Source organism: Accipiter gentilis, chromosome 1 (assembly GCF_929443795.1).
Source record: "Accipiter gentilis chromosome 1, bAccGen1.1, whole genome shotgun sequence".
In the NCBI taxonomy this organism is placed as follows: domain Eukaryota; kingdom Metazoa; phylum Chordata; class Aves; order Accipitriformes; family Accipitridae; genus Astur; species Astur gentilis.
The window spans coordinates 2428293-2572471 of NC_064880.1; the positions used below are offsets into that span (position 1 = coordinate 2428293).

Genomic DNA, 144179 nt, shown 5'->3' on the forward strand with positions numbered 1-144179 from the left:
AACAACAAAAAAAAAGAAAACAAACAGAAAACCAAAAACAAAACAACAACCAAACCAACAAAAAACTTCTCTCAAAAACACATGGACTGATGAGAGGGCAGAATGGAAAGAAAATCAATCTTTTGGTAATAAAATACTTTACAGTGAAAATAAGGACAAATAAAATGCAAATGATGGAGAAAGGTTAACCCACATTTAAAACTTGCAAAAAGATTTTGTTTTGTTTTTCCTAACAGACAGCAAAGGTTCTTCTTAGTTAAAAACACAACTCATAAAACAAGACAACTACCAGGTAAGAAAGAGTTTTGAAAAAGTAAACACCATATACACTTATAATACAACAGTGTAAAATGAAAAAAAGTATTTACATGTTGAATTTACTTTTAACTTTTTTTTTTTTTACATTGGCTAGTTCTGTTTGAAAAGCAGAATATTATGTATACTAGTTAGCTGCTCCATAGATATGAATGTTATTGCTGTTGGTTTTTTTTCCCTTCGTTAAGTCTTCTTTCAGTAATAGAAACAATGAGTAATTAAACTGAATATACAAGTATTAAGTAATATATTTTTAAGTACAGGGAGAGTCAACAGCCTGTATGAAACACCTCTTCTCCCTTTTAACTTCTTAAAGGAAACTAAAGAGCAGATGAAATGAGAAGATGTGACTTTACAATTCCTACACTCACAGGCTGGAGTGCAAATGGAATGCAGCAGGGACTCCACAGTAAGTCAAAAGGAAAGCAGTTCCATCTGAACGGGCTAACAGTTGTTTTCCTGAAGTGTTGCAGACAGAGAAATTACACACAGAACTCCCTCACCTTAAGCACCTTCACAAATTTTTTTATTTATTTTTTTTCCTCTGAAGACTCCTACTGTTTTGACAGCCCTTTTCTAGGATTAGTGTCTCTGTGGCCATCTTCTGACATTTTAAAAATAAATTACATGCACAGGAATTCTGAATTAAATTATATATATTCTGCAGAAATAAAGACTTTGTTGTTTAAAATGTATTTAGGAAAGACAAAATTATTTAAGATAGACTCCTATGCTGTAAACCTGTCCTATTGATTAACTGCTGGTGTAGAACGTTTGTTCTCAGCCGTCTTGCACCTTATTTCATCTTACTGATTTTAAATCGTAAGTTACAGAAGTGTTTTTACTAGGAAGTTTTCACTCCCAAGGATCAAATACTGTTGAGTCTTAACCTCAAACAATGTGAAGTTCATTTGTCATATATTACGTTTCATTGAATTACCATCATGCATGGGTTTGTAACAAGAGTTGTGAATTTATTTTAGGAACTTCTTTCTTGCAAATCTTTATCCCTGTTGGATGTGAAGCACAGGTGATGCTGCTTGTTTGATGAGACTATTTACTGTTGATAAGCCTATTTACTGTGCTGTTTTTTTCCTTTGAAAAAATGCAGATTTCATTAATTTTGGAGGATAAAAGCATTATATGCACAGCAGAAATTGTGCCAGTGAATCAGCATGCTCCCCTAGATGCACAAGAAAGAAAAAAAACTATGTTGGGTGCTGCAGGTAAGTGGGCTGCTTTTCCTATGAAAAACACGAAGAAGAACATGTTGCCATTTTGTGTTGAGTCATAAGGGGTGAGACGCAATCAAAGCTCAGGGGTAAAAACCCAAACAAACAAAACTTAAGACGTAAGGCTTCAAAGAAGCTGGCAGTGGGGGTAGGAATACATTTGTTCTATGTGTAATTTCTTAACATGGCAGTAAAGCATAGCATATGAGGCTTTTGAAATGCACAATGATCAACTAAAGCTAAAATTATTTAGTTTCCCTTGAAGAAATAAGTGAATAATACAGATCTGGAAATCATAAGGCTGAGAACATTTTTATGCATACTGCATAACAAAATAAACCCTTTACATAAGACAGTAATAATGCCCATTAATGAATATACGTATGGCAGAGATTTTAATTCCATGCATATGATTTAATAATCGCAGAAAAAAAACATACAAAGAAGAAAAAAAAAAAAACCCACATTAAAAAAACCTGCTTAAGCATAATCAAAATTCCTTTTGCATTGCACTTTAGAAGAGGAGATCTGCATCTAGACTCAGTCTCCAGCATCCCAAACACACAAGGGCAAACCCCTGTATAAACGGACAGTTTCATGTAATTTACTTGGTATAACTCTTTCTTGCTCCCAACAGTTTTACATTGTCCCAGTAATTGTACTCCTTTCATATTTCTTCTTTTTGTACCTAAAACATATATATGAACTTCTTTGTTAATGCTCACAGTTATTATAATGGTTATCATAATGGTTTCAAGCAAACAGCTCTTGTTTAAAAAAAAAAAATAAAAAAAATCTCTCTAATGTAAGTAAATACTATAATTTTAGGATTGGAAGCCGCTTTCCGTCTACTGGGAAATAATTTTTAAGATTAAATAGTTTGCATTAATGTCCAAAAGCTAATAAAGATTACTGGAAATAGGTTTCTTCGTTTAGAATAACTTCTGTGTATGATGATGCATAGGGTTTGTTTTTGTTTGTTTTTTTTCCCTTCCCGTTTTTATTCTTTAAGGTAAAAAAAGTGTCAGCATTGCCTGTATAAGATGCTGAGAGGAAAAATGAGCTGGAAGGCACATCTGCAGCCCCAGGTCAAATTTTCACTTTATGCCGATACGCTTGAGCGTGTAGGAGGTGAGTGTTTACGGGTGAAAATAACTTTTCTCTTGTTCAGTAAAGCACCAGCTCTCTTTAAGCACTTCCGGGAGCATCTCGACTGCTTCCCAGCTGCTGTTAGATACAAAGTCACGCAAAACAGGTTTAAAACTCAACCAGCAGCGCACTGGTCTGGCGAATTCTTATTTGGCAGCATTTGATACCTGCTGAATCCTCAGTGCGTACATGTAAATGATGAGGCAAGGTGTCACATGGTAGAAAATGGGGTTGATGATTTTCACATCTGTTAGGCCGGGTAGAATCTAGAATGCTCGACTTGTAAACTTTAGAAACGCGGAATAAAATGCAGAGTAAGATTGTGACAAAGTGCAGTTTAAAAAAAAATAATTATAAAATCATCACCACCACCACCACCAACAACAATAAGACAAAGTGATGGCGTGCTGCATTTTTATTCCGGGGCTGCGGCATGGATCCCAAAATTAAAGTAATTGCTCTTTTTAAAAACAAAAAAGTTTTGTTTTGTTTTTTTAAAAAAAAGATGTAGGCTTATTCACAGCAGCAAAAATGTTTTTCTTTTCTGTAGTATCTGATAATGCGATGTTGCACTCTCCTTGGGCACAGAAATCCTGACTGACGGTTCATAATAAAAGCAGGTAAATACTGAATTCATGGTAAGATGGTGCAACAAAGATGAGTTTTCCAGAAAACTGAAAGCTGAAATAAAGATTTCAGAATGACTTCAAAACGCATGTGTCTTCTGCTTTATTTCTCAACCGATCATCCATTTCCTTCCTTTATTTTCTTCTTTCTTTTCCTAAAGCTGAAGTGCTCTTGGATGAAGTGAGTCTTTTTTTGAACACATCAGTTAATGAAAATGTCTTTAGAAAAGATGGCGTGATTTGCAAACACTGAAGTCTGTAAGGCTGGGTTTGGAATTCTAAAGCGTACATCTTCTCATCATCCCCCCCACCCCCCTCCCTCGACAATCCTGCATCTTCCTTTCTTCTTGTGTTCAGGACAGGAAATGAAGATAATTCTTTCTACAGAAAAAATCAACTTTGAAAAGCACTCTGAAATTCTCGTACAACCACGTGACGGGATTAAAACTGTGACGGCTTCCTAGATGGCTGGAAAACTGCTAATGAAATGGCATCATCACCAGAGGGCTTCTACGTTAAGAATCCCAAAGCCTGTAACAAGTCATTAAAAATTGTGCATTGACGGTTTTTTTTTAGTTTTGCTTTTACAGGTTCATTATAAAAATCTTGTTAATTTTTTAATACCAAGTCTGTGTAATGAATTATTTTAAATAGCTTATAAGAAAAGTTTGTTTTTAAATTCCAAAATGTTCCAACAGGCAGAAGGGCAACATAAAAACACTGCCATGCTTGCCTTTTACTCTGATTTTAGTTGGACGATGCTGCTTGCTTGGAGTTTGCCAGTAGAAAATTTGCTGTGGACTTAAAAGTATTTTGTTTATAAACACTTTGTGTTTTATAGGCACAGTAAGATGTTGTGCTATATGGGTTGGAAAAAAAAAGAGGCGTAATTCAGTGCTTCTGTTATAAAGAGTAACATTGGCCTTCCACCTGGTAAGAATCCATATTCACGGATCTGTGTGCCAAGACACAACTACTCACACATGCACTTACACACGTACCCCACGCATCCTCCCTTACTGTGCATATATGTCATTCTGTAGGTGTATTAGATGATGTGGTGGTTGTTTAGTTCTCCATGTTGCTCGTTGTGTTTTCACTGCTGGGTTGACTGCTTGATTTAGGCCACAGTTGTTCCTGAAGTTCCTTGACTACTTTTTCCAAGTGTTCCCGAGCCTCCCTTTCATGCATCAGGTCAGCTCGGAGCTGCTCCCTGTCAGCCTCTGCATGCTGAAGCTTAACCTGTAGGTCCTCAATCTAGAGAAAAGCAAATTAAGAGACATAATAAACTATTTTAATATTTCAGTTCCATTGTGATTTTGTAGACTTTAACACACACTAATATCTTAGCACAAAGTGAGTAATACAACCACATACTTCCAGAGATAAGATGATCGAAGTTGAGGTGAAGAAGCAATTCCCCTTTTCCTACTTTTTCCATACACTACTGTACAGTTATGCAAGTGCAGTGCATGAACTATTTAGCTTGGACATTCTTAAATATTTCTGGTGACTTCATAAGAAAGGTGGGTGAAGAACAGAATAGTTAAAGAGTGCCTTCGTGTAACAGAACGCCGGGCGCTGTACTTCTTAACCCATTCCTGTTACTGCTTTAGGCAGACAGCAATTCAGCAAAGTTTGTGCAGGCAATTTCCTTGCTGATCTTTTACAGCAGTTATTCACATGAGGGCCAAGAAACAAACTCAGCTGCCTGCGTAAAAGGCCCACGTCTCAGCTATAGATTAATGTCCAACGAGCAACTGCAGCATCCTCTTGTACAAGAGCCATGGCAGCCTTCGTACTGAACGTAAGGAACTGTAAGGAGGCAAGACGGGCAAGGAGAACGTGGAGGTAGGGTGTAGAGGGCAAGGGGATTGTCGATATGGATGAGAGAAAGTGAAAGTTGGGACACAGCGAGTCCTCTGAACGAGCAGAAACTCTCCAAGCAACAGTGAGAATTAGCACCATTTCAACTCCTAAGAAAGAAGCTGCCAGGAATAGGTCCTAATATGTAGCAACTTTGCACAGAAATGGACTTAAAGAAATACACGCTCCAAATAGCCATAGAAGAGCTCACTTGCTGAGATCTAACAGTCTTTCTCGGACTTACAGCAAGACACACAAATGGCCTCAGCCTCCCCAACAGGCCTCAGTAGTCCATCTTCCTATTTTGTACTTGCTGATAACAAAGGCAGAGAAAAGCCCCACTGTTCAAGGGTGGAAACATGCGAAAAACTGCACCCGTTTGAAATATGCAATTTTAGGCCACAAACAGGTAAGATTAGCAGTTATCAAAGAGTGCCATTTAACAAAGGAAAGGAAAACTTGTACGTTTTGGCCTAAAATGAAGGCTAACCCGCCACCCCATCCATATTTGGATCTCAGTATCAAGGCAGGAAAAAAGAAAGGCCTAAACCACCCTGATATTCAGTAGGTATTAAGCAGCTAATACTTTAAGCTCACACAAAGACATTTACACCCCTGAATGTGTTGTATTTCCTCTCACGCTTGTCTAACGCTCTTTCTCTCCGACTAAGCCTGTCTAGAGAATTGTGGTTTCCTCAAAAATAATAAGGGATGAACACAACCTAAGTGACAAACTTCCTGTGTGCGCTCCAAATTAAACATAAAAGGGATGTATAAAGCTTTACTTTAAAATTTCTTACACGACTTAAGAACTGAAGTCATACTGACATCTTGTAAAACTCAGACTTTGAAGTTACTTAAGGTATTTCTCTATTAAGTGCGTGCCACGCAGAAATTGTTGGGGTAGTTGCCAGGTGATGTTTTGCCCAGGCACAGCATTAAAACAGCTTTCGTGCACGTGGGGCTTAGTGAGCGTCCTCACACCATGGCACTGCGCTCTGGTGCTGGAACGGCAGCCTAAATACATACAACAGGACGTTGCAGTTGATACTGTGACTGTGCCATTGGTGGCTTCTATCAGAAGAGACACAGTGGCAGAATATTCAGCAACTTGAGTTCTTTTTGAGGGGATTTTTGCCTGCCATATTAGAAAACCTCATTTATTCCCTCCCAGGGAGGGAATGTATTAGAAGACTGAAAATCCACAGTCAAAAACCATCACGCATATCACAAAGCAAGGGAGGACACACCTGCAGATTTGCAAAGCTCTATTTGGTACGTATGGCATCTACTTTTTATCTGTGCTTGCTCTTGCCTTGGGTTTTTTTGGGGTTTTTTTTTGGTTGTTTTTTTGTTGTTTTTTTCTTTTTCTTTTCTCTCTAGTGGAAGTCAACTGCCGGTAACGCCCAGCGCAGCAGCTCTCAATCTGGTTATGTTTAGTCTGGACACCTCTTATCAGTGAGACATCCTGTGATGCTAGAGAGGAAGCCAGCATCATTTCCTGCTTCTGGTCTCCTGGTTAGACGTGTCTCATAGTGGTACAAGTGGACCACTCCCCTTCCCGTTATTGAGAGCCTGGAGTTGTTAGAAGAGTTTCTGATTGCTAGTGCTTTTTCTTCCCCCCACCCCAGACCCCTCCTTAAAGTGACCACACCAAATATTGGCAGCTCACACTTTAGGCATAACAACCCGTTCATGAAGCACGTGTGCTTACCAACGTGCCTGGCGGGAAGGTTGCTACGGCGAACACGAAGAGGCCCCTTTAGCTGTTTAATCTCACAACTGTACGACACCGACATTGCATTTGCATGTAAGCGCTATATCCCTGCTGTAGGAGTTTTTTGACCTGGGCAAGTGTGCCCCGTTTTTCAGAGCCCCCCTGCTGCTAACACTTGCTCACCCTTGCCTTCTCATACGTTTCTGAGCCAGGCTTTTATCCTGGGAAGCAGTGGTGGGGACAGCGGGTTGGCAGCGGGATGGTTAGGTGGGAGCAGGTCGGAACAAAACTGCAGGGGAGGCACCTGGGGCAAGGAGAGGAGTCAGCCTTAATGAGAGGGGCTGTTTGGGAGCCCGTCTCCGTGGCAGGGCGGAGGGGGTTAACAGTGGGTATGGGACCATGCCCTTTTATAGGAAATGCATTACTGGGCAACTGGGATTGTTTTATTGGAGGAAGGGGAAGGCAGGGCATGCAATGGATTCCTCTTCGGGGCTGTTTCTCACGGAAATCCAGGAGGCTGCCATTCTGCTCTCGGCTCAGCCTGTTATGCTCGGTCATTTCAGGGGGCTTGGAACAGTGGATGGCCTCGCATTCCACATGCCCTGCAACACCAAGGCGACTTAAGGATGTGCAGCCCGAGCTCTTGGTTCGCTTGGCTTTGGATGGTTTAAATAAACTTCAGAATCTTTTATTGCAAGAGAATCTGATGCAGAATGGGTGGGGAGGGATTTTTAGGTGGAAAGCTTAAAGCATACGTGTTGCTTGTAACAACATGTTCCTGCATTCCTAGAACTTTCACTGAGATCTAACTGGAAGTCTTTTCTTAGACCTGCCCCTTTGCTGCTCTTGTGCTTCACAACTCCTCTAAACATCACTCCTTCCCAGCACTGCCGTTTGCTTATTGATGGGCCTTGGTTTCTTCTCTTGTCTTAAATAGTTCCCATAAATCTCGGCTGATCTCTTCAAGGAAAAATACTATTGGAGAGAGTGGCTCTGCCTAATATTGACAGTACTGAAATGGAGCCCTGTGCATTGGCAGTGTGAACAGAGTATTAGCGGAACTGAAATAATGTCTAGCCTTTGTCTTGCTTCTCTGTAAATGGTGATTTTCAGCTGCCAAATGTGCAAAGTTCTAGGCAAAACAGAGGTGGTTGGAGTGCAGGCAAGTCGGTAACACCTTGCATTAGGACTAGGGTTGTCAATTGACATGACAGGGGCAGAGGCAGTCTACAGATAGGAGCTGGACTTGTATGAAAATAGACAAAACAAGGCCACCGGCATTAGAGGACAGACAGACACTTGAATCAACCCTGAAAACTGCAGAAAGAGTAAGCTTACTTGCTATTATAGCTTTCAGTGTTCGGCTCTTACCTGGGCTGAGTACTTGGCCCGGAGCCTGCCTGCTTCACAGCCCTTGTCGCACACCCGGATCTGCCTGGCTTGTTCCAGTTCCCTCTTCAGTCGTATCCGAGACTCGTTGGCTTCCTTCATTTTCTTCTCATTCTCAGCTCTCAGACGTTCTATCTCTTTCCTTAAGTTGCGCTTCGCCTCTGTTGCTTCTCTCAGTTTCTCTTTCTTAGCCACTCGTAGGAACTCCAGCTCCTAGAATACGAAAGCAGTTAACTTGTGAGAACTGAGAGGCAGAGACAAAATTAGTGCAACGAAACAGGACTGTAAAAAGGAAGCGATCCAAGTTAAATTCCCACCTTCTGATGGCAATGACCAAGGCGGCTCATGTCTAAACCTCATTCTGAACTTTGTACAAGCACTTCTCCTTTAAAATGACACTCAAGTTACCCTGAATTCTTGGCTAATAAAAAGCTATACGCTACAGCCACATTTTGCTTTGTCAAGCAAAATAGCTGTGACCATCTGTGACTGAATAAAGATGAACTGCAGTTGGAGAGAGCTACTAGCAATGTGCTCTACACTAGCTCGAAGTTTCAAACAAACCAACTGTAATGCCTGCGCTTTAATTGAAGGCACTGAAGATGCACAACGTTGTGATAAAAGCAATTTGTGAATGCCCTTTGTGTACAGCAAAGCTGAAAAAGAAAGTTTACTACTTGCTGAAGAAATCAGCATAAGCAGTTCCCTTTTATCAAGCCCCCAGAAAATCCACTTAAGGCAACTGTGAGAAAAACCAAGTTGTGTATCTTCTTTCCAACCCTAGGCGCTTTTGTTTTGCTACAGGTAACTGGTGTGCAGCCCCCAGTCTCTTGGCAACCAGCCAACGGCCTGCTCTGTCACAACATCTGGAAAACTCCAGGCTAAAAACCTTAAGCTAAATTGAAACCATGCTTTGCTCTGGAAACTGCTGCTCTCACTGTCCAGGTTGTTAATAGAAGCCGCTACCTTGAAATCTCAAATCCAAGAGAGCGCCATTAATTGAAGCGGTAACGATAAGGAACCTGAACGGTACAAAGAAAGAAACTCCTAAGCTGTTAAAAAGCTGTTGTTAAAAGACACGCTCATCATAAGCACAAAACCCGTGGCTTACTAAAGGTCTGTCTCCTAAATGGTTAAATTAGAAACTAAAGTTCAAATTTTTTTTTTCTCCAGAAGCAGCATTTCCTCTCTGTCACAGTCAGACCCTCACAGCAACGCGTTTCTGTTAAGTAACACTGCAGTCGGGTCATGGGAAATTCACTCTTTTGACAATCTCACTTCCCAGCCAGGCCATTGTTAGCCCAGCCTTGCCTTTGGAAGCGTGCACACATGTACTTTCTCTGTATGTGGAACTGGAAACCCACAGCTGCCCAAACGGAAAATGATGGCCAGATACCCCAGTCCCTCTCGCTCTGACATGTTGCTTGATTTAATGCCTCAACACTCAATTCTGCTTCATCGACTACTTCGTGTAATTCCTGCTTTACGTACACACCGCGTATTTAGTTTAGACATGTATTACTTACTTATAAATATTTACTTCTAAATACATAAAATAAAACATGCATTTACTGAAACACAAGGGAATGAAGTGATTTGCTCAAGGTGACAACGAGCCGTTCAGTTGAAAAGACAGCTCTCGGCCTCCCTTCTCTGGGACCTGGAGCTACAGCTAGAATGTAACGAGCCATCTTCACGTGAGAGGGGCGCAGCACAGAAACTGGCTTGCTATACTGCAGCTCTTGCAGAAACTTCTGTTAAAATTCTAATCGCGATCATATCCACACACTTAATACCGTCTCTCTTTCACCTCCTCGTGCCTGCTAGTAGAATATTTGAATCCACTACTGCAGATTTGGGGATTGGATTTTATTTTTTTTTTTTAAAATGCAGCAGCCATATTAGACGCAAATCACATCTGTGAGCTACTGTCCTTTGTTTCGTTCCCCAAAGAAACAAAATGCCCTGTGCCAGCTAACGAGACTGTATACCTGCTTTTGACCAATAGTACAGGTCCTGGTTTTCTGTCTCCCCCGCTAGAAACAAGGCTTACAGTTGGCACCCCAGATGCATCTAATTAATGGATTACTTTTCTAGCTTGATTACAGATCCACATACAATATTCAAAGAGGACATGCTCATCATCTACATTGGCTCTATCTTCCGTTTCTATGTACTACTTTTGCCCCAGCTGAAATGGAAAAAAAAAAAAAAAAAGTTCACCCGCCATTCTGTTCAGCCACTGTGTTCTGCTCATGGCCAGTACGTATCTGCAGGTTTTTTTGTCTGACCGCTCTTTCTTTGATATGACCGATGTATCAAGGATTTCCAGAAATAAGGAGCTTCTTCACTGAATGAAGCAGAAAACATTCAGTGAAGCACGGCTAATGGAATGCTTAACAAAGCCCTGTAGTTCAGCTCTTCATCAGAGCTTCAGCCAAGTGTCTCTGTGTCCCAGGAACACCCTCCTTCAGCTGGGCAATGGCAGGATATTCACAAATTTTTAAAACTACAGATAAAGCCTCCAAAAGGACAGAAACGTTTCTCGTTCAGTGAAATGAAAACAAAATAAACTGTGCTGGACTAGAAGATTTTTTCAGTAATGAAAAGATGTTGATTTTGGTAACCATGGATTTATACCCCAAGGCAAAACCAGGCGGCAAGCTTAAAAATGTAAGAATGGTTCCTGTGCGCTTCGGTGTCCCGGCTGAACTTACAAACAGTACCCCAGTAAAGGGCTGTTGCTATTTGGGAAAAATGAGGCAATTCTTTTTAACACGAGACTACCTAAAAAGCTATCTTTCAGCATTACCTGGTGTAGACTGCGTTTGGCTTGCAAGGCAGCATTTAGCTTCTCTTCCTGCTTCACTCTCATTTTAACAACTTCATGGAGGAATTTTTCTTTGGCTTCTTTTGTATCTAGGCCACTGTCCAGGGCCTGCCGTAGGTGCTCCAGCTCAGCTTCCAACCCACTGCTGTGAGAGTCAGAATGTGGCGCAACCTCGTATGAACTGTTGACTGTGACCGGGGCCTGCATCCCAGGTGAGCTCATGTCCTTTGCAGAGCTGGATGAAGTAAAGGATGGGGAGGAGAGCGAGGATAAGGAGGACGTGACTGAAAAATAGAAACGTCGAAAATTAATAAAAAAATGTCTAAACCTACTGTACCTCAAAATATGCGGAGGCCCTTTTGCAGAGGAGATACTCAATATTCAATGGAAAAACAATGGGAGAAGGATAATACTTGTTTTATACTTCGATACTTGAAATGTGATGAAAACGCAAACCTGACCGACTGAAGGCACCAACTTACAATTTGCCCGAATTGGGACTTTGGAATTTATGTCACAAACAGTATTCGCTCCATGGGGTGTGAAGAAACAGATTTCTTCAGGGAAACCTACATGATCCTCCTGTTTTCAGTGGGCAAAATTTCTTCTTTCTGCACGAACTGCACACACTGAGTAAGGACCGAACATACTGAGGGCAGCGGCAGAATTATTTAAGTGACATTAATGAGGTGATACCAGTGTCTTCCTCCGTCTTTTGCCGAGAGGCCCGATACCGGAATACTGTTCAAGAACATACTAGCTCTTGATCTCTGCTTTCTGTATTCAACTCCATGGATGCAGTACTGAAAATGTGTGACCACGTTCTTTGTCTGACACAAAATTCCACACTTGCACGTGTGCGCGCTCTGGAATTTTTACGGGCTATTTGTGTGTATCCCACAAAGGCTTTTATAGAAGGCTCTTGATCAGATAGCAAACCATCGGTGTTTATGTGAACACCACATACATTTTGTCCTCTGCACAACATTTACCTGCTTTAATAACAGACTCTGGGTTAGTGGACGCCTGGGGTTTGTTCAGGTGCTTCTTTTCGTCCGTGCGCGTTCCTCTCCCAGGACCGCCCCCCCCACCTTTACATTTCATTCTTGATTTTCATTATTACTTAAGGTTGTATTTTTACATCCTGGTGAGGTGAGGTATTAGGCTTCCAGAATTATATTTAAAACACAACAGAAGTTGAATGGCTAACTCCTGTGGATTACTGAGGAAAATCCGGCACAAATAAAACAAAATAAAGGCAGATATAACTGTCACTTACATTCTTCCCTGGTTTCCACTTCAATTTCTGCTTCTGATTCCTTATCCTCTTCAGCGGCAGTAACAGTGGCCGCAACAGTGGCTGCTGCTTCTGGGATAGCTGTGTTCTCTGCGGCAAGTTTTCTTTTCCGCGGCTGGACAGTGCTGCTCAGCGGCTCACTGCTCCGTGATACTACTGTGGCACAGGGGGGGTTGCTCACAATTTTCTGTTGGGCCGGAGGTGCAAGTGCCACATTGGGGGCCACAGCATTCTCAAAGCTTTTGTAGGAGTAAAAACTGTTTTAGAGGGGGAGGCAAAAGGAAGGAGAAAATAGTCATATTCTTGGCTTTAAAATGCTTCCCAATCCATGTGTTACACTGAAACTGCAAGGCACTTACTGGAATGACAGTGAAGTTCCACTGATTTACACCAGTTAAGAATCTGCCCATATATTTGCTTAGCGTTTTGCACTCATTTAAACACGGAGATGATTCATACAGCTAATCTCCACCCAGTTCAGAAGGGACGAGATTCAAAATGCCACATATTCTAAGAGCACCAAAGAGATGAGATCTCCCAGAGTCTACATACTATAATGATGTTTCCTCATGCTCTTCATGCATTATTGGTTTACCTAACTGCAGAGTTCTACTTCTGTCTGTCCACAAATGTTTTATAAACTTGGAGACAGCACTTCCTTAAGAAAGGCTACGGGAGCATATTCTTGTGTTTCTTTAGTTTTTGGACACAGCATGCATCTGAGTGCATGTATGGAAAATCACAGTTAAAAAACCCCCAACAAACCTATGTTAAAGGACAGTAATATTGTAACGTCAAATACATAGAATTTTATAAAAAAACGTAGCGAAGACTGCCTCTGCAGCATCGTTCAGCATCTACGACATGATGAATCTTCAGTTACATGTTAAAATTTCTCCTGAACCTGTTGAAGGTGGGTTTTTTCCCCCCAAGACTTAAATTGGCTGAATTTCTCACAGGAATACCAAGGGCATACTCTTACACCAGTTTAGCCCTTCTCTCCATATCTAATTTAAAAGCCTCTTTAAAAGCAAGGATATGTGCCAGTAGGCTTTTTTTTCCTTTTTTTTTTTTTTTTTTAAATCAATCCCCACAGCTTCTAAGAAACTTGTTCATAAGGGCAGCAAAATATGTTCTCCGTAACGCTCCCTAGTAACACCTGGCCACTTTAGTCAAACTTTCCAAAGAAATCATTACCCTTAGGCAGAAATCTGGCACAAAGATTTTTCAGACGGAACAGCTCCAGTCTGGCAAAGGAATGTAAAATTGCCCTGACACTTTCGGTTCTAACTGTGACACCAGTAGTCCCACCTATTATGGGTGGTGACTCATTCTTGTACCAGTTTGATTATGTTTCTATCCAAGCGCAGAATCTGGCCTACAGCATCAGCTTTCTGATGGGTCTTACAAGCCTGAGGAGTCTTCCGCAGGCTCTCCTGCCCAGTGTGCTCTACCACGACCCCTCCAGGACCACTGGCCATCAGGAGGGAATGGGGTAGCCTGTGCTGTCCGTTCAGTCCTTCATCTTCCTTTGGTATTGTCAACAGAGGAGGCAGCGTGCAGCTGTGTTGGCAACATGCTGACCGGCCGGTGTTACAGAGCTGCTGCAGTCACCAATTGGCAGTTGCCTGGAAATAGCTGCCTGGTCCCTGACCACCTGCCCCTAAGAGAGACTCAGTGAACTTCACTTTAAACAGTGAAGCCCGAGAACTTCTGATGACTGCACCCCAAAATGATCATAAGTTCATAGAGGCAGCCTTCATATTTCAGACTTTTATGGCATGTTTCACCTAAGAAAACCCGTTTAATGAATGCACAAAATATCAACACTTTTTTTTGTTTCCCTTCTGCGAATTAAAACACTGCAGCTGCAAATGCTTTTTAATCTGATACTAGTGGCCTGACTGACTGACTGAATTACAAAGCCACCAGTTAACAGTGCGAGGGAACAAACATAAAGCAAGTTGCTGTCAAACAGATCTCCGCGGCTGCTAACCCCGTTCTCCCTTCAGTTCACGTCTCCTTACCTGTCTCGGATCAATGCGGGAAGATGGGTTGAGAGCTCTTTCTCATTTGCTGATACAGCAGGGGACCAGGGCCGGAAAGCGGAGAGACGCTGACGGGGATGGACACAGCCAATACTCTGGGAAGGAGGGGAAAGGAAAATAAGTGAATACGGGCAATGGAGTGCTAGTGATGCTTTTCAGTACACTTTCTGTTATCTCTAAAGCTACTCCCCCACTGGCCAGGACCTACTTACTTAGTAGATTCCACTGGAAGAGGTGAACTGTATTAATGTAAAACCTCACGTTTTTATTTTGCCGGTAAGTTACACGTAGTTTACAGAGGCCACAAAAGGCTCCTGAGTCTTGCAGGATTCTTGTACCGCAAAGGCACGAAGGAATTGCTTACTTCAGTGTCACAATCAAAGTCAGTGAACACTGGAAGATGGCAAGGAAACTGGGAGGACTGTATAGCTCAACGCTTACTAGGAAAAGGGTAGAAACGTCACTAATTTAGAAAACCTGGGCAAGTTCTTTATCTCATTTTCTCTTCTGGTTTCAGCAGAGTGATGCTACATGCTAATTTGATCTCTCTCTTGATTACAAAATATTCAGCAGTCACCTTGTTAGATGAACTGGATAAGGACCGTAACCAACTGGACTGTTTTTCCTTCTCAGTAGAAGCTGGAGATTGGGAAGCAGAGTCATCTATTTTGGGCTTTTTGGAAGCAGGAGGATCTGAAGAGACCTGAAACAAAGACAGGCAGGAAAAATCAAAGACAGAATTACTCATTTTGCAATCAGCAAAATTTCGTGTTTAAAAGAAAGACAGACTGGGGGTTTTTTCTGCCTTTTTAAACCTAAGGACAAACAAAGGAGTGGAAACAAGGGACAGACACAAACTATGACATAATGGGACTTCATTCCTTCATTTAAAATACTCCAACAAAGCGTAGATGGTGCAGGAGTATAGGCAGTAATATAAGTGAGACATTCACACCATGTTGCAGAGAACCATCAGCCTTTTATTATTTTTGTATGCAGAAAGGTAAGGTTTAATGTGGTTGCTGAACTGGAAAGATTATTTTAAACGAGAACAGAACAGACTTTGTTATTCTGTTTGCAGTGGTTGTTATGCCGATGACTTCACTACCCCACAGCTGCAGTGGATTCTGGGGGTGCTGCCAAGAGCTGCTTTGCCTTTTCCACAAGTGGCTCAGCTTGGCCCATAAATCATCCTCAAGCATAAGAAAGCCCTTTGGCAAGCAAAACCCCTTTCCTTCAACACTGTGAAGGAATAAAATTCCTATAGTCCCAGCGTGGCTTGCAAAAAAATTGGTAACTACTGGTTTAACTGGTGCACTGGGGATACCAGCTTGAAGGCTTGCCAGTACAAACACATCTATCAGCAGGGAGGGAGAAGGTTCTGGACCTTATGCTGCATCATGACTAGAAATAATAAGAGAAACATACCACCTCAGTTTCTATTCCTTTTTCTTTCCCTTTTTTTTTTTTTCCCAATTCCAAACTCTCTACCTTTCCATATTCCCATTCAACCTGGTTCTAGGTAACATGGCAGAACCATGCTGCAATAACTAGTAATCGCTCGTATTTGCATTAAATTTTTTCATCCTTACACCTTGCTGTGATTTTTGTGGGCAAACAAGTATTTATACAGGTGTGTCTGTAAAACACGGGCACGGCAACATTTTGAGAGCCCGAAATGCTTCAAAACCAGGTCTATTTGTCAACGAAAGAAAGGCTCTTACTCGCCACTGTCTTGTGTTCTGAAAATCCGTCCCCTTCAAGGCATCTTAAATTGGCAACTTAGAGACTGCTTCTCCAAATGATTATTCACTCCTGAAAATTGTGATCTAAATGACTTCACCTGAAGAGTCCACGAGGAACTGAAAGCAGTACTGTTAAAATGCACTCCTCCAGACTCCCGACTGACTTCCAGGCAAACCCAACAGCTACGTAACTAGAGCAATGCCATCCCGTTTGCACACCTTAATTAGGAGGAAATTATGACCTCATGTCCATGAACAGACTACTACTTTCATGGAAGCAGGGCAGTAGCGTGGAACTATGGCTCAAGCCGATAACTATCTAGCTAATGCCAGTTCATCTGGCAGCACGCACCACGCTTACCACTTCTACAGCCCAGCGCGCACAGTAACGTAATCAAACCAAGTCTGGAGGTTTTAGTAAAACATTCCTTGGCACTCTGGAGCTTGGGGCAGCCTTCCATATGTAGCAGATGAAGAAGAATGACATGGGTGTGTATATGCGTAACCCCAAGTACAAAATTAGCCCGTGCCAGTGCCAAATGCCAGCTTCAATGGATTTGCAGAGGATTCTTTCGGCACAGCTTCGGGCTTCCCTAGGGCTGACTCTTGTAGTGGCGATGGCGTGGTCCCTCCCACCTAACTCAACTAAGAAAAGGCATTTCTAAACACCTTTTGTAGAAAATGCAGGACAATGCATTGGAAAAGATTTGTTTTTGCTTTCAGAGATGCTGTCTGTGCAGAATTAGTGACAGCATTAGAAAGGTATTTGGCAAGTGACTACTGATCCCAACCCTATCCACTGGGGATGGTGAGCTGTGTGGGGAGGGGAACTTGGGGTGGAGGGTGGGGAGGAAGGGGGGCTTGGAATGAAAAAGGCAACAGGTGGCAAGACTCAGCATGGAAACCCGTTCCTCCCCCCGACCATCCGCGCTCTGCTGTCTGCACAACATTCTGTTCAGGCAGGCGTGGAGGTGGCCATCCTGGGCCCGGTTCCCCCTCTGCCGCGCTCTTCACACAGCCAGAGTGGGATCAGTACCACGGGTCACGCGTAAAAACAATCAGCTTCGGGAAAAGGAGAGCAAGTGTCAGGTTTTAGAAGGGTTGGAGGACAGATATTTCAATAGAACAAGCTCATTTGCATTTTTAAAGAAATCGTGTCTCATCTCCAGCTTTCTCCACTGTCCCCCTTTTTTCCCCTTTAAATCAAGGCTGACACCAACGATCAGGAGGGCTCTGAGCACACAACATTTCAGTGGACCTGGGAAATGATGCTTAACCTTTTGTTGCCAGGAGCGAGTATTGATCTGCTAGAAAAAAACAGCAGTAAACGAGGTGTGTGCATGGAGGAAAACCATCTTCCCCACAGAGAGATGGAAATGGAGTGAAAAAAAGGGGAGACAAAAGCAGGTGCTAAGTGGGGCGCGCAGATTTTTCTAACTTCAAGTCACCTCCCGTCACAGAACTTCAGTATTCCTAACAACCTAGTGCTGTCTAATGTGGTAAAGCACTTCAGCTGGACTCAAAAAAAAAAAAAAAAAAAAAAAAAAGACTGCTGCCAATGTAATTCTTGAACTGCTGTGATCACCTCCGCCAGTTTTCTTTCCATCCACTATCCCATTTTGTTTACACAGATCATCTGCTGGTTGAGGCAGGAATTGCCTCTTGGCACATGCTTTAAAAAACCCACCATGCCTTCAGGTTCCATTTTCACAATGGCAAAATGTAATAGTTCTAGTAGTTTCCCACCTGGTCTATGAAATACTGAGGCACTACACATTGCTATTAGTCAAGAAACAGAGGTTCATCTCTGAAACTCGTGAAACACAAGGTTTCTGGCTACAACCTGTAGTCATTTGATTAAAGTTTTGCTCTTGTGTATTTCTATCTGCTTGGACATCCCACTGAAAACACTTTCGTACCCCTCCCCAGAAATACTGTGGCTGTGTCATGAACTCATCAAAAATTCCATCTATAAATATCCAAAGCAGGTCAGTAATCTACTGTACTGCACTTCCCTTGTTTTGTGCAGCCTTCTGACGCTGAAAGAGGCAGAAGCAAATTTGCTCACAACTATAGGAAGATACTTAGATGTGGAACAAGACTAGATACTGAAGACAAAATCGTCGCTTCATATGACTCACCGATTACATCCCACTCTAGGACAGATTCCAGGCAACAACATACCCCACTCTGACACTTCCATCCCAGCCACAGCAGCCAGCAAACCTTGGTATTGGCTCAAATATGGATGATTTTATTTCGTTTTCTCTCTTTGCCAAATAACGAAACATACAAAGTTGCAAAAGAAATACTGAAAATCTGATGTAACTTTTTTGCCATCTTCATGAACGACTTACGAAAAACTTGAACCCAAACCCTCGAAGACTGAAATAAATATTTCCTTATTTCCTATTCAGTTTTTCTTCCATTGCAGGCAACTTAATAATTTGTTGTCAAATGGGCTTTGCGGTGGGCAAAGCGATTTGTTAATAAACATTTTCTCCAATCCACAGATGTAAGAAACTTCATGATACAAAGTGGGCCCAGAAATGCTACGTGAACCGTTTACTTAAGCTTTTGGACTGTTGTTTTCTGAAGCCATTAATTTTTGAGGGAAAACCGATACAGAAAGATTTATAAAACTACCAAAATAAATAAATAAATAAATAAAAATTTCAAAAGTACGTTCCAAAGGGAAATCTGGGCATGTGGACTTTAATGTCAGCCATTTTAAGGCAAACTGAAATTACGCGGCCCAATTTGGCCTCTAGCCAACCAGGGCCACATTTGACATGTCAGATCAAATTTTCTACTTCAATTAAGTATTACAGTAACAAACCATGAGACCAGTAGAAAGAATTTTTGACCCTCTCCTTCTCAAAAAGAGAAGCCTTCCCCAGTGCTCTGTACCACGAACAGAACCAGCAGACCAAGCAGTACCAGATCAGCACGATACATCAACGTTACTTTTCCTTGCAACATAGACTTGAAAACGCACCCAGAAAAAAATTCTTAAATTTTAAGATTTGGGAGTGCTCACGGATAGGATTCTCGGTGCCCGAGGATCTACCAAAAGACGTTTCCTGAAGCAATTCACCTTCTTTTCCCTACCTTATTTCCAACACCAGGACACTGGGCTGAGTAGATGACTTTTGCTCTCTCCTCATTCTTTGCTCCCCTGCACCAAACAATGACTCCCGTATCTTCACGACACTCTGTGATGTGAGCAGCTATCCACTAGGGGATAAGCTAAGACCACTACAAACAGGACAGCACTCCCTTTTGGAAGGACGGAACACTAGGAACAGGTAAAATGGTAAAGTCAATGGAACTGCAACTGGTCTTACACAATTGACAGTCTAGGCCTACGTAAAGGCAAGTATTGCGCGCGCGCGCTTCCGTCTTCTGTAAAAAACCCGCCATCGCTATCGAACAGGGTTAAAACTCAGTGCAACCCCATGTTCACAAGACACCAAGGACCCTGTTAAAAATCCTTCAAAATTCATCGTGCTCTTCGTCAACCCAGATCTTGCTATGTTGCTCAGCTAAATGTAACGTAACAGCAATATAAGCTGTGCAGCCATGAACGCGGTAGTGAAAAATAGACTTCTTTTGCCTTGTTAAGAGTGGAAAACATTAGGTGAAAGGAGCTGAAAATATTTAAGAGGCCTCCTTGCCTGTGGAACTTTTAGCTTAGAAATGGACCTTCAGAAAAGCAGCCCATGCTCCAAAATTCTGATCTACCCTCTGCCGATAAAAGCTCCCCATAACTGGGTCCAAGTTTGGCATCAAATTCCAAAACCTAATTGAAAACACAGCTCTCTCTTAAAAAGGGGTAATGGCATATGATTATGTGTGTTCGTAACCTTTCCCAGGCTAGGTGTGAATGCATTTCCACTATGTGTGGTGAAGGATACGAGTGAAAGAATAAAAACTCCAGGTTTCTCTGCTCTTCAAATTCAGCGATGCAGTGCCAGCCTGGTGGTGTAGTGGCTATTACTGCAGCTTTGAGAACATCTGACAGGCTGGGAGCAGGTGCAGTGACCCACACTGCATGGGGCGACCGATTCATCTCTGCGTAGAAGCCAGACAGTTAAAGGCACAGAGCATGCTCTGTGCAGACACTCTGATGAGGCTGGGGAATCTGTCCCTTCGCCCAGTCCACCGCTTTTAAAGATGGATTGGAAATGCGGGTACCATACCAGCAGACATCGCTGCATCCTATACGGCATCTTCAGAAATGAAAGACTTAATGCCCCCAAAAGCTATCGAGCTACCCAATACACAGAAGTCTGTATTTCAGTTTCTTGAAAAAATTAATTGGGAAAACACCGGGAGGCTGAAGAATTCAATTTCATACTCCTAACTCGGGTGTAAATCAGAAACGTCTCCACTGAAAACTCGGCAGCTAGAAAACCACGTATAACCAGAACAGGCAGAAGAAAAAAAACAAAGGGCCGTAAATCTACAGATAGCAAACTATCGTCTTGTTCAAGCTATTGCTTCTGTTGCTAGTTCATGCAAAGAGCTGAGTTCAGTTATACCATGAGAAAGGGTGGGGCTTCCTGTCTCATCTGATACTCTGTCTGGGTGTGAAAATTAAGCAGCTTTCTCATTAGGGGCACAAACCACAAGACCAGACGCCGGTCTGATGTAAGCATGGAGAAACCCCAGAGAGAGAGAGACTACTTGGGTTCAAAATGTGTCAGACATCAGAAGATAAAAATACACTGAAAGAGCAAAAAGCCGATAATGAGCACATTTTACCACTAGCATCAAATGCTCGCGTTGGCGTTCGGTGCTGAAGCCGCTGCAGGAGTACAGCACCACAGGCACCACTGGTCTCTACTTGGGGTTCACCAAGGGTCCACTGGGTGAGCAGGGGCTTCCCACTAACTTAGTGAGCCTTTGATTAAAAATTAGATGGCTGTTACCTAAGGTGTTTTTCCCGTTAAAAACTATCATCTGACCACCTCAGCTCCCATTTACTCATTTACTCCAAGGGAAGCTGGAATTCAGGCAAACACCAAAAACAGCAGCTGTCCTACAGAGGGTGGTAAAGGTGTGAGACCCTGCTGGCAATGAACACATCTGCACCACGGGCCATGGAAATTCTGAAAGACTAGCCTACCATCTTTTCTCAATAAAACTTTCCTCCTTAGGTAAACTGGATAGGAAAGATGATTTTGTAGAGGACACAGGGGTGGAACACACAAACAGAAAAGGGCTTGTTACTCCAAGTTTTGCTACTGATTGATTTATAAGATCCTAAGCATGATTTCCACTACCCTCCCCTCGGAAACTAACACTAATTCCGTTCTACTTCAAAAGATGTGTCAAGAATAAAACCCTCTGACAGTACAGATACACCAGTAAAAATGTTACAAAAGTGCCTGAAAATTTTCACCTCTTTCAATTTACGGATACCAAAAGTTTTCCAGAGCGGTGAAGAGCCATCTCTAGCAAATTCATGCCAGCAAGCAAACAGGCTCGTTTTTCTTAGCTACTTTATACAGACCCATCTGTTAGGTCCTTGCTGGGTTACAAGGAATGAACTGGACAGGTACACATCTTATTGGGAAAGCTCAGCATCATTTTAACATACTCGGGGAAGTCAAGGACCACGTGGGAGTTCAGTCAATGCTCTTTCTCACCTTTCTGAGTGTTCCTCTGTGTCAGAATTTAGGCTGGACGAATGGTATTTTCAAAAGCTCCTAAGCTCTACCAGCGCAAAAGCACAACACGCTACTGATATGCTCTATTTATTCTCCAGGTTTTGCCAAGCTTATTTCACCAACACTAGCTCGCTCTTGAGAATAAACTTCTCCAATAGCAAAACCCCCCCCCGATACACAGTGAAAAAGATGGATTGAAACTACCTTTCCAGGCAACTGCACTGCACTGCATTCATTTATGGCATCTGCAAGTGAAGCATATGAGAATGCTGCTAGTGCTTCTTATTTGACTTGGCAACTTAACTGTTAACCATTACTGGGACAAAGCTTTAAATACTTTATTAACATCTCCTTGCAGGAAAGGCACTACAAAAAGTGAAATGTTGGGAGTCGAAGCGCAGCAAGGGAACAAAAAATTGTACAGATTATTACTCTCATTACTCGCACAACTATTCAATAAAATAAACTAAGTATGAGAAGCTCTGAAAGCATCTTTGTACCAGAATTGATGGCTATTCTTGCTCAGGGATGAAAAGCAGACCTAAGCAACTACCCCAATCTCTGCATTTCATGCTACTAGTAATGTCTGAAGAGCCCCAGGAAAGTCTCCAGAAAAATATTTGCATAGACTGTTGCTGAGAAATCAGAGTATATGAGTTCTGTTCCTACTCCATCAAGAGCGCATTGAGTAATACAAGTGGGAACTGAAAAGTCAGAACTTTTAGGTCCAATTCTAAATGGCTTTACTTGTTCACGTGGGTGACCACGGACCAGTTACTTAAAACTCGGGTGACCTGTAGATATAAACCGGGTAATATTACTTACCCATTTTTAAAGGGTGCTATGAGGTTTATCTTCTACTTTTACTTGGAAGAAAAGGATGCAAAGTCTTATTTTAAGAACAATGAAGTCACGGCACTATGGGATAACTCTTCCTCTAGTAGTACCCATGTAATTCTTTTCTTCAGAGCCCTAAGACTGGTTCAGGCTCCTGCTGGCATCATGATGGTGTTACGTTGCACAGTCTTGTAAGATGGCATTGCAGAAGAAAGGTACCTTTACCAGTGACAAGTAGTCAAAGCTACTTCTGGAGGTTACCAAGATGACAATTCCTGAACTTGGGAACTGAACTTAGAATTCTCCACACAGCGCTTTTATGAACCGCAGGCCTGAGTCTACCTAAGAACCGGCTGAACCACATGAGATCGGAGTGCTCTCTGTGCTTCTCTGGTTGTCTTAAGACTTCTTTCAGGTTTCCAGGTAAGATCTGTTGCGATCAAAACTAAAAAATGCAAAATGAGAGGTATCTTCAATGTGGGGAAAAGGGCCCTTTATCTGCATCCTTTAAGCCTTCACAAGCATGTCAACTGATGGATAGAACACTTGCTTCCTAAAGCCTCTTTGTGACGTGGTCCAGAAATGATTAATAAGGTATTAGAGGTCTTTATAAGGACGGCACTATCACGTGGATTAAAAAAATAAATATATTCAGCTACAGATTGAAAGCTATGAAGGATTGTCTTGATAATAAAAAAAGCTAAAAATAATGCTGTTCTATGGAGCTGTAAGAAGATTTACTGCTTGTCTACTGTATATATTTAAAAGAGAAAAAACCTACCACATTGCAGTGTCAGTTCTAGGGAGCGTATGTAGCATTTGTTTTATTTTTCTTTTTTACAATTTTGGTTTCATTGGGCAGGAGTCCAGACTTTCCATCTTCCCATTTTTCACTGCTCTGGTGGAAGCATAAGTACTCATTTTACCCTGTCATTTTGGGACGTGTGATTACGGGAAGTATTTGCTTTCTATTCTTGCCTTCGCAGCACACATGCTGGCTGCCAGTGTGTCCCCCAAGTCTGACCTGTGGGGAATCTTCACAAACCACAGTTGAGAGTGCTTTGGAGAGCGCCTGTTATACACAGGCACGAAAAGGAGCTGTGAAAAAAAACCTCACGGGAACTAACCTGCTCTCCCTTCCTATCGATGAGCCTACAAGGACTCACTTTGTCTCTTCCTGAGACGGGATCTTCTGGTTGGGCACAGGCTTCATTTTACTTCACTGATAGCAACGGAAACGCAACCCCCCAACTAGTCTAAAAGAATGCTATGTAAAGCAGTAATGTCTTAGTCATATGGTAGTATAGGAAGTTCATCTTAAAAAATTGGGAACTGACTTTTTCTCACACCTGTGCAACAATCTTTAATTTCTATGGCATCACATCCAAAATTTACAACAGAAGTAGTGAAAAGTGACTGGACTATTTTATTTCTGACACTATCTCAGTTTAAAGCAAATGCCTACAGAGTACCCTTTGATGAATTCATTTTGTAAAGGCAAATTTAAATTATTTTTCTAGAACACTCTACATAGCCCCTGGTGTAAGTCATCATACATTTTCAAAGCTTCTTGGCTAGCATAAAAGAAAGAAAAAAAGTTTTCTCTCCTGTCTCAACATTACTTTCCTTTTATTCTTTTAGTACAAAAATGAGGCCAAATCACATCTGATGACTGCACTTATCCTAAGGAGCAAACAGTAAGGCATTTCTAGTAAGCTGTGGTATAGCAAAACCAGCAACAACCTCCTGGGTAAAGCCCAGGTCCAGAAACTTGCTTTTGAAATGGAGGGAGGAAATGCAAATAATCTCACCACTTTTCTATTTCCCAAAGATTGGCAAGCCTTCTAGGATTCTTCTGGGCCACTGGAGACTTAATTGCAACTTGCTAACTTTTTCCTCAGCTCAGTATTAGTGAAGTTTGGTTAGCGTGAAGATGCAGCTAGTGCTACCTGCAAACTTGCATTGAGAAAAAATCCTCAGCCAGTTCAGCTAGCTGTTTCAACCCCGATCTCAACAATTACTCTTTTATTTCACTGTTCTGCTCGTACAACTATCATATAAAATTAGTCTTTGATATAGATCTGATCCTATAAGTCCTTAAAACTCTCCAAATCTTCTGCAAACACTGACTTTTTAATAGACATTCTTCTGGTCTCAAAATTCTATGAATCTTCAGTAGTTGCTCAACAAAATCGGCATTTCCCATTCAAAGTGATTCTGCTTCTCTGATTCTTCTAGTTGAAATCCCCCTGCTATGGGCAAGCATAAGAAGCACAAAACCATTGTAGTATGATACCCACTGCACAGATGGGAAAACTGAAATAAGCCAGAAACATGTATGAATGTGGCTGTCAGCTATCTCAGTGTTAAATCCTTCAAATAAAGTACACCCCCCACCCCCCCCGATCTTTTTATTTTCCTTTTAAAGAAACATCTGAAAAGACAGCTGATTATTTGTTACACGACGTACTCGCGTTTTGGCTCTTGGCTGATGCAACTGGATGTCTCTTTTCCATTGGCTAAGAGTCTGTTTTGCCCTTCCAGTGGAAACTAAAAGTTACAGCTTGAAAAGAATTCCCTGTCCTGTGGTTTAAAACAAAACAAAACAAAAAAGTTCAACTCGCACTTCCCACTGGTTGAGTAGAGCCATGATCGAGACTAGTATAAACCAGGTCAGAGGGGCTAAGAAGAAAGAATGGCCCCTTTTCCTCTGGTCGTTTTTATTGGCAACAGTTGCCTGGGAACTCTCTGATGCCCTGTCAATATGAAGGGAAGGAGAGCAGGACTGACTGAAGAAAACAAATGAAGCCGGCATATGCGCCTGCACACACACATGCACGGGTGTGCCAGGAAAACAGAAAGCAGGTTTGGCAGTTGGAAGGAACTAAGGGCTCAGCTCCTCTTGTAACTGAAGCTGACGAAGTTATGCCATCAGATTCAGCAAGGAAAAAAATCAAAATTTCCTCTAGGAACAGATCTGCTTTGCCCAAACTTTGCTGAATTGTTTGTGGGGTTACGGTTCTGGTAATTAAAAAGCCATTTGCGGACAAAATTTTCTCCTCACATTTTCTTTGAAATGAAACCAGGCTCTCTTGCTGTAACTACACTAAAGTTCCAGCTTCAAACTCTCTCCAAGGCATCAGTTCCTGTACTGTGGAGACATGTCCACTCTGCCAGCCAAGAATCTCGCTTTAGTTTCAAATGTTACATAAAAGGACAAGTACTCCCCTTGTGATTTCCACTAATACCAGCTCTCTACCAGGCATGGTATTCTTCTCCAAGTACCAACTAATGCATAATGAACTTCAGCAACCAGACAGTTCACGAAGCCAGGGAAGGGGAGAGCGGGCTCTAAATTGATGGAATGCAGATGGGCTTTTGGTGCTGTTTTGTCAAACTCTCCTGCAGTACCTGGGCAGACAGCTGCCAAGCTCTAGACCGCCCCGATTTGGGTTCTTCCCCAACTCCTCTTGTGCCTGCAGAGCTCCCTAGGGCACAGAATCCACCCCTGATTCAACATGGTGATGCAGCTAAAAAGCTACCAGCACCCTACCTTTTTTTTTTTTTATTACAAGGACAGGCATTTGTTAAGAGACCTTTTTGCTCTTCAGAACGTCTTTCTCTTGGGTTCATCTGACTTTCTCTCTCTTACTTTAGCCTCTTTCCCAAGCACAAGCCATACTCAAAGGTTTCATGACTATTAGGGTGACACATTATTTTACCACTGCAGTTACTAAGTCCCATCCTGCTAGAATCTGGTGTCTTCACAGCACATTGGCTTCTCCCAGACAAGCCCAAGAACCGTGCACGTCTGAAGCCACAACACCTCCAGTGCAGTTAACAATCGCAATGGGGAGCTGTCAGGGCAACTGTCTCCCATCTATAGCCTTCTCTGCCAAAACTTCATTAGGCACCTTGATGCCAAAACCCTACCAGTCTTACAGCAGTGCACATCAGGCAAAAATACAATCGAGATCACATGGAACGACTTTATGGATAGTTACCAGATCTATGGTTTCTTGAATAATTTTGTATATTTAATTGGCTGTGCATTTTTTAAGACAAAGCTCAAAGGTCTGTGTTCAGTTTTAAATCGGAGTAACTATGGGAGGAAAAGAAAATAGCACATAAAATAGCAAAGTCAATAAGCAGTGTATATTTAACAATCTCTCACAATTCGGTTGAAGAAAAAAGGCCTTCAGTCCTTGCCCCACTCTTCCTCTCAACACCTAACTTGCGTAGCAAATACAACCCCCACTCGTCTGCACCGTGATCTATACTTACCTGAATTTATTTATAGGGCTCTTTCTGAAAACCTGCTCTGCATCCCCACCGTTCTACTTAATGAAAATGCACTTTATCAGCAGATCTAGTTTGGTTGTAGTGTCATTTTGGTAGTCAACAATACACTAGAATGAAAACTCTATTAAACAATTGGGATCCTCAAGGCTGCAGAAAGGTGGCACCGTCCTAGGGCTGCCGTACATTTCTTTTTCACTTGTATTTAATTTACTTGAAATGACTACAGGAAAGCTTGAGGCTATTCTAGAAGATACGGTCTACATATCTCATGACAGGAGTGGGAGCCAGGCTTTTTGCTCTGAAGCCCAAGTACAACGAGGTATAGGGAAACAATAGCAATTAGCTCAAATATATTCAAAAAGTCACTGACTGAGTGACATGAGATGCATCACCAGTGAGTCTGAATTTTCTGTTCTAACCAATGGACAGTGCAGTTTTTTAAACCCAAGACTGCTTTAAATACATATCGGTGAAAGTATACCGTCAATACATTGATCGCGGATTAATAGTTACAAATCCTGTTACGGTTAAAGGACAGTGCAATGGAAAACCCCTAGTCCTAGTGAAACGAAATGGTGTAAGGCCTCAGTTATCCATCCCGTTCTAATGGAAACTACCACCTTGAGTCTTTTTATCAAAAGATTACTACATTTTTGACTGAAGGAGAAGAGTAGCAACCATATAGTTATTTTAGGTGCCAATAGCTTTAAGTAAGGTACTGAGCAAATTTAATATCATTAAAAGGAACTTATTTTTCCTTCCTATCTTTTCAGTCAAGGCAGGCCATTGCTGTAAGAACACACTTTTTGAGGAGTAACTTCTCACCACCCATATATAGAAGACAGGAAAAACCTAAATTCTTTGCTTACAAAATGTTTTGAAAGCTACAGACAGGCAGATGCTTCCTTAAACACCCGACAACTAACGTGCTCTACAATTCTAAGAAAGCCACAAGAAGCTCATCTACTTTAAGTAACAGTTATTACTTCTGAAACCTCCCCAGAGCTCTAAGGATAAAGGCAGACAACCAATTACAGTCTTAGACTTTCAAAGCTTATTTTGCTGCCTTTAGAAATAAGCATCACATGCTCTTTCCACCAGATGCTGAGTTAAGGGTGGGGGTGGAGGTGGTTTAAGAGGGGAGGGAGAGAGGAGGAGGAATGGAGGGGAGGAGAGGGCATTTTAAGTACACTTTTCCGGCAAACCCATGCAGCAAATCAGTCCTCCTCTGTCAGAAAGGGTTTGCTTTGGAAGAACCCGTGAGTGACTTGTCTAAATAGAACTAATTTTAGCTAGGACATTTACCATGCAGGAATGATACACTTCGAAAAGGATTTTTGTCCTTCAAAAGGGCTAGTAACATTGAGAAAAGAGAAACATTTGCAACAGTTACAAAAAAATTAAAATAACTGAGCAAAATTACCCCCTACACTGGGACGATTGACATGAACACCAATACTAAAGCGGCAGCCTTTAGCAAACTGTCTCGTTCAATACACAACATTTTGACAAAAACCCCCACCCATTTTTTTCTTTTTTTCTCTGACATGAACTCACCTTTTGACTACAGACAAGAGATCTAAGAAGCTATGACCACAGAATGCATGTGAATATGTATAGAGACGCACAACATCATTTCAAAAAACCTACTTTGTATAACACAAAATGAGGCAGCAAAAGATAATTTGAAGGGAAAAATGGAAGGGGAATGTGATGGACAGGAGGGGGAAATCTGGGACACTACAAGAAGGCTTTCAGTTCTTGTATAACATGATAGATTTTAAGCCTTTAGGGGGAGAACTGGCTAAGCAATATTACAGTGCAGCGTGACTGCCCAGCCACATGGGTTGTGTCTGCTACAACTCTATTAATAGGAGAGAAGATTAGAGAGGTTTGACTACATACAGTCTATATCTACCAATATAATTCCTGCTTTGTCTCCCCGCTGCGTTTCTTCTCATTGCCACAGAGACTCCTAGGGATGTTGGGACGTGAACAGCACCCCAAAAGGGCCCACTGGAGCAAACGGCCACACAAGACTGGACCTTGCTCAGCTGAGGTATTTGCTGGCCCCAATTCATCCTTCATATCTGACAAGTCATTCAAACTTTTGTTTACATCTATTCAAAATTAATAAGCTTTGAATGCAGATTTAGCTTTTAGTACTTAAGTGAATTGCAGAATTTAGGCCTCCATCGGTATATGTATAACGAGTGATGTTTGTCGTGCCCAAATAATAAATACGAACACCCACCGGGCATGACATGTACTGTTTTTTTGCTCTTACTTCTCACTTTCTTGTTACAATGCGACTTCTATTCCACATCCCCATTCTGTGTGTGTAATGTGCCTGACCCCTATAAAGATGGTCAAATAAATATCTGGTGACCTCACAAGTATGAAAATAAGCTTATTTGAAAGAAAAAGTATATCTTCAGGGGGTTTGGCAGTAACTTTCAATTATTTTTAATTGCCTGGAAAATTAAAGTAAGAAAATAGTGTGGTATAAATGTTAGGGCACATTATTAAGCCGTTTTCATAATATCTTAGCCATAAGCTTAATAGACAAAAAGATTTTTTCTAAGCCTCGGTCATCTGTTCAATATGAATGGACTGTCTGTTCCCATACTTCCTCAAGGGGTAACTGAACTGAAATATTCTGTGATAGAAACCAGATCCACTTTGACCTGGTAGGCAACGAGAACTCCACAGAACCTTCAAAATTTGGGTTTAATTACAAACCACCATGGAGTCTGGACTGCAGCCTTAGATCAGAAATACAAAGAAAGGAGTTGAGAGAAAGTTTGGAGCTATTAACACCAACTTCCCTTCCCCCACTTTTCTTCTCTTAAACCATGGGATGGATTTTTTTCTTATTATTGTCAACACAACTGACTTACAAACTGCAAAGTAAGCAGGATTTCCAAGGTAATAGTCCAAGTCTGCCTTCCTTGCTTCTCGTGGAATCACACTATCACAACACCGACACTGCATCAAATGCATCACGGGAATCAACACAGAATGGAAATTCAGCCCCGGTATCGTGATGGCTTCAAAGTCTCACATTTTATTTTCTTCTTTTGTCTGAAACTTTGAAGCCTCAAAACCAGTTGTGAATTGAACTTTTCTAATGAAGCCTATAATGCAGTGACTGAAACACATAAGACTTCAAGAAGTAATGTAGGTTAAAAACCATCACGAGCAGCCTAGCCAAAACGAAGCAAGCAAAACCTTACATAAGCATAGGTTTGTGGCCTTCCATATTCCGTGCAGAGTAGAAAAGTGCTGTACTTTTGCCAAAGTTGTGGTAGAAATTAGCAATAAATGCCTGACCCAGAAGTCTTGGATCAAGGAACAGTCTGAATTCAGGCCCTCACTCCATGAAAGCAAACACCATAACATCAGTATGAGCAGAAGGAGGCAGATCAGACCTGTGCAAAGGGAACGTAACTGCTCAGTAACACAAATAGTTTCACAGGGTCTGCATTTCAATGCTGTTTTCATACATCCAGCATTCAACAAATTTAAAAAAATCAAACCCCAACATCAGGGAAAGAGGTGGTGTGTATCCATCTAGAACAGGGACAGGAAATCTCTGTCTAATGACAGAAGCTGAAGTGAGGGTGGATCCCGCACAGAAGGGAACTTAATAACCACAGGCTGAGTCCTGGAGAGGAAATTGTGATAACATAGATGAAGGGCTTAAATCTGTGGGGCGGCATGAGAAATGTCAAATATCTGCATTCAGACACATGCTCCCTTGCTTCTGTAAGGAAGGAAGGAAGGATAAAGAAAACTACCGGTTATTTTCAAGAGGACAAATTTGGGCACGAGGTCCTGTGCTGTTGGTCTTTGCAGTAATACTGTGTTATTTCTGGACAATTCAATAGGTACGTGCACCACATATACCAGACTAAGGCATTCACTTAGATGCCTGCACTTGCTGTATACACATTTATTGTTACTACAGAGAGACAAGGATGAGGACCAGGAAGATGACTGTGTCAAACAATGGCCTGACATCTTCCAAAAAGGACTAAAACCATTTCGGTTTTTGCAAAGAGAAATTCCTTCTCTTCTGTCGCTCTGGAAGACAATTTTCCTCCTTCTCTCTCTACAATTTTGCCACGACCCACCCCCCCCCCCCCCCCCCCCCCCCCAAGGGAACAAGTCCATAAAAGACTACTTGCTGTGTAACCTTCATAAATCTGACCTAAATGCAGCAGGTAACACACTAACAATGAAAATCCAAGCAAACAATCTATTCCAGTGTCACTCATCATGCCAGCACAATCGGTCACATCAGATACGAAGAATCAAACAACAATGCAGTCCTCCAGTACTGGAAAATGGGTAGTCCTATGGTTTGCTTTGAAGTTCCCCACAAGGCTAATTTAACCTATCTTACACTGACACAGCTTTACTTGGGTTAAAGGATGTATAAAAGAATCACAAAACTGTGAGAATAAACTGGCATAAGGACTTCACATATTTGCCAGCCACCATACACTGAAGTGTCTTGTTGCACTGAAACACCAAAAGAAAAAAACGCACAACTCAAATACGAAAGAAAAATCCAAAATTAAACTGACCACCCATTCACTTGTGCAACTCAACATAAAATGGAGAGCCTGGACAGACAAAGTCATGGTTCGGAGGCTACTGTTAAAAGGTGGCATTGGGGGTGAAGAGATGTTCCAACTAATACTTTTTATTTATTCCCTGCTTAACCATGAGACTATATGTCACCAGTTCCGATCCCTGAATCTTTATCCATCTCACATTAAGGATCTCTCTGTTCCATTTTTCTGAGATTAGACATAAAACCCCCCCCAGGTTAACTTGAAGGTTTAATGGAATATACCTATGTCAGTTGAAGCCTAAGACCTGCATTGGAAATAGAGCAACAAAATATTACACTGATCACTATCCCAGCTGGACAAGGTGTGTAGCTGGCTGGCTGGCTCAAAATCATTCATCTCTCTGTGGAAGGCACCAGCCTGGCAGAAGGAGGCCTGAGAAGGTAATATATCGTGCAGAAATCAAGCAAAAGTGGACAAGATGGGTTTGGTGGAGGGGTGACTCCAGACAGGGTAGATTTTTGTCTCCCAAAGGAAAAAAAAAAACCCAGCCTGCTGGTATAAGTGCACCCTCCTGTCTATGGTGTAAATTTAGCTTAGAAAGCATGAATCAGAGGGAAGTTGACATTTCACCTAAAGAAACACTACTGAGGCTAAGAAAAACAAAAGTTCATCTCAAGGAGAATCTTGTCAGCCAACAATGGGAACAAAAATTATCACCTTTAGGTAGATATAAAACTATACTTACCTGGTGCAACAGCAAAAAGCTTCAAGGGCCTTGAACACATTAAGGCAAAAATCTTTTGCAGTCACCTAAGCTCTCCCATTCATGTGGCTTGAGGATTATTTTCCAAGAAATTTGGGCAGGTTCTCCCAACGACGATAGCAAGACTTCTGCTTAAGAAGGAAAAGAACCGAACTATGCTGCAAATTCACCACCTCCACTAAACTCTCTCTGATAAACCTGCAATCCTTTTCTCAACAAGGCCAAGTTTAGTCAACTTCCACAAGAAACAGGCTGAGCTGTTATTGTATGGAAACAAAATCCTGCAAACGGAGCAGGGAATGGAGGTAAAGCAGCAGATTTCAGGAGGAGGGAAGGAAAAGTTATTTGAAATACCAAATAGAATCCCAAACCTTTATTAAAGAATACAGATTAATTTTGTGGGAGAGAATTTTATCATTTCAACTGCTGCTGCTGAAGTGGGAGGAAGGAACTGTGGGAAACCAGGCAAATAATGCCTGGCTCAGCTGTTCAGGGTAGCAGCTGTCCCAAAATCCTCATTGGAGGGAACAAGCCAGGAGGTCATGGAAGTCATGATTATTTGGAATGAAGAGGGGAAACAATAGGTTGGGGCCCTCTGTCTTCTTGCCTTTCTCATGTCTTTTGTTAGCTCTTGCCTTCCCAGAATAGCTGGCTGGCTGTATTCTAGGCAGATCTGGGTTTGGTTTTGTACAGGCCTTTTCTTCCCTGCAGCTTCATAATTTTTTTTTAAAAAAAAAAAGAGACACCTCCACCTCCCTCATATTTATGCATCTGAGTCGCATGCACCTCTTCCAATTGCCCTCAGTTGACCAAGGAGGCAGTTGGAGGCTTTAAGTTCTTCAGCAAGGGGTAGTATAATTCAGCTCAAAACAGAGACAGTCCCTTGAAATTTAGTTTTCTCCGATCCCTCTGTTGAGTTTCTCTCCTAGAGCAAAGCTAATGCCATGCTGCCGGGACATGACAACTAACAAACCTGTCAAAATCACTGCTTCGACTGCAGGCAGGAATACTGCTGTTGCTCTAGTCCTCACTGAGGACATCTACAAAGAGGGGAAAAGATTAGTGGAGACACTTGTTCTGTTTGTATACAGTATAACAGGGCTTGAAGCATCTTGAGGGCTAACACGGCCTGTTAACAGTTCACAAAGTTTAGTGAACAAAAATGGCCAAAAATTGGTTTGTTAAGATTTTGGACACCGTAGTCAAACATGATTCTTATCCTGCCTCTCACACTGCAGACTTGCATGACCTTGGGCAAGTCACTTAACCCTGATCAAACTAATGCTTATGTCACCCAGGAATGGTGTGAAGCTGATTAATTTGCAGAAGAGCTTGGAAATGGCACTCCTTACATAATGGTATAGTCTCACTGTTCTAGCTTAGTAGAGCTAAAGTGAGAGTGTAAACAAGGACTTCACTGCAAAACGCAGCTTCCTCAGAATTTCAGAGAAAGACGCAGAAAAGACTGACTTTTCTTGCAGAATTTTTATAACCAAGACTCAAACACATATCCTGACTCCTACTTCATGCGAGTCTGGAAAGAAACAAGTCTTAATTTTCACTCTAGGATGAAAGTGGTGTAGTTCTGCTGACTCCAAAGATCAGGTGAAACTGTAAAAAAATGCAGCAACTTTAATTCAGGATTACCAGTTAGCGGTAAGACCTTCCTTGCCTACAGTAGCAAGGATGAACACAGGGCCTGCTGAAAGCTACGCTGCAAGTAATATTAGGGTAAATCTAAGATCAGAGAAAAAACATTTTTCATTTTAAATAAGTGGGGTTTCCCGCTGTTTTTTTTTCTCTCCATACAGCTTTAATATTGATCCACAGAATAAGGATTTTTGTTGGGTGCCATCAGAATTGCTTAATGGGATACTTCTTGTGTTATAAACTTGGTAAAGAGACCCACATATGGATTTGAATAACATCTTCAAAGTGCAATAGGAAGGCAGACGAGATTGAAGGAAGTTTAAGACTTCATTTGATCCCCAACTCCCAGGCAAAGCACAGTAACTCCTCCTTTTTCACCATCCTACACATACCTGATTCCTGACACCATATTAAGAGGCAGAAGGCGCAAGAATAAAAACCCAACAAAATCCAGAAGGTTTCACTTTATGTTTGGGACAGGTTTAATGTGTTTGCATAGGAGATGAAACCACAATATAGCTAGGTGATTTTCATTTTGGATATCCACCACCAGTAGACTTGAAATATCCTGTTGTAAAGCAGTGCTATGTGATTTACAACACCACCATACTATTTGTGAGAGCTAAAGCTTTTATTTTTTTCTAAGGGTATTTGGCTTGGCTTGGTTTTCTGAACTGCTGTTGCTCTCAGGTTCAACACGAGACATGGTTCTCTAAGCCGATTTCTCGATGGCTGAGGATTTAATCAGATCAAAGTAGCGATTAAAACATAGGCTATAACCGCAATCCTTAAAGGGATAGCTGCAACATTGAGCCCTCCCCCATTCCCCTTTAAAATCAAAAGTGAAGTAATATCTATCTCTGGCAAATGTATGCTTTTGAAATATCTTGGAAATTTGCTACCTTCTGGGTCACCTTTCCTCTAGATAAGGTGAAAAGCTATTGGTAAGTACCCAGAAACTAAGATATGCAAATGAATTAAGGGCTGCACTTAATGTGAATGCATTAGCACCATCAAGACATCCTTGAAGGTGGGCTTTCTGACACTCACTTTACTCCAACACATACACTGTAAATTTCCAGCACAGCTACCTCAGACCCTGTCAGTGCTCTTGACATTCTTTCCTACAGTTTTCCACTTGCTACTTTGTAGGTCTGTGGTTCTTTTCATCCATCCAAAGACAGCACGATAGCATGTTTAGAGTGGTGAGAAACAGGAGTACAAAAAAAAAAATGTAAGTGGAGCAGCATTTCCACAGCTCTACACAGACTAAACCAAACATTAAGGCCAAAAATGCTTTTTTAGCGACAATTAATTTCAGAAATTAGGCCTAATTTTACTGCAACTTCAATCAGGACCTGTGTGAAGAGCCAACAAGCTGTGCCATCAAATGCATGAGTCCTGTTCCCATCTTCACACTGCACAACAAAAGCAGGCCAAGTGATTCACTCCAGTGAATGCCAGAGCTAAGGATGAAGACTGCTGGATTCTGGCTCCTGATCCTATTCTCTAAACATGAGAAATCACTGGCAGTTTTGATGGGTATTATTTTCAAAGATGTAGAACACGAACAGCTTCTCCTGAGCTTCGTGGAAGCTCTGTGTCAGGAGTACCAAGGGAGATTTTCAATTAATGGAGAAATGCGTGTTCCATTGGAAGTCAATATTTATTTGGTAAGCCTACTTGGCAGTTTAGTCCTCTCCTCGCTTCCATCGCTGTGACACCTTTGAGATACCAACTCCTTGGTATGTGGGATAACATCTTCTTCCAAGCTATTCTTGACACGTTACTCCTACTCCTCTTCTATGCGTTTAACCATTTCAAAGCTGATTTGGGTCATGACTAATAGGATTAGATACTAAAATCACGTGCTGTTAGTAAGAGTCATTGTAGAACTAACAGGACTCACGTGGAATGCAAGTTGGGGTAGCTTTCAGATGGGTGGGAAAGCATTCATGTTAATGTGTTCTTTCTTCCCCGTTTTCATTACAATTAATATTAAAGCTGGACAAAAATCCCACCAAAACCCCAAAACCTCAACCTCACTCTTTTTGTAGTCAATTTCTTTAGTTTGCATATCAGTCTAAACCCCAAATTCCTAACAAGGGGTGATGAAGTGGTCTTCAAGTACTGCTAGGAGTGAATATGGACACTGAATAAATAAATGCCAATAGCCTCATTTTAAGATCCACTGAATTAAACCAGCACACTTGTTTTTTAAATCTAGGGTCGCAGACCCAGGTTTTGTGCAAAATTCACTGGTTCTTGCTACTTTCATCTCATTCTAGCTACTGTGAAGAGCACATGCCCTTCCCATGGATATTTCCAATAACTGTTTCTTGTTTTCACAGAAAAAATATTAAAACAGAAGAAGAGAACACCCCCCCCTCCTCCCCCTTCTGACGTTTGGAGAATGATCTGTTTATTTGCTTTAGGGCAAGAGTAATAGTTACAAAGGCCTGAAGGCCAGGATTACTGTATTTTATTCCTGGCTCTGCTACTGATGTTATTTGAATGGCTTTAGGTAAATCAAATAACACGTATGTTTCATTAAACTACATTAGTGTAAACAGTATCAGAATTTCTAAAGGAGTTTGAGATTTTCAAATAAAAGGCACTACAGAAACGAGACTAATGTTTTCATAGAAAACAAAACCCAAAGAATCTAATTTTCCTAATTCTTTAATAGGGTTAAGCACCATTAATTCCAGCTGGGAAACAATTCAAGATGGAGCTCATGAGCTTTCTCTTCTACATGTTAAGTTTTCAAACCTTTTTCTGCAACTTCCAAATAGTTGCAGAAAACTATTGCAGGACATAGTCGTGGAAACTCCCAACAACTGCAAACATCTCAGTGTATCATTCTGAACAAGAGCATGCAGATTAATTAAAAAGAAGATTTAAGTTAGCCTACTATAATGTTCTCCAAAACTGGACACTCCACAGGAGTTGCTCTTTTTTTTTTTTGCTTCTTTTCCTGGCATATCTCACCATAAGATGCTGTAACAAACACATCTGTAGACTGATCCATTATGACAGATCTTTTCACTATGTTCCCAAACAGCAAGTTTATGTGCCAAGTTCTAACCTGAGTACCTATATGCGGCTATTTAAAATCGGGTTCACCATAGACATGAGATCATCTGCTTTCAGATGTTTACAAAGGACTTGTCTACATTTGAGATAGTTGTCTAGATTCCCTTGCAGTACAACAAAAAGGCACTTTTAGACTGCAGTTCATCCTAAAGTAGATGCTTTAAAATATACCAGATAATCTATCAGTTAGGACAGACCTAGATTAGAATTAGTGAGAATTAACTTTCCTAAATTTATTCAGGTTTATGGATGAGACTTCCACAGAGAGAAATAAGTGTCTAAATATCCTTGAAAGTCAGGTTGAAACCCCCTACAAGACTGGTCCCTGTTTAAAGGGGCAATGTTTAAGCATCTTCTCTCCCAGCTCACTTATGTCAACTGACCAAGATTTGTCAACATCTAGGAGAACACTCTTATGCCTCATGCATAAGTCAAATTTGTTTTCATGGTGTTTTCTCCTCCACATGAAACAATGAGGCTAAAGAATTATTTTAATGAATGGCTCTCTTTTAATGATTACATTTTTCAGTACGACAAAAATTATTTTCTGGTTCAGAACAGCAAAGAAACCAATGTACATTTCTCCCAATAAACAGAAAGCCCTTGGGGTAGTAATCAGATAATGAAAGGCAACTCCTTCCTGTCGGCAAAGATGTTTTACCTTTAAATGCCTGAAACTGCACCCAAAATGCAGACCACGAATAAACTAAGTTATCCTTGTGTAAAAGGGGTTTAGCCATCATACGCAAGTTACAAAGTTTTGAAGGTTTTTACCACTCCAACCACATGCCTGAATCATTTTACCTGCTATAGCTGTTACCCGTTCTGATGGGTTTATTTACAGCATTATTAAGAGGAGGTTACAATTCTACAGGAATCATCAACAGTCTGACTAATGTCACCTTTGTACTTACAGTCCTAGTAGGACACTGTGCCACGGAACTACACAAACTGACTCCTTGTTTTCTTTCTCCCTAGAAAGGATTCTACAAATTCATCTCCAGGAGAAAAACAGGACACCAATATATTCTGTAAAGTCACAGTGCTTCTAATGTAGTGCTGAGGTTGCAGTTTTTCTCCGTCCTCTACTTCCACTTTCTCTTGTGTCAGATCACATTAAAGTAACAATCAATTTTTCTGTCTGGCTCTTTCCCGCACAGTGCAAGCACCGCCCCTCTTCTATCCCCTCCACTCACCCCAGTTCTTTTAGAGGCTAGGGAAATTTGGCTTACAGCCCATGGTTCATCAGCTACACGGCTGGTGGAATAACCTAGCAGCAGTTTGTCTTCTTTCTGCTTTTTTATTGGCTTAGATTCAAGCCTCATGCCTAGTAAGTATGATTACTACAAAGATTAAAATTTGCAGAGGTGCAAAATAAAAGATAGCAGACACACAAGCTGGGCAAGGACATAGCTGTCTTACCGGTCAAGGTTTCACCTGAGCGACTGAACAAAATTAACCCCTTCTTATGATTCCAGCATCATACTTCATGTTAAGTAAAAATGTTTCAAACGGTCAGATAGGCACTGTACAGAACTGTCAACTAAGTACTCCAGCCGAAGTACAATATCAGCTGTATACTACTGAATTTCTAATGTTAAGTAGAAGTTTGAGCAAAATCCAGTTTTTTAAATCTCCGGGCACGTAGAGATGAATCTTTCTTTAAGGAATGCACAAGCATGATGGTTTCACTGCACTTTTTACTTTACCACAGGTATGCCAGGTTCTTAGGCAGAAACGTTTGATCAGCATTTAAATATCCACCTCTCTGAGCCTGTATCTTGACTTGAATCTCGTGTGAACTGTGAAGTTTCAATCCCACCCTAAATTCATGTGAGATTCCAACAAGAAAATTCCACAGTGCTAGCACCACTCGGTCACAGTAAAGTTCCAGGGAGTTTGAATCCTGAGCTCCCACCACCCCGCTTGCTCAGGTACGTAGGAAGAATCAGCGCAACCGAGAAAGGGGTTGCATCTAGGAGACAAGGTCTCCAAAAGTTGTGCTCGCAGTGTTTTCCACTATTGTAAACGCTGCATGTACAATAATAAGAACACCACAGAGGATCACCTGGCACTATGCACGCACTCCTGTGGGGTCCGTGTGAAACCTGAGAGGTACAGGCTCGGTGACCATAAAAGTCAGAACAAACACGCACAAAAGGTCCCGATTGCGCAAAATATACCGAAGCAGGACAGGTAAAATTGTTGCACACAGAATATAGCATAATCCCTGGATTCCAGCAACAACCAAAACTCTTTAACGCCAATTACTATGCCCAATGCAGCTCGGTTTCCCCTGAAAACGGCTAGTGTGCTACTTTGCACGGTTTGCATACTTTGTGTATATCAATACAAATTCATAGAAACACGCCACCTCTCCAAATATTTTGTAAATCTGTAATTTTCAACAAAAGCTATTCAACTTCCAGATCGGCTAGGAATTTTTGTGAAGAAAATAAAGAAGAAATATAATAAATTGAAGTTTTCACTGTTACCATCGCACTGACAAAAATACATTTATGACGTGCTTAAGGAAAAAAAGTAATCTCATTTTCAGCCTCGACTTTTCACTCAGAATAATAAACGCATTTACCATGGCCACACCTTCTCATTCATCGCTTACCTACAGACAGGTGTCCTGAATGGATCTGCTCTGCCTGAATTATTACATCAGTGCTGACAGCCTTGTGCCTTAACACAGTTAACAGTCAATTTTGAAAAAGACTGCTGAGCTCAACAGGATTATTTCCCACTACCAAAATGGATTTTAGATCAGAGGAAAGGTACTAGACTCCCTGCTCTATAAACTAAAAGCCACTGTAGCTATAAAACAAATGCTCCAGTAGCGCAAGTGCCATGCAAAATACCCTCAGCTACTCTTCTCAGACCAAAAGAGGAAATCGACTACCAAGGCTCATTTGGTCTTGGTCTCTCTCCTAAGCCTTGCTCCTAAGCAAGGCACTGTGTGTGTACCCAGAAAAGAGGGAAACCCAGTGTCTCCAAGCTTTGCCGATGGACCAAAGCTGATTATTTTAGCTTCTGCCAGAAGCTCACAGGATTTTAGGGGACGAGTGCAACAGTGCAGGTGTCTGTGAAAATAAAGAGAAACCACCAAAATCTCCTGGGAGGACGGACTGAGAGGAGGAGGGGAATTATTGTGGTTTAGAAAAGGGAAGGGGTTGTTCGAGAGAAATGCTATAAAAGCACCATGACTACAGAACAGGGTGATGGAAAGGTCAGTCCCTTTCAATAATGCTCTTTTTTTCTTGTCCAAATGAAACACTTGGCCACGTCCATCGCCAGAGTTCAGTTGGAGGTAAATGACTAGACAGGGGGGCCATAAACTGTCTAGAGATGTGATGCTGTTTGCCATGGGTGGGGCCTGCCCTTCCAGCCCTTTTCCCCATTCTTCTACCAAGGCAATTTCCACAGCAAAAGACTCCAAAATTGCACCAAACAAAAGGTGTTCTTGTACATCTCACAGGCACAGAGTTGGACTGTAACTCCTATTTACCTCAAGCAAACACCTTCTGATGCCTAGAGCCCATCATGAAGGATTGCAGGAGCGAAAAAGAAGGTATTTTCAATAATGAAATAGTGATTAATCCTGATAGGCATGCAGCCCTTAGAATTACTTTTCAGCTACTAGTGGTAGGTGGTCAAATTATACCTTTCCATCACATTTCCCACTGTACTGCACATCTCCTCAGTACATTTTCTCATGAAACACTGTAAGGATTCAGAACAATTAAACCTAACCACTGAGTAATTCCCACTCCTTTTTCCTCCGATATGAAATCATTCTTTCTAGTGCTTTAGGAAAATAAATGTAAGCTCTAGAGCTCCAACTCAGTATTAATGTACAAAAATGGTGCATTGTAACAAGAGATGCAATACAAAGACTTATTGTTCCACAGTAGTGGGTGCTATGGGCAGTTGAATGGTCATTTAAAGTTTTCATCTATGCATGACAGGTGGAACAGCTTTTGGTGAAGGAAAAAAAAAAAATTATTGTATAGTGAATGTTTTTGATGTTATACAAATGAAGACATTTCCTGCCTATCACAACCTTCCTTAAGACTGGGAGTTTTTTCTCTTTGTTATTTATTCACTGACAACTCTGATCCTTCTAGTTTATTTCTTAAGAGCTCAGGAGTAGTGGCACATAAGCAAGTATGTCAGGGAACAAATACACAGTACTTGAGCTCCTCTGCAGCAACCTATTTCCGTAAAGCCAGAGTAAACTTTAGGTAGCTTTCCATTCAGTGATACAGCTTTCCCTTCACCACTAAAGGGTAAGCTACCATGTATTTACAGAAGCTAAAAGTCTTTTATCAAAGTAGCTGGTGTATGGCAAGTTCAAACCTCAGCTTACCTACAGTAATGTGTTTGTGTGCCTGTTACTCCTTCAGTAGATCTGCTTACTGACTTTACATACCATTCTTCATTTCCAGATCCCTCTACCTCAAGACAGAGAGTTGTTTGCTTTAAAAAAGAGGGAGGGGCCAGAATGACGTGATCATTTCTTACTTTCATTGAGCAAGTTGTTTTCTATTTTATTTATCATTTGTTTTTTAATGTTTTCCCCTTCACACACTCCTCTGGAATAATAAAATGGAGTAGTCCCTTCCATTCCAAGTTAACTTTTAATATGCATGACCTGAGAATCTAAAAAGAATATGCAGAAAGTTCTTCGTTTTTCTAGATCCTAAAACTGCAGCTCCTCCCTGGCAAATTCCCTTTTATACTTTTCCCTAGTTATATCAGTTCTCTCTTCATGGTCACTAATGATATCCGGCATTTCAGCCAGATGACTAGGCTGAGCTGGTGTAGCGCGGGGCGGGGGGGGGTAACTAAAGGGATGCTTCGCTCAGGACTCTGTTGGCATTAAGGATCAATAATACAAAAAGATTTAACTTTTCCATCAAGAATTAGAGGAAACACTAAACATAAAAATGAAACATGGGATGTTGTGGTTATTCTGCTTGGAAAATTTATTTACTAGGAATCTGAGTAAATCAAAAAGGAATGTTTTATATGAATATTAATTTTGTATGGCTATGTTTACAGTTCCTTAGTTTACAACCTGTTCTTGGGCTCTTCTGAGTTTTGCCATTAAAAAGGCTTTACGAAATGGCTGACAGTTTTGCCTCCCTTCATTTTTCATACACTATCAGAGCATGCATTTTCATGCATACTTTTCATCAACACAATTTTATAATCCAGTCTACAACCTGTGCAGAAGGAGCAGCGAGGCTCTAAAAGTATTTAAAGAACAGCATTAAAATGGGATGTTTGGATATGCCGAGCAGAAAAAAAGGAAAAGAAAAAAAAAAGTAGGGAATGAGCAGAACACTGCAGGCAGTAATTATAACAATACCTTGCTGCCTTTCTAAGTGTTTCATAGCATGACTCATTAGATCCTAACAATGCCTGTAAGATAGGAAGTGTCATTATCACTATTTAATAAGTGGAGAAAACTGATGGAGAAAATGGGAATGTACTTGTCCAAGGTCACATGCTAAACTAGTACCAGAACAGACAGAATCGTATCTTCTAACCCCCAGCCTTGTACTTTCCTCTGAAGTGGTTACCCTTTAGCCGACAAATTGCTAACGTTGAATAGGTTGATGATATCCTTTCAGTAGCATCCACTCTGTTATGACTTCGTGAAGAGATCACCAGAATGGAAAAGAATTTGAGCTGTTAAATTACATAAGTGTGTAGTCACCACCTAGCAATGGAGAAAAAAGGGCTGGATATTTTCAGTTACAACTAGATTTTCTAACCAGATGGCCAGAAGAACTGACGTCACTCACATTCCAAATTATAGAGCTGCTTGAAAGCTGCTCCAGCATTAAGGATGCAACCAGGCCTGCATTCTAAGTCAGTTTTCCAAGCCCCATTCTGCAAAGATATCAGGAAGGTTTTTGCCGTCATTTTTGCTACGCTGTTGAGAATCTGCTTCTTCGGGGACACGCCTGCCCCAAACTCCCTCAGGGATGTTCACATCGCTTTTTCCTGGAATGAGGTCCCAATTCAGGCTTAGCATTTAAAACAAGCTTCAGAATACAGCTTAACAGGGTCCTCAGAAATCCTTATCTTAGTAAGTTTTCAAACTTTCACTGAAAAGTTCAGAGAAGGACTTGTCCACTAACATTGACTGCTCATATTTAAATCACCTGATCAGCTGCACTGCAGAAGAAAACCCCAAGCAATGCACAGGAATCCAGGCAGTGCAACAAGACAATGGGGAAAAAAAGAAGACAGAAAGTGGAAACCTATCTGTTCTGAAGTTTTAAATTTCAGCTTCAACACAAAACCTGAAATATTTCAGGTCTGCTGTACTTTTTGCTGCTCTTTTTCTCTTTTCTTTCTTTATAAATTTAAGAGCAAAAAGTCAGTAAGAAGCCAGCAGGTTTGCAGCACAGGGAACGCTGGATCAGATTCAAATGTAAGAACCCTCTCCATCCCAGCTAAGTAAAATGTCTGAACAAGTTCCAAAAAAGCATCAATCATTGGCTGGACATTTTCCCACCTTCAGTGAAATGAAATACATAAGGGGCCTGCATAACATTTTTAAACCAAACCATTTCAGAGTTGTGGGAGACCAACAGAGGAAAACAGAAAGACCTGAAACCACAACATGTTGTATTTTATAAGACAGCACCTTAAGAATCAGAAAAGTAACGTTATGTCTTTTAAAATACTATTCCTCCTGAGATTTTATATTACTATACTTCAGGACAGCTGGCCACATTTTCATGGAATGCTGATACTGACAGGCTGTAGAGTATATACAGATGTGCCACATCCAACTGTGACAGGACTAACATTTCTGTCTTAAGAAGCTATTCACTAGAGTAAGAGGACAACTTCTGGGTAGTTCATAATCGTAACTGAAGTCTGTACTATGAACAGGGCTTAAAAATGAGAGTAGAGTCATGCTCTGGGTGGCATTACCATTATTTTTCTGTTCACTGCAGTAACATTTTAAGACGAGCCATCAAGAGTCTGTAATTAACACATATTTGCAAAGTCTTCTGAGATCCACAGATAGAATTGCAAAGCACTATCACTATTTGCACACACAGAAAAAAGAGCAACAGGGAAGAGCTCCTTCCACTGGCTATTATCCTTAAAGACATACAAGAAGAATGTTAGTAAAAGTAATCTGTTGCAAAATACACAATCTTGAAGGTGGTAGAGGAAAAGGAGTAACACGAAGAAAATAAGTTCTAGTATTTCAAGCAAGAGGTATATTTCTTTAAATCACCCTCTGTGCAAAGTAAGCCCAGTATTAGTAGTGTCTGGAAGCTGGCATGTGAAAGCCTGCCAAGTTTCCATGCAAAATAAAACCTTTTATTTGTTCAAATTTCTCCCCCCCCCCCCCCAACCCCCCGCAAAAGACTCATGGTTTGGCATAGAATGATGAATTATACGTTATAGCTTTATTATGATGAAATATGTTAAGGAGGAATAAAAATTTGGGGAGGGGGGAAGGAAAGAAGGAAGGTAACACCAAGTAAAGTAAGAAGAAAAGAGAAGGGAACTCAAGGAACTTTTGGAAAGCTGAGAAATGGTAGGACGTGCTACTGCTCATGGTTTTAGAAGAAAAGCCAAATAAAACAGAATAGGGAATGAAAGAGTTCAAAGATGTACTAGAGTAGCCCTCAGTTAGACATCAAAACGCATCCAGAGCCTTGCTCACCCTGCAGGTTACTGAACACTTGACAGGGAGAAATCCCATCCAGTTCGTTTGGGAGCACGTGCATCCCCTAGGGAAGCAGCTGTGGTAACTTCATGACCAAACCACAATTTGCAAATGTAAGTTATCTGAACTGGGAGAAGAAAACCCCAATTATAGTATTCCGTTATTTCCTTTTCCATAGTAACTGTTTGCTGTAAAAGGCCATTGAAACAGAAGGCATGTGCCTCAACTATAAAAGTTTTGATCTATCCATGCAAGAAAAGGTTAAGAAACACTCAGTAATGACCCTATAGTCATTATGACATATAGTCAATGTTCTTCTCAACATGGATACTCTACAACATAATGGCCACTGCACCAATGACCGAGGACATGGTTGGAGGTTGACGTGAGGACGGTTGACTTCATCCTTCGCCAAACATCTGGTACTAAGATTCCCCTTCACAGATCTACTACTTAGCTGCCAGGTTTTAACTATTTCATTTTCCAAAATGTTACATATCAGAAGCCACAGAGAGCACACAATTCGAGAAACTTCTCAAGAAGGTAATATGACTCTCTGTGATATTCCAGTAAAGTGTTGTCTACTTCACCCCCAGAAAAGAACAAAAAATACAGTAGTAGAGAGGCAAACTCGTTTTTACAGGCTGCCTTCAAAATGGCTTAGTGCTTTTGTTCAAATGGAGTTTTACCTAAAAACCAGATCAATTCATATAATAGTTCATGTAATGAGAAAAGCTAATAGCAGCTGTCAGTTCACAAGATCTACAACTGACAATTACGGGAGGGGCTGTGTCATTGAAATACTAGAAAAGCATTGCTTACACTATTATTATTGGCTACTATTATTGCACAGAAACATGTACACACACTTTCATTATTCATTACCCACAGTCCCATGCTGCATGACTTGGAATATTCGGCTATAATAATGCTTCATGACTGCCCTAGTCTTGAAAAGGTCAAGCTTCATTACTGATTGCTCTTTATGTTCACTGCTTACATTGGCTCAGAGAGCCCCAAGTCCCAACAGTAAATATGTAGTATACAACTCTCCTTGTGCTCCAGTAATCAGACCTAACTGCAACCTGCAGAACCATCAATCACTACCACAATATTACCAAGAAAATTTCGTCTAAGTACTTGTCAGAAATAAAACACAAACCAAGGTAATGCATTTACACTGAAAATAACTAGGAAAACATGTAAGGAACTGGCCAGCTTTGTGGTGGAAAACACACACAACATACACACAGTTCTGCAATCTTCCCCAAAACTCCCAAAGTCCCACAGCTGACTGTGGAAAAATTCAGTAAGTGACAAACCAACCCACTAACTTTATTTATTTCAAATGTTACTTAATACACGGTCTATATGAGGTGGTCTGCAGTCTTTCAAATTATTATTCTTGGTAATAAGGAAAACTAACACTTTTACTGAATAAAGTCATAGTGTCTAGGGGAGAATTTCAAGACTGCGCTCCTAAAAAAAGAAAGTACATTTTGATCACCTCTGCCCCATCTCTACCAGTGCAACTGCGTGTACACTACAGACACCAGTAACTCCATGGCAAAAACCACTACCCTTATTTATAAACACAAGATGCCACACACACATCTAAATTCACTAGTTGTGTTAAAAAGCAATACTTGAGTCACTTTATAAATACTTTTAATCAGTGAAAACCAGCTATTAATTGCAAACCTAATGTATTGTAGACTGAGACACTTCTATAAACTCAAGAACTCTCCAAGGAACATACTGGGATTAAATAATAGTCTTATAGTCATTAAAGGCTCTTTGCTTCTCCATGCATTGGGTTTTCTTGCACTAACTGGTATTTTATTACACATCAGTTGTCCTAGGCAATTGATTATCTATCATGATCAAGGGAGGTGAAGAAGGGTTGTTTGACTACAGCTATTAAAGATCCATAGGATTTGTTAAAAAGGGAATAATTATTCCATTGCTTTTTTTATTTTCTCTTTGCTTTCACTTCCTCAATTATAAGAAAGTCCACTTTCATCTGGGATCATAGGCTCAAGCCAGGATCTTCTGCAGCTTACTTCACTGACTAAGGTGTGCCAAACTGAATCCTCCAAGAACAACCACCCCACCCCCACCAAAGGGGTTGTTTTGTCAGCCTTGGGAGCCATCATAAATGTTTACTTACAATCAATATGTTAATTATGAAACAAAACCCATACTACTAATAATTTAAAGTTTTATTTTTTAAAAAAACAAACCACAATAAAACCCACCTCTTTTATTATCAGGCAATAGAAACTCAACTGAGAAACTGCAGCTAACGCGCTTGAAACGATCTCCCTGAAACGTAACGGGCGCGAAGTCAAGGCTAACACAAAAACTGGGGTTACTTGTACTGGATGGTTTGATCCATAACCTTTGCAAGTCCTGTTCCAGCAAAGACATATGTAGATTCTAGATGCTAAAATAATTTCCCACATGTACTATGGGTAACGGATTCAAGAACAATACGAAAGTCAAATATTTACCTCTGTCCTCTGTAGCACAACAACTTGTCGGTATGTGCATTGTATACAGAATTTATGTATCAGCGTGAAAACAAACTAAATTAATGTGGAAAATAAATTCAGAGTAGGCAAAATGTTCTATAAATCCTGTTCATAGAGAGTTAACTCAGTATAAACTCATCAAGCAAAAGGAAAAATCATCCTGTGACAGCCTTCAAGAAAGGACTTCACCGTTTTCCTGTGCAGGATCTGCCCCCGTGAACTTTGAACGCTGAAACCCATGTTTTAAGTGCTCAGTAAAATGCCCGAGTTCCTCCATTATTTGCACACAGTTTATTTGTTCAATGGCAAAGATGATCATAGCTTGGCAAAGCATGCTCAGTTCATTATTCTGCCAAATTTGGGCTTTATTTAAGAAAATCAGACCCAGAAGACATAGTAATGTTGGAACTGACTACAGGCATCTTAGTCTCCAGAAAAGGGAAATTATTCTCTATGAGCAGAATAATAGCCCTTTCTTATCCATAGATCTCAAGCCACTATACTAACAGGTAATTATCATCATCACTACCATTTTACACATGCGGCGTGTAGATGAGTGAAGCAACCTGCCACGTGGCAGAGCCAGTAACAGAAGAATGGTGCTTGAAACCAAGCTTGGTAACATCGTCTTCAAGGTTTTAACAAACACACAACCCATTCCTTTCTAAATCATGTGCGGTCTGTGGAGTCGAGTCAAATCCTTGAAAGAGTGAATATTCCAGACATACAGACAAAATAAACAGCCTTACAACCCAAACATCCAGCACAATTAGACTAAATTGTTGATCATTCCAACAGCCCAAAAAGAATAGATGATGAAGAAACATCTGTGTAAATTAAAAAGGATACTTACAGCCAGAGGAGCCTTACTTGAGATTTCAGGATGCACTATAAACACTCAAACCAGTACTCCCATAGTTTGTGCTAACTTTGAGACAGCTGTTATGCATTCATATTTTGTCGATGTCGTTTACTGTTGCTATTCAGATTTACAGTAAGGTAGCAAATGCTTTTAGTATAAAAAATCTTTTTGAGAAGCAAATGTTTTTGCCCAAATTCAATGTGAACAGCTGGAATGATGGAATGCACAGATAACACGGGAAGTGAAAGAGGGCAAAGTAGGTATTATTATTTCTACTACGTAGCCAAGGTGCTTTGGAATTCGTCTTTAAAACAAACAACAGCAAAAATCCAAACTCCAAAAACTCTGATTCTCCTATCAATTCTGCTTCTTCCCAAATACGAACAACTTTTTTTCACAAAGTACCTATTATAGAAAACATTTGGGGCACAGTCTTCCAATCTGTGGAAGAATCTTTACAGAAGATGACAGGACTGGTACATGCACACTGACGTTGCACGGACACACCACCTTTGCATGCAAGATCATTCACTGGATGGAATTCTCCTGCTTGAGTTTATCCACGAAACCTCTATAGTCCTCTATTTAGAACACTTTTCTGCTCTCATACCTAATATGATTTCAGGTAAACTGGAAGACTGTACTGGGTGAAGGGATTTGATATGGTTTACATTTATATAGGTATATTTAGTATTGTGAGAAACCAATCAGGTTGCAAAACAGCTACCTCGACTACTGCTATACCTATGCATTACCTTTGTCCTCCTCTGAACAGTCTCAGTCATTTCCTTCGTTTTCTGCTAAATTAGGTTTCAAGAAGTAAGGAAGTAAATGCCTGTCTATGCCTTTATAGAGCACAAAGCACAGAAGGTCATGATTCTGATATCCAGCTTCTACTACAGTACAAATAATAATGAGTCTGGTCTTGGTATTACTGTGAAATGGAACCTAGAATCATAACGTAAGATCAGAAAGGAACATACGACTACTAACATAGAAAGAAACAAATGTCAGCAAATGAATGCTAAGGCAATGTCAATGGACCCATTCCAGATACAGAATTGTCACAGAAAATCAAACCTGAAACTGGGAGGGAAAAAATAAACCGTTCACTTGCACAGATTATCCTCCTTAACCACAAATACTCAGAAGTGTGAGAGGATTCAGCATAAATTCAATTCTTTCAATTGTCTATCCAACATCCTAGTTTGACATAAACCTGGAGTAATTCCAAATTGTTGTTGGGAAGAAAGAGAGAAAAAAATAATTAAAATGACTAGCTGAAACTCTTAAAAGTAACAAATTAACTGACGCAATAGGGAGACATTTCTTCTCTCGGGTCTTTACAGAATGAAGCTTAATCTGGATGATAAACTGCTTAAACTTAAGCTAAAATTCTGGGCATTTTTTTCCTTTCTGAGGTCAAAACTGTCTATTTAACAAGGTCTCTTTGTTAATTATATATGCATATGCAGTTTACAAACTGAGTCAAGAGAGACATTTTGTGCCATTTTTGATAACAGTTCAGCAAAGACTTAAACACCTATTTAGCACTCCATCTATGAGTCAACACTTCAGCAACTGACTCTCTAAACGGCTGTTTTTTTCCTATGGCAACCACCATAATCACTTAAATGAAAACATTCTTTAAAAAGGGGGGGAAGGGGGGGGGGGGGGAGGGGGATTAAATCTTTGCCAGCTCAGTCTCTTCTATGATCAAATTAAAAATAAAAAAATCATAGTTACTAGACAGTGCACAGTTGTCTGAAGATTCTCCTACAGGTCATACAGAAACGCATGGAGAGGAAGTAAGAGACAGAAGGCCAGGAAAGGATAAAAATCTATCTCAACTTATGTTCTCTATAATCTCTTCTTTTTTCATACCAGCGGTGGCTCAGAATGCTGATGCATGTGTCTTTTAAAAGTTAACATTTAACAGAGATTTCAGGTCTACCAAATTCCAAGAAATAAAAATAAACTCTTGCCCTGCTTTGGCTGCCAGCTGAGGCCAATGTTTACTGAGGGGAGTGCTAGGAACCAAGGAGATTTTAGGGTGGAAGAGTTCCAGCAGACTTGCTGGCCTGTGCCCACCTACCACATACAGGATTTCCAAGCAAGCAGCTTGGACCCACTGCTGCTTTTCTCTGCACATGCATGCCTCCTTATCAAACTTTTTCAGCTACGCGTTATTAGTGGAGTTATTACAGATAATCTTATTTCTTGTGGTCGTATACAAGGGTAAACTGAATAGCCTCCCTAGTGTGCTAGGCACTATTCAGATTCAACACCTCAGTCCCAAACACGCCACCACCAGAGCATATTCTTCCGTGTGCAATGGCACAAGATCATTATGCCTTCATCTGATAGTCCAGGGCTAGGCTGTTGAAACAAGAAGGATTACAACACAAGTGTCTCACCCTCCAGACTGTGTTGCAATTAAGATATTTGAAACTGCGTTTCCTGCAGTGAGTGTCTGAACTGTCAAAATAAAAGGGCAAATGTGGTTAAGTTTACTAAGTGCTCTAGGCTTTGTTCTAAACCCACCTACTACAGGAGAAAATCCTTATTTCCTAGGCTCTTTTCAATGCTGACCTTTGGTCTGCCGCTAAAATGCTCTTCAAAGTGACACTGTTTAAAAATATCAGGACATCCTACAGGACATCAGGACATCCAACAGGAATGGCCAGATTCTAAATTAGGCACATATGAACAATTCGAAACAACTTTAACAATAACAAAATCCCATACAAGCTAGTCCATCTTTTTCTTACCACAAAATTACTTTCCATTGTCAGCCAGACAGGTTATGATCCACTGTATATGTCTGTACCTTGTCCTGTACTTTCACCTGTCTTATCCCCAGGTAAAAATACCAGCATACAAGAGGCAGATGCAACATTCTTTGAAAAAAATATTATCTCTATTTAGTAAAAAAGAAAAGATACACTGGACTGCCTGAAGCAAGCATACATTTATCTTGAGATTGTCTTTAATGTGCAAGATTCTGATGGGTTTTCCTCTCTTTTTTAAACAACCTTTTCTCTGTAAAAACAATATATAAACCAGCATGCTTTTTGAATATTTCTGAGAATATTATCTACCTGTAAAAGCAATTACACTGAGCCCTAAGGTGCAAATAATTATGCCTACAGAGTACAGAATTTGTTCCTCGATTTGCCTCGATTTCTAATGTAATATGTGGAAGCAAGAAGAGCCCAAAATGTGACACGCTTATCGGCACAGGGAAGTTTACACAATCCAGAACTAATAATTTCGTTTAAAGGCAAAGATACCAAAGTTCTATGACTCGGCACTTCTGACGGAGTTACCTTTAGGTCTTAAAAAGAGGGAATATTCCTTATTATGAGGAACAACTGAATATTCTACCGTGAGAAACTTCAGCGATGGGTTTTTTTTCCTTCAGCCTGTATACGTCCTTTGACTATTTCTGAAGGCAATAAATCCAAAACTCAGCGGGGGCGTGGGGGGAACACAGAAATTCTGCCTGGTTTCCACACAAACCATAAATTGCTCCCAGCTTCCCTGCAACCCAGCTCCAGGTCTGGTCAGAAAACAAGTTTCCAAATCTCGGTGACCTCAGTCCAAGTTTGAACTATTATAATAACACCTGAAGACCCTAGAACTTCCTTCTAGTTTGAGGTCTGGGACACTGCAGAGAGACAACACCAGCTCTTGGTTAGGACTGCTTCGGTTTCTGTCACGAGTGAAATGCGGGGGCGGGGGTGGGGGGGGCTCACCTCTAGTTATACAGCAACCCAAAGCTACAAAATGGAGGCTTGAATCCTGGAAGACTGCAGGATTCCCACTGAATACAGAAAACATGTAAAGGGTTTACAAGGACAGGTTAGTATCAACAGCTGACTGGAGTTCTTCTGTCTTAATAAGACTATAGATGCAAACAGTTTTGGAAATCATCCCAAAAAAACAACTATGAAGTAATATATTTAAAAATCGACATCTCTCAAGAGGATGGAGGCCAGAGTATTAATCTGAGGACAGATGATTTCTTCTGGATTTGTTTTGGTTCCTTCTGCATCCCGATCAGAACGCATAATGCCTCGCCACTTTACAGGAAGCTACAACTCCCTAGAGGCAAGATCTTAAGAGACGTCTTCTCTACCACGCAGATGGAGAGCAAGACGATAAAACCCATTCACTTCCATTAACAGAAAAGTTGCAGGGGCTTTTATCTGATGCCAGAGGTTGCTACTGGAACATTTGAAATATACCTACTGAAACGTAACTTACAATGTAGACGGAATAAGAGGGGTAGCAGTTTGAAACTACTACTGAAAGAGTGGAACACAGAGCTTGCCGAGATTGACTTCAAAATCTAAGAAAGGCAAGGGACGGTTTGGAACCACCTGCATGAAACACTTGCTCCATTAATCTCTAATTCTGCAGATCATCCAGAGGCTTTGACAGAAATACAACCTAAAGCACCTTCTGTGATCTACCACCGGTGAACCTTAATCTGTTTCCCACATCACTGGACATACCAGCTGGGTTCGGCCACCAACTAAATTGGCTTCAGAGCCAGAAACCACCCCTGCTGAAAGCACACCTCTGTTAAAGATACATTTATTTCAGTTTGACTTTGCAAGCCTGGGAAGTCAAAAACCACCACGTACAATTCAAAAATGGGGGGAGAAGGGTGAAATCAAGATTTCGCCTTCAGAGCACACGAGGATCACATTTCTTCTCCACCCCACGCTCCCCTCACCCCACCCCCCTTCCTCCTTCTCCTTTTTTAATACTGTTCCAGGTCTGGCAACCACTATGTTTTTTTTTCCTCCATAGAAACCGACATAACAGCAAGTTTGAGCCAGCCTCCAGCTCCACAAACACAGCCTGGCCACAGGCAGACTCAAGAGAAACACGGAGACATGGAAAGAAATGTCCAGGATACCCACAGGCTGCCAAGCACATCTGATCCTTCAAGGTATTGTTCTAATCTACTCAGGATAAAGGCAACAGTTCCATCTATCTAGTACCAAGAGGCCTATCCAGGAAAGCAACAGAATGTTGTGCCCTCTACTCCACACCACAGATACAACAAAAGTTTTGCTAACTTCTTGCTTTTAATCTGCCTCTTTTTTTTTTTCTTTTTCTCCAGCAGTTAGCAGGAGAATGAACACTTAGAAAAGGAGAGGGATCAGACATCCGCAGGAAGACTTTACCAGGCTCCGAGGGTCTTCTAGAACACTAACCAGACTGCATAATTCTAAGACCCTTGAATGAAAAACTAAGAGCTCATTCACATTTCTTTTCAAATAGTATTGGCACAAATAAACGACCTAAATACATTCTGTTCCCTATTAAAAAGATATCTGTGACATGGGATAAACACAAAGACAACTCTCAAAAAGGTTATGCTGCTTTCCAAAGAGAAATAAAACTAGTGGCAATGGTAGAGCAGCAAAGACTTCCAAGCTGGTCTAAAAGAAGTAACATTCCTTCTCCCAAACTCTATTCCACACGACAATCCTTCTGAGAAACCACTAATTCACAGGTTTTATCTCTCCTGGACATGAGTGCTAACACGACCAAACCAAAATCACCACTCCCTTGGGGGAGCATCTACAGAGATCCATCCATCCATGAGCCATGTCTTCAGTCCTTTGGACTTCTGTTTCTTCCCACCTACAGCAAAAAAGCCCATGTTTCCGGAAAGGGATTATCAACGCCAGCAGCTCCAGAATACTATTTTGTACAGTGGTGAGCTAGTAAGGTTAATTTATTCTTCCTCTCTGAAAGGGCAGGACTGCCCGAATGAAATGGCCTTGAGAAGCCCTGGAAACTTCCCTAGAACAGACCGACTCCCTCTACTGTGTAAAAAACCTACTGTTCATCCAGTTAGGTTCACGTAACACTCTTGACATGCCTGCTCTTGCAAATGGGATGTTTCTTTGAAGTTTTTTGTACTAACAAGCAATGAAATGGGCCTGCTGCTGACTGGCACTGCCCTTGCTCCGGAAGATGCTTACACAGCTCTGAAGGTTCTATCTGGACTCCAACTGCACTGTGGGCCAACCCAAACATGGTAAATATTTATCTCTTATAGTAAATATTATCTTTTCCTTTCTCACTTTCCATTAGTGTATGGAGGTGAACTTAATGAGAGAGGTCAAAGGTTTTAATGTGTACTGTACTCTACTGACACAAGCACAGTATTTTATTTTGGAACTCTTACTGCCTCAAGTCATCTTGAGATTAAGAACAATTTTGCAATTAGAAGAAAAATAATTGTTTCATCTCCTTTCACATAATCATACACTTTTGCTATTCTTCTTCTAGCTTCATCAACCTCCATGTGCCAATAAAAATAACAGCTCACCCCAAAATTGAGACATCATGGAAGAAAACTGAAAGCAAAGTAAAACTCAGTCTTTTTGGCTATCTGCTGCTCCATTTTAGCTCTTCAGTGCTCACTGGCCCATGGTGAATTTCACAGCATATCCCACTACACATCAGCACTCCACTGCCTTTGAAGCATTTCTGAAGCACCACCGTCAGAGCCTGTACACAGCATGACACATGCTGCCCCAGCCTTTCACAAATCTCTTTAAGCCAAGTATCAAAAAGGACACTGTAAATCACCAACTGACCTTAAATTGTTGCTTTATTTGGGTCACATCCTTCTAATACAGCTTATAGTAAGTCAGCGGTTGCAGCTAACAAATAATAGAGGCGGGCGGGACACAGAAGACTTCACACCTTAAACACAAAATATTATGAGCAGAAGCCAAGGATGCCCAGGAGGACACCTGAAATAGTCCACTGTCTTCAGACTAATAAACAATACTGTGAATCGGGACTCTGGAGTTCTTTTTTCCACCCTGATGTATAAGGACAGATCCTTGAACCTATCTAGCATGTTCTCATGCTTATACAAAATAAGCATAACAGTATTATGAAACAGTACCTATCACAGATAATTAAGGACAAATTCAAACACAACAGAAAAAAGAACGCGCACAGCATTGCACTAAAAAAGCAGGAGTTTGTCTAGAGACAGTTTATAATATTGCAGCATATGTCATTCATGTATGACTTTGCAGACATCAAAACGCATAAAACAGAAGTTTTTAACTGACCTTCTGCAGTTGGAGAAACAGACATAAGAGGACACAATAATTTGCCACAAAAAGCCAGTACAACTGAGAACAAAACCCAATGCTTCTAAAATTCTGTTCTGCGCCCTAACCCACCGTACAGAATGAGAACAGCTCAGCTATGTGTCAAAAGCCACATGTAGCTATTAGACAGTTCTCCTTTATCTAAGCAACAAGGATTTATGCTTGCAAGAGCAGAATACTATTTCCAATGTTAAAATGAAGTTCTGAGTGGGGAGACTGTGAGAAAATACCTTGCTGGACACTGATTTGCTCCATTACTGTACAGCATTTCACTCAAAAATCTCATACAACAGACTGATGCAAGAGAGGAGAACAACAAAGAAGTAAGACATGGAAGAAATTATTTATCACAGTTTAGGCGTTTCTGTAGTATGTTTTGTCTGCCTTTCAACAAAAGAAGCCTCAAACCTTTGAAGAAAAAGATCTCCAAAAGGTCAGAGTAAGCGAACTCCCAGCCTTGCAGTATTACAAATACTCTTCTGCAATGTTAGGTAAGAAAAACAGCATAGCTACAGAGTATGGAAATGCCAAGTGAAAACAATTCCTGCTATCAAAAGAGGCAGGCTCAAAGCTCCCTTGCTGCTCTTTCCCTCCCAATCTGCAGGAAACACTAGTCTCCCTTGTGCACTCAGAGAGCAGCAAGGGACAACAGAACAGGCCACAGAAGGCTTGCGAGTCCAGAGCTAAAGGAATCCTACTTTTTGGAGAGAAGATGAAAAAGGGCAGAGACTGCTCACAGCCAACGACATTACCCCTGCAGGCTGTGAAAACAGCATGTGCAGGACAAGTTGGTGACTCCTGGCTTTTGTGGGGTCCCTCAGGGCAAATGGTGATTCAACCCTGGGAAGAAGGAAGTTCCAACACTCCCTCCCCTCTCCCGTCTAAGGATAGAGGGACAGAAGGCTGTAGAGCACCACCAGAGAAGCTGGCATTAGACTAGACCCCATCTGCTCTTCCATGCTGTCAGAGAAAGAATACGGTTATGCGGTAAATGCAGCAACTGCAGATTTGGGGAGAAAAAGCGCTGGGACTAACAGCTGGATTCTGTGAGATGCTACACACCATGCCTGTAACTTAGCGAGGCCTCCAGCACACAGTTAAAACACGACGCTTGTTTCCGATGGCAGTTAGAAGGCTCACATGCACGAAGATGATGCTTGTGCAGGTGACTGATTCAACTTCCCTGTTGGTGGGGTGACCTGAAACTTTGTGCCAGGGCATTAACCATGATCCACTGTGTAAAGCAAAGATGCAGACTTACTCAAATGGAGAGAATTAAAAGACTGGACTCTCCATTCCCCCCATGCATTTCCTCAGGACATTCTGCTACCTCTGTGCACTCCTTTTAACCTTAACAAATGCAAAGAGAAGAAGAATCAAACAACTCTTATGTTTCGGTTAAGTCATATTGGAGATTCCCGTCAATGTACTGCCATGTGACTTCCAGAAAGTCATCTTTGATTTACCCTAGCTCAAGAGATTGGGATCAATCCAGCTGAGCTAAACTCCAGCTCTCATTCTGTAACTTCACCAGTATATCATCTCAGCATCACAAGAGAGAGCTCCTCCTGCACCCTCATCATCCTGCTTCCATTTTTCCTCTTGCCTGCTGCAGTTCCTCTGTGACCCTCGCAGAGTCACGCATTTGGTTCGAGTCCAGAATGCAATTGCACTAGCAATAAACAACTTTTCTCAGAATTTTATTCCCACCCCCCCTTCCCCATCCTATGTATTTTGTCTGAGGCTGTGGTTCAAAACACCCAGACAGAATTATTGCAACCCATCTTTTTTACACACTGTGCAGACTGTCTCCTCAGCATGATGCATTTTTAATAGGTTTTCTAAATGCAGACAACCAGGCTGCTAATAACAATCTCTCCCCCCCCCCCCCTTTCTTTCCTCCTCCTTTTAATTTTTTTTTTTTCCACAAGCTGCAGAGCTTTGACATCTCACTGCACCTTACTCAAAGGAACACAGTTTATATGGGAAACAACTGCAAAATACACTCAAACTGTTAAGACTCTAACATTTACCATCGGAAAGATTCTAGTGCTTGCTTGCCCCTTCTGTAAGGTCCACCACAAATTTTACTCTCACAAGCCACAAAAAGATTACTATTTGAACATGAATTGAACAAAAGATTCCAGGATGCTGGGCACTGAACCAACGAGAGAGAGAAACTCCAAATTTAGCATGCCACAGGCAAAGCCCATCTCCTCCTGCAACACTTAAGACAATTTGGGGAGAACTCCTTCTTGTTGGACTGAGATGAAGAAAAGAAATAAAGCTATCTGGTTAGAACACTTCTCATCTCCTGTCCTATCTACATCTCTCCCATTTCCTTACTTTGCAACTAACCCCTCTGCTTCCTTGGTACCTCATAAATTGTAAGGCTGTCCTTGTACTGATCAACCCATATTTACCTGAAAAAGGGGTGATCCTGCACTGCAATGTATTGCTTTAACATATGCCCCAGGTGTGACAGGCAAGTTACTAAATAATAACACGGAATAGAAGGATGGAAGGCAGTAAGCAGGAGGTTCTGGCACTGCACATGGGTGGGTGGGTGGATAGATAAACAAAAGATGGATAGGCAGGTAGACACTCCTTGCTATGAAAGAAAAAAGCATCAGCCTTCTTAAGCTTTCCTAAACCGATTGCACTTTCAACCTTTAAAAGCAAAGCTACAGTTTAGCTTCACTTTTGCCGAAAAAAAATACGCATATAAATAAAAACCAGGAGCATTGATGTCACTAACTTCTTTTCCCCCTGCTTTTCCAAAAACGGAACTTTAAAAATGGGCCAAAATTCAGCAGAAAAGGCTCTACTGTCTCCAGAGCTAAAATGTACCAGTTTGACTTGGCAGCTGAACAACTTTCCACTGATTTGATGCTTTCCCCCTCCTCGAATTCTCCCATCCAAATGCAGCTGGAAATGTCGTTAGAGAAAAGAAGAGGCATTTCCTGTGCGGTTCCCCCTTCCCCCACCACATTCTTGGCACAAAAGGCAAGGGAAAAGCTAGAGAGACCGAGTGTGCATAAGAGGGAGAAAAGAGAGGCAGTGTGCAGGGATTTCTGGCTACTCACCAGAAAACGTACAACAGGAATTGCACGACTCAAAAGCGACAATTTACCCCCTTTCTCCAAGGCTCTGAAACCAAGCTGAAGAAGCACTTGGTTCAGTATGGAATAGTGGTCAGACACATGAGGATGGCACCACATCCTGGAAAGGATACTTTCCAGATACGTAGGGTCCCTAGAGGAGAGATCAAGGATACTTCCCATAACCAGCCACACAGAGCTTAGTTATTTACACCTTAAATCCAGCAGCATTAAAATCCTTCAGTGCTCCAAAAGTATAACAAATAATGCTGGGGGGGGGGGGGGGGGGGGCGCGACACACATGGGACACAGTGGAAAAAAGGCTTGTTTTAATGCTATGGTCTTTGACCATATTTGATCGACTTTTTTAATATCCTTGGTTTGACATTTGAAAAACTGACCAAAGAGCACACGTTTTGAAAAAGGCAATAACCCAGGCTTTTCATATGACAAGCGTCCAGCATCCTGTTTTTCAGAACGTGTGTATTCAGCACTTTGTGAAAATTAAATCCCTCTAAGGTATCCAAATCCAAGCACTCAAAGGGGCTGGCACTTCTAAAAACAGTCTGAAGAACCCCAAATGTTTCGTGACACTGGCTGCCGCCCAGTCATTTTGCACTGTTGTACACTGCAGAACGCAGCCATTGTCCCAGCTCCAGAATTCATGATGCCACTCCCAAACTGCTTGTAACATTCAGCGTTCTTTGTGAAAATGATCCTACAGCAAAAGTCGTAAGCTGGGGTATTGCAAGCTGACTTCCCCTGGTTTCACTTAGTCACTCTTCTCCAGAATGGATCAAAGCCTCCACAAAGGTTGAGTCAATTTAAACATTCAGTTTGCTTCTTGAGCTGTGAATTAAATGCATTCTTTGGTGGCTGGGTAGGGGTGGGTGACTCAGTCTGTATAAACATTAACTGACTCTAAAGCTAATGGAAAAAAGAAATATGGAAAGGAGAAAAACAGAATACTACGTAACTTCTTGTTTCAGCTGGCAGCAAAACCAGATTAGGTTGGTGCACAACAGCTTGCATGGACTCTGTACCATATCGTCTATTTTTTCTAGGTAACAAGTACACCTCTACCTTTAAGGTTGTTTAAGTCTCAGCCTGAAATTCACATCCATGCAGGGGAAGGGAACATATAAAGGGTGCGGCCTAATTACTTCCTTCTTTGTTCTGCAATCAAATAACAGTACTAGGCTATCTATACCCTTGCTTCCTCCTTGGCAGAGGGGAAGAGTTCTCAGTTCACTGACAAGACCTTGCTCTCTCTAAAAACTTTAAATTGATCCCATTCTTCCAGTACAAACATTGCAAAAGTTTTTACAGATCTCAAACGCGAGCACAGTGCTACAAACACATGCATATACAAGCAATTCTTATCCCAAAGAGTTTACAATCCAAAGAAGGGGAAAAGAAAGGCCCCTTTTTACAATCTGGATTAACACGATTTGGATCATGCTTACAGAGGATTTATGTGGCAAAGGAATTAAATTTACATACCCTTAGTCCCAGCTTCAACTGGAGCTGCTGCAAGACTCTTCACTATGCTCTAGTATCACATGCACCACACTGAAAATTGTTATCTAGATACCAGCAAGAGACACACAATACAAGCATGGTGTACAGGCCACTTGCAACACTCAAGACACGCTGCCTGCCTGCCTCTGTCTGTTCAGAAAAAGATATGTTCTACCTGGAGCTGGACCATCCCTTAAATATGAAAAAAAGGCAAAGAAACGAGATACTGTATTGACTTGCGAAACTGGTCCCGACACCTCTGTAAACACTATCCCACTCCTTCGAGGGCACTAACCTTTTCTTATCTGTAAATGGCTGCACTACTCAGAGATGCAATGATAATATGCACTTGGCAGGAGGCATCGGGAACTGTTTAATGCTGTTTGACTTCAAGATGATTTAGAGGGTCAGCTCCTGCCGTTCTATTCCGCTACTGCACTTCACTATCATCTCTGTGTTCCATTAGAGTGGGGGAGAGGTGGTCCTCAGGAAATCAGCTACACTTAAAAACAGCTGTTAATTTTCCCATTTGTGTGCTTGGAAACTGGTGACGGACTGTGCAGTGCATTCTAAATTGCATTAAAACCTCTTTACAGCAGCATAAAGGAGCCTCAAAGTAAACAAAAAGGCCCTGTAAGAATAGATTTTACACAAATGGTTTCTGTAATGGGTCAAGTTCTGCTTCAGCCCAACCACAGGTGTAACAGTGCACTGTGTGTTTGCACACTTCAAGGATATGTCTATACCCAGAAACAATAAGACAAAGCAGCCTCGGGGCGGCTCTAAAGTTCTGACTGACTGAGAAAGCTTGCCTTGGAACGAATACTAAGGATACTGCTTGGGGATGTCCACTTTTCCACATATGCAGACATCTGAGCCCTCATATCCACCATCTTCTGAATACTTACAATCTTTTAAAATAAATTCAGAACTGAGAGGTGAGAGGCAAAAGCTACGAGCCAGATTATTGAGGGAGCACTAACCAAGGGTCATCTTGGCCTCTTCCTTCCTCCACTAAATCAACCAGTATCCCAAACACTGGCAACTGGGCACTGTATGTAAAGAACAGTGCACATATTCCTTCATATAAGTAGTACAAACTATGGGAAAGCTCAGTAAGGCCTGCTTCCTGCATGTTTCTGACATCTCATGTAGGCACGCATTAAAGACAATTCAAAGCCTTGCAGAGTATAAGGTAAAAGACAATTTCGTGTATTAGTCTAAATAACAAAGTAACCATTAGAGCCCTATATATAGGGAAGGAATGTTCTGGAACCAAAGCAAAAGCAATTCATTCTCATTAAATTGAGGTGGTTTTCTTATCTCCCCCTTCCACAGATTCCCCCCAGTGCTGCAGCATAGCTCTGTTTCTCAAAGCATGCATATGGGGCATACAGGCAATAAGAACAGCATTTATCTATAGTTTACTATTTTTCTAGAAAAGGAAGTGAAAATGCAGTAACACAGAAAGAAGCTTAAATTAACGCTGCAAATCAGCAAGAGCTACACCACACTGTCTGGGCGTCTCTTGTGGCCCCAGCACACAGTATTATCAAGCAAACTCTTTGCAGACAGTCTTAGTCATGTCAAGACCATGTAAGCAAATTTTTTTCCTCCAGATGTCCTTCTCCCTTCTCCTGCATGTTCAGAGGGAGATGTCCATCCACTAACCACCAACCAGGTGCTGAAATGAAATCCAGAGCTCCATTGCACAGCAAAAGAAAAATATTATGATGGAAAAAACACTCCTCTGAACTAACTGAGAAGCATCTCCTAACATGTCAGTGAAATTCTGGTCTCTGAGAACTTGGAATAGTTTAGACCTGCATATTTTCAGTGGCAGAAATGGATGGAGAATACTTCAGAAAGCTGCTGTGGGACAGTAAGGAATCGTAGGCCTCGCTCAGAACTGGAAAGCTTGCTCACTTCACAGCACGATACTGACGCGAATCTTGACGTTACCAAGAATTAATATGAGCCATACCAGCTATGCCTGTAACTCAGGGCCCATCTGCACAAGTCCTAATTTCAAGTGTTCTGAGCCTTTAACTCCAGCTTACTGTCCAGTGTACATGTGTAAAAGAGAGAGAGAAATTATCTGTAAGGACGAAAGTGCTGGAACAGATTGTTCTACATCCACTGCACTAGGAGTGAGGGGGTTTCCCCTGTATGTCAATTCAGTGAATGCCCTTGAGCTGTTCCCCTGCCTCAGTTTTCCCAGAGGAGAAACAGGGATAATAGTGACCTGCCATTATAAAACACCGATCTGTGCAATTTATAAGGCTTTAAAATTATTACTAACAACTTAATTTTTGAACTCATTTCGGAGTCTGACATTGCACAGTTTATGAAGTCACTTTTGAGTAACGAAGCACACGGGCAACTGTTCGTAACTTACCCCAACGTGAGCGTGGTGCAAGTGTTTCAAACAAACGCTCAGCTCACAAAACAGATCCACACAGGTTCATTGTCTTACTACAACTACAGCTTTTTCCTTCCGAAGTTGCTAGTCTTTACCACGGCTACCAGTGTGGTTAGATTAAGTTAAGAAACCGTGGTTAAATATTTGTGGTCATACTAAGTAAGTGAAAAAAGGTGGTTGAACTCAGTAGAGGTGGGGGTGAACACAGACAAGGAGGAATGAAATCTGTTAAGTATCAGCTTCTCAAACCTTCTTTACACGAGCAGCCATGCTCGCTTTGTTCTGGGAAAAATGAGGCAAAACACCCTCCTTTTTATTGGCAAATCTCAGTGGTGATAACCAGATGTGCTGGAATTTACCAAGCAGTGACATCCACATGCAAATAAACACTTCAGTTTTGTCAGGATGTTTATCCCTGGTGTGTGGATATTACTGCCAACTACACTTGGATACTCCCAGCTGTTATCACCATTATTTTGCGTTACAAAACTAGAAGGATGGAAAAACTTCCGAAACCCTTGTCCAGTATCAAATGGCAATGGAGCTTTCTTCATGTGTGAATTGCCACACATTTTACACCCAGTTACTGAGATTACTGGGCCCAGGTGGACAAGAAGCTGTACTGTGTCTTCACAACAAGTGACAGGCTATGGTACTTTGGCCAGTCACCGCCCCTTGATGACTGACAAGTCTGACATGAACCAGCCTGGCTTCTATCTGAGCTGCTCTTTCGAAGTCCCTTTTGTTTCCCCACAACACTTTGCATACTCACTGTCTGTCTCCGCTTCCTCCTGCTTACCCTGCGGTCGGTGTGGGGAGCCAAGGGACTAGGGCCAATTAAATGTGGGAGCAGGTGGCAGCCAGGTGGAATTATGGGAAGGAGATATGAAATTTCCTCTATTCTCGAGGATCTGCTCTCTCTGCACTGAGATCATACTTACAAAACAGGTGCTGCTGCACCATATGTCTCAGAGAAAGTCACACTAAGCAAATTCTATCTTGCAACAGAAGAATCCCTTTTTCCTTTTTTTTTTTCTTCTTTTTTTTTCTTCTGATCCCTCAGGTATCAAAACCCTCTGGGGAGACTCTGGGTTGCTTATGTAAAAGGTGCCAGGAGCACAGTGTGTATTGATGAATCTTACGGTTGAATTTACATGTAGCAACATTTAGTCCATTATTCCCTTTCTGTATAAAAGATAAGAACTCAGACACTGTTGTAGCATCATATCAACACAGCATAGAGACACATACAGAAGTCTTCTGACTTTGCTGCTTTTTCATACCATTCAGTGAATGAGTAGAAAAGCAGTCCAAAAAACCTCTCGGACATAACGATGTTACACTTTATTAGGAAGCCATTAAAGAATTATTGGGGTTGTCAGAAAGGCCTAACAGAAACACTTAAATCATATGCCTACTGTCCTCTCTTTCACCCCTATTTTTGGCCCTTCCTTTGGAGATGAGTATCTTGCACAAACAAAATTACCTTTGATTGCAACAGCTGAACTTTTGAGAGCAGTGAAAAGAAGCTTGCTGACTATAGGGAGTGGGCTGCCACAGACATAAACATAGGAGAGCAGACAAGAAAAACAAGTTGTAATTAAAGCCACTTCTTGATAATTTTCCCTTTTGTATCATGAAGTTCTAATATATGTCTGAAGAGTGTGATACAACTGGCACGGTACACAAGCTGATTCAGTGATTGAGAGCAGGGTGGCAACGTGTGAAAAGCATGATCCTGCAAAGCGCTGAACACCTTCAAATCCAAAAGACTGCACAATGCAGCTATAGCAACAGTATCTCTTACGACACCGAAAGATGGAGCAGCAAGAATATTCCCGTATTACTTTCAAAGCTCTAGGTGAAAATGCAGGAGTGATAATACTGCTACAGCACTTCCAAAGGTCCCAGCAAGGTTTCAGGGGATGCCTGTGCTGACATCGCTCATACTCATCCCTCCCAGAAAAACTTACAATTTGACTTAATATTGCTGATAGAAGGTGGAAGAGTCAAGGCAGCTTGTTCAACATCACACAGCTGGTCGGAGGCAAAATTACATGTACCTCCTGAGCCTCCAGCCCAGTGATTTCTATAGTCTGCATCACAGTGTCCCAGAAGAACCAGTAATTCTCAAACAGAATTTAACAGCCCAACTTTTTACATCAAATGTTCTAAGCTTAATTGATGTAATCTGAGAGAAGAATTTAGGGTTATTTTTAGCTAGTAGCTGCTGCTACTGCTTTTTATGTATATATACTAAGTAGAGAGCCATTACCAGTATCATTTTACATTATGTTCACGCATAACTGGACGTATGAACGTTTTTATACATTCATATACACACACACATTCACACACTCACTCTCCCCATTTTTTACGTATGTATTTTTTACCAATATGCCTATGTGCAAGGAACCTAAGCATATAGTGTATCATCCTGCTACTATGTGAAACCATTTCCTTTAAATCCATTACATCAATCTTTAGAGACTTATAATTTGTCGTACCATCAGAAGAGATAAATTAATCTATAGCATTGTAAAAAAGAGTAAGCACAAACCCCCAAAATTTGCAATTCGTGGGCGCAGTGGTTTGGGGGGGGGGGGGGGGGAAGGTTGACAAGGGAAGCTTATGGGATTTGGGGTTTAAACCAAAGGGATCAGTGTGCCCCCTTCCCAGCTCCCTACTGACACCCCCAGCCCTTTTTCCAAGTGCACAGTGCCTGTAAAAATTCCTGCGCGCTATTTGCAGGCAAGGTCACTGTGAAAGGGCATGGCTAGGAGCCAGGGTGTTTTTCAGCGGAGCTGCAGGGAGGGGAGGGGAGGCTCAGGAACTCAATTATAAGTTTCTCCAGTCTAGCCAGGAGGCTGGGAGCCCAGACTGCGGCTGTTCCGTCCTGCGAACGCACGCCCCGTCTGCCCAGCTCGCCGTCGCCGCGCCAGGACTGACGCATTTCGCAGGCATTCTCGAAGCCGCAGCAGGGAGGCCCGGGAAAGAGAGGCTGTTTTCCCTTGATGGCCTGGTAAATCCATATGTGGTTTTCCGGCATGACATACCGGTATGCGAGATGCATGTCGCATGTCTTTTAACAGGCATTTGCGCTCCATTCAGTGGACGTGAATGTTGCTCTGTGGATGTGTACCTGTAGACATGTTTAAGCAAACACAATCTTTGGTGGCAAGCCCGCTTAGAAATCTGCAAACCTGACTGTGCATGTGACAGCACAGTCCTGTGCTGTCGGCATTCACTTACCCAGCCTGCAGACATAAGCCACTCCTTTGTCATTCAGAGACAAGCAGGGTCATCCCCAGCGAACAGATCATTAATTCTCTGAAGCCTTATTTGTCTCAAGGCAGAGGAGTAACGCACACAGGCTCAGTAACGTGCACAGTATATTTGAAATACTGTCGAATGTCACCCAAGGGGAACCTTTGCCCTAAAATTGTCACACAATTTCCCTGGCTGGGACTATGTCCAAGGCAAATCCATTCACCAGCACCGCATGACTTCCTCTTATGCCTCCAGGACAGGCAACCCCCTACTAGTGGTTTAAAGAAGCATTTGCATGGAAGCAGCTTGCTGCTTTCTGTATTTCTGTGCGTGCAAGCGCACGTGTCCACGTGCTCCACCCTAAACATTACCTTGAGCTTCTTTCAGGTTTCTGACCTGAATTCTCAGCCTATGGACTAGCAGTAAAGGCTGTTAGACAGATAGCAAGGTTCTAGCACTAAAAACTGCCGCCATAGAGCCTGGGAACAGAATACTAAAAAAGACTGTTTGGATCCCATAAACATAGTGCCTGCTATTTTTCAAAACACCATGGACGTACAATTCACATGCAAAGGTTACTCACACTCAATATATTATAAATCCCCCTTCCCCCATGTTGGTTTTCTAGCTACATGTTCTAATTTGAATCAATTTGGCTTATCACCTGGGAAATGAAATGGCATCTTTAATCATCTACGGACTATTTCATATATATAACTTTTGAATATGTATCCATATATAGACATTCGCATCCTCCTAAAGTATTTGCTTTGCTTGCTGAAATACGACTTTAAAACTTCAAAACAACAGGGTTAATGGACCGGCAGGACCTTCTCTCACCTGAATACTGGGCAGCGATTGCAATTGCACAATGAATCCTCAGCTAACAGACACACAAGATAGTCCAGAAAATCCAGAAGCCTGAATTTGCTCTACAATTCGAGGGGCTTTTTCTGTGGACAGATTCCAGTCTCACTGAGGCTTGCATTGCTTCCCTGAAGCCAGTGTATACCAGCATATCTGAAATTAGAATCCATTTTCTGAAGTTTTAAGGTCATGTCACCTTAGATTTTTTTTGATAAAGGCTGAGTAGTGCTTGCCCAAGAATAAATTCAGCCAGTCCTTAGGGGCGTTGTTGCACGTCAACTGAAGGAAGTGATTAAAAATTAATGCAAGCTAGGAGAGAGAGAAACCTGAAAGGGTGTGCCTGTAAAATACACTTTCAATCTGTCTCGTCAGCAAAAGAGAAATCAGATTCTTACAATACCAGACTCTTGGGAAGTGGTTGGGGCATGAACTCCGTGTTCTTTTACAGATTCACCTCGAACAGTTGAGAACAAGAAACTCCACATTACCACAAAGATGTTTCTTTCTTATTTTCCGGGTGGGGATGCTGGAAGGTGGGGGAAGGGAGAGTGGGGGTGTGGAGGTACAGCTGTGGGTGGCAATTACAATTACACTGCTGGCATGTGTAATCTCACTAATTCTATAACATATGGGAGTGAGCTGTCCTTGTGCTATTCACTTCTGGCTGTTTGTTTTTTTTTTAAATTATTATTATTATTATCATCGTTGTTTAAGATACATCACTAAACAACCTTGAAAGAATACAGAATCTGTTTCTCAAGGCTTCTCTATGTTTGAGCTGCTAGAGCACAGAAAGTAGAATACATGCACAGCATGAAAAGGAAAGACAAACTTCACAGCATTTCAGGAAGTTGAAGTCAGGGGTAATTTCATTGTTTTACGCTACCTTCATGCACGCACCTATGTTTAAGATACTTAGTTTGGCTGATAATGAAGATCTGATGTACCAGCAAAAGAGCAGAACCTTCCATCGTCCATTAAAGGAACGTTTGTCCTCAAATTGGAAATGTACTAATTTTCCCCAGAGTAAGCAATCCTGTTTGGAAATTTCATGGGTATTTGGATTTTTGGAATTTAATAAGCAGATATGGTTTTGTCTCTTTGGTGTCCAGGAAACAGCAGGATTCAATCTTGTTCTCCTAAACAGACTGAAACAGTTTATCTGGGAAAAAAGTTAATTTCTGGTTTGAAAGAAAAATGAGGTAGGATAAGGTACGTAGTTCATTGGATTAGCAGCAATATTCACAATTAAGCTTCATGAGACTTAACAGAAAGCTTGGGCTGCTATTCTTTCCCAGTATCCTCACTTTCTCTGCCCAACACTAAAAATCCCAGTCATTTCATTAACAAGTTCAGACTGCTTCTGATCTTTCCAGTAAAGGGTCTTAACCTGTGACCTTTGCCATTTTCAAGCCCTCTTGACTCCTCCATGCACCATCATCTACCCCTGGGACTTCCTTTTTTTACTGCTCCCTCTCCATTACTGGTAGTGTAATGAAAGATGGAAATGAAGCATAAAAAGGGATAATGCTAAATGCATGGCCTTTATATTATGACAGAGCTTGTATGTTGTGACAAGAATACCTTGCTACTGGTACCATCACTGACTGGAAGGCCTTGGAAGAAGGCTAGCATCAGGCCCTTGGGTCAAGACCTTATTACCTAGCAGACCTACATCCCAGCACTGCAGTTACTAAAATAAATAAGTAAATAAATAAATTAATCAATTCAGCAGTATCACCAGCAGGTCACCTTATAAAACCACTGGGGGACAAACTGTTAAGGTCTCTAACAAACCTGCCATTGACCACTGTGAGAGTACTACCAGCACACAAAAAACCCCAAACAACAATAAATGGCACTTGGGGGAAATCAATACAGAAATAGACCCCTCGTCGTTTCTTCTCTTGAGCATAGAGCACACACCACTTTTCTTAATTATTCCTGATGTTCATTGTAGGTTGCATCATTTTGGAACACCGATGGTATCATTTTTAAAACTCTGGTTGCCATGGCAGCACAGAATGTGGCTCTTAAATGTACTCTGCTTGCACATTCCTCTGACGAGAGGCTGCTTTTCTTTTTTCTTTTTTTTTTTTTTTTTAAGGGAGAAAAAAAAAGCATCTCCACTGAGAAACATGATATAATGACAAACACCCCCCCCCCCCCCCAAAAAAAAAAACACTAGAGAACAAACATAGGAAGAAAATGGTGGCTTACAAAAATATACGGGGGAGGGGGCTGAAGCTGGGCTGAAAACTACAGCCAAGAGGACACTTTTCTTTTAAAGGCAGAATCTAAGCAGTGCGTTTTGGATTGTCTCAGGAAGGTTGTAAATTCAGACAAACCAAGCCACTTCCTTAGTGACAGCATTTATAGCACTGTATTCAGCCATTGTTTCCCTTTGTAAGGTCTTATGCTGGACTGGTTACTCTAACCCAGAACTTTAAACCTTGAGCAACCTTTCAAAGAAGTGGTGGCAGGTGATAAGGGATGGGTTTCTATGCAACCAAGCAGACACTCCCTTACCTCAAGTGCTACCCCTTTCGAACTCTCAACTGTCTGCAGGAGCTCTCAAGGGCAAAGCAGGAAGTAGGCAGAGCAAAAGAGCCACTGGGGCAACACAGCCACTTGCAAAGCAGATTTTACCCACGTCCCCATAACATAGTAACTATGAACATCGATTCCAGTGTGACATAGGAGTCTTCTCAGAAATACGTGATTTGTAGAGATCGGGAATAGCGAACCCTTAACATCACCACCGAGGCTGGCGCTAAAAAGAAGCTGGTACTAAGAATAACGATCTCATAACAATAAATTTTCCAGTTGACAGTGAAAAAGTTGTACTGTATGGTTTAGAGTCCTAAGGGTATTTTTTCTGGTCTTGTCTCCACTTCAAAGTCCGATCCTTTCATTAGGGATCTGCTAAGCAAGAGCCTTAGCTCAAATTAGCAGGATGCTGAGCAGTCCCTATTTGAAAAGGAATGGCAGAATAGAGTATTTTTTGCACCTCATAGGACTGTGTCCTTCAACACTAGTAGCAGGGTTTGAAACCTAGTTTAAATAAGAATGCAGTCTTGTCAGTGATCCTCCAACCTTATTCATTAAAAACAGGGGTTGCACCTCTTTCATGGGAACTGCTGCACTTCCTGCTTTCCATGAGCCCTAAAAGAAAAAAGGCTTGCTTTTTCAAGTATTTCTTCCCTTCTGGCTTTCACAAGCAGCAAGAGTGAAAATTTAAATTAAAATCAATTTCTCCAAATGTTCAGTGCAGTCTAGTTTTGGCACAAGCACTCAAGCCATTTTATCCTTCCCTAACAAGCAGCCTATCAAAAAAGATAACCCTCTAAGTGCTTCATACAAGTCTATAAGCAGCATTATCTCCATTTTTGCAGATAGGTTAACAGAGGCAAGGATTTTGAGCCCATCACTCAGCAACAGACGGAAATAGAAACCAATTGTTCTGACCTTCACGCCCGTGCCCGATTCTTAAGATCACAATATACTCTGATCGTAAGAAAATAAATGATGTCCTAGGTCAGAAAATCAGCTGGAATGATGTACACAGGAAAGATATTGAGTAAATGAGAATTAGAATGACATAGCAACCTCCTGATTTTAATAAGGTCATGAGATGTTGCTCCAGGTAGAATGACCAAATAACAGTTTGTTCTGCCTGTAGTACTGGTTTAAAATTATGATTTTACGTGCCTATATTTCGGGGGGGGCAAGAGCGAAGTTCAACTAAAATCAGGTCCTAAAATCAAGATAAAGAGATCTAATTTTCAACAGCTGCCCAGTCATTACTGCCTTAAAAAGCAAGGCTCACCAGCTGTCTTAGGTAGTCCACCCAAATTCACAAACTACTTCTGGAAAAGAATGCAAATTCCTGGATTTAAAGTTTATGCAATTTCATTTTTTCTTGAAGATTTTCAAACAGCTAGTAATTCCACATTTCAAATAGCCCCGGGTTCACTCTGACCATTATGATCAAAATAAAACTGTGACCCAAGAATAAGTCTCATCCTCCTTCTGTGTTACAATCACGAACCATTTTTTGTATGTTCTAGAATCTCCTCAAAGAGGTTTTCCTCACATAAAATACTGAAGACTAGCAATCAGTCTTGTTCATATGTTTAAAGAATCAACGTTTTGTGTCTGAGAAAATAAGACTCAAACAAACCTCCTCATTCCCTTGTTTTGCTACATGGGCAACTTCTTCAGAACTTCACCGAGGGGTGAAGTTAGGAGGAGGTAACCATAACAATCATGAAAAGGAAAGCACATTAACAGGCAAACTAAATAATAGGCCTCTACTAATAAAATATTGCACTTGGAGTCATGTCCAAGTCAGATTTTTACCATTTTAAAATTGAAGTATTTCCGAATGAAAGCATAGCAGCAATCGATGTCTCTCTTGCCCTCTCTTCCTTGCTTGCACAGAAGCAGGTAACTCCTAATTTGTTGCTTTCATAGCTACACAATACAGTCACTGACAGAGTTCCCAATGACATCAGAAGTGCTTCTGTGGACACCTTCATTAATTAGCTATTTCACAAGTTTATTTTGCTGCCTTTGACAAACTGTTGCTGGCTAGAGTAAAATGCATTCCCCCGTCACTTTAAGCACAAACATCAAGTTGTTTTTTGGTTTGGGGTTTTTTTGTGTGTTTTTTTTTAAAAAGAACCTGATTTTCTTCATGCAATTCTTAATGCAACTGTTCATCCATCTGCAACACTGCAAGTGATGAGATATACAGAACAGAAATGAGCAGGGGGGGAATGGTGGTGGCATCAGAGCAATGGTCTAATTAAAAAACCTAACCAACCAACCAACCAACCGTTCCCTTGCAAGAGGACTAAGTTTCATGAGACTGAATAGACTATGCAACCTCAGAAGAATACTTCCTCCTTTCTTTTTTTTTTTTTTTTTTACACTACTGCTTTATGTGCTTCAAAGCTCAAGAATAACACAATACACCTTCTTTGCCCTCTTCTCAGGTGTAATAGCCTACTTTCTTTGTTTGAACAACTTAAACGGGAGGAGTAGTGTCCTGACTCAGTCAGACAGCTGATGCTGCTTTTATTGGTGATTAACTATAAACTGGATTGTGCCCTGAGTTCAGAGTTCAGCCTTATCTACGGAATCCTTCCCCTCTTTACACATTCCAAGGGTTCTTACAACTTCAAGTCACTCAAGCCTGTTTAACCCCTAAACAAGCTTTCACAGAACCACTGGAAGGAAAAGCAGGTTTGGAAATTTTTTTACAAGATATTTTTAAATGCACCAGTTTGCAGAAACAAAACAATTTTCACTTCCTTCAAAACAATACCTATGTCCATTTTTGTGTCTGTGCTATCTAATGCAAATAATTCTGCTTTCAAGTTGTATACAAATACAGACCAGGCATTTGTCACTGGATACACCAAAAAAAGCAAATAATCTTGTAAACAGTTATGCAGCCAACAGGGCCACCTCCCTGTGACCCTTCCTTTTGCAGATTTCCACTGAAAGTGCAGCTGGGAATCAGATCTATTCCATATTCAAACACTGACAGGCAGATTTGATGTGATCTGAATGTTGCAATATCATTATTTCCTGGGACACAATGCCAGTGTGTTCACAATGGCATTTCTGCTTTTTGCAGTTTGTAAATTGCTCTAGCCTGATAATCCAGCAAATGGAAACTGGTGACTATTTTTGGTTGTTTTTACAACACATATACCACTGCATATTGGGGGGTTAGGTTTTCTTCCTCCACCTATCTACTGCATCCAATTAGTTTTCTTTGGGCTTACGTACTAAACTTCTCAGGAGTGGGAACATCTATTCTGTCCTTAGTACCTCCAATTTCTACCATAATACAAATAAACTATGACTAAAAATATATGCAATGATTGAATAACATTTTGTGGAACACTGTATGACATATCTACAAACCTACGAAAGTACTCATTGCTTCCCAGAAACTGAACCCTTTTGAGGTGGTTTTGGTTTCAACAACCAAAAACAAATATTCACTTCCTCACTTTCAACATTTTGTGACAAAAAGGGGAAAGTTCAATAGCAGCCAAGATGCTGAACTTTGATTTTGAACTGCTAAGCAAAGACACCAACTCATTCCACTAAAACACTACCAAGTAGCAGCTTGGAAGTTCTGGGTTAGATCTAGCTCAGCTCTGGGCAGACGGGCTATCAGCCTACAAACGAAAGGAAGACTTAAGGAGGAAAGGCAAGATCTGACAAACTTTTAAGTGGGCCTTATTTTCACTGGGGGGGGGGGGTTGTGTGGGGGTGGGTGGGAACTTATTTTAAATACTTCTGAATTAGTGTCTTTAAAAATATGAAATTCAAGCATGCAGAAAACAAACCTTCATCTGGTAGCGGTAAACCCCAGAAAAGCCCATATTACAACCCCTGTGGCCCGAAGTCACCAACTTGAAGCCATGTTCCTCAAGAAAACGGCTTACAATGAAAAACCAAAATACCACAACACTAACGTTGTACGGACTAATACAGTGTGCGCCTGTCTCCTCTCTTGGACTTTGCTTTTTAAACAGCATGTCAGCAAAACCTTTTAGTTGAATGCCATCTGCAAAGCACAATGTTACTGAAAAAGAAAGCCAACATTTCTCATCAACACAACTGAGGTTTCCCTAGAAGTATGAGAAGAGAAAGCAAAAATTAAAACCAGAACTGCAGTATAATCCCTCTACTTTTCCTATGGAGATCCTTATCTTAATTAAACACATCTTCATTTTTCTGCCTGTTCATAGCCTTAATTTTTTCACAACTTGATGAGCAAATGTTTCTTTTTGGGTCTTGCTTTTTTTTCATTTTTAAGGAAAAAAATCTATTCCAAAACATTAGCCTGTTTTTAAACTATTATATGACATTTAAAGACCTATTCCAATATTTAGGCTGTTTTCCATTATGTATCTAGTTAGGCTACCTCAGCAAAAGACCAGGTCTCCTTCTACTAACTTTCCAGGCGTATTCTCAGAAGGTGACTGTGATGGATTCGAAAATATGCCAGTGAATTATGAAAGCTAATATGCAACTGGGGAATATGCACTTCTCAAACAGTCCATCTGGGTAAAGTAATCAGGGCTCTTAGATATTTCTCTAAAGATACATACAAATTCTGTAACAGAGAACAGCAGCTTTGCCATACTTCTGCAGGAAAATGCCCTGTTACTGTCTCTTCTCAACAAAGCCCTAGAGGAATCCATTTGGAAAATATTTTTGTATACTGTTTACAAGGAAATTAAAATGTAATTTGATTACAATGCATAGGAACAGTAAGATGGATGTCTTCTAACAAGAAGCAGTAATACATAGCTCTGGTGTTCAAGTGCTTTAATGATAATTGGTTTACATTCTGTTTGTTTGCTTGTTTTAAATAAATTGGGAGGGGCAGTACTAAACTACACCTATCACAAAAGAAAAGTCCCAAAACCACAAGGAATCCCCAGTGAAACAGCAGCAAATACACTCCACCTTTCAAAGGTCACGGTGAGGACAAAACAGATCTTCCAGTCAGAAAGCAAGACATTTATCTGGAAAGAATCTTCCAAAACTAACATCACAATTTAAATACAAGACACAAAATATGCATTACTTACCCACTCCACCATCCAGCACAGACAGAGCAACCAAATGGGGGTTGGGGGGTGATTCTTGCTCCTTCTCCCCAAGCCTGTTCATTTCTCATCAGAATTTAGGTGTATTTTCTTTGTGCCTCTCGTTATAGCAAGTCACGTTTCCCAGAATTAAGTTGTACATTTTCAAGGGGGAAAAAAAAATCCTGAGGGCTCGTGAAATGGTTTATGGGCATGGTTTATGAAATGTACTGGGCATCAGTTAGCAGTAGTATACAAGTCCTTCACTGGGTAGTGAAAGGATTCCTGTTGTTAGAAAAAAAGAGGCAAAAATGATGCATAGCTGTTTCTCCCCTATTTTCAACCCTGCTATTTCTCCTACACTTAGACTGTTATTCTAGGCTGCTGTGAAGTCTCGCAATTGCTTCAGGTTTTGAAGTTTTTTGTCTTGTTTTAAAATTAAGGTAAACACTCAGCTTCTCTTAAAGAATAAAAATATTTCAAACATTGATAGCCAATATTATTTCTAGAACTTTCAAATGGAGCTTGTAAGGAGAAAGAATGACTACTTCACCTAAAAAAACATCCAAGAGTCATAAAGAAAGAGATAACACCCCTGACCTGCCTGATGCCCTGGCCAGGACTGATGATAGTCATGAAATGGGACCCCTGAGAACTAAACGGAAGGTAATAAACGTACACACACGAGCTATGACCTTTTGAGCTTTGGATCTACACAAAGGTACTAGACATGACAGTTCCACAGGGGAAAGCTACCTAGTAGTTGCAGTGGCTGCAGCTCCTTACTCCTAGTGCTTGCAAGCCTTTTAAGGGATCCCTGGGTTTGAACCAAGGAGCGAGGTAGCCAGAAAAACAGCAGCCCCGGACAACTAGGCTACAAACTACTGCTATCTTAATAAATTATATGCAATTTAAATGTCAAGTTGGATGCCAAGACAATCAAAGAGGCAGGCATACACTAAAATGAACAGCCTGCAAACAAATGAATTAACAAGAGGGAAAAATGCAGACACAAGTCAATTATCCCTTGAATTATCTAAGTAGGATGCTAGTGGATTATTTTAGCTATAATATGTGAAATATCACCTGCATTCCTCTGCTGCCCTATACTATCATCCTATCAGTAACAACTATGCCAGCAGAGTTTGTAAGCAAGCAGATGGTCCTGATGGTCCCTACAGCAATCAAGGAGGAACGGTTTTTTTCCTGACCACTTTCACACTCACTCCCAAGTGACAAGCACCAAATCCTGACATAAATCACTCACGCCTGCTTCATCTACCCACCTGCATGGCAGTTCCTAAATGCAAAATGTAGATGTGTCAGCCTATTTCTTGCAGAACCACCCTTCTAGCCTCATATTTTACAAGAAATCATGTGTCCTGTGCTTTTTAACATGCTTTAATAAACATTCAGACCAGTCTTTCATGCTCAACAGTTGATTGATAGCAATTAGTTGGCACTGACAAGGATATTGCTTGATGTGACAGACCAACAAAACACACCAATTTGTGCCAAGAAAATGTGTTCAAAGAAGGTGGTACATCTAAAGCTCTAACAGGGCTCCTGCAATAACAAAAAAAATAAAAAAAATTGAATATAATGAGCAAGTTCAGCATAAATAAAGGGACAGTAGCACCTCACTGCATGGATGTATATGGATTTAATAAGCTGTACAAACTACTGTTACAGGGCAAGGTTTGTTGGGGTTTTTGGGTTTTTTTTTTTGTTTTGTTGTTTTTTTTAAATCATCACTGTAATAAGAGTATCAGGGCAAAATTCAGTTTTACACTAACAAGGCAACTTTGCATTACCGTACGTATTATCTTTGCACCTAACATCACTTTCAGCTAGGCCAAGTCATTCAATTTAAGTGATTTTTATATGCCAAGAGTGTTGTTAAATAGCCAGCAGAAAAAGACACAGTTCAATTGTCATGCATGTCAGGAGTCTGGCATCCACTCAGTTGTTAAACTTCCTCTTTAAAGGAAAACAATTAAACCGTGCATGAGGAAAGGAACACCAATACCATTTCTACACTGAAAAGCTGCACTAGTTTCAAACTAAACTGGTGTCAACAGCAATGGACTCCTATTCTGTGTTGATTATACTTAATTTTAAGATGTTCCTAACTGACAAATCCAAACAAAAAGACCATTCTTACCAGGTCTGTTTGCACACATACCAAGCACAGCTGCACTGACTTAGCTGTATGAGTTTAAATTCACCCATTAGGTTAAATATTACGCAGATTTTCCATGTGGACACAGCATGTTGTACATCCCAGATGTGTAAAATCTTAGGACCTGATTCTACAAACTGCTCACCACTTCGTGTATACCCAGAGCCCACTTAGAGCTCCAGTGTCAGCTGGGATGCTTAACAATACTATTTTCTCCTCTTGGGTAAAAAAAAAAAAAAAAAAAAGGAAAGAAAAAAAAATCTGAACCCTTCCTTTATTTAAGGTAGGCTTCACAGGAGTTCTTGTTATCACAAGCTGTTACGCTAAAAAGCACACAATATACTTTCTTTTCCTTGCTTGCACTTCTTACGCCTCATACAAGCATTAAAATTAATAAGTTGAAATATTTCAACCACCACTTTAAAAAAAACATTGCAGAGCAGCTTTTATGAGCACAATAAGCAAGGGTCTGTAAAAGCTACTTTTTGAAGAAAATACAGTGTAAAAGATAGCTTTTCTTTTATAAGGTGAAGGTGCCAGAAATTCCCTTGCCTCTAGGTTCTCTGACACATCTGGGAAAATGGAGAAGAAACAAAAAGAGATGTTTTTTGTATCTCAAGATATAACTGGGGAATTCATTGCCACAAGATATGGTGGATGCTGAAAGCTTGTAAAAGCTGTCAGAGGAATTTGTGGAAGAAAAGTCCACCGAGACATAATAAAAAGGGCCAGGAAGCTCTAGATCTGCATGCAGTATCTGGGAAAGGTATACTAGGAAGGTAGCACTAGATGTTTGCCTTTGTAATAACTATACCTGGTGCATCTGCCTAGGCACTCTTAGGAATGGACTGCACTAAATCAACCTTAGATCTAGTCTACTAAGCCAGTTCTTAGGTCGTCATTGCTGAAACAAGAAGAATATGGCAGTTTTGAAATGGCTTCTGTATCAAAGCATGCGTTTCCATATTTAGAGCGGGACTGTGACTTACTAAGTTGCCATAAACAGCGCTGCAGGCATTTTCCCCTAAGGCACAACTGAGTAACAGTAGGGTAAGCTCATTTTTCTTAAGATACGGGCACAGCACTCGAGTGCTGCCCTCCAGACATTTTACATTCTGTATTCCAGTGTTGTTCAACCACAGATGCTTTTGCCAGGCAACCAGCATACAAGTCATGTGCTTCTAGATGCGTAACAACATCTCGCATGCTCTGTGCCGCTTCACCACCTATGCATACCTGTGCAAGTAAGCAGACAGAGCACCTGAAGATCAAACTGATTTCCATGGTAGGGCAAACCTTTGTGTACTGAAACTGAAGGAAACAGTCACACAAGACACAATAGTGACAAAAGCCATCAAGGACTTTCACGTTTATTCGGGGGGGGTGTGTGTGTGTGTGTGTGTTTTTCATTTCTTCGAGGCAGTCTGGACAAGAACCATGGAAGTTTTCCTTCATCTGCATGCAAATATGCCCCTATTGTGAAATCAAGAAAACGACACTGGAAGAAGATGAACTACCTGTAGCCTCTCTATTCATCAGTCTTTGCTTCTTTATGTAACAGCATTTAAAACAAATTGAGATAATTTATGCCAGAGCAGCATATAAACTTGCACGCATTCCGTAAAAGCTCCTAGATCTCCCACTAGACACACGCTGGGTAAGAGAAGAAGTACTTTGTATGAGGACATGCAGAACTGCTGGACAGGAAAAAAACACTTGGCTAACAAAGTATGTTGTGACTGGACGTCTGCATAGATTAAGGTAGGTTTCTGTGGTTTTCCGGTAGACAGTTGTGACTGACACAACACTAAGAAATCAGCCCTCCTTCTTCCCCTTCCTGTCTTATGACCTTTAGTGCCACTTGTTAAGGTTTACTCTGTGTAAGAATTCATGAAGCATGCTTTTAGTTGGAAATGCAAAATAACACCCTTAACTCAAGAGAGTCTTAGTTCTTGAAAAATGCTGTGGAAGTTTTCCTAATCTACGAAGAGTACCAACTCTTCTAACTCTTGCAGGATGGTAGTAAAAGTAGTATAGAGCTTTGCTAGTGTTTATTTCTAACTTTCTACTGCTAGACACCTCCCCAGTATGTCTAGATGAATACGTGTCGTGTGTGAGAAGTTTCACAGATATTTATTAACCCAAATTCCACTGAGCCAAACTTCTGGATTTATAGTAACACTTTTAGATTCAAATTCTGGAAAACATTGCTAGTCAGGTTAGATCAGTATTCTAATGTGAAGCATCTTTAAAGCACATGGTAAATCTTAATCATTTTAAGTCCCTAAGAGAATTATCCTAAGCAACTTCTAAAATTATGTCCTGAGAATTGGGATTTCAAAGTAAGCATTTCTAATCTTCCATGCATCATTAGAAACCCTCCAGTCCTCAAAACTAACCCCTGCCATGCTCCCCTTGGCTACTATACATTTTGGTTTTATTCCCCACTTTTAAACTAGAGGCCCACTAGGAGTACTAGCTTCATCTAGGTACTGATATTTTAATTTCCATGCCATTCAGATCTGCTGCAGCATTCAGGCAAAATGGTGGTTATAATTCCAGCTTCCTTAGCAATCCACTATGACTATGATAGACAAGGCTGTAAAGATTGCAGCAACAACTGGATATTCCAAACAGAAAAGTGTTAGTGTAGACAAAAACGCCGATAGCATTCACCCATCACCTAGTACACTGGTTACTCTCAGCCCCTGGAACTTTAACAATGGGAGTGAAGCTGTGCATAGATTTTCATGGTATTCTGAGCTCCTCAGCAGGACACTGTATTGAGCATAAAGTGGCCGTTTTAATAAAAATTGCTTGGCAACAGGGGTTTTGTATAATACAAACATTTCTACATAAAAACCCAAGGTAGCTTTCTCTATGTGATTACAACCGGGTCCACAGTAATGCAAACCAGATGTGCATTCTGCATTCCAGCATATTTGTTAATCTGGAGGTTCTGTGTTGTGCGAGGGGGGAGGGAACAGTTTACAGAATGATTCACATTAACCAGGTATGGCTATTTTAAAATGGTCTTTATTATTCAGAACAAGAAAATTGAGTTCTCTTGTTTAGAAAAACCTCATCTATCACCTTAAAAACATTCCATATTCACAGTTTAACCTCCCTCGTATTTTATACTTGCTCCTGGTTCCAGACATTTCTCTCTGAATTTTGTTGTTGTTGCTATAATACCTTAAGCCTTATTCTGCCTGCCCACTGATTCTGCAGTGGGTGTAGCTGCATGCATTGATGCAGTTACTCATGCTCCTTATTTTCATTGTGAGAAGCAGAATCAGGCCGAACGGTTATGGCTTTCATTTAATGCACAAAGCATATCTGTCAGATGTTACTCCTGTCACATCTGGTAAACAGGAATTTTCACCTTTAAAGTGAGGGTGGCTACATCACTGGACAAGTAGCTGAGTGGGAGGAGCTATAATCGTATACAACATGCAAGTCAGCAGAAGAGAAAACCTTATATAGTTATTCCAACTTTTACTTTCCTAGGGTATAATTCAAAGAAGTATCACATCTGCTGAATCATCGACCTGTTTTCCCCTTTAATGTCATCTGCTTCTGCGATAGTACTGCCCAGAAGTGCTCTACTGACAATGCATCATCTCTTTCAAAAAGATTTTGCACGCTACTCTAAACAGCAGTCTCTGAAATCTTCATCTTCTTGTTTTCCTCCAAGGTCTGGTACAGCAGCATAACAACCTTTTATAAGCTACTAATTGTGTTCAGGGGAAAAAAAAAAAGTACCCGAAAAGCCTGAACTTGCCAGTTCATTGTTTGGGAGGCTGCCTGGCTGCTTCATATAACTACAGCATTTTACAAAGTTCAAGCTGTGTTTAATTTCTCTGTTCTCCCAAGCGCTCCAGCAATCTGATCCTGCGTTGCCCAGCCTCCACCCACAACACAGGCAGCAACATACGGGAGAAGGAAAGAAAAGGGTAGGAGGGGCTAGCGAGGACAAGCCATTTTACAGTCTCTCGGCATTCCAGTCCCCTGCCTAATTCCCATCTTTGGAAGAAAAAAGAAGGGGGAGAGGACAGTCTGAACTTTTGACCTGTAGCGCAGACACCCAACCAGATCAGAGAAGAGTCATAAAGGTGTCTGTGCAGGGCCGTGATCTCATGACAATCGTCTGCAGCTTGTTTCCTCACCATCCTCCTCAAAAAAATGTTGATTACTTGTTTTATGATTGCCAGATGGTGGACTCTACTGAGAACCTTCTTCCATCCACAGTGACTGCCTGACCCCACATAAAACTGGAAGGGGCCGAACCTTTTTCTACCCATCCCACCACAGGAGGATGCAGAGACCTTCAAACCTTGAAGAAGCTGATCCCATTTGTACCAATGTGTTTTCAATTCTGTGCAAGGAATTCACGCCCAGATTCAGAATCAGCAGCAGGTTAGCCATTCGTAAAACATTTACATTATACCGAGAGCATATAACATGTTTAAGAGGCAAACACAAGCCGAGCTTCTCCTTGTCCTGAAAAGCAGATTTAAACTTTGATGCTGCCGTGTAAACATGGGCTGCAGACATTCCGTCTTAGGAAGCACTTTGCAACTATTTCTCGTGATTGCTGTTCAATGAATGAACAGAGTCACCCAGGTAAAGCAAAACTGCAATTTTAAAGATATGGCTTGCGGACACGTGAAAAATTGCAACACGTATTCCAGAATGGCTCCCGTGTGGATACAGTACTCTAGAATAAAAGGCATTTTATGCTGTAGTGACTAGTAAGCTTCCACAGCAGAGCTCTGTAATACAGTCATTTTTATTCTAGAACAGAATGCCCAGGCAGGGAGCCGTTGTGGAAGATGCGCTGGACTCTTCTTTCCATTGCACTCAGTTTTCCCCCATGGACAGGCTCCGGACTTCCAGCCACGCTTGCCTGTGCTAAGACTAAACAATACTCCAGAGCCTAGGGCAGGAAGGGAAGACATTCCTATTTCTACTTCAGTTGCATACAATTCTTACATCTTGTTTTGCCATAACCCTCCAGATTCTTTTCCCCGAATCCTTTTTTTCCTCTTGCTCTAACCCATCGCCGTAACCATTCAGCTTGTGCGTACACTACAAAGACCATTTTCATCTCTCCCAAGCAGACACCAAAGAAATTGGAAAACCTTCCACCAACCCCCCCAAAAAATCACATGGACTCATTTTCCAAAGAAGTAGGAATTGCCGATAGGGAAGCCGTGGATCCATCCATGACTCCATTTTAACAAATCTGGTTATTGATAAATCCTAACCATGTTCCTCTGGACATTTCCTTGCCTGAACAGTGTCATCTACTGCTTCTGCTTCAAGGGCTGTTGTAAATCAGCACAGCTTCTTTCAATTAATGCAGCTGCATAGATCTTTACTGCTAAAAAAGCATGGACACCAAAGGTTCTTCCTACAGGGACAGATAGGATTATGAAACTACAGGAACTACTGTCACCAGTTAATATGCACTGAATTGGGTGGGTACACCACTATCCCATTGCAAATGCCATGAGGGTGATACAAGCAAATATGTTTTGTTTAAGATCCTCTTGTAACAGGCTAGGACTACCTATACCCACTTGCTTATCATAGCTCAGCTGATGATGAGGTATGGCAATTCAAATGCCAGTGATTGTTTGTAACTTGACTTTTCCAGTACTCAGTCAGAATTAGCTTTTCACTGGAGACAGCAACACTGATAAAATGGAGTACCGACAAACTCAAGGAAGGGAAGTCCCTTAAGGCTATTAAACACAAAGACTTAACTTCCAACTCAGGAAGCCCTTAAGCCACACAGGACTGGAGTATATATTGGGGAAAGTATCTGTGTATGCTTAGCCTAGTCTCTTCTCTTTCCTTCAACGCTTACTGTTGTCCACTTTCTGAGACAGGATACTGGGTTAGATGGATGCGCAGAATGACCATTCTTACATACCACGGTTAATAAGGTTATTTTTTTCCCCTCTAACTCCAGCCCACAAGCAATTCACACTCAGAGCTGAGTCACTTTGCCTTATTCTGTTATTTCATTCCCTCCTTCTTCAGTTACTCCCTCTGCCATTTTAACTAATAAAACCCCAAAGTTCACAACCTCACTGTCCTAGGATTCCCCTCAGATATGGTATCCTCCCCCACATCAGTGATAAATAAGATTTACAGGGATGCTGACTGCATCATCCTCTAATCTCCCCCCAGACATACCAACAAGCCATAAAGTTTAGTGTGACCCCCTTTCTGTTGTTGTTTACAATACAATCCTGCTTTGGCTTCTGTCTTGAATAGCCATCACGAAGGTCAGTTGAACCTAATTGCTCTGGGTGCCTCCTAATGACCACAAATAGCACCTTTTTAATGAGCAGAGAAGGGGGGAGAGAAAGAAAGAAAATGAAAAAGAAAAGAATTCAGCCTTTCAAAAACCAGAGAAAGCCTCAACTCCATGCTTCTCTCAATTACACACATCTTTAACTTCTCATGAACTTTACTAAGAAATGCACAGACAGGAGCTCAGAAGGTATCTTAATTTTTACCACCTAGATTTAATTAGGGGACTGAATCTCCTCTCGCATACTTCAGTTGGATTTTATTGCTCTCTCTTCTCCCTTAGGTGTTCTCTTTATTCAGTGTGCTACAGTACATGATTGGAACACAGCAGCACAGGTTCACCAATGTTAGCAGGAAGCCACACAGTCACACATGCAAAGCAAGTACCTATGGTTGGTTTAGGTAGAATTTCTTTTTTACGTGCAGATCTCTTCAGGTTCAATCATCACTTAAGTTTTATTTTTCTTGTATGAATTCATCCTGGTCTGATACAATTTTCTACACAAGACACAGTCCCGGAAGACTCTGCAATACTCGTTACTACTTTTCCTTGTGATCCTGATCTTACTCTTGCTAAATAACAAGCCCAAATGTTAGCAGGCATCCTCAAGATAACACATCAGAGTCCTTCCCACGACAAAACCAAAACAAACCAAAACAAACCCATACAGGTGCATAGTATGTTAGATTAGACAACCTCAAACAAATTTCTGTAGGTTTGATACAACATAATTAAAACCATAAATAACTTATGAGTCCCAAAAGAAATCAGTTTAGCGGTCAACATAGTCCAATATTCAGTAATGACCAGAACCAAAGAATATGAATATGGTTACCCAGTTGTTCCACTTGGGGATGAATACACTTTGCTAATCTCTTCTCTTAGAGGTATACACTGTTCTGGAAGGGAAATTTTCTTTGCCTTAAAAATGAGCCTTGAGTTCTCTGAGAAATTCAGCTTCATCTCTGTCAGGTCTTCCCCTTTCCCTACTTCCAGAAAAATGGAAGGGTTTCCAATTCTGTTCCCATGACAGAGTTCTCCTTATTCACTCCTATGACAAAGGATACATCAATTTGGCCATACTGAGTTCTCTTGCTATTCATTGTAAAACCTACATAGAGTTGAAAAGCAGATTCTTAGCACACCTTTTTTCTGCCATTTTTGGCTTAGGATTTTGTATTTTGCTTTTCTTTTCATCTAACATCTGGTCAGCAGAAGGGCTGATACATACATCCCTCTTATTTACTGCATGCATGTAACTTACATCCCAACACTAAACAAAGACCACATGAATCCTTCCAATACTGCCAAAGAGTCTGACACTGTCAAAATACTTATAAAAATGCAGGAAGTTACTTACTGTATTTAACATGTTCTTTGCCTATAAATAAGTTAACACTGGGGGGGGGGGAAAGAGGGTTTTTTTTATTAATTAACACTTCTGGGAAATATTTTGAGAAAGGGGTATGTGGAATGTAGATCCCTTTTATAGTGGCACCTGAACACAACTGGACTCGCTGTCTTAAAAAAAAATAAATTAGGAATTTACACATACACATCCCTAATTTTTCTTTAACACAGTGACAGATCGTCCAGGAACCAGTCCAACCTAGAATGAACACTAGCCACTCAAAGTACGTACAGCTGAACTAGAGGAAAGAAACATGAGTTTAAGGTTTACTATAAAGCAAGATATGTAAAGTTTCCGTTTACAGTCAATTCTTGCTGTAATTAAGAAGCTCAGGTAAATAGTTAAGTATCTCCTTCAGCATCTTCTCTATAATGTAACATACCATAAGCATCCTTCATTAAAATAAATACTAGTTTGCAAAGCATGTTTCTGCAGAAAGCTCTCATAACACGCAATGCCATATAGATACTTCTCCCACACAAACGTGGAATACAGTTTGGGGGAAAACTAGAGCTAAACACAACTTCCGTTTTACAAAGAGACACTGCATATGGGAAAGAGTATTGTGATGTGTCAATCTAGTGCTGTTTAATTCTCCCCTCCCCCCCCCCCCCCCCCTAATTTATTCTCATAAGAAACTCTACTTTGAATGCAGCTCAGGGCATTTTGATAGTCATCCAAACTTTTGTCTTCCTTCTCTTACACTGAGGTTGGTTTCTGGGTTTTCTACTTCTTCAAAGAGGCACCATGTTACCAAACAGGATCCTGCTTAATTTTTTTCTGTGTACAAAAGACAACAATAAACCTTTCCAGGATCTCACAAGGCCAAAGGCAGCATATGGATTTTCTTTAAGGTACATCCTTCTGCTACTGACTAAAAGCTACACTCAAGCAGACAGTAAGACCTTGTTCCAGCTATCCCTGAAGTGTTGGGAAAGGAAAATTCTGAACATTACATTTGCTATCTCACCTGTAAAGACAGTACAACACTGCCAAAGTCCATATGCATCCATTCAAATGGGTAGAAGAAAAACAAACAAGCAAACCAGCACCAACAAGAGCAGCACACAGATCAGGCACTTAACTGGGAAAACTGAGGTAAGCTCAGAGGCAAGACATCAAATGTGCCACAGAGGGAGAGAAACTATCACTTCACACAAAACCACAGCTCTACATTGCCTGAAACTGACCGGATACACATTATGCATTCATAATTTTTTGTTCATTATGTTAATGAAACTCTGGATTTCTTGAGAATTTTGCTATCTGGTTAATAGCCAACCGGTTACAGCTGCGTGTTAGTCAATGCAAAGGCACATGGAACAATTCAGGTCTGAAGCTCAAGCTTTCCTAACTGTGGCCTAGGTGTTCCTGGAGTTACATAAACGGTAGCACCTATTAAAAATACCCCAAAATTTGACTTAGAACTCTAACGGACGTAAGTTTGACTTTCATGTGCCAATTTATATGGGAAGGAACCATGAAAGAGCTTGCAGAGCAGACTTCCTATACTGTTCATGTATAACCTGAAATTATATATGCATAGTATTTCATCCTAACTTTTGACCAGCCGCAACACCCTTTTAAGGAAAGGCAGTAACTTAAAGTTTGTGGCCTATTAAGAGAAAAACCTACATGCCAACAGACGAGATCTCAGACACAAAGCTTCCTTTATACCCTTGTTAATTGGGATCTCCAAAGTGAAATGGCGTAATACCTATTTTTATCCCTGGGAAATGCCTGAGAGGAAGAAGGGAAGAAACAAAGACAAAAGAGATATTAGATTAACTGCATCTAATTGCGCACTACAAAAACCTCTTAAAAATACCTGGTTTTTCTCTTCTCCAGTCTTGTAAAAGTCAATAAAGCATATATTTATCTAACACAATGTAAACAGCATGCATTACCTCAGGTTGTCTTATCTTAGTGAATCTCTAAAATGTTTGTCTATTTAATTTTCTATCAAAATTGTAGAATCCACACAAAGTTAGCACACAGAAATTAAGGTATAATTTTAAATTATTTAGATAGTTACCAAAAATGCCAGTACAGACACATGAACATGAGCTGAAAGTAACATTGCCTCCAACACAGAATCCCATCAAAAGCATGGAAATTATTTTTTAAGAAAAGCTTTTTGACATAAGCCTGGTATTACTTTCTGACCTCCTTTTTAAGTGTCTCATCACCTTCCTAGCCACACTGATGACTGCTGTATAGCTGGCTGTCCTAATCTATACCCTTAATGATATTCCCTCCACTATGCAGTCTTTCTCAAGTTAGCTATCACACTCATCAAGGCTCATCTGGGACATTCAATACAGGTCGTAAGACCATGCCATACCCTCAACATGCTTATTTTCATTACATTTGATAATTTTCCAGGCATGCAAAGAGCATATAACAATTGCCTGATATGAAAACCTAAGTGGGGTGGATGTAAAATAACTTCAAAAAGAATCGAGATTTCCTAAAATGATGAGTGATTTTGGGAACCTCCATGTTTGGATATTCTCCTTGGGATATTTTAGTAGGCCTCTATTTTCACAGTGCAGGACACACATCTTGTGCAAATCAGACCCCAAGGATGTATCCCAAAGCTGAAAACCCTCAAACTGAAACAGGGGGCAGGAGGAAAGGGAGAATATCTGTACTTATCTAGAGCAGTACTAATCAAAGCAATCTGAAAAGTTCTAGCAGTTGTCTAGGGAGGGCATCAAGTTGCAGGGCAGCTACCAAGTCTACACTCAGTTAATCTAAGGCTGCACTAGTTCAATGGAAGCTGGCAGGTCAAACTCCTCATTGACTACACCGTTTCCTCTGGGCACTCATACTGCAGCTTGCTGCTTAAAACAAGAGACTGGTAGTCATGACACCCAGCTTTTATTCTCAGGTCTGGAGATACAATAGGGAGGTCAGAACACCACACTGGAGGTGAAGACTTGCTGGTCCTGGGCTGCACGCCAGGAGGAAGAGCGTATCAAGTCATCAGAACACAGCAGAGCCTGGACTCTAGGGTTCTAATTGCAGGTCTACCAGATAACTTCTTGTGTGGCCACAGACAAGTCATCAGGTTGTTCTCTATCTCAGTTCACTCCTCGAAGGAGCAAATAAAATAAAACTCTTTGTCACAGGGTCACACAATGGCTATTTAACATATGTAAATGATTCTAATAGTCTCAGGCAAACTAAGAAGGAAAGGCAAAGCGCTGCTGGTGGTATTGCTGTTACTGCAGTCCTGACAATGTGTGATGTCACCGGGGCAGCGAATCTGAATGCTGAACACACAGAAGTTTCTTTAAATGCAAAAGCAAAGCACTGTGAAAGGACTGTGTTCCTAATTATGCCTCCTGTCACAGCCCTGGCTTCCATTTGCCCTGAAATCCCAGTGCGGCAGCACCGTGTGCGTGTGCGAAAGCGCACGCATGCCTGGCCTCTCCTTTTGAAAAAAGAACCTAACAAATCCTTCCAGACAGCATTAGAGATGAGAGGAGACACTACCAGATCAAAACAGCCACCTAAAGTGACCCCTCTTCTGCTTCAGAGAGAGTTACGTAAGCTTCGTGCAGGAGTGGGAACCGACAGGAATGCGGCACAACAGAACGAGAAAGCTCTCTTGCCAACAGGTTCCTTTTAGCTGATTACAGGCAGGTACTTCTCCAATACACTCTGATGTAATGTAATGGGCCTGCCCTTTAAAAGCAACACTAACAATCAACTGGCCACCCTACTCCAAGGAAGTGGCACCACAAATGTAAGAAGGGACACGTTTCACAGAGAAGTACAGTCTCTTACGTATATTAGACCTGAGAAGTTACACCATAACAAAATCTAGCCACTAAACATTCAGACATATCAGAAGTATCCCTCATTCACAGTCATTGGGAAGTTCTCAGACAAAAAAACCAAACCTACCTACAGCATGTTTATTTTTGCTTGGCCCAGCTCCTTTACCTAAGTAAGGTATTTAAGAAATGTTCTCTGAGGGACTGAGACACACGCTTAAGTTCTGTGGCTGATTAAGCATATGCTTCTGACTCAGGGAGTAAAAGAGCTATCTGTCTGGAAAAACTGTATGCCAGGATCAAAATAAACTCTGGGGAAACAAAAAAAATAACACCTTTTGAACTCATCTATGTGAGCAAAAGTGAACAGGCTGGACTAAGATTTACCAAGAGTTTTGGTTTATTCATTTTGTTTTCAGAGTATCTCCACAGTCTTAATGGAAAGTGGCAAAGGGCATTCTGAAGATCTTAAACACTCTTTATCCTGTAGCAACCCAAAATAGCATCTTATGATGTACTTGTGAAATTCGAAAGAAGCCGCACAAAAGCCTAGAAGCCACAGGCAGTGGAAAATGGAGCACAGCAATGCAACTTATGATCACACAGACCACAGGAACATACATAAGAGGAGAAAAGAGAGACATTCATTCTCTAAATGAGTAGTGAATGGGAGCCTGGGAACTGCATGTTTGGGAGAACTTTAAAAGGGACTTTTAAAGAAGGGGCACAGGCTTTCCCAGCACTGACCTGCCACCAGTAAATCACTGAGTTTGCTGGCTTTTTACTGCTACTAGTATCGTCCTGTTTGAGAGCCTCAACAGTTTTCATCAGTATCGGACTTTAAATTGCAAGCTGCTCCCAGAAGATTCTAGGGCACAGATGAAAGAGTCCTAAACACTTTTAAAGGCTTTAGCCAGGGACCTGTGCTGTGGGTAATTTAATTAACAGTTCAGCATCGAACACATGACCACAGCCAACTCTGATACTGCAAGTCTTCGGTCCCTTGGAGAATGACCTATGAATATTCCAGAAGAGAAAATACATCTCCTCTTGCTTACTGATTCTCCCTAGACAAGGTCACTAAGTGGAATACCACTGTGCTTCCTCCCCTCATTCTTACTCTTACATTAAAAGTCTTTCCTTTATTACATGAAGGAGGTGTTCTCTCCCCAGAGATGTTCCTCAGTCAGTGGACTGAAAGCAACGCTCTGCCACTGCCCATCCAGCTGCAGCCATCCAGGCTCTATGATGTTAAATTAATACTTGACGTTACTCAGAGGGGCCCTGAAACATGGTTTAGAACACCGCAGCGCTTTCAGAGATGTTCTAAAAGTTATTGCTGAATCAAGACTGCTTATGGGAATGAACCATGAAGTATTTCTCAATCTTTTCAAGCAGATTTCACTAGAACCTGCTGATCTCCCCTCTTAAAGAGGAAAGAGCAAAATACACCAATAAAAGAGGGGGAGGAAAGATTCTTTCTTGCTAAATCCTTTTTCTGCGAAAGCAGAACTGGCTCTTTGAATCTACATTCAGGTAGTTCTGCTTTTGCTCAGTTCAAATGGGAAACCAATAGAGAGAGAGACAAACAATATGAACAGCCTCTGTGGCTCCACAGAAGAGCCACCTACCAAGCTCCTTCAAATATGCTTAGATGCACACCATGGATGTTGGCTCAGTTAAAGCAAGATATGAACGAAGGACAGTAGGTTGCTGAATATTTTGCTTTATGTCAGCAAAGCAGCAGAAGGCTATATGGCTGAGAAACATGGAACAGAAGAAAGTTACCTTGTCTTCTCCAACTGGCTTCCCTCACCTTTCCTTTTCTTTCAACACTCCTGGACAGAACCACCATGGCTCAAGTACAGAAAACATGAACTTAACACTCCCTGTTTCTCCATGGGCACACAGCTACAAATTTTCCAGGGGCTCGGTGGAGTTTACAATTGCCAGTCTCGTATGACAAGCAAGAGCTGAAAGAGAACGGATTTTTCTTCAAAGGTACTACTAATGTGAAATTATTTTCATCATATCAAGTTTTGGCATCAAGTGCAAAGAAATATCTAAAACTTCAGCTGCACCAACATGGACAAATAGGAGTCGGACGCTTCATTTCTACCATCCTATTCAAACAGATAATGCCTTGTGCCCGATCACAGCCATTTCGAAGAACAAAGCAATCCTGTAAAAAGAGGCCGAAAAACTTGATGGACCTTGCTCTGCACTCAGCTATCCATAAGCTCGTCCATTCACATCGACACAAATAAAAGCTGTCAGAAAGGACAAATTTGGGCTATCACTGCTTACCAGCTGCATGTTGCATCTGGAAACAACCCTAAAGTTTTGAAAAAGTTACTTGTATCTTTCAATATTGGTAATTTTAGAACATATGCATTTGGCACTTAAAGCAGGCCAATCCCAGGCATGTCCAGATGTACACACAAACTCACTAGGTTCTTTTGAAAACCATAGGCAATGAGCAAATTATGCTCTAGTTATGTCAGTGCACATCCAAAATCAGTGGAGTTACACAGACTTTTCACTGAGAGCAGTCTCTGCCCTATTTACTGTATCAACCACACACAAAGTACAACTGACATCTTACTGGCAACAAGCTGAATGAGAACATGCCTATCACAGCTAGCATTTAACACTATAGATACACGTGAATATGTATTTCGGAGTTACTATTGTTTTCTTTTCTCTCTAAAGAGAAGACATTCCCCATCCCCCACCCTTCTGCAACCCTCTCCACCTCATTTCCATCTGGCTGACACTGCATTAATGCTAAACCTCCAGCTGGATCCCACAGTATTGTCTTGAACATTTTGTTCCGGCAGAGCTGAACTCTAGGAGACTCTCGGCTCTAAACACAAATCACAAGGCTTTATGTACATACAAGAGCAGCCTCTCAATAACAGACTGTGCCCCTGGTACCGTGGCGGACAGGCTGGAAATAGGGCTAGTTCATGGAAGGAGGCCAGTTGTTGTGCTACGGGGTTTTTTGTTTTGGTTTAAGACAGTGCCTCTTTTCACATAAAGGAGACAAACAGGGGAGACTCTCTCTCTTTCCCTAATGAGAGAGGGTTACCGCGTAACTCTTAAAGCCTTCCCAGACTGTGATTTGAGGGTGGGAGCCACCCTCACACAGTGTTACAGAAACACAGTATTTTTAAAGCAGGATTCATCGGAATAGGCAAGTGAACTGAAAGAGCCCACAGGACTCAAGTCACAGTTCCACACATTTGCATTTTTCCTCTCCTCCAGTGAAATATATGACCACCTCTGGCCACAACAGAAGCCAAAGCACAGGGCTAACTTGGAAAAGCTTGAGCTCCAGCCCAGGTCAGATGAATACCAGCGAAGATCAGCTGGACCAGGCTCCCAGTTAAGTTACCAGTTAGGTTAAGTTCTTAAGCTCCCAGTTAAGTTACCTGTTACATTTCTAACAGGCAGTACCTTGCATTCATGAGAGCAGGTAGTTTCCTAATGACTACTTCAGGCAGAAAGCATGATGCCTTGCAGTAAGAGTCAACAGGACTGGGCTGTTTTAATATTTTACCCTCATCAAACATGCTGAGAGGCCTCCCATGATGGTAACTCCTATGACCCAGTTAAAAAAGACAGTGACCCAATTCTGTTATGACAGGAATGAAGCTCTTCTAACTTTCTCAAACAAGGACAGTTTCAACTAAACAATTCAATTCCATTAGAAGCAGCCCTTTCACGGAACAGAAATTTGCAAAATTCCTTTTTTTATTGCCATCAACTTACCCTTTTATAGCACCAGTCATGCCAGTGTATCTCCAAGTACTTTATAAATTAAGAAAGCACATTGAATACAGAATAATTGCCCATATTCAAATTTCCCTCTTGCTTTCAAAGGTAAGAATTCCAACCTCAAACCAGAATGAGACCTTTCCAGTAACCATCTGCGTGGTTATGAGCACTGCTTTCAAGGCAACATTACTCCTAGTAAGAAACGTACAAACTATTTCTCATTTACACTAAACTCCCTTTGTCAATTGAGTAAAAAGGTAATGCAAAAGTGCCATGAAATGCATATAAGCATATTGGAAAGTATCTTTTGTACTTCACAAAAAGATATATTTGATGAAAGCTGTCTGACAAGACCTTTGCATAGGAGAATCAGGTGCTAAGTGACATACATATCTCACTGCAAGTACGAATATGACAACGTGAAAAGTCAGCCACAAATACGGAGAGGAAGTGCTAATCAGTGCACTTGTGTTTAAAACAAGGAAACAAAGTATTTGCTTTATGTGAAACTTTTTTTACTGTTGTGTGAAGTTCTGATTTACACAAATCCTCAACCTGAAGGCGACTAATGATGTAATTTTAAAATCAATTAGATACATGAAGACTTTTCAAACCTACCCTTACAGTACAAAGCAGAGAACGAGTTGGGACAGGGGGAGGACAAAGGAACAGGTTAAACAAAATTTCTTCCTCTTTTAAACAGTCACCACCTATAACATCTGGCTGTTCAGTACAGGTCACCCCACTGTGATCACACGACCCTTACAGGATCAGAGTTGCATCAGGGGTAAAAGAGCACACACAGCCATGACAAACAACAAAAACCTCCCGAACCTTAAAACGAAGAGAATTCAACCAGCAACTTCTGCCACTAGTGAAAATCAACCAGACTTTTACGTGTGCAGCATGGTGGTTGCAATTTGGGAAAGGTATGTTCTGTACCCAAGAAAGAGAGATCTATTTCCTTCAAAAAAACAATTAACAAAATGTTTGAATTTCATTCCGTCTTCCACCACTGAAACTAACTTTCCTTTCTCTAAACAATAAGCTGAATATGGGGCCAAAACTGTAAATAATGAGTTACATAAAGAATTTTTTATAATTCACAAACCATTGATACTAGCATGTTCATTCTCTTAAAAGGTAAAGCATATTCACTTTAAACCACACAAATACAGAACTTTATAAGAACACACACACTTAAAAAAGCTCCACCCCTGAAAATGTTAACACACACAAAACTCCACATGAAATCTGTAAGTATGCTTCTGCGAATAAAGGTATGTATCTGCTTAGAAGTCACATGAATAGAGTAAAACCACCACTGTTTCTTTCAAAGATTTCAAAAAGACAAATATGGCTTAAGGAAATGAAGAAACCCAAGACACAAAGTGCACAAAGGATGGCCCTGCAAATGAGGCAATCACTGCACAGAGATGCTAGCTAGGAATGTTTCAGGGGATTCATTTTAAATCTGATGGTATGAAGCATTTCTAGTTTACAGCTTCCATCATTAAGTTAAAAACCAAAACCATTTCTGTAACCAAACTGAACACCACCCCCGGCAGCCTTTATCATATAAGTCTGGACTAAAAAACTTCTGAGTCCACAGAACTCCTCTAGAAATTCTCAGCTGAATTCGAGCTGATAAACAGTTGCAAGAATGAGTCCCAGAAAAGGAACAGGGAGATGGGTAGCCATGCATGCCTGAGTATTTTCAACTAGCGCAGAAATCCACTCACGTAGGGGTTTCACGAGTTTTTCTGGGGGAAGAGTGAGCACCAAATGTTTTACTAGTGTAATTAAACCCCATTATTTTATCACAGAACTCCCCCAAAATGTCTGAAAATCCACTGCATCTCTTGAACCATCCAACTTGATAGGACTTGTGGAAGAGACAGGGCTATAGCATTCTAGAAATTTCTAACAAACCAATGAGAACAACAGTGATGCTTAATCCATTCTAGACCAGTTTATGTTTCTTCATGTCACAAGGTCACTTTTTAATTCATTATACCCACAACACATGCAGTAAATATGATGAGATTTTAGAAATGAGTGTTAACACCCTGGCCAAAAAGCACAAACAAGACGTCAGAATAGGAGGAAGCACAGTTGTTTATTTAGATCTGAGCTTTTGACATGTTTCTATCTGACTTAAACTTGCCTATTGCAAACACAGTAGACTAAAATCTAAGATTGCTGGCTCTGCGCAGGACAGAAGATGTTGTCTGAGAGCTGTCATACAGTTGACTCATATCACCTGAGAAGACCTACAAACTACAAGGCTGGAACATATATTATAAAGCACTTGGTACTCACATACTTCTGTCTTTCAACAACGTCAACTCAAACATGAAGTCCTGTGACAACTCAATGCAAAAAGGCGCTTTTTTTTCTTCTTCTTTTTTTTTTTTTTTTTTTTTTTTTTTTAAATAGACAGGACAACTGAAACAGAATGAAATACTGCCAGATCTCAAGAGTAACACCCATAAAACCTTACCAAAAAAATTCACTAATTCTTCACATGGCATCTGGGAACACATATATATGATAAAATAACCAGTGTTTGGCTGTATGGGCACCAGCACCACTGCAAATCGGCACAGTAGTTCAAACTAAGGTCATGGCCACATCAAGCCTGAACCACATTTCCATCCTCAGTACACTGTAGTTTGCAAGAAGAGCATATAAGGCAAGCTTATGGCCATATTTTTCAGTTTCCGGCAAAGAAAATTCTCCCTCAACAACACAGGTCTGCTATGGTCTCCTTTACAACATTCCCGCCCTTTTTCCACTCTGTGCAAAGGATCAAATGAGATGAGGATCACATCCTTCTTTCCTTTACAAATTGGAAACCCTCCCAGCTACGACCACTCTTTCAAAGCAGCACAGCTGCACTGCGGTACTGATTAAAAGAGGAAGTTTTCCTTGACACCACAAGAGTGACACCCTGGAGACAGTGCTTGTGCAACCTTCTCGTGGGTCTCTGTGTTGTTGATTCCCCTGTCAAAGCTCAGTTGTCAGGATTCAAAAATAAAACTATAGCACAGTGTTTCATCATTATTTCTCCCCTTCTGCCTCAGCAGTAAGAGCTGTATTGTAAGGTCTCACAAAAAGGCCTACAGAAAAATAATACATACTTAGTTTGACAGTAGCCTTGCTAGCCCCAACCCCCAAAATGCTACCAAAAGGACTGCATACTCAGAATAAATACATTTTTCTTTTAACACAGTGCTAATTAGAGAAGAAGAAATCAGGTTTGCCACTTTCTCTTCTGAGGATGTCAGCAGCTTCTAAGGACAACACTACTTGTCTCTTCCACTACCTAAATTCAGAGCAACCACAAGCCTGGGATGAGTTGCATGTGAAGGCCGAGGTGAGGTAACATCTTAGCACCTTTCATACATATTCATAAAGAAACAACAATTCTCAGGATTAATACAATGCTGTATATATGTAAAATGCTTCACAAAAATCCTCTTAACACCCCTGTTGGGGAAGGAGGTAAAATTTGTTAGTCCTTTTTCACAGAGAAGTGAAGCAACTTGCCCAAAGTCACCCAGTTAAATGGTGTCAAGAGCTGGGACTATAAAAAAGTTAGTTCTCTTGACTCAAATCTTCTGCCCTACCCACTAAAGCAGCATTACCTCCCTGCACCTTGGGTAATAACAAAAGGAGGACAGTTCCTTCCCCACCACCCATGAACAAGTTATACCTAGCAAACACCAAGTAATTTCAGAGGAGGAGTAAATGAACTCCTATGTAGTTAATTCCAGGAGCTGATCCAGTCCAGGCCTGCCCACAAACAGAAGGAAATTCTTTCACATACACAGGAAGAAAGAAAGAAAAGGGAGAAAGACAAAAGTGAAGTGCTACATATAGAGTAAAGCTTCGTAATCTCTGAACAGGAGATAAAACAGATTGACCACCCCAAGAACTGAGCTGCCTGAATAGGGACGCAATTTTTAAAGTGCATAAATTTCTTGCTAACCTGACTTACCCTGCAAAGCCTCCAAGGTGTGCTTGTGGCTTTAAATATTTTCTTGTTGCTGCTTTGAAGGCAAGAAGAGACATGATCTCCAAAGCATCCACTGATATGCAGTTGGGGGAGGGGGGAGGAGGAGGAGGTGAATACTGTAACTAGCTGAGAACTGTCAGATTGTGTTTGCCATCAAGGAATGCCATTTCCCAATGCCTGAGTTTAACTCTGGAATGAGATGCACGCTGCTGCTGACCCCTCTGCTGACATTCTATAGACTCCCTTATCTCATCAGCCCCTGAGCATCCCATCCTCACTCCTCCGCGTTCATGTTCCCAAACTGTCAATCTCTCTGCAATGACTCACAAGGTTCTGAACCCACCATTCGCCTCTATGAGTCTTACTATTTTTTCATACATGTCCTTCTGGTTTAGATTGAGAGGCGTCTTATTCTTCTTAAACGTTAAAAACAAAATGAAAAAGAATCACTGAAAGCAATATGCCCTCAGCACAACAGCTTCCCTGAGAGCACTGCATACTTCAAAGAAGAAACACAAGAATCTAATTCTGCTCTCCAGTTAGAGTGCTGTAAATTAGGAATAATTCTACTGAAGTCAATCAAGCCATAATCATTATAACAACCACTGTGAGCAAAAGCAAAGTGGGGCCTGCCTGTGGGCAGATTTCAGGAGTGACAATGCATTAGAAAACACATTGCAAGGGTGTATTCAAGTTTGGGTCAGCTTTACAGATTTTCTATGTACTCCCCTTACAACCCACTTAAAACTAGGATTTTCTTTACCTACATTATAATCCTCATCATTATATATGACGAGTTGTTTATGCATTTACCAGATTAGCTATTCAGAAGCAGTGGTGCAACCACCACCTGTGCATTACTAACACAATTCTGAGGAAGGTGGAGTGGTTCGAGATGGATGCCAACCAAAATTCCAACACAGGCTTCATTTGTCATACCTATGTGGCATGCATGTATCATCCACTATGGATGGCTTTGGTTCTTTACCTTCTGTCACCTCACAATTCGGATTATCCCATATTAAACCAAAGGCTCACTTAATACGGCATTTTTAAAACTGGTAGAGTTCAGCAATCAGTAATGGAACTGTTTTAATGCCTTCTCATCTAATCCCACTGCACAGAGCAGGAGGAAAAGAACGGAATAAAGTAAGATGGATCTCCCCAAAACATTTATTTAGATGCTTTGATATTCCTTAAGCTACTGAGTAACTTGACCAAAATGGAAAGGGTTAAAGAAAACCTAATATGCTTATTTTTCAGAGAGCGTAGAACCAAACACAAACATGCACATCCATATATTATTGGATTTGCTGGTTTAATCAGCAAGTACCAGTGACTCAATTAGCCTCTTAGCAGTGCCTAAATGCCACTAATTCAGCCCGCTGGCTGCTGCAGCATACATACACAAGCTTGTCCCTTTAGATTTAGCGGTAACAGCACCGCTATTCTTCTCATGACAGCACTAGGGGCCCAGACAGTCTCCTCCTCTCTCTCTCTTTTTCTCTGTTCTGCCAACCACACAGAAAGAAAAGACCCCAGGGCTGACTGTGTGTGAGCGTTGAGTAGGAGGAAAAAGGAAGAGGGAGACACTATTTCTATTCATTTTACAGCTTCATCCATCAAAAGCCTTTCTAAAAAAAAAATAATGAAAAATGCATTCCCATAAGCTCATGGTTTAGAGCAACAGCCTAATAAGGTGTTAAAGAAAAGATACTGACCTAATCTTTAGCAGCCACATCTACTACACAAAAGTTTAACAAATTACAGAAGCTAGGGCTGAGAAACTACTATTTGATTCTATTTAATTCACACCCCATTACTGTTAGTCTGTTCCTTATATTGTTTGTTGTTAGGATAAAGGATAAAGCACCAACACGTAAACCATACTTTTAACTGAAACTTTCATACTTTTGGCAATCTCCAATAATAATACCAGTGAACAAACCAACCAACCAACCCCGACCTGCTTTTTCTGTACACTCAACAGCACATTTGTTCAGTTAATTTTCGTGACTCTCCCTTATATAATGACTAATTTTCAGGCAGATTGATTCCCTGGTGAGTTGTTGCACATTGTGCAGCCATAAAAGCACTAGTGACAGTCAAAGAAGGTGACAGGAACAGTAGGCTGGTGTTAGGGCAGAAGCCAAAAGGAGTTTTGGCAGCAACTAGGTATATGTCAAATTAAAGTGACCAAGCAACTACACTGCTTGACTCAATATGAACAAAATGTGCTGTCAAAACACAACATGTCAGAACTGAGCCCATCAGGTCTATTTTACTTGATGACTATACATAGAATTACAGGTCAGGAGAAACATAGGAGATCCCAGAGGAGGAAAAAACGTTTGCTAATTAACTTAAAACGTGAAAAGCAGAGTATTCTTACCCAGAAAACAGAGCAAAAGACACATGAGCTCTTCTCTCTCTTCCTCATAATCCTTCTCATCACTTAAAAATGAATGCTTATTAAAAAAATGGTCAAAGGTGCATTCACTCTAGGTTTGAGAGCCACAACATTTGCAAAAGAGGCAGTATTTCTTTAAATCCCTCCCAGCAGCTTCCCAGCTGACAGTCACTTGGCATCCAACTGGCTAGGTAGGAACTTGGCAACCACACAGGATTTCTACAACAATATTTGCAACATAAAATAAAACAAACAAATAAAAAAGAATACCCCTTTCAAGTACTAGACAGTAAATAGGCCTTGCACTCCCACTCCCCTTTCTTCATTAATATTCAACAGTTTAAAATAAAGATGTACCAAAAAAACCACCAGGGAATCCAGGGAATTCATTAAGTCTTCAGTATTTCAGTTCACCAGTCTCCGACTTCCAATCAGCTGAAACCGGAAAGTCATTACTTCAGCTGCAACCCAGGTCAGAGGAAAGACAAATCTCAAACTCACAAAGCTGCCAGATTTCAGGTTCGGGATCAATGCAAGGTGGGTTTGGAATTATAAGAAGCTAAGGAAAATGCAGTATCTTAATTAAGGAAAACCAAACAACCTGCTCCCAACAAACAAGGACATAGACTCAGCTAGCATAAATCAGTGTTTCTTAGAAGAAGCCACTAGATCCACACAGTATGAAAACTGTTAATAGCATGGCAAAAAATTGACCACGCTTCCTATTTTTGTATGTAAACTTGGATACCTCATTTTGAGAGATATTCAACATAGAAATTTTACATATCCTTCACACCTACCACCCAAAATCAATCATGAATACCTAGCTATCGCCTCAATACAAATAGATACTGTCAAGACTATTCCAGAAGCAACACCAGCACAGTCCATACTACAGAACTCCCTTCCCCATGCACAAAAGCCCACATCATCTTTCCTGCACAAAGTAGAGGAAATTGTTGCCACTTCAGGGAACTCCATGGGAAGACCGTGCAGAGACAATACCCTGCTTGGTGAATCTTAGAAGCCAGGCACAGCTTCTAAAAATGGTCAGATTTGCACAGCAACTCTGCCTGTGTTGCTGTATCCAGTGACCATATCCCCGCTCCTTTCACTGCCTGATAAATCCCTTTACACACTCCCAAAGCCAGCTGCTCCCAGAGCACCCCATCTAGCAGAAACTGCTGCTCCTTTTGCAACTTTGGCTTTACAAAAAACAGTAGAGCAAGATAAGCACATCTTTGTAGCATTTTGGGGGTGGTGGTGGTGTTTGGGGGTTGGGGTTTGTTTGGTTGGTTGGGTTTTCTTTTAATAATCAGAGCTCAACCACCCATGGTGTAGGTAAACTTCAATGTGAGGAACATGCCACAGAAATTGTAAATTGCAGCCTGATATTCAGTAAAAGCTGCATTTCCCTAAATACTGTAGTGAGCAGGCCAGAGAGTTCTAACCAAATGAAGAGAGATCACAATCAGATAAAATGAAACTGAAGACTGTTCAAAAACGTTATCTTGAGTAGGTGATGTTACTGCAGCTTATGGACATTTTGTCTTCCCTTGTCAGAAAAGCTGGCTTGCTAATTTATGGGCAGAGTGGGAAAAGCAGAGGGATACAGACAGACACAGAATACTTAAAACAGGACTCAGAATGGAGACAAAGCTCCCCTTTCACCTCCTGCTGCTATTTACCATCTGGGATCCTGAAAAGGGGGTGATGGGTAGTTTTGTGATAGGTTTGGCAAGGGGCAGGACATTTAGGATTTTCTATGAGTAACGAGGTCATGTGTCAGCGCCTTCGCAGCACATAGGAACACTATCCAAAAGAAGGTTCAACAAAAGGGTTGCCCTGGCTGAACTGGAAAGAAATTCTATTAAAAATATCCTGGCACCAATGCAGGATCTTAATAAGGTTAATAGTAATAATAAATTTGAAGAAATTGCCTCCAGAACCTAGCTTGGAAAAGCACAGAAAAATGAAGGAATGAACACATCCAATTAAAAAGGTGGATGTTATTTATTATTACATTTTTAGAAGTGGTATGATATTTAAAAGTAAAATGCAAACTCTGAATCACAGCATTTACACTTCTATTTGGAAACCAAACTGGTCAGTTGACTCCATGTGTTTTGTTAACTTTTGCTTTCTTGATCCCCTTACACTGTGATTAGGAAGTAAGACCTCAACAGGATTATATAAGATGTACTGCAACTCTGTGGAAAGGCAGAAGTACTACGTATTACAGTATTCTTCGACATTTCCACTAATATTTGGGGTTGAGGTGGTGAAGATACAGCAAGGACAAAAATCCAAAGCGTGAGAAGCACAGGTTGTGGGGTTTTTTTTCTTTCCTTCTAGCATAGCCTTGTTTCACAAAAGCAATTTACAAAAAAGCAGTTACATCAAATGAGGAGTTCTGGTTTAGAAATGTTTCTTCTGTTTTCATAAAAAGAATTATTAATAGGGTGAATTTCCCATCATATGGTGCCACAGTACATCTTCAAACAGGATCCTTTAATCAAAGGACCTGAAGGAAACACGAGCATCCTAGCCTTTTGCCCAGACTGGATGTCTGCTGACTGAAGTGATTCTAACAACACTGCTACTGCAGACTGTAATCTGTGCGTTTAAATTATTTAAAATCTATACTCTACAAGATGCACAGATGCGAGAACTAATCACTAGACCTAATGCAGTAATTTCTTATCCATGTGTCTCAAATTCCTGGTTGGTAGAAACCCCATTTTCAAGTCTAAAAGCTTTAAACTGAGAATGTCACTACTACACCATCAACTATACAGTGATGCTAAAGGCAGTTTGTGCGTTGTCGAGACAAATGAGCAAAATTTCTAACTGTACTGACAGAAAATGAAAAAGGTCTGTCACATCCTGAAGAACAGAACCTTTAAAACAATCACTGGATAATACCTGTAAATCTGTGTTACAGTGGACTGTAAGTGAAAAAGTTGTTCTTGTTCCTCCCAGCCTTTCCTCCATGCATGTACATGCACACGTGGACCAATCCAAAATGGGAGCCAACAAGCAGGAAAAGGAATCACAATCAGCATATTGCTATGAGACACAAACGGATGGACACTTTCAGTCCATCAGAGAGAGGCTCTTCAAGGTATCAGAGTTCACGATCGCTCAGTCCCACAGCAATGGAGTCAGACTGCAACAAAAACCCTTCTACCATAAAAGCCATACTACCTATCATCCTAAGAAACTACCGGTGAAGGCATGTAGCACCAGATGTGCTCCTGAGGGTTCACTTAGGCAAACACTGCTCAGCATCCTGCCACCCAACACTCTTCTTTCCTGACTTCCCAAGTATTCCTGTTGTGTTGTCTTCAAATTGCAGAAATGTGCAGTGGTTGACCATAATGAGAATGGGGTCCTTTAACGAACCATGGGATCACTGACTGCATACTACAGTTGCTCCAAGGAGCAAGCTTCACGTCTGCTTAATAATGGCAGATTTGCATATATAATGTCAGCATATAATGTAAGCAGACTATCCGAACTCTCAAACCCCTTCACTTATCACCTGACTACTGCCTAGAGATACTTTTAAAGACAGAGGAGGCAGCTGTTCCTCTGAACTTATATTTAAAACTTCTGCAACACTTAAAACAACGCAGATGGGAGGTCGGGGAAGCTCTTTGTACCAAAACAGCACTTTCCAAACCAAATGCTGCATTATAGCATGGTGCTTCATGGCTAAACATCCTCCAGATCTTTCATGAGTTATCACTCCTATCTGTTCATGTGCATTTATAGTGGCATCCTGGTATATGGCAACTTCAGGAGAGGAGGTGGGAAGTGAGGAAGAGAGAAATACCTACAGGCTAAGTGCACAAAAGTTAGCCATGTTTTTCTCTGCAGCCAGTAGGCCTGAATGACAACAGATGATAAACTTTGCTTTGCAATTCATATCTGGCTTTGATATATCTACTATCATAGGGATAAATACTATTTGTTGATGAAAACGGGTATCAGAACAGCAGAATTGCACCCAGTTATACTAAAAATCGCAATGTGCCAGGAATCTTAGTAGCTAGACCATCTGCTGTGCTGAGCCAGAGGAAGGGAGGGTCACATACTCGTATCTGTCCTGGGATACATTCAAATGCGATTTGGGGTTATTAAGGGAGGAATTTACAGAAATTAATCTTGTTTCCTCTGTCTCCTAGGTTTTTGCCTTAATTCTACCATTCCCAGAGATTCTCACATTGGGGGCAGGGAGAGGGGGGAATTAAACAGAGAAAGGGAGCAAGAGAAGAACCGCTGGAGTCTAGATGTTTTAAATCAGATGGTCCTGGGCCAGAGTATGGAGGGATCCATTTGAACTCCAAGTATTTTTCTTACGATTTCCCAATCTAGAAAACATACTGAACCTTTTGAACACAGTATTTTCTCAAAAATAGTCCTCTCGCTTTGGTTATCAGTTCAAGCATACAAAGCAACCATCAATATAAAACTGAGAAGTAATAAGATATAAAGCTACAGCAATCGATAATCTGTCTTACGGTCTTGATGTACATGTGTCATATGAGTGGTGATACAGTAATGGGCGATACCACATCGTTCCATAGCACATTTTCCCATCTTTAATGTTTTAAGAAACCAAACACAAGGCCACAAGACAGCACCATCCTGATACATAAATCAGAATGGCAGGAATAGCCTTCTGAGTATCACAGAATTAAATGGTGCCACTCTCACATGCTCAGATATTCCAAATGAGGAGGTGTAAAACAAAAAACCACTGCGTTTTACACCAGCACACAAGTATTCTTATTTGTATTGAGTTACTTGCATCACTGCAACGCCACTGACACAGCAACATACTGACATTCTGCAGTGGTGTAGAAAAGCAACTTGTCCAGACAGAATGTGAAACAAAAGCAACCATTTAATATAAAGCATGACAACCACATTAGGCCGTTACACAGATACTACTATAATAGTGTCATCTAGCTACAAAGAACAACAAATAAATGGCCTTTCACTCCAAATTTTATGTACAAAAATCCTTAATTTTTTCTTTTTTTTTAATGTATTGTTCTACTCTTGAGACAATAGTTTTGCTTTGTCCCCACAGCTTTGAAAAGAGGTTTATAAATAGAGGGACACACATACACAGAAGCAGTACAAAGGTCAAATGCACGGGGCAATACTCAGTATTTGAAAATGTTAAAACCGCCCCCCCCCTCCCCCCCCCCCGCCAAAAAAAAAAATAAAAAAATAAAAAAAAATCACAGTTTTGATAGTTCTGTGGGAAAAAAAACTTAGCAAATTTGCAACAAAACTGTTAAGTAATTAAGGCAAGACACTTCACACATGAACTTAAACTGCTAATTAAATCCCCCCTGCTTAATTGACTAGATTTGCATATCATTCAGTGAGAAATGGGAATGGCTTGGGCATTACACAAGCACTTCCTTGTGCAGAAGGCACCTAAGTAAAATAAACTAAGGGTAATAAGAAAGAAAAAAAAAAAGACAGTTTTTGAATGAAACAGAGATTTACAACTGAGATTTTAAAAATTTCTTTGTTAAGAACATTAGAACATAACTGATTCCGATCAGTTACTTTTCCAATAGTAATATTTGGAACTACAGCAAATGTTTTATACCCATGCTAACTATTCCCCTACTTTAACCTGTGATCACTACTGTCTGCTCATACATACAGCTCCCAGTTACTCTCAAAAAATGGGTCTACATGCAAGAGAATCCATTTCTGCTTAAAAAACCCAAATACCTTCATTTCAATAACTGTAGGAGAAAAAGTATCAATGTCTGCCCCTCCTTGCCACTAAACTTAGTGTGAATTTAAAGAAAGGTTTGAGAAAACTTTCAGACCGGTAGCAGGAAAAAAAACCCCTTTGACTCGAAGATCAACTAGAATCAAGGAAAACATGCAATTATCTGCCAGCTACATGGTTCATAAATGACCCAAAGCGTGCAGGATGAAACTAGTCTGTCAAAAGCCCTGCTCCAAGGATGTCAGATGATGATTTTCTATTTAAAATGATAAGGATTCAGAGTCAAGAACACAACGTTCCCACAACATAAAACGGACTCATTGTTTCAGGCTGGTTAACAGACACAGACAGACACTATAGCAAAAGTTAATACCTGCTCCCATTTGGAAGGTTACCACTGCAGAAACGATGCTAATGCTTCCCTTTTAAAAAGATGAGATTCTATAGCATTTGAAAATGTTGTGCAAGAAAATGAGTTCAGCATACAAACCAGAAGTCTGCTAGGCCTGCAGCAGAGCACTTCCTTCTATCGCTGAATGTCATACTTGTGTGACAGAGAAGCTTTTGTGGTTTAAGTGTTGTTGTGATTATTACATTATCAACTTTTATCATTTTTGGTTCTCTAAACTAGAAAAATAAAAACAATACAAAAGACATTCAGCGTATTTATCTCGAGGGAAAAGGATTTTATATACAGCCACCGATAAAAACATCAGAACAGTTCTGATGCCTAGAGTTGCACCATTATGAAAACAGGATTACCTGAGATTGTCACCAAGCTTACTACTTGTAAAATATCCTGAAAAAGAGGCCAGTTCTACGAGTTGTTCCTTTTAATAGCCTGCTTTTTCAAGTGAGGCTTCTTACACCAATAATCCAAGAACAAACTTTTTAATCTAACGGCAGCCCCCATTTATTCCAGAAATGGAAACAATCGTTATCTTACAATAGGTACAATCTCACAAACAGCAACAGGAAGGGCCGCAGAGTCAGCCTCATATTGTTCATGCTGGTATAGATGATGCTGATACCACTTCCACACTATCATCAACTACAACAGTCACTGCAGCCTTAAGCCAGTTTAATGTTCTGCATTAGTATTTGCTTTGACAAATAAGACTGAGTAATAAAATGGTAAGAGCTGGGGTGATTGCATCTGCACTATACATTAAGTGGGATTTAACACTCATCATTATTATATCTTTAATGAGACAAATACAAGCAAGGGTTTGGTTTTTTTGTTTGGCTGGTTGGGTTTTTTTATATATCGAACTGTTTTTTAATTGATCTCCGGCTGATCTGACCAGAAAGGGGAACGAGGACTGCAGACAACTGAGTATAGTTGTTCTCCATACTTTTTGAGTGTTACAGAAACTTTCCCATCTGATTCTTGATGAACAATCACTGATGCAAAAAAAAGAAAATTTTCAATACTGGACTCCTCATTCATTGCACAGATTTTACTGCTCCCAGCTGAAGCAACATTAGGTTAAGATCAGAAAAGCTACTTTTTTCTTTTGCTAGATCACTTACTAGGCCAAGCAGGAGAAACTTAATTGCAATCAAATTACACACAGCTAATACTGATGTGAGCAACTGAAGAATCAGGGTCATTCTTACATTCAGATCTCACAGAAAGAGAGTAGATCGTAACAAGGTATCTCACAGAGCTCTGGACTCTGTTGTGGAAGTTGATACCACATCAGTTGATAGCACATTCCATTCACAGATATTGATAAGGAGATTATTTTTTTTACGTCAGCTTGTATTTAAAAAAATATCCATCCTTTATCTCATTTTTAGGAGGTTCCGTAAGTCTTTGAAACATTAATATTCTCCCTAACAAAGCCAGCAGCTGCTCTGCCAGTCTGTGACATGGATGGTTTTGTTAAAAGGTTTTCATGTGGGGGGTTTTTTTTTTTTTTTCCACTTCAGTGTGCTTTGCATATGAAACAGGACATTTCTCCACCCTCCACCCCCATTCCCTCCTAATCCAGAAGGGACCTTACTTCCTCCCTCTCAAACAAGCAGCTCATTCAGCAAAAGGGAAATCCCAAGATGCACTTGGGCAAGAAGCCTACAGAAGGAGCTTGGAAAAAAAACAACAAACCAACAAACCAAAAAACAGCCCCCCCCCAAAATCCCCACCCCACCAGCGTGTCCAGAGCAGCAGGAAGAGGAGCAACTGAGATGGTAATTATGAACTTACTTCTGCAAACTACTACTTTAGGACATGGATCTGCCATGCCAGTCATTTAAAAAGTTTTTCCAGGGTAGCAATTCAGTTTTGGCCCTACAGTAATATAACCCACAGAACTGCAGTTCTCCCCTGCCAAAAAAGAAATTACAGAAAGCCAGTTTGGAGAATCTTTTACATGATTACTGAGATAGATTTAGTGGGGTGACTTTGGAGCAACTCAATCGTTACTTTGCAATTATAATCTAAAGCAAAATTTCTTTCTAAAATGAAAACGAAAAAATCAAGCAACCTTTTCTTAGTTAAGAAATGTTTGAAACAGGATGTGTCTCCATATTTCTCTTCCATGAGACCTAATGCTTACTTTGTGACATCGAAACTGTCTACAGCAATTAATTCTGATGTCACAGGGGATTATGATTTTGACTGAGGGAGTAAAAAAGTTCAAAAGGGGGGAGGGGTCTCATTAGTAAGAGATTTTTTTCAAGACACAACACCCCCCCCCCAAAAGAAAAAAAAAATAAAAAATTACAGCAACTTCAATGTAAGGGTTTTCACATCTGTCAAGATGGGATCCAGCTGCTCTTTAAGAACACGAATGAACAACCCTCTTGGAAACAAAGAAATATATGAAGTTTAGTGTGAATCTACTCAAATGAAATCAAGTTATACTAAGTGAAAACTGTACCAATACATTAGCCCAGCTAATGAGGGTAAATTTGATAAATATTTAGAAACCTAAATTATAAATTTGCATGTAAATTCATAACAGTAGAACTTACATGTAGGAACAGACTTCTGAAAAGATAACCTCCAATGAAATCCCATGAATTACTCTAAATTTTCATTTGTAAAAATCTCAGCAGAATTTAACCCTGAAACTATAACCAGCGAGGAAGAACTGGCTACATTCAGAAGCTATGACAAGTGACTTTCACTCTTAAGATAGGTTTTGATAAACTTGGACCAAGTCCTTTGACTTCACTGTAGTCAAACCACAAAGCAAAACGTTGCCTCAATGACCTTCCCTGAATTAAAGCAAGGCATTAGGTCCAATTATGACTATACTTCAGGGTCTGTTTCAAAGAAGCTCCTATTTCTTCCATTTACTTGAATCAAGTTCCTGGTATGGTATGCATGACAGCACAACTACGCTGATGTCAAGTGGATTACTCTTACTGCACACCAGGCAAAATAAACTGATTGAAGACCCTCAAGGTCTAGACCACAGAGGCATTTAAAACATTACCTCTTCTCTATAATGGTAAAAGTTAAACCTCATCTCCACATCTATAAATACGTAAATATAACTCTACACACGAAAGCAATTCAGGAACCTAACACAAGCTATGGCTGTTTACACAATACTCCGCAATGATACCAGGGGAAGATATTCTTGCTGTCAGCTTCCCCACATACCGTCCCCTCCGTTTGTGTTAGTATAGCTTCTCCTATAGCTACACTCAAACTTCTGAAGCTTTACAAACTAAACCAAAATCAAGTGAAACAAAGAGAACACATTTTCTGTCTCACTGACTCATTTTGGTTTTTAAAGACTGGACTGTCCTCTCGTTCAGAGAATTAGAAGCTGCTGTCAGAAAAAAACCCTGAGTCAGTTGTGCAGCACAGCATAGAAACTACAGGTGGGGCAATAATCCATAGGCCGCTATTACTAGTAATCTGGCTAAAATATGAAATCACAGCTCATACTCCAGCTCCTTCCTACTCCTCCAGTGTAGTATGCATGTGTCCCCTAACTGGGAAAAATATACGTAACATTTTTCATCCTGAGCACTGAACTGCTAAGCTCAAAATAAAATAAAGCAAAGCGTGACGATCTGTACAAATGCAAATGTCCCAAATGCCAAGACTAACGTTTCTAAAACCTAATTCAACTCTTTCATTTCTTAGCTGCAGGCCGTTTACTGCCACTCCTTTTTTCCACCCAAACAAAAGACGAAAGGGATGACTCAAAGCAACTTGAATTTCAAGCTAAAGCCACAAAGCACTGAATGCCTGATCTTTAATATTAAACAGGTGTGCAGATGATATTCATTCAAGCCTCACCACGGCTAGGTTAATTGTTAAAAGAAACTGCAAAAAGACCAAATTTACTTAAAAGACACATGGATAAGTTAAACAACACTATAAATAAAGATGCAAGTCATATGGTAAATACAAGCAAATAGTAGTTACAGCACTGCCAACTCCCTCTACTCCTTTTTCCTCCGAATCACTGATTTTTCTTTTTTTTCCCTTGTCATTCACACAATTTTATATAATAAAATTATATAATAAATTTAAATACAAAATTATATAGTAATAATAAACTAAATTTTTTTCTGCCAGAATTTAATAATATCACACACACAATCTTTGCTCGAGAATCAACAGGGCTAAAGAAGGGTGAATGAATCCATTATAAAAAAGATTTTCACATAAATATGTTTCTAGAATTAAGTTTTTAGAAAAGGAACTCCTAATTCACCGTGCTGAGGGCCAAGGCCTTTGAACGGTAGTTCTGCGTAGCCACTGAATAGTCTAATAGAGCACTTTACACCACCTTCACCACTTATATCACTGTCTACTGCTGAATATGGTCCAAAGATTACTTGGCTTCACCAGTTTTGCAAAAAAGTACACTGTTGTGGCAAAAAAGAAAAAGGCAAAAAGCCAAACAAAGCTAAATCTTTGGATATATTAGTGCAAGGACTCATTGTATGGCATGTTTCTTATTAGTGAATGAATGGGAACAAAGAAGTATCAATAACGGACCCAATGCTGCAGTCTGTACGCTTTTGAATCTGATTTACTGCTCACAGCAGCTCTGCACCACTCTAGATACGTTTATTTCAAAGGAATATTTCTAAATCATACCAGCATGGGTGAGATAATTCACACCCACTGAATAAACCGAAACTGCTAGTGGGGAGTTAAGAATGGTGAATTCTTTTTTTTTTTCCTTGAATGACACTCCATTATCTTTCAACTCAGATAAGTTTTTCAACTGTGGAATAATGGTACTTTAGAAAAGCATGCTTAACATATAATTTCATGAGAAATTCTTAACAACGGAAGTGTAAATCTGAAATCCATTTCATCAACAAAGGTTACTGAAATCAGACCACACTGTAGCCTTAATATTGTCTATTTTCTGCCCTTTCTGCCCATTAATGTGTATAAAAGCCTTAAAACTTATTTTACTGCTATAAATATGTAAACCTGAAAAATCTCAAGGCTTTTTGGTTGGTTTATTTTAAAGACACTTGTCAAAAAAATACAGGACCTAGAGAAATTTTCTAGATACAGAGGGGTTTTTAATTATTTAAAGTAATTCACTGCTTCTAATTGGTACTACTACAATCTCTGTTTTAGTAAGCAGCAGGATCCCCATGCAATCTGTATTTTTTAATACTCAGCAGAATTAATTTTGTTAACTACATCCTGAAAACAGCACCTACAAACATTATGCATGCAGTCCGAGATATGCAGCACTCCAGTATTACATAATAATAGAAAAGAAAATTACTATCATGATCCCACTTCTGCCATCTGAACTGTATGGACAGCTCCTTAGATCTGTGCAGCTCCCCCACTGAAATTGATAAGGGTTGCGTGCATAGGTCAGCTGCCAGATTTTGGACTGCAGGATACAGTCACACAAATGCAGAAGTTCACATTTAAGCAAGAAGTTACTTTGGCCTCTTCAAGTTCAATAAACGCACTTGACTGCAGAGCTTTCTTCTCCTGTGTGAAGTGACACAAACCAGCTTAATTTTGCTGAAAAGCAACAGGAAAGTTTTTGCTAAATGGTCAAAGATTACTAAACGCAGCATTACAGAAATATTTTAGACTGTCTTTCTTCACTGACAGAACTGGGAATCCTCACCACCTTTATCTTCTGTTTAATGGTAATAACGGCAAAAACTTCTTATAAAAGGAGAAAATCTGAAGATTGAAAGAAAACAGGTGGTATTATTGCTGATTTTAACAGTACCACTGGCACATAACACTAATGCAGACATGCATTAAAAATTCCGCAGACCCCCTCCCCAGGAGAGTGTCCAATTGAGTGCCTGGCTGATTCTACTTGGGCATGAAGAATCAGAGCCTGTAACACAGGTGATGTAGGAAGTGGAGGGGGTAGGGGACTTCATAAAAATGCAGGATATGACAGTGAAAAGATATGCAATGGTTTTTCTTTCAACCCTAACAGATGTTGTCCAATTAAGGATGCAAATAAATCACCCTCTGCATTGCGAGTCAGAAAACACATACATAAAAGCTTTCTAAATACATTTCGGTTTAAACTTGCGTAATTCTCCCAGTGGAGAAATCATCTTCAACTTATGTAATCCTTAGAAAGAGACATTATTACATACAATTCTGTGCCACTAAGAAACAAGGAAGACACATCTCTAGAAGAGGTGCACCCACACACAATTAATTATATGGGTGTTGAGGGAATAGAGGGGAAAAGCTGTAACAGGGATGTGAAGACCAGACTCTGCTGTTTCCACAGAGACTGATCTGTAACCAAGCTCAAGGGGCTGCTCCCCTTTCACCAGCCAGAACTGTCTGTTATACTTAACCCAGACTTCCGAACACTTGATATCCTGTCTGCTATTTCAATGCCCTTACTCAATGTTTCAGACAGACATTACACAAACTGGCTGGTGAAAAGGGTTGAGAAACCAAGAAGCAATCCAAGTCAATGACCTTATTCTATAAAACGATACCATTGACTGAACAGAGGATGAAGAACAAAGCACAGGGGTACATCTTCTGAATATAACGCTGAAATCTTCCATAGGAAAGGACAAGCACTAGGCTGCATCTTATTTTGTTAATGTTGCTGCTGTCTTTTAATCCTTAAAGCCTAAGCAATTCTTGTGCTTCCAGTGCAACTGACTCTCATACCAAAACAGCAACAGCTTTAATTAAAACCAAAACCAAACAAAAAAACCCAACAGAAAACCAAACATGAAAGTCACATTTTCTACAAAGCATGTGCAAAGGTAACTGTACATAAATCAATAAACAACAAAGCCAGAAACCGAGTTATTGATTAGCTCTTTTCCTGTTTATCTCCAGTATACAGAATGATGCTGCAATTTTTACATACACACAGACTCTCTATCCTATGTATGTTTTCCCTGACTTTTTAAATAAGACTGTTACAACAAGTAAAGACTACTTAACACGAGTAAGGGTGGCAGAACCTGTCTCATCTAACAGAACATATGACTATGCAGCTTATCAGGTTGTTTTAATATGCATCCACTGCTTGGAGAAGCCCAATTTTATGTGATAGCAACCAAACCACAGATGGAGCCAATGATAAGAGCTCTACACATGGGAATTCCCACTGGCTTCCGGAAGAGTTCTGTCCATGAAACACTGACAGGATCAGAGCCTGAATTTGTATCAGTGTTTTTGTTACCTCATCCAACCAGAAGTCAAAGCAAAATAATTAGCTCAGTGCAGAGGGGCCAATGTCTATCAGCCAGCAGGCTTGCTCAATACCAACAAAATAGGCACACTCAAAGAACTGCACTGTACCTGGTACAATTCTGAAGCCGAGTTTATGGTCCTTGAATTTGCATCAGAAAAAAGGGCTGGCCCTTATCCCAACTTTAGACATATTTCCTCATCTTTTTAAAAAAAAAAAATAAAAAAAAATTGACCAATCCTCAACACAGGAACAAAAAATCCCACCCTGTTAGACATCTACTGCAACCTTAAAACCCCATCTTGCATGTAGCAACCAGCAGACAAAATCCTTTCAGTCTGAAGCCAGCTCCCAGTTGTAGAAACTATTGCTCCATCCAGTAAGATCCGTCAGGATTGGAGCACCATCAAACGTCTATGAAACCAAAACCTCATTAATAAGCAAAATGAAAATACTGCAGTAGCAGAACTACAGGTTCTGCTGTCAGCTTTAGCACAGTCCTGTAAATGCCAGGTAAGGCCAGGAGCTTAGTGAAGCTACTTTGTCTCAACACCGGTACATCCTGGTTCAGAATCTGTCCCTCTATTCTATGACTGCAAGTACTGCCAGTCAACACACAGGAAGAAGTCTGATACATATACAAGTCTTCTGTGGTTTGTGGGTGAACTGGTTCCAATTACTGTGTCAGCTGATTGCTTGAGTGAGAACTGCAGAACTAGCCCCAAAGCCCCAAACCTTCAAATTAACCTCGTATGTTCCAGAAGATATGGGAACAGGTGATTTCAGTAATAATCTGAGTTTGCATCTCTGCACTGACAATGAAATGTAAAAGACATAAAAGGCTACACAAGGCATAAATGAGGAAGGCAAGGGACCAGAGCACATCTTTTCAGAACACACTTGCTTCTCTGTAATTATTTTCCAAGAACACATACTGGCTGTATGAGACACAGAGAGTGGAACAGCATTTTAAAAAGTGGTGCAGATTTATTAATGTATATTACCTAGATTCAGAAAACATATGCCAACAAACTAGATATTATTTAATAAAATGTATCATTAACACACATAGTATAATTGACAAATTTAAAACAAAAACATGCTACATTACTACATTTTAAAGTAATGCTTCCTGTACGTGAAGATCAATTTGAATTAAGTGCTCTATGGCCACTCAGCTAAAATAGATTAGCCTAGTAATTGACAGTATTCTATCAATAGATTCTCTACAATTCAGTCTGTTGGTTTTGTCTAAGCTCTAATTTCTTTCCAAGAACCCCCTGTTGGATTTAGTGTAACTGTTTCATGACAGTTCCCTCTAAATAAGAGTTAACAATGTCAAGGTCAAAGTTTGCTTTTTTAAAAAAAAAAAAGAAAAGTGACAATTAAAAAGATTTTCTGGGTCTAAGTACTGTGCACATTGAGACACAATTCTTTATGCGAGGGCAAAGCAGTCTGGCCAGCTAAGCCAGCAATGTAAGTTCCAATCATCAGTTATCACCAGTAATAGGACAACCGGCCCACTCCTTGCTGTAGTCAGTACCATTCCAACCCCTTAACTTTGGTAAAATAACTTTGCTAACAGAAGACAATAACATGAGTTTTCAATAAGAATGGACAATGCATCTCTTTAGATATCCAAATCTTGCTCAGGCTCAACCACCTAGATGTAGCCCCAAAGTTCCCCCTGTTCTAGCAGCGTTGAGAATAAAGGAAGGTGTAGATAAGGTATAAGTGGCTGCCAGAATTTTAACCGCTGCATTGTCTAGACATGCTCCGAGCAGCCTTATACAGACGCCTCCAGTTGCTTTTACAACACTGATCTAAATGCGCCTCTCAGCAAGTGAAAACACACCCTCATTGGTCAGTCAGCTCAAGCTAGTGATAAGCATGTTCATATCCTGGCAGAGAGACCAGGTGTTAGGCTCCTAGCACATCCAAAAAATAAACTGTGTTTACGTGCATCTTCAAAGCATGCTACTGTTTGGGCAGAACATACGCCCAAGCCCGAAACCACAGAAATGGAGAAGCAAGCAAGACAGCCCAGACAACGAAGGGAGAGGCAGATGTTTAAATATTTTAGGCAGTGATTTTCAAAAGAAGAGATTGCATATAATTCCCTCCCTAATTCGAGAGGACTACATTCAGGAACTTAGGAACTCTTCTGGGGCAACAGAGAGCCATAGTTGACTCAACATCATTAGATCATTATTCGCAGCATATTCTTTGTCTAACACACATGCACGTACCTGCTTCTTTGTTCTTGATCTACAACATCTATAAAGCTGTTTGCACGCTTGGGAAAAAAACGCTGACGTCTGCTTAAACACTGACACCTCCTCAGGTACACAGGATTTTGTTTAAGCGTAGTATCGTTTTTGAAGTTCAACTTTTAAGCTGTAAAAGGATTCTGAACTAAACTACTACCTCAAGACTTCAACATTTTTGTTTTAGGGACTTCAAAATTTTTACTGGAGAATCTCTAGTATAATTCTTCAACATCAGGTAAGAGAACAAATGACTTCACTGCTCCATGGAAAAAACAACTGAACCCTCAGTTCTTAGGCAAATTTTTCCAAGAGTATTTATCAAGTCAGTTTGTACCAAAATAATAAATCCATCCAGCTGTCGGAACATTACTGCCTGTGAATAAAATCAGAATCTCTCTGCTTATACCTACCATAGGATATATATACTATTAACAAATAAAGAAGGTTACTACTGCCATGAGGCAGGACTTTAGGATGGAGAAAGATACGCATTCTGGCTCTCAGCATTTCAGGTGGCCATAAAGCACAGCACAGCAACCATTGTGCAGCACCTAAAAGTCCACAGCTACCCTACAACTCAGTCAGTACTGCACTATTTCACTTTCAGCGATTTTTGTTCTTTGATTTGGCTGCACACTTGACCTGGCTAAACCTTACTCCAGCTGAGAAAGCTGCATGTTGTGGCAGCACTGGGTTGGTAGGCATTGTGAAATAAAGTGGGAGGCCTTATGTGCTCATTTGTGTGTCAGTACCCAGAATGCTGCTTCCAGCTTCCAGCTACTTCATAGAAGTGCTGCTGGGACTTGAACCGTGGGAACACTGCAGTGCTAGCATGTGTGGGTGTGTTCACACGTGTGCAAGGAAAGCTCTCTTATTCTCTTAATGTCTGATCACATACAGTTTTGCTAAAAGTACAGATGTCTGGCACACAGGTAGGAAATATGAAAGCACTGTCAAACGTTGCTCGGTTCAATATTTAAAAAAGAAAAAAAGGGTTCAAAAGATACAAGAGTCGAACCCACCCTCCTTTACTGGAAATAGCAACCAACAAAGCCTTCAGGCCTGCTTTTTGAACTAATTCAATCACAGAGGAGGCATACTGATGTTAAAAAAGCAGAGAGCTGTCTGTCACACAGACAGGGAAAGAGAGCGTGAGAGACACACCAAGGCCGTTATCTATACCAGCAAGTGAACACGTAACATGCACCAGCTGCTGAGCTCAAGAAAAAGGCTTTGGCACTGATGATGGATTTCTAGGACCCTGTTTTGCAACGCTGTCAGGTTATTCACATTTTAAATTTCTAGAAATACCCCAGAATGTAATGGTTGTGCTCCATGTCAGTAATGGTGGAGGAAAAGAGGGACAGGTAGGGAAACAGGATACCAGCTCAAGTAAAAGCCAGGTTGGTGCATGGAGACTCTCAAAGACCAGAGAGCAAACAAAGCAGAAAAAAACCCATGCACGAGCATGCGAGAAGGTAGAAAACCCAGTGAAGGATACAAACCGAGGAAAATGGAGAAGTTATCATATGGCTCAAGAAAAGACAGAGCTGTGGGAAGTGGCAGGAAGGTGAAGGAGCTTATGGGAGGTCAGTCACTCATCCAAGGATGAACAGGGAGAATATTAAAAAAATAAAAATAAAAAAAAAAATCAAAATGTTAGAAGAGGGTAAGTGGCTGAGGCCTCTATGGTTCCTGCTCTAGTGGGGGCTCCAGCTGTCAGAACTCCCTCCCGTTTTTGGTTAAGACCCTTTGCTGACTTCATACACATCTAGACAAAAGATTCTTCTGCAAGTGGCAAGACCAGGCAACATGCATTTTGTTCAACCAACCAGGCTGACTGAGGGACAATGTATATGCAGCTATGTATCCATCTCTTGATACAGACAGATAGATATGCACAATGGATACTTGATGCATATAGAAATATATGTTGGGAATGAAGTGTCAAGGAAAAAGGGGAGGGCGGGGGGGAAGAGAGACAGGGAAAAAAGGCAGTTTTGCCAGTACGCTGAATCTGCAACACGGGCTTGTGCCAACCCATCTCCTCCATTTAAGTCAGACCCTTAAAAGGCAGAGCTGTGCTGGCAGAAATCTACATACCTCATCACATAAACCTCATGAAGACACACAAAAAGGTCAAAAAACTCACCGCTTCTTAAACAGCCATAAAAATGGTCATATATATTCCATGCTACCAACATACTAACAGAGCCCCAGGGAAAACACAACACACAAAGCAATGTGTACGTACGCACACACGTAAATAAATAAATTGGGAAACTGATAAAAAGCCCACTCTTAAAAGCAGAAGACCAAATATCTGACACAGCAGATTACAGCACGCAACACTCAAACACCTCTGTATAAAATAGAACAAAGCAACGCAGAGATCTACATCAAAAAGGAAGACCACCACAAAGACACATATGCTTCACCCTTTCATCCACAGAGACAGACATACACACACAGAGCCCAACAGACACACAAACCCCACACAGACTGACAGTAATTAACACAAACACACAGACACAGACATGGGACCATCCTTGCATTTCCTTACTAGGCATCTAAACTTTACTCCAGTGTTACTTGCCCCTGGCCACAGTCTACCAGTCTTAGAGCCTGATTAAATCTCACCATAATTATCTGCACACACTGCTACAACACAAATGACCTTAGCATATGATATCCGTTGGCTAAGCCCAATGGAAAAAGACTTCAGAAAGAGGAAGGATAAGCGCACAAAACTCTGCCAGCACTGTCAGGGTCTCAACACTGCACCACATTAATAGGAGAGCCCTGAAAACAGCTCAAAAGCCTTGAAACTTAAGCCCAGGTCTGCACAGGATGTACGATAAAGCGTTCTTTTTTCTCTACCCCATCGTCTGAGCACACACCACTCTGCGCTTCCCCATCAAGCTCCTTGCCACCTCCCAAAAGAACCTATGCAGGAGACTTAACATTTCATGACGACGGATTTTTGGCAAAATTTCTGAGAAATAGATGGCCACAATTTCCTTACATAATTTCTGGAGTCCACTATTAGGTATCCTGAATTCACTCTGCAAGAAGTGCTGCGTTGCATGCAGATTTTGGTGGGCAAGGGAAGAGTGCTTGCCATGTTCTGAACTAGGACCTATTAATGGGTCACCAAAAGTCAGGCAAACCCATGATTTAGTAGTTGTTTCTTGTTCTCCACCTGCAACCTCACCTGGGGTGTTGGATAAATCGTACAACTGAGCAGAATGCCATAAAAGCCTCATATGAAAAGGAAAGCACACCTCTACTAACATACATTTTAATCAAACTCTGGAAGTGACCAAGCTAGGGACACAGTACCTTTCTGCACAAGAAATGTGGAGATTTCTCGATTTTGCTTCCCAAACAAAGCATGCCCTAGAAAATTCATTTCCTAACACGAAAAATGCCTCCACTTTCAGAGCCGTATTCTCCTCTCGCAGACATTCATATACATCTATCCCACCATTCCATCTTAGCACATGACTGATGGAGAATAGACAAGCCATTAAAAACACATCCACCTCCAACCACGGAGATAATGTGGCTCATTACAGCCTAGCTTTGTCACAGCGTTTCTGACACTCAAGCGGGAGGAAAAGGAGGGGTGAGGACAAGAATTGAAACAGGGGCTAAACATAAGACCAGGAGAGAAACTGGAACGAGTGAGACTCTACTCCTCAATCAAAAAAAGGAGAGGCCAATCAAAAGAGTTAACTAGGCCTCTTAGGCTAGCTGTAGGAATTACTGCATTGTTTGCGCAGGATACTTTAAAACCCCCGGGGTTTGTTTGGGCATTTTTGTTGCGTTTTTTACAAATAAAAGCCCTATTTAAGTCTGAGTGTGTGTCTGCCCCCTTAAACAGGTATTTGGTAAAGTAATTAAGAATTTTACAGAACGTTCTCAGTGGGCTTTAAACGTTGCTTCTCTTTTTGAGGCTTGTGTCATTGCCCTTCCACTCCAGATATATAAAACCAAAGAAAAGTTGGGAAATCTCTGGCAGATGGGGCAGAATCCAACCAACAAACCTGCAGCATAAAACTCAACAGGCAAGAGTTTCCTTTAACCTTATATTGGGGGGGGGGGGGAAGGAGCGGAAAGCGAATTGCTCATCCCACAGCCAACTGCACCATCGCCAGCTAGCCAGACATCCTGGTGTCTGTAAGCAAGTCCTCAAGGCCTTGTGGCACTGCTGCCCATTGATCAGGACTGGTGCCAGATGCCAAGGCAGCCTCCCACCCACACACCAGGGATTCTGGGATCTAAAGGCAGCTCAGACTGAAAGAAAAACAAAGGACACCTAAAAAAAATGTGCTTTAGCTGTCTGGCTCAGCACTACATGGCATACCTTAAGAAGCTGCTGCAGCTGGCCCTAGACAGATTCGTTTACTGAATGTACACATAATCCAATATACAAAAGCCTGTCTGGTAGGGAGACTCAGACTCCACAGGGATACTCTAAGAGCAGTAAAGCATCTCCATTCATGTTCTGCACACTTAATCTGAACACCAGTAACCTTGCATTACTGTCAGGATTTTTTCTTAGCAGACACATTTTATTTCAACACAAGCATTTAGACAATTTCACCCTCACCTCCATCCCTGGCGGCATGCAGTTCATCAGAAAATTGTATATATTTGTGTCTGGAGCGATCAGTAACTTTTTTCTGGCTTCTGCCTTGCCTTGAGCCCTAACTGAAGCTCTTAAGACCCAAAATCACATACTTCCTGCTGAAGTCTGGGGTAGCATGATGGGTTTCAAAGACCAGGTTCCATGTATAGTAAGATATGCAAACACACATATATAATTTAAACAAACTCCAACCTGGTCTAGTGGAATGCGTCCTTGCCCACGGCGGGAAGGGGTGGGGGGTGGAACTAGACGATCTTTATGGTCCCTTCCAACCCAAACCATTCTCTGATTCTATACGGTGTTCAGAACACAACCAGAGAAAAAAAGGTGCCATCTCGAACACTGCTCGTCTACGTTAACACGTGGTGAGAATTAAGAACATGATTAGACTGCTAAATGACTCAAAGGAAAAGCAGCTGGTAACAAATTGAGTAGGTCAATAGATGTTACCGAAATTATAGAAAATCCCTTTTCTCCTTCTCCCCCCACCCCCTTTAGAATTAAGGGCATCACTTACCCTGGGGGCTTTCCTCTTGTATTTGTTGTTATAGTCAAATTTTTCTTTTATTTCATCTAAGAGCTGGCCCAGTCTAGCTTTCTCCTCTTTCCCAGTGTAATCCTGGCTGAGGAGGATATAGGATCTCCAGTTTGCAGAGTCAAAGCCCCAGTGGCAAGTCCTGTTTTCCAGCGATTTGTGAGAGTGGACCACAAATTTGTGAGGTGGGTACATAAGCCTGCAGTCCAAGCACTGGATGCAGGCTGCGCTGGGGTTACTGTAAAGCTCTGGCACCAAGAGTCCCTTACACTTCCCAAAGCACTCATGATACACCTTGAAGCTCTTCTCTGTAAGCTCTAGCTCAATTGTGCTAGAGAATTCCTTCTTGCAGTGGGGAGGATAGGTGCCACCATAAAGCAAAGCGTTACAAAGCCTCTCAGCATCAGTTTTAGTGATGAGCCCGCAGGAAGGAGCGGAAAAGGGCAGGATGCCCATGACTTTGAGGATTTCCAGCTGGTCAGCAGTGCACCTGGAGCAGTAAATATGTAGCTCATCACACACCGAATTAATCTGCTGCAGGGAGAAGTCCCTGAGCACCGAGTTCAGGATCTGGGGCAAGCAAAGCCGCTTTTCTCCACCCACCACGAAGCAGGAGATGGTTTCCCCTTCCAGGATGGTCTCGCACCTCTCTGTGGATCTGTCCGAGGGCATGAAGAAGGGACCAGGCATTACCGGCGGAGGCTGGATAGGGGGCAGATGCAGTACAGGTTCTGCTGGGTCTTTGCCATTGTCTTTCTTGTACATCTCCTGTGCCCATCGTGCTGAGAAAGCAGCAGGGCCACCCAGGGAGCTCATAGAGCTCAGATGAAACTGTTCCAAGGTCTTCTGCAGTCCTGGATGAGGCTGGAAGCTGCTTCTACTTACAGTCTCCATTTTTTAGTTTCTATTCCCAAAACAAACAACAAAAATCCCCAGTTATCTTCCACTCTGGTACAAATCCACTTAAGGGATTTTTTTTTTTTTAAGAAAAAAATTATGGACAAAATAGAACAACCCACCCTTGCTGGTTTTTTTTTTTTTTCCTTCCCACTCAGGTTTAACAATCCACTAACGAATAGGAAATAAATCCTTTTGTATGCGTGTCTCTCTTCTGTCTTTTCTGGTGGTTCGTTACAATTTCAAAACCTCCAAGTCTCCAAGCTGCCCCGATGGAGCAGAGAGTCACGGCAAAAAGAGGTCTTCATCCGAGCACTCACCCCCTCAGCCAACCCCCCAGGCAAACCAATCCCGCCTCCCACACCTCCACCACACACACTCACTCACTCACACACACACACACGCCACCCACAGAAATACAAAAAGTCTGTGCCACGCTCCGAGCACCAGGGGCTCAAATATGTTCTGGCGGCTGCTGCTTCTCTGCAGTAATCACCCTTCTGTCCATATCCACCGAAAGGAAGGCGCGGGGGAGGAAAGTAAAAAGCAGGAGGAGGAAGAAAGCTTGGTCTGTGGAGGGGAACAACGCAGAAGAAAAGGCCCAAATCTCTGGCACTTCCAAAACGGCGCGGGGGCTTCGGACGGGCAATAAGCAGGCTCCCTTCACCCTCGTGGTCCCTCAGCTTGATCTGGGAGGACTCCTCGTCTCTCGGTTCGCCTTTCTTCCCTTATTTCTCTCGGTCTTCTCGGCGTGCCGTGGGGAGCCGCGGTAACAGAGCGCACATCCTCCCAGCTCCTCTTTCCAGCAGAGACTGAGAGTGCCTGAGAGCTGAGCTAATGCAGGCTGGCTCAGCCTCCCTCACTCCTCCTCCTCCTCCCCCCGCTCTGTTTGTTGGTGTCTGCCTCAGTCATTGAATCCCAGCCAAGAATGTGACCAACTCCCCAGGCCGGGCTCTTCCAGGAACAGCGGCCGCCTCCCCCCTCCGCTCTGCGCTGAGCTTCTGCACAGGCAGGCGCGCAGCTCAGCCCCGGGCGGCAGCGCCGGGGAGGGAGGGTAAACTGCTGGGTTCACAGACCGCCGCGCCGCGAAGGAGGGGCGGTAGGGCGAGGGCTTTTTTCCTCTCGCCGCTTGCTTTCTGGACAGCGGTAGAAAGGGAACAAGCGAAAACGCGCCTGCCTCACGCTCGCACGCACACAAAGTGCAAGCACCCCACCAAAAAAAAAAAAAACCCAAACCAAACCCAAACACGTCCGTCGCCAAACCCGCTTACAGTTCAACTTTGAGCACACGCCCCTCTCTACGAGCAGAAATCGCAGGCCCACGCACACGACTGATGGCCGAAAACGGCACACGTCCCGCTAGCACATCCTCGGACGCCCGACGTGGCCAGCCGCGCACCGAATGTACCCAGCGCTGCCTGCACACGCGTTGCCTGCTCTCCACACGCATGTCACACGCCCCGCTCACATGCGACGCCTCTGCGCGTTTAAACACGTGGAAGGAGCGTGAGGCGCGACTGCAGCCCGGCCGTGCGGCAGGCAGGGGAGCTACCCCAGCCCTCCCTGGAAGTAGACAGGCAAGGCAAAAAAACACACGTCTGTCGCAAAGACGGGCAAGTCGCCACCTCTACCTCAACGCCAGGCGACCGGGGCGGGGAAGGGTGGCCGAGGGCGGCGGACACGGGGACCGCGCGGCGCGGCAGCCCCGGAGACGAGCGCCCTCTACCGAGCGAGGCGCGGCGCGGCGGCGGCGGCGGCGTGTCGGAGCCGAGGAGCCGGCCCCGCGCGGCCGGGGAGCGCTGCGGGCAGAGGGCCGGCGGCCGCTGCGAAGTTCATTAGGGTTTTATTACTCGGATCGGGAACGAGGTGCTCTCTAGGCTCTCTTAGTATCGCATTTCAAAGAAAAAAAGAAAGAAAAAAAAAAAGAAAAAAAATAAATTGGCTTCTCCCTTTTTTCCACGGGCTAGAATCCTAAAAAATATTTCAAGCGGCGCTGAGTACGAACCTAAGAAACGAGCTTGAAAGGTTACGTCTGTTATCTCCGAACTCCGTCCGCTGTGCCTGCCAAAAAAAGCCTGGAGAGCAGTTTCACACCGATACAGTTGTTAAAATATTATTCCTAATGCAACAGTGACGTAAAGCACTACGCATAGTATGGAATCCTGCTACACTGAGTGGCGCAGAACTTGCGCGTTCGAATCGTCTCCTCTGAAAGAGTTTACCATTGCAGTGTAAGAGCAGAAAAAACGGGTAGATCAGGGCAAAAGAGGAGGAACAAGCAGACAAATACCCAAACACTGTTTCAAGGAGCACGCAGAAAACAAACAGGTTGTGATTTACTCAGAATCAATGTCACGGGGCAGGGAAGAGAGCAAGCTCTCGTATTTTATTTGTATTTTTATACTCTGAAACCCCAGTCAGAGTAAAGGAAAGAGGTGTCACAGAGTTGCAAAAGAGCTTTGACCGTGCAACTAAATCAGCATCTCTCCAGAGGAACCCACTCTCACATACCCAACCTAGACATCAAGCCTTAAAGGGGAGTTTGGAGAAGGCAAGAACCAAACACATTGATCCAAGTCATCAGTTATGTCTTCATGTGCTGGGAGAAGACACTTAGAGACTCTTTACCAAACTGCTTCATTACAGAAAGCCATTGGTGGCAGGAAGTTTCTGTTTATACAACGCACCACACATGGACTTACTGATCCACGAGCGGAATTTTTAGGCATTACCGCAGTACCAAGGTCTAAAGATGCGATCTAACAAATCTAGGCCATACAGTCCTTGTTGATTCCCGATGCTAAAGAGGTTACCATGTTAGGAGAAAGCAGGGCTAGGAATATTCTTCACTGAGTAACAGGTGTATCTAAAAGGCTTTAATTGAGAAGAACTTTCAATAATATTCTTCAGTGGCACCTTTTGATAACATGATGGATATCTATGACGTTCCATCCATTCCATCATTTCCAAACCAAAGGGTGTGCTTTCTTGGAAAAAAACCCCTTCCCACCATTCAGCCTCGTCTTAGAAAAGTTCTGACTACGACAAGGGAGAAGTACCGGCTACACAATGAAGTCCATTACGGATACAGCAATCGAACTATCATCAAAGGTACTCGGGTACAACGGTGAACAGCAGCAGCGTAATTCCCTAGATGGATTTAGTCCCATTTCAGTCATTACTTTTTTTAACTCACTAAAATATAAATGGCCAGATACACTCAAACACCATGTATGGAGTTCCCAATTCTTTTAAAAAACAAAACTAATGCTTGCAGGAAGTTTGGATAGCAACGGAGAAGCTTCTCAGCTCTTGAAGCTAGTTTTTTTGCACTCCCTCTCCTTTACCCCTTAGAAAGAAAGGACAGTAGTAACTGCAGTTTGTTTTAAGAGAGGTGCCATTTTCCCTTCCCAATGACTCTTTTATGCGAGTAAATCACTGGATGGTGCAACAGATTGTTTATGGGTGGAATTCATAAACGGAATTCCTGAAGCAGAGGGGACTACCAAAGAGACAGGAAGGATGGTCTTGTGGTTAAGACAGAAAACTCAGGACATCTGGGGTCTATTCCCAGATCTCCCACAGACTTCCTCTTGCCTTGGGCAAGTTTTTTAGTCTCTCTGTGCCTCAGTTTCTGTATCTGCGATATCCAGATGGCGACCAATTAGAGTGGCAGCTTCTGAACCTAAATTCAGGACAGGACAGAAACCAATTTTCAGCTCCTGCAGTAACAATACAGTAAAACTTCCATTTCTTTGTATCTCACAGACTCTGCCGAATTAAACAGCAGCAAGGCAGGAGAAGGGGGAGCGACGAGAGCTGTCATTTGGGATTAAGGTGGCAGTGGCTTCTGAAGTCTCTGCCTCCCCTGATGATGGACTGTAAGCACTACACATCTTAAAATCTTATTAATCTTTCCCCCAGTAACTGTTTGTCTTGCTCCAGTTCCAAAGCCCTCTAGCTGGAGAAGGGAGAGGGGAAAAATATCTCTGAGGAAGGGCCCTAACACCACAGTGTTTTTCTCACTCTCTCCCTCTTCTCCTCCCCCTCTCCATTGGCTTCAAGGCCAACAGCTCCTGGAACACAAACACTCTTGTAAACTTCTGAACCACACAGCCCTATGGTGGGTGGGTGTTTGCTCCCTGCCTGCCAGTTCCAATCCACCCACAGATTCCAAAGGCCCAGAACAAAAAGCAGACTCCATTTTCCATATTTAACAGGCAATTCGTTTCCCTCCCCATCGCCTTCATTTGCAGAACTCGGCACCTCTCACAAGTATCGCGTCCCACCTTTTACGCGTTCCCCAAGTGGAGGGTATCATGTTTATGCATGTGTTTATATAGGCATACGAAAAGAATATTCTAAACGAATTCACCCCAGTCCCCTCTGGTTTTAGATGCCTGCTTAGCCAGGAAGAACTGGGGATTATGAAGGACTGTGCTGCATATTGCAGCTATTTGACAAAATGTTTGGGAAGGGCCTATTGTGAAGATTGTGAAGAAGGAAAATAAGTGAAAAATAAGTGTGGGTGCAAATGTGACACATGAAAATTCCTACTGTAGCTCACATTAGACTGTAAATTCTTTATAGCAGCAAACATCTAAGTTCTCCATGTTTGTACCGCACATATTCATTTCTAATTGTGACATTCTGGTACTGAAGTAAAACAATTTCTGCATGACCAGGATATTTCCTTCCCTCCTTTTCTTTAGAGACTCATCTGTTACAGGTCATCATTTTCATTGATCATTTCCCTTACAGTGAAACCAGGGAATGCCAAACTATCCAGAACCTGCAGAATAAGGTTTCTAACTCTCTGTTGAAAAAGACATATATGAGATTCAGAATGTCTTTTTCAAGAAAATATTTCAATTTTTCATCAACACAGAGATTCCGCTTGCAGAGAATTATTTCACAAATGCTTACTAACTTCTTATCTTTTTGACTAAAACAAATTTTGAAATGCTTATTTTTAAAGCGACCGCAATTTTTTGTACATGTTTCTCTTACATATGTACTGAAATAAGTGAATTTTAGAACACCTAAAAAGTCACAAGAAAAAGAAAGTTTAATGAATCAGTCATATTTAAGATGAACCAAACAAAAAATTTCACTGTCTAAGAAGGTCAGCAATGGACTCATGTCAACCAAAATGTTCTCTTTTTTTAATTAATGGAGAAATCAACTATTTACACAAGGCCTTTCAGGCCAAAGAGCTCAGTGAGGTGGCTGGGCCATCTATGGTGTTTACCACCTATCAAGTTCTACCATTTTCTAGGTGAGCTTTGGGATGCTGCACAGCCTTGAAAATCTACCCTCTATACTACACTTTATACAGATTGGTTACAGGTTTGATTTACATACTAATAGCTCATTTATAAGGTTATTTTAAGCTTTTACTGTGCTCCAAGTAGTGGCAAGATCTATTCTGGGAGCAGTAAAAACAAAATTGGTAATTATGAGACTGTAAGTGGGGAGGTGGTATATAGGTAGATGTAAACTTTTTGGAAATTGCCGAGTTACATGAGCTGGCAGTTGGTGAAGATTTCTTAAGATAACCTTGGATAACAGGATAAGCGTGAGGTCATTCCAGTGGGGAATTCCACCCTCAAAAAAAAACACACGGGAAGCAGAGCCAGACCTGAATCTGGGTTCTTCTGGTGTTCCCGAGGCACCCTCTGTGAATCTTACTGCAGTGTTCTGGCTTTAGGGAAAATCAGTGGTCTCTATTTGGATCAATAAGCTAATGAGCTCAGAGTTTAGTGATCATTTTCTTCATAATAAATGCCATTCAGCATTTAGAAGTTACTAACAGGTAAAACAGCAGAACAGCAGCACATTTCACTTACTGTCTCGAGCCTGATTCAAATAGCAGCAAAAACAAGTAAGTGGAATTTTTTCACTTGCCTGATGGCACAGAACAATGTGTACTTCACCTTGCTGTCCTAACCCTCCAGCCCTTTCCACCACTGGCTGAAGGAACAGACACCCTATCATTTACTGAACTTAATCCTTTCTCTTCTTGGGAGAAAGCATGGATGATTCTAGCTTCCAGAATCCCTGGTACAGGTACTGAGTGTTTGTAATAACTACCACCACCTTCTAAGGTCCATATGCTGTCTCAGTGCTATTGCAGTGAGTTTCTGAACAATGCAAGAAATGCAGACTTTTTTTTTTTTTTTCAGGAAGCCTTAAAGTAAAACTTTTTTTTTGCCACCTAAACATGACTGAAAAATCCTTCCTTTTTTTTTTTTTTTTTTTTTTTTTCCCCCCAAGATCATAACTTTGGCTTTATGGCAATAAAGATCAGACCCAAGCTCTTAACATTAAGCACCCAAACAATGGTCTTTATTTCCCATTAGAATATGCAATCACATCTCTTAGTGATTCCTTAAAGATATGACTTGAAAGATGTGATTTGTAACTGTATGTCTAACATAACAGTGCTACAAGATGGTGAGAGTCAAAAAAATCTAGGCTCTGCCATTCACTCCTTTGAGCCAAATTTTGAAGGTGGTGTGGTTTAAAAGGATAATCCAATGCATAGAGCAAGACTGCAATCATGCAGCATCTCTACCTTCAGTTGCCCAGTAGCTTGAAAGTTTTGTAGGGTCCAAATCATGGGAAGACTGAGAAAGCAAGTCCAGAGTGAGGACAGAAAAGCAGAGCTCTCCTTTCATAGGTTATTCCCAATCCAGCTATGCTGTGTGGTTTCAGTGAAAATACCCAAGTTGGGTATTTTGAACAACAAAGGCTAAGGAGCTACAGGGCTGACCTCTACCTCCTGGAAGGTAGAGCCAGCTTGACTGTGCCACATACAATCTTCTACAGTTTGAGAGAAACTCACGACCAAGGAATAAACTGAAGAAAAAAATCACAGTGACAGAATTTGGGAACGCTGGAAACATACTCTGAGGCATATGCACAAAGCAGGCATACGTAAAACAGAAGAGATCTTGTCTTGTTCCCTTTTAGCATCCATGACCTGGGCATAGATGATAAAGCAACCTCCCTGTAGGATGCCACTCCTCTCCAGGGTCTTGCCTCTCCTTTCTGTGCCAAACATACTGGTTTAATATCTGATCTTTTCAGTGAAGGAAGCTAGCTATGCTATATTTTATGGGTCTTGTTAAGCCAACTGATTAGGTTATGATTATGTTAGCAGCTTCTGCCACCACTAAGAAGAGAATCCCATGGATTCAGAAGTCATCATTATTTTCTTAACCCCATTCACAATTCTCGGTTCCTGTCCAGCTCAGCTCCATAGCCTATCTCCTTCTATATCTTTTACTTCTTTCCAGAGTACAGAACCTCTTGATCAATATACATCTTGTATTCCTCTCTATCCCTGATTCTCAGAAGATAATCATCTAGCATAAGATTTGGCCTTTAAGCTCCAGTTACAGCAACTGATGCCTTTTGCTCCAGAAGTCCCTAGTACTGGCCAGCATAGCAGCGATCATGCTAACACAATTCAGCACGCTATTCAGAACAAAAGCTATCTGACTCCAGTGAACTTAAGAACTGGCTTGAATCGTCACAGAATTTGACTAATAGGCATACATCCATGATTAATATATGTAACGAACACATGACCTGATTAAAACATGGCTTGCTCTCACACCTAAAATTCACATTTAAATGGCAAGAAATCATCAGGCATCCTAGGAAATTTAGGAGGTGAGGGGTTGTTAAAAGCACATGAAAGAGCTCTCCATCTTTTCGAATTTTTTTGTCCCAAGTTGCCTGGTATGTTGCTCAGGGCTGCCCCTCCCACCCACACACTCTGCACCTACATGCCCCGGTGGACGCTGCCAAACACCTAATTTAAAAAAAAAAAAAAACACCAAAAAAAAACCCCAAACCCACAAAAAAACCCATGCTTGCTACTGCCAATAAAAAAAAATAATTTACTGGGAAAAGTCAGAGAAGGGAATACAAGCTGGGACTCTTGGAATTCCCAAAGGAGCTTACAGAATAGTCCTGTTAGGTCACTCAGGGCTGCACAGACTTTTTGTCATTTATATTAACACAGAGTCTTTCATCTCTCAGCATATCCAGCAATAAGCAAACAAGGCATGGCATACACATCCAACAGCGGAAGAGATAAGAATAGCCAAAGCCTTGTCCCTGTAAAAAGAGCAACTGAACTGTTGCTATCCACCCTCAGCATTTCCTCCTAGCATGGTTCTTACACGGGCTATTACAAGATAGTCGCTCTCCCCATTCAAGGGAAGAAAAATCAACACATTTAAGACAAAGTTAAATCTAAGACTTAAGCAAAGGATCTCCCCCAGCTCAGGGCTTATAGCCATCTAGCGTATCCCAAAGCAATCAGTATCAAAGGAAATGAGCGTGCCAACCTTGCACTACAGGAGTTACTGATTAGCAAAACCTCAGCTTTGAGCTTCACCAAAACAAAGTGGGTTAAGTCCCCTCCCTTGCCCTCCCACACACACTCTATCATGCAGAGAAGCTGTGGGAATACTGATTTGATCTACGGCAGCTGCTGTGGTGAGTAAAAGGGCAACAGAGCTGGGCTCTACAACTAGCATGTATCAACTTGCATGATGGTACGATTAATACTGCCTCATTTCCATTTCACCTGAAACTCATGTGCAACCTTAAGGCCAAACATTCCCTTCCTCAATAGCCTCTCACAGACTACAGGGAATTCACATATCTCTTCTGTAATCTCTTCCATCTTTGAGATAATTTCTCATCATTGTGGTATCCATACTTTGCAAATAATATTGATATGCTTAAGTGCAATGTTGCTAGAAAGACTCTGCAAGACCTTATTATCTGCTAGTTGGGTTACCACTAAGACTTCTGATTCTAGTCTCTTTTCTCATGTTCTTGGGTACATACTTTACAACAGTTTAAGACCCAAAATCATGGCGGGGAATGAGCCTCATGGTCTGCTTGAAATTTATGGTATCTACCCCTTGTTGTAAAGTGATCCTCTCTCTGCTGGTCTGACATATGAACCTGCAATTTATTTTAAAGGCCTGTGTCTCCTATAAATAACACACAGAGCATTAGGCACTCTATGGAGATAAGTGCTTGCATCATCACTTCAGTAATTCAGAACGTGCTGTCCTAAAAATCTGGAATTTCTACTCCTTTCTCACAAATTCTCATGGGTTGATCTCATATTTATTTTATTTATGGGCTTTCTGAATGAACCTGTGATTAAAGCGTATGCACACCTCATTAGCATAATGAGATTTTTCTTACAAGCATGTAATGAAAAAAGAAACAAATTCATACTGTCATTTTACAGATGTGGAACTGAGGAACAGAGAGGATATACGACCGGCTTAAGGCCACCCTGCAGATCTTTATCAGAATCCAATTCTTTTACCAAGTTTAAATCGACTGCTTTGACTTAATGACTATTTTTTTCTAACAAAACTCCACCGGTATTCCTAAAACTATTCCCGAATGAAATTTATGTGAGAAGAGAATCCAACACTAAAAGATAGGTTTTGGGGTTTTGTTTGTTTTGTCCTTAAGAACTCTTTCACGGTCCAATGGACAAGACAGGCTGTTTTTTGAATCGGACACTTCAGACACCTTCAGTCTGGTAGAATCAGGTAAAGAAAGTCCTCCACAAGACTGGTATTCACTGAAGTGCCTGTGACTTAACATTGCCCTATTCTCTTTTTCAGGAAAAGACACTTCATGTTTTAGTTTCTAGACAGCTTAAATTGTCAGACTCGGGTTTATGTAAAGCATTTTCATTTCAAGTTTCTTCAATTTTTTAATTAGCTATGTCACAAAAAAGGAGTGCAAAAGCTAGCAACAAGACATGTTAGGGCAGCAGGTTCTCAATATCACAACTCCCGTGCCACCGCAGAAGGACATTTCAGCAGCCTAACGTCTTCTACCAATACAGAGCAGAAAGGCAATTGTAAGCTTTCAGCATGACTTGCACGGGTACTGCTCAAAAGAGCTTACACCATAGACTTTTAGTGAGTTTCACTTCTGTTTCCAACAGTCCTACACTTTCAATACTCCCTATGTCTATACGCATAGTACTTTTGTAGATTAGACTCCACTTGTCTTATGTGGCCCTTTGACAAAAACAATGGTCTCCGAAATAATTAGGGTTTAAGATTATTTTAAGCAAGCGATGAACTCATATTCATAACTTTCTATACTATTTGTATAGTTTCTATAGCATTTGTATTAAAAAAATAATAAACAGTGACTGTGAAAAGAAGGATTGCAGGAAAGGCTGGCCTTGCTTAGATTCCCCTTTTCCATCTCCACCCTTTCAAAAATTTCTACTAGATTTCTTTTCTGCATGCAGCAGCCCTAAGAACGGTACTCTCTCTCCCTCTCCCTCCTTCCTACTATCCATCATGTAATCCAAAGCCCATCTTGAAGCAATGATCGTGTCTGTACTATGCAGACTGTAGCATTACCACTAGGACCCAAGATCCATCAGCTAACATGCCAGCTGGCACCTTTCCCTCCCCTCTGCTTTCTTTCCCTGAGCAGGAGAAACCATTCATTGCCTTCTGGGGCTAGCACTGGACCCACACTGTTCTTAGTAATGAATGCAACCTGTTCTAACGAATGTGAAGCTTATTTGTGAGCGTGGAGCTGCACTCAATTGCCTGACATTTCACATTTCTCACCATAAATCTGGGTAACACTTTATTTTAATTACTGGGACATTTTCTAACTTTTATTGTTTCTGGCAAACACAGGCAAAATGAGCTCATTCATTATATAAGGTATGTGAGCTATTTCTTCAGGGGAAATTGTGTTCTATATTATCCTTGCCATCCAACGAGATGCCATTCACCTCTCTTCTAGATGTCATTAAGTATCACAGAGACTGAGAATAATTAACTAATCTTTTCCTGAATGACAGAGAGCTTGGAAGATGATATATCCATCCACCCATCCATTCATCTTTCTGCATTTCTAACACACCCGTTAATGTAAGTAACTAAGGGTCAATACATCTCATGCCTTTTTCACAACTCCACTCCAAAATGTGTGTAGATACCACCTTGAGATGGTACAAAAGAAATTCCAAACTGCAAATTTCAGACCCTGATTTGATTTCTCCAAGGTAATTTTGATCTACTTGTGTTATAAAGACCAATACAAGAAACAGCAGGCTGATAAAACTGATGAGCACTGTGTTCCTCGGGAAGATGCTCTGTATTGTGGACTAGGTATCAGAGACTCCAGTCAGGGCCCTGGAGAGAACCAAAGGATTTTACAAATGCCTTGAAGCCTCAATGTAAAAATCCCTTTATATTGCCACCCCCAGCAAAGGTCTGTAACTTCACTCAGATGAACAGTACTATAGACTGGAGACCTTGAATTCTCCTAGCTCTCCAAGGTCGAATCAGTAGATCTGCAGAAAATCACACTCAGCATCTCCGGGCCTTATTTGTCCCACAGCAGTTGATGCCAAATTTCAAATGGAGTCCAAACAAAGATTAAGTTTAGACTCTATCTCCATAATGATAATTTAGGGCCAAGATGCAGTAGGTGCTGAATATTCTGCAGGCAATATAACCTCTCACTTGTAAAACCAGGCCATAACTTTTCAATTAGTGAATTTAGACTGGACTGGAGAAATCATAACTCAGACCACCTCTTTTGACAATTGTTTAAGCTTCAGAAATTGACTCCTGCTCTTGGACTGTGGAGCAATGCCTCTCCCCTTGTCTGTGCATTACATCCCCTCCTCAGACTGTACCTTCCTTGTTCATACTGCTGAGCCTGAGATGATGGAATTGGCCATTTGCCCAGGTGGAGGAAAAAAAAAAAAGCAGTTACTGTAATGGAACGGCTTTCTGACTTTTCTGAATACAGTAAGTGAAAATCCCATGCAGATAGCGCATAGCATGTTTAATGACTCACGCTCCGCATTTTCACCAGGGAAAAATTTCAGGCCTGCACTCAGTTGAAAGATGGAAATTTTTCTAAAACTTCCATTGTGGTATGTTACCATCTGTTCAGAAATTAACAAAAACAAAATCTAAGTAAGTAAATTGTTTGATTTTCTTTCTTTTTCTTGTAGTAAGAGCTTTCTGTTCTACAGATAAGATGTGAAACTCTAAGGGGAGGGGATGTGAGCATATACAATTCAGTACAAAAGAAAAAAAAATAGAGACTTCAATCTAATTGCTTGCTAGCTTTGGGAAAATTAAAGTCCTGAAAAGTAAACTATTTGATACATTATGGCCATTTTCTCATACAACGATTAGCAGTGTCCTGTATCAGTCAGGGACCAAAAGAATTTTGTGTCTGTAAGCATTAGCATGTGCTTAGCCCAAAAACCCCCTCAATCTGAACAGCCTCCAAGGTCTTCTGATGAGACAACTTTACTGAAAAAGTGTTCTCTCCCTTGGGAACCAAGCCACAAAGGATTTGGATGAAACGTGTATAATAACACAAAATTTTAAGTTTCGGTTGGCAAAAAAAAAAAAAAAAAAAAAAAAAAAAAAAAAGAAATTGCAGTCAGCAAATTTTGCCCCTTTCCTTTCTCCTTCATTCTTTCTAATGCTTCATAAAAACACATGACTTTTTCCGCCTGTTTTTTAAGCAAGAACATATATTTCTTTCTTTTCAGAGAGTTGAATTCTTGGAACTCATACCATTTTCATTTAGCTATTTTTACCCGCCCTGCTCCTTCCTGTATCCATGGAGTTTCATCAAAACATTGAATTCCAGTCTCTAATGACATAACCTTCCCCTTTCCTTCCTGTTCTCATGTCACCTCTCATTTTCTCACCAGCTCCATAGCCTTCTCTGATTTTTAGACTTTTTCTGCTCTAGGCTTCTTATTTTCTTTATGTACTTTGCAATACCACTGGCCTCTTCTCCGCAGCAGGGAATATTATGAAGTCACAAACTTCTGCATAAACAAGCAAAGAAAAAACCGCCACTAACTGCCTCAGCTGAGGAGAACAGCTTCTCTTCTTCCCTACTGTAGGGAAAAATCTGACTTCAAAGTCCTAGTTTCGAGTTTTGTCTTAACATCAGCATCAAACTGGAATTATTTGACTATAATCACTCTATGAGATTCTTATCTGCCATGTTTGGTATAAATCAGCTATAGGGAAATAAACAGAAAGATTGTAATGTAAAGTTGAGACAAAGGGACTGTGACATACGTTAACAACTCCACTGACTATAGTTAACAATTAAATGTGAGATAAAAGTGCTATTCAATGTATGCCTGAAGTTACTTAATGGATTAACACCAGCAAAATATGCATCATAGTCTGGCCCTACAAGATCTTTCCACATGCATACTACGCTTTGCTACAGCTATATATTTCTGCAAGACAGAGTTCCTATGGTGTGGGAGTTTTAAGGGTAAAGGTAGGAACAGCAATCTGGCATAAACATTCCTTGTCTTAGAAAAAAAATTGAACTGCAAATGGAATTCATTTGCTGATTTGCAGGAACAATGAAGTCAAGCAACAAAACTTAGCAAACCATATTAAAAAGTATTCTCACAAGTATTTTTGCAGGAGGCAGAGGTGTTTATGAACCAAAAAAAGAGGTGTAGAAGTTACAATTGCTCTAGGGCAAATTTTAACTGGTTTCCCTTCCTTATTAGATTTCTCATTCATAAAAAATTGCTAGCTGACTTAGCAGTCATTGCACCACATGGGATTTTAGGTGCTTCTAACCATCTGGATGTATTTTTTCCATTTGTCTAACTAATTTCCCATTTTCAATTAATTTATCTTAATTTTAGCTCTTTGTCTATACAATTAGAGTTATCTGGAACATCAAGACAAGCCTTTATTTCAGCAGGAGTATGGACAACATATTTGCTCAGAAGCAAAGAATACAAGCTCTAGGCTATCACAAACTCCATTGCCATTCTCAGCTGGCAATACTAAAGAAAGTTCTTGATGCAATAAATCATGTTTGATCCTGACACTTTTTCCTAATCTGGATCCTGAAAGTTCAGAGTCCTTCCAAAAGGTGTCACTGATTCAGAGCAATGGCACTAAGTTAATCAAATTGAGCTCTACACTGACAATATGCCAGGAACCCAAAGCTAAACATAAAACTGAATTCTGTAACACGTCAGGTGCCCCAAATTTTCATCAAATTCAATGGCTGAGCCGTTGCATGGGATTCAAGGATTAGAACATTAATGTGTACAGAGTTACACCTATCCGTAACTTCCCAGTGGGAATGCAGTGCAGGAAGATTACAAGACTAAGTCAGCAACTTCTGAGTCCTACAGTCTTATCTCTTGGTGCCCAGCTAAGTCTTCTATCAACAGAAAACAGTTGGAAAGCTTTCTACAAAAAGTTATGATCCTGCAAGATTCAGAATATTATTTGCACGATAAGCTGAGAAATTAGGTTTGAAGTCTTTCCTGTGTTTAAGCCTAAAAAGAAAAGCTTAGTAAGATACAGAAATGCCAAGTTTAGTCTTCTTACAGAAAATTAACAGTCTGTTTGGACCAATGCAGATTATTTTGTGCTGGCCTACAGAAGCTCCGTGGGGAGCACATTCAGGTTAAAGAAAGCATGCAAAAGAGAGGTATATGATACAGATTTATATTGCCTTTCATTTTTGTTCATACCTAAAAGTGCTCAATAACTAACAATATCAATAATAATGCTCTCTTTGAAATGTTCAGTCTTACCCACACTGGAATTGTGTATGTTCAGGATTCACCTGCAATTTATCCATATTTAATCTTTTTCATGCCTCCCTTCTCTGCTTACTATACTTGGATCATTGACATTTTTATCAGTTGCAAACAATTACAAAGACCCTTGGCATGATGGACTTAAGCAACTTCAGAACGGAATCTCTGATTCTTCCCCAGGTTGGCAAGGCCATTTTCAGCAAGTCAATTCTCCCTTCTTTCTTCCATAAAGTGGAAATGCATAATATGACTTCCTTTATTAGAGCTTTACCCGGGGCCACATAAAGAGCTATGTACTACAAGAGGAAACAGTCTACTGGATCATGTTTAGCACTAAAAATAAGAGGACAGCTTTGTCATGACCTACTGCGTTACCTACCTTAAGCAAGCTTTTGTGCCTTGTTTATATTCCTTCTCACCCCCATCATCAAAAGGAGCTACTCATTTAAATTGTGTCTGTGAAGAGAGACTATTCTCACTCAGCAGGAAAAACAATGAGGTCTTTAGAAGGGCTGACTAGAAAAAAAATCAACTAGTTCACATAGATGCTTTGCCATTTTTGCCCAATACCCAATGCTTTTCCTTATGTAATTGATTAATGAAGTCCCTGAAATTCCTCTGGAGATATGCCAGACCACAGATCCTGTTCTCATTTTATTTTAATTCTAGGAAAAGCAAGCAAGGAAAAAATTGCTTCTAAAACGTTTCAGCTACTATTCCTGACACTTTGTTCCTGCAGACATCTATCCATAACTGACTAACTAGAAGGTCCGATTGCCTTGTTTTCAGAGATGGGTGATGAGTTATGTTTGTTTGCACTGGTCTCCGTCACCCGAGTGAACAGCCGTCCAGATTTTTTTAAATGGATTTTGCTGCTACACAGTTTAAGCAAATAGGAATATGCACTGTTTGTGCAATTTCAAAATCTTATTTGAAAGCACTTCATGTGCACTACAGACACTTTCTTATACCTCCATGTTCCCCTTCCTTTCCAGTGCCATGCATTGCAATGCACTGGAACGCTGGCTTCCAAAGGCATCTGAAGTGCCTATGAATCTGTCTAAACAAATACACAGGCAGATAATCTAAACCAGAGCATTTCCATCTGTTGAACCTCTACAAAGCTGACATTTGGTAATGACCATCACCTCCTAAAGTGCAGGCTGCACCTCCAACTGAAGACATTGCCAAGCATATTCTGATTTTCATTTGCAATATTTAACTTGGAAAGGCTCAGTGACAACTGCACAGTAGAAGTTAACAGCCAGTTAGAATTGCTATTAGCATGCCCGAAGGAGGGGGCAGGGAGGGAAATAAGACCAAATTAGCTGTGGTTTGTGAGCAAGGGAGGTCATCTCTGAAAAAATAACATGATCCCAGTGGGATAAACAGTACAGGAGATAAATCAGTAACTGGGCCAATCATGAAATACAGGTTCTGCAAATATTTCACAGAGTAATGGAAGGGGAACTAAGGAGCAAAACTGTTAGACTGGTTAGATAGAAATACTCAGAAGGAGCGTACAGTCTCTAGAAAAACATGACACTGGCACAGGGTTGGTGGTCAACTAACTCCAAGGGATTGTCAAATGGAACACAAATCAGCCAACGAAAGATAGTTCACACAAAGTTATGCTTAGGATTTGTGTTGTCAGTGGCTGAGCACAAAGGCCTCTGCAACTCAGCAGAGGAGGTTGTGTAGCTGATGCTCTATAGTAAGTCAAAGGTTACCTGCTTTATCTTGTAAAGTTGAATTTTGTGCTCGCTAAACCCATGCTAATTGTCTTTACTAACATTTGAATTTTTGAGATGATGTTTCACAGACACTGGATTTGGTATAACAAGTTATGCTGTTTGAAAGCATAAAGATTTGCCTCATATGTTCTCAACAATGGACTCTGTTACTTAGCGCTCCCAGGTATTACTCACTAAAAATCTAAAGTGCAGAAAGAAATCCAGAAGGTCAATGTAATCAGTAAGATTCTGCAAACTTACTTCAAAAAGTAACAGAACCTTGAAAACAGCATACACTCAAGCACATAAAGGATATACTTTTTGTATATCGATATGCTTTCCATTACACTAAAAAGATTGAAAGACTCTTTCCTCCTTCTTTATTTTCTTCCCGAAAAATGAGTCAGAGAACAGATAAAACCAGCACATTTTCATCACGAAGAGCTGCTCTGACCCCTACTTTATATTAATTGACTCAGGGAAAGAAGGGGAAAATTTCCCAAACCCAAAAGAAAGTAGTAACTGTGAAGTTCAGTGTAAATAATCAGTTTAGTGTTAAAAACAATCTAGAAATATTTAAGACATGGGCTTCAATACACAACTCGTCATGAATGGGATCATACAATCAACATAAGCTACCTATTTTTTCCCTATATTCCAGATACTGTGCATAGATCTGTATTACTAATTTAAACAAGTCTGAGCTTGTTCTGTGGGAGTGTTTCATGCCATGTGGCCACAGTACATGTCCACGACATCAAGTTACCCACCTCTAAAACAGGATGGCTGAATGCAAAATGCCTTGTATGAATGGGCTTTGGCTCACAACAGCTCTTGGACCACAGTCAGAAACTGAAATTTCTAGCGGGCCCAGCCAAAACCATGCAAAAGCTCTTTCAACAATATATCCATCTACAATGACATTCCAGAGCCCAGCAACCTTTCCCTGGTAATTTACCAGCATACCTGTAGCCTCTGATTTCTTTCTGTACTGCTTGCACAAGTTTAAAGTTTGGAAGCCACTATGCATATTGGCCATTTCCTGTTGACACAACTAGACAGAAGAGGGGAAACATCTGCAGATGTTGCTGTAACTTAAAGGCTATCACTACACAGCCTGGAAAGACAGAACTATTTCTCATGTGCTTTAACTCACGGGAAACCGCTGGTGCTAACCTGCTTGACGCGGCTTAGCTCAAAGTGGAGGACTAGGTCTGAACTGTCACAGGCATCTTATCAATATTCCACAAAATCTTTGAAGAAGTGCTGGAAACAGGAAAAGTAGCAATTTACTGAATAAACAGTTAAGGGGGTTCTAAGAATGAAAGGCAAGGTAGAATACTTCCACTTCTAAGTACTGAGGTTATTTAACGGCTCAGTAAAGAAGCACCTGGTAGAATATAATGTATAACCTCCATCTAAGGATTTCAACAAGTCCTCCAGCAGAGTTTCAAAGCACTTATGAAAGTTATACCACACTGACAAACTGAGGCAAAAGAAAGAAACAAAGTAACTCTCTCAAAAAACATAGGACATCTGGATAGAAGCACAGGTTTCTTCTGCTTTTAACCAGTCATGAGTGCACTGCCTCATCAAACCCACACACGTGATGGAAACTCATCAGAATCAAGGATAATTATGCAAGAAAGAGGATACAAGAATGGTAAGACACATTCATCCACCAACTCACTTAAGCCATAACCCAGAACAGGAAGTTTCACAGTCAGACTTTCAATTCCTACACCAAGTTAAATCAAATACATTTAAAAGAAAAAGCCTTGAATGGAAAAAACAGTCTCTTTATGCCACCCGCTACCAGAAAGATTATTGTTCTTGCTTCAAAACTATTTCTGATTCAAAAGCTACTTGAAGTTCAAAATCCAGGCATTGGATTATTTTCTCTTCGTTTGAATTTCTACACAGGAAAACTGAGTAATTTGTACAGTTAGCTAAGCCAAAAAAAAAAAAAAAAAAAAAAAAAAAAAGAAAAAAGAAAAAAGGCAGGGAGGAGGATGGCCACTACTGGATTAAAATAAATTTATGCTGATAGAATAACACTGTCAAAAGTCTCACAGGAACAAGCGTTTTTAAAAGTCTTAAACCAGGCCTTATATTAATATTTTTTTTTCCTCTCTCTAAAGCTTACTTCTCTGATCCACAATAATTTTGGGACCAAGCCTTTGTGTCTTGACATCAATGTTGTTGGTGATATTTTCAGCACAGGCGTTGCCTGAATGTATCATTTATAATGTCCACTCTCCTTTTCCTGACACTGGCCACAACCAGCTGCTTCGCAGAAAAGTTAAAGACACTTCAAGAGGCACCAATCAAAAAAAGAAGTCCCTCCTTCACCACCAAGAGTTAAAAGGGTTCTCTTGTTTCCTCTCTGATGTTGCTGCATTTCGTTTTAAAGATCATTCCTGTAACAAATCTGGGTGTTCTTGCTATCCATACAAACATGCCATCATTTCTGAATCCTTCCAAACTCTCAACAGTATTTCCAGCAGTACACAGTTAAATATATATATATATCTATCTCATATATATTTGTGCTTTATGGTATATGTTATAAGCTCAAGTCTGTCCTTCCACATAGAAAGGGAGCTGAAGCAGTAAGAGTCCGCTTCTGCACTCTCTTTCTCTTTTTTTTTCTGTGCATTTATCACCAATGAAGGATATCAGACATGACAGCCCTGGAGACTGAAGTCCTTGGTCTACACAAAAGGTCCAGTTCTGTCAGCAAGAGGGGGGGCTTCACTTTCACACTGTTTCAACAGTATGTTTCAATCAACAATGCCTTGAGAAACTTCCAAGAACCACCAGCAAAAGTCAAAGGAATGAGCAATATTAAGACTAACTAATCAAGGTTCTTTGAGAACTCTTTCTGAGAACTACCAAGGAAACCAATTAAGACCAATTGCATTCGTCATTTAGGCTGGAACACATCTGAGACCATGTAACTGTTTATTTATGGGTCACTTAAAAATAACCCTATAGAAAACAACCATTAAGTTGCTACTAGCACATACTGGATTTGAAACAGCAATTAAAGTTTCTCATTTCATTAGCAAAGGAGTCTGTTAGCAAAGCACACCAGTCCTCACCAAAAGCAAGCTTACAAAAGCTAGGGTGGGAAAAGGGTTACCAACATACATGTTAAAATGTCAACAAAATATGCTGTGCGCTCTGTTCTCTAGAGTGATCTCGTTATTATTTTTCCACTAGCAGCAACTCCACAAGTGCACAGGGGTCAGAAAAAGAAATGGAAGCAGTTGTGAAATTGTCCCATCTACTTTTACCATCCACGTGGAAAAAACCCACAAAAAGAATAACAGGTGTACACTGGGGGAAAAAACCCCTAGATTAAGTCCTTAAACGTCTTTTTTTTCATAGTTTTTAAGAATAAGAGTACACTCTGAATGTGTAAGTTCTCCAGAGCACTGTCTCTTTAAAGTCGGAATGTGACTTTTTTTTCACACATAAGAAAAAGTGCAGTTTCCCAGGTTCTTACTGGAAAGTTTTCTTGGGAAAATATTCATTTCCAAAGCGTTTTTTTTACACTTTTGGTTCACTGGTTGTATGACTCTTGTAATGCTTTAATAGTGTTTTTACTCCACAAATGTTTGTAATAACTTAATCCATCCTCTTTCCTACAGTATCTCCTTTTAAGGATAATTATATCAATATGCTTCTGACATTTTGTAATCCAAACAATTTCTTCTTTCTAGATTTTGTTCTCAGTTGGGTGATTCAAAATAAGAGTTAATTGTATGTTCCTGGCCCTCACAATTTTCTGAAAAAGCTGCTGCACAATAAAACTCAAATAACCCCCAAAACTTTGGAAACATGGATAATTCTGTGTAGAATTTTGTTAAATTCTCACAGCTTTCTTTTCTAATTAGAGAGTTCAAGATTAGTTAAAATCTGATGCATTTTCCAAGACAAAAATCTCATGAATATATTTTGTGTATACCTGCCCTAAGAAAGCTTTCTTTGGTTTGTTTTTTTTTTTTTTCTTAAAAAAAGCTGCAATGGTATGTATTCTGTGACAGGCTAAAAAATATATACCCATAATTAAATGCTTTTACATATGGCATTTAATAAAGACCCTAACTGTATCTATTTATGACAGTAAGCTATCCAAGAACCTAAGCAGATTGAATAGGCTTACAGAAGTTTTTTTCAAAAGCTACATGTGGTTTTCTACAGAGGAGGTAATATTGTTCAACCAATTCTTCCCAACTTCTGTGCTATTGTGCCACAGTCAAGCCTCAAAACTTTTCAGATTATTGGAACATAGGAATTAATATATTTTATGGTTCCACAGACTGGTTTGGGAACGACTTCTTAATCACTTCAGAGTTTAGCTCCTCCTGTCTACCCTAAGGCAAAAATCAGGCCTCCTCTGCTGCCTTTTCTGATGCTCCATTTATAATATAAGCTAGCAAAATAGCTTTAACACGTCTGTTGCACTTGATCCATATTTAGAACATTTTTACTGCAAATTTCTGTAAATTATTAGATTTAATGGCAGTGATCATGTCAAACAGGATCTGGTCTTCATTGTGTAAGGTACCACACTGCCAGTAAGCAGTCCTTCCGCTGATGAGTTTGCAAAATATGGGAGTGACGTAGAGATGAAATGACTCACACGGAGCTAGTCAAAAGGCCAGCTTCAGGACTAGTGACAAAAGCAGGTTTCTCAAAGCAAAGATCAGACTCCATTGTACTTTTTGTGCCTCCACATCAAATTAAGAGACAACATTGCAGTCTAACTAGAAACCTCTGGCTTTAACACAGTTATTAGCTTTATTGCTACTTAGACAACAGACACAATCTAAGACAGTCAAGGAGAATTTTGGTAGGCCTAACATCTATTGTCCTCTCAAAGGTCCTCTGCTTAATACTGAGTGAGGGAAGTGGTAAAGCTGCTTCTTAGCTGTTTATAAAGGAAACCAGAAGATCCTTTGATAAGATGCTATCTTCTTTCCTTCCTCTCACTGTATTCACTGTGCAACAGGGGAATTTTAGCTTTGTGTTCCCTGTCCTATACAGCAATCAAAGGCTCTAAAAGGGACCTCTCTAGCACACCAGATCAGACTATTACCCATTGAGTCTCTTGTTCTTTGTAACACTAGAGATACTTCTATAACACATCGAATATGTATCTGGTGAAAATTGTTACCAGAATGTTTCAATCTCAAGCTCCCGCTCTCTGTAAATAAGTTACAGAAAGAAGCCAACTGACAGCACTTGACAACATGAAGCATGGTGCCAGAATGCAAACCAATAAAGTTTCTTCTTCTTGAATGTGACAAAATGCTTATTTTAAGCATACTGAGACAATAAAGTGCTGATTAACAAGCAGCATGTTCTTCAATGAAACTTATGAGTGTGCAGTCTTGTGCTAAATAGAGAAGATGCTGAAGGTATGCAATCACAAGTATGTGAACAGCTCCATATAAAGGTACCAAAAGTTAGCTTTAAACTAACTCACATTAATACCAGTAACAGAGTATCTTCAGCTACATGGAGGACTGACCCAGTGTCATGGACATATTTTTCTGAACTCATTAAGCGTAAATACACGTGTAAGGTTTATTTCTCAGCTAGCTAGCTTATAGCTGTCTCAGACATATCTATGCTGTCTGTAGTCATGTCTTTCACCGCTACCTTATGCTGGTATAAATGGGTATATTGAGTCTTCAGGGACTGCTAGTGAGTGATTACTTTAGCCTTAGCTAGAAATTATGATATTCTATTTGTAGATAGCCTAATCACATGTTAACACTGTGTTCTGCAGAAATTAATATAGACAAAGCTGAAAATAATACTCACCCACACAGTCTAAAAATAAGCACCAAAATTTCCCCTCCTCGTTTCTTTCTGATTTTTGTTTCCCCTCAGGTGATGACACCATTCTCCTTTCCAGCTCTCCTGAAATGCATCATGTGCTCTGGGTCACCGATTGTACTGGGGATCTTTTTTTTTTTTTAATGTTATGTTTTTAATGTTATACTTTTGGGATGTACTGTGTGAGGCAAATCAAGAGTCTGTTTATTAGACCAGAATAAACAACAGAAGATACTGGTTAAACATGGCCTCCAAGAACCAGATACCTAGAAACATATTTAAGCATATAAATAACGTAGGAACCATAGGCACAAATGTGATATGCACTAATTACAGTAAATGTGGTGTTTTCAGCTGCACTACCATGAAGAAATATATTCCTTCAGAGTATTTTTGGAATGACAGACTCTGTTCAGTTTAGTCCTGCAGCTCAGCCCATTTCAGACTTCCAAAACCAAGCCAATTAAAATACTAGAAACTTACTGCATATTGATTGCTTTAGACCATGCAATTTAATGCAGCCTTGTTTCATGCAAACACAGGAATTTTGAGAGCACAAGATCCGTAAAATCAGTAAAAAGGGTAATAATTTAACAGGAGCACTGCAGAAAATACTTGCATTTCCCGCCAAGCAGACAAGCTTTCCAACAAGAGGACAAATGGAGAAGAGTCCAAATGAAACTACCTGACCACAAGGAGTAGCAGTTCTAGTTTTGATATGTACTTCTGTAGTATTGATATGTCCTCGTGCATATACTTTATGAGCTAATAAAGTTCCAAAACCAAAAACTAATAAAGCCCAAAAACATCTTATGAGGCAAGCAAAACAAGTTTCCACTTCACAGATGAAAAAAGTGAGGTCAGTAGGTATGAATACAGATGGAGCTGGTTCTAGAAGTGGGATGAAGAACATGGAGTTCTGGGATTATGCTCCAGACTTGCTACTTTTGTGGTATTTAATTTAGAGAATTTGGTGAAGGGAAGAAGAATGAGTTTTTCATTACACATTATGTATATATGCATGCAATCCCTGACATAACGTGTCCCCAACCTGGTCTAAGACCTACCTCAGTAGCACACAGTAAAACTCCTCATGCCCAGATGACTGAAGCAGAAATCCGTGGTGGCGATTCTCTGCATAGAGGGCACACTGCACACCATAGGAATAACGCCATGCTGCCAGATGCATGCTCCATTACATTCTTCCAGTCCTAAAGAAAAAACACTTTAAATTCAGTAATACATAATATTCCTGTTAATGTGAGACAGGAGGCTGGCAACATGCCACTAACAGAGACAAGCAATGGAAAAAACAGAGGACTAGTACAGTCTCGCAATCTGGAGCAGACCAACCTATTGTAAGCTGTCTCCATCCTTGGGGCTGGATGGTCCAGGCTGATTCATGAGCACAATATTTACAACTAACACACATGAAATACATTATGAGTAGAAATAAATCTCCTAACATGCACAGAGAACAGCTAAGATAAAAGAATGCATATGGTAAACTAGGTGAATGTTTGTCATTAAAAGTGTGGTACTAAAGCCAGAGCAGTCTTTGGGGCAATGGAGACTGTGTATTTGCACTCAAGTTTATCAATACTCTGGAAGACACGAGGTATTAGGCAGAGACTTTCAGAAAGATGTCCCATCTTTTTATTTTTTCTAGTGAACTCAAAGCTGGTGAAAGACACTGTGTTGAAAGCCCTTGGGAGTAAAACACTGCTTGAAAGGAAGATTAGTCTTATGCCTGTGCAAAGACCCAGTGAACAACAGGCCAGAGTTCAGTTCCCAGGTCTTGCATTATCTCAGGCAACATCCTTAATTTTTGTGCACCTGTGTTCCATCTCATAAACAGGTATAAGTATCAAATAAGAAAGGGCTACTTTAAGGCCAGACAGGACCGTTGTAATTAAGTATTCTGACTTACTGCATCAAGCTACAGGCAGTAGAAATTCCCTGAATTAATTCCTAAATTACAACATCACCGAACAGATAAACTCTTCAGAAAAACAAGCATCCCTTACTAGCAAATGGGGATGTCAATTTGAG

At 40.9% G+C, this 144179-nt stretch overlaps 1 protein-coding gene across 2 annotated transcripts; it reads right to left on the reverse strand.

The window, feature by feature from the left end:
- Positions 1 to 1415: 1415 nt before the first annotated feature.
- SKI (SKI proto-oncogene) lies at positions 1416 to 120842 on the reverse strand. 2 transcript variants are annotated; one of them, XM_049811533.1, is made up of 8 exons: positions 120005 to 120842; positions 118968 to 119889; positions 15047 to 15172; positions 14449 to 14564; positions 12404 to 12678; positions 11107 to 11408; positions 8277 to 8507; positions 1416 to 4579 (listed from the first exon to the last, which is right to left on the reverse strand). In XM_049811533.1, the coding sequence occupies exons 2-8, from the start codon at positions 119877 to 119879 to the stop codon at positions 4391 to 4393; spliced, it is 2151 nt and encodes a 716-aa protein (XP_049667490.1). In that variant the 5' UTR covers positions 119880 to 119889; positions 120005 to 120842; the 3' UTR covers positions 1416 to 4390. The 2 variants fall into 2 exon arrangements, with proteins under 2 accessions (XP_049667490.1, XP_049667481.1); XM_049811524.1 differs by having other exon boundaries at positions 118968 to 120842.
- Positions 120843 to 144179: the final 23337 nt, after the last annotated feature.

Coding starts and splice junctions, on each gene's coding strand:
- SKI (XM_049811533.1), bottom strand. CDS start 119,879: ATGGAGACTGTAAGTAGAAGCAGCTTCCAGCCTCATCCAGGACTGCAG. Junction 11,409..12,403: donor AGTGGAAACCAGGGAAGAAT/GTAAGTGACAGT, acceptor TCTATTTTTCAG/TCACGTCCTCCTTATCCTCG. Junction 4,580..8,276: donor GGGCCAAGTACTCAGCCCAG/GTAAGAGCCGAA, acceptor GCTTTTCTCTAG/ATTGAGGACCTACAGGTTAA.